The sequence below is a fragment of the Mus caroli genome, unplaced genomic scaffold (assembly GCF_978045245.1).
Source record: "Mus caroli unplaced genomic scaffold, Mus_caroli_1 scaffold_7, whole genome shotgun sequence".
Lineage (NCBI taxonomy): Eukaryota > Metazoa > Chordata > Mammalia > Rodentia > Muridae > Mus > Mus caroli.
Genome location: NW_028227262.1, coordinates 81,086,579 through 81,230,081, shown reverse-complemented (window position 1 = coordinate 81,230,081; position 143,503 = coordinate 81,086,579). Strand labels below are relative to the sequence as shown.

General features: G+C 39.9%; 2 protein-coding genes and 2 pseudogenes across 4 annotated transcripts; all 4 read right to left on the bottom strand.

The window, feature by feature from the left end:
* Positions 1 to 13,667: 13,667 nt before the first annotated feature.
* LOC110296936 (small ribosomal subunit protein eS7 pseudogene) lies at positions 13,668 to 14,249 on the bottom strand (annotated as a pseudogene).
* A 3,381-nt stretch (positions 14,250 to 17,630) lies between these two features.
* LOC110297048 (large ribosomal subunit protein eL30 pseudogene) lies at positions 17,631 to 17,971 on the bottom strand (annotated as a pseudogene).
* Positions 17,972 to 23,308: 5,337 nt separating this feature from the next.
* Positions 23,309 to 93,230, bottom strand: Il23r (interleukin 23 receptor). 3 transcript variants are annotated; one of them, XM_085839671.1, is made up of 10 exons: positions 93,122 to 93,230; positions 88,146 to 88,442; positions 80,835 to 80,958; positions 75,664 to 75,824; positions 64,965 to 65,110; positions 50,912 to 51,106; positions 34,429 to 34,507; positions 31,436 to 31,538; positions 26,490 to 26,580; positions 23,309 to 23,947 (listed from the first exon to the last, which is right to left on the bottom strand). In XM_085839671.1, exons 1-10 carry the CDS (start codon positions 93,216 to 93,218, stop codon positions 23,309 to 23,311), a joined length of 1,932 nt encoding a protein of 643 aa, XP_085695797.1. In that variant the 5' UTR covers positions 93,219 to 93,230. The 3 variants fall into 3 exon arrangements, with proteins under 3 accessions (XP_085695797.1, XP_085695798.1, XP_021021459.2); XM_085839672.1 differs by having other exon boundaries at positions 34,429 to 34,515; positions 50,947 to 51,106; XM_021165800.2 differs by having other exon boundaries at positions 34,429 to 34,515; positions 50,890 to 51,106; positions 93,122 to 93,191.
* Positions 93,231 to 136,958: 43,728 nt separating this feature from the next.
* On the bottom strand, positions 136,959 to 138,823 carry Tacstd2 (tumor associated calcium signal transducer 2). The gene has a single exon (XM_021165831.3). The coding sequence runs from the start codon at positions 138,646 to 138,648 to the stop codon at positions 137,695 to 137,697; it is 954 nt and encodes a 317-aa protein (XP_021021490.1). The 5' UTR covers positions 138,649 to 138,823; the 3' UTR covers positions 136,959 to 137,694.
* Between the last annotated feature and the right edge of the window lie 4,680 nt (positions 138,824 to 143,503).

Below are 143,503 nucleotides of genomic sequence, written 5' to 3'. Positions count from 1 at the left end.
CAACCCTCAACACTGAGCATCACCCTCACAATTTCCATCCCAGATCCCCACAATAATGAGAGGGGTCTAGGGAGCCCTGCTCTTTTGAATAGCTCAAATAAAGTTCGCTGCAGCTACAAAAAAATTGAAAAGGTTCAACTAAAGAATTTTTAAATATGTTTTTAGAAGCCACTGAACACTGATGCAATGAGCAATTACATCGGTTACAGAATGCTTCTGGCTCCTCTTTGGCATTTACATTAATCATTTGTTTCTATGCTCAGGGTATCCTTGAATTCCTTCCTTTCTCTTACGAGGTTTCGTGTATTCTTCTAGTCACTCTAAGACATCCTACAAGTTGGCATTTTGAAGGCAGTATGCACAGATTACTAAAGAAAGACAACCTGCACATACTTGGCATCTGGTGGTTTCTTAAAATCCCATTATATTTAATGAAATATGAATGAATTCCAATTTCAGGGACAGAGACAGACTAAATCTGCACTGAATGCTAAATGAGTAAAATGAGAGCTGAACTTCTCTTGTATTTTCCATTAGAAAAACACTGTTCTTCAAAAGTGCTTGGGATGTAACTTGAGGACCACCAACATGGTAAACATGATGAATGGCAAGACATTGATTGTAACTCTAGCTTGAGGAGCTCATGCCCACACTCGGGAATGTCTCACTTTCATCATTTCTCTCCAGAAGAGGCTGGACTTTCCCTTGGGTAGGTCTTTTTTCTCCTTAGTTCTTGGGAAGTACATACCAGGGAGGGTGTATCCTGTTTTCTTTATGAATGCCTCTCTTTTTCCTAACCCTCATGTTTTAGTCTATATAAATGTTTCTTTAGGGTCAACGAGGTGGCTAGGCAGGCAGAGCACATGTCACACAAGCCCAATGACCCAAGTTTGATTGCCAGAACCTACAAAAGTTGTAAGGGAAGTGGTGACCCCATAAAAGTTGTCTTCCAATCTCTATATGCACACCATGGTATATACCACCTGCTTGGTTGGTATAACAATAAATAAAATTCAAAATAAAACAATACAACTGCCCCAAATATATCTTTAATAAAATCTCCAAATATATTTTAGAAGTGTTATGCCTAAATTTCTTTTCTTTTCTTCTTTATTAGATATTTTCTTCCATTATATTTCAAATGCTATCCCCTTTTCTGGTTTCCCCTCCAAAAACCTCCTATCCCCTTCCCTTGCTCATGAACCCACCCACTCCTGCCTCCTGGCCCTGGCATAGCCTATACTAGGGCATAGAATCTTCACAGGACAAAGGGTATCTCCTCCCAATGATAACCGACGAGGCCATTCTCTGCTACATATGCAGCTAGATCCATGAGTCCCACCATGTGCTTTCTTTGATTGGTAGTTTAGTCCCAGGGAGCTCTGAGGATACTAGTTAGTTTATATTGTTGTTCTTCCTATGGGGCTATAAACCCCTTCAGCTCCTTGGGTACTTTCTCTAGCTCCTTCATTGGGGACCTTGTACTTCATCAAATGAATGGCTGCGAGCCATTCTGTATTTGTCAGGCATTGGCATAGCCTCACAAGAGGTATCAAGGTTCTGTCAGCAAAATCTTGTTGGCATCCACCATAGTGTCTGGGTTTGGTGGTTGTATATGGGATGGATTCCAGGTAGGGGCAGTCTCTGGATGGACCTTCCTTCCCTCTCAGTTCTGAACTTTGTCTTTGTAACTCCTTCCATGGGTATTTTACTCCTCATTATAAGAAGGAATGAAGTATCCACATTTTTGTCTTCTTCTTCTTGAGTGTCATGTGTTTTGCAAATTGTATCTTGGGTAGTCTAAGTTTCTGGGTTAATATCCACTTATCAGTGAGTGCATATCATGTGTGTTTTTCTGTGATTGGGTTACCTCACTAAGGATGATATCCTTCAGATCCATCCGTTGTCTAAGAATTTCATAAATTCATTGTTTTTAAGAGCTGAGTAGTACTCCACTGTGCAAATGTACAACATTTTCTGTATCCATTCTTCTGTTGAGAGACATCTGAGTTCTTTCCAGCTTCTGGCTATTATAAATAAGGCTGCTATGAACATAGTGGAGCATGTGTCCTTATTAAAAGTTGGAACATCTTCTGGATATATGCTCAGGAGAGGTATTGCTGGATCTTCTGGTAGTACTATGTCCAATTTTCTGAGGAACTGCCAGATTGATTTCCAGAGTGGTTGTACCAGCTTGCAATCCCAACAAAAATGGAGGAGTGTTCCTATTTCTCCTCATCCTCGCCAGCATCTGCTGAATTTTTTTTTTGATTTTTAATATTTTTATTACATATTTTCCTCAATTACATTTCCAATGCTATCCCAAAAGTCCCCCATAGCGCCCCCCACTTCCCTACCCACCCATTCCCATTCTTTTGGCCCTGGCATTCCCCTATATTGGGGCATATAAAGTTTGCAAGTCCAATGGGCCTCTCTTTCCATTGATGGCCGACTAGGCCATCTTTCGATACATATGCAGCTAGAGACAAGAGCTCCGGGGTTCTGGTTAGTACATCATGTTGTTCCAACAATAGGGTTGCAGATCCCTTTAGCTCCTTGGGTACTTTCTCTAGCTTCTCCATTGGGAGCCCTGTGATACATCCAATAGCTGACTGTGAACATCCACTCCTGTGTTTGCTAGGCCCCGGCATCGTCTCACAAGAGACAGCTATCTTTGGGTCCTTTCAGCAAAATCTTGCTAGTGTATGCAATGGTGTCAGCGTTTAGAAGCTGATTATGGGATGGATCCCTGGATACGACAGTCTCTAAATGGTCCATCCTTTCATCACAGCTACGAACTTTGTCTCTGTAACTCCTTCCCTGGGTGTTTTGTTCCCAATTCTAAGAAGGTACACAGTGTCCACACTTTGGTCTTCATTCTTCTTGAGTTTCATGCGTTTAGCAAATTGTATCTTATATCTTGGGTATCCTAAGTTTTGGGCTAATATCCACTTATCAGTGAATACATATTGTGTGAGTTCTTTTGTGATTGTGTTACCTCACTCAAGATGATGCCCTCCAGGTCCATCCATTTGGCTAGGAATTTCATAAATTCATTCTTTTTAATAGCTGAGTAGTACTCCATTGTGTAAATGTACCATAATTTCTGTATCCATTCCTCTGTTGAGGGACATCTGGGTTCTTTCCAGCTTCTGGTTATTATAAATAGGGCTGCTATGAACATAGTGGAGCATGTGTCCTTTTTACCGGTTGGGACATCTTCTGGATATATGCCCAGGAGAGGTATTGCTGGATCCTCCGGTAGTACTATGTCCAATTTTCTGAGGAACCGCCAGACTGATTTCCAGAGTGGTTGTACAAGCTTGCAATCCCACCAACAATGGAGGAGTGTTCCTCTTTCTCCACATCCTCGCCAGCATCTGCTGTCACCTGAATTTTTGATCTTAGCCATTCTGACTGGTGTGAGGTGGAATCTCAGGGTTGTTTTGATTTGCATTTCCCTGATGATTAAGGATGTTGAACATTTTTTCAGGTGTTTCTCTGCCATTCGGTATTCCTCAGGTGAGAATTCTTTGTTCAGTTCTGAGCCCCATTTTTTAATGGGGTTATTTGACTTTCTGGAGTCCACCTTCTTGAGTTCTTTATATATATTGGATATTAGTCCCTTATCTGATTTAGGATAGGTGAAGATCCTTTCCCAATCTGTTGGTGGTTTTTTTGTCTTATTGATGGTGTCTTTAGCCTTGCAGAAGCTTTGTAGTTTCATGAGGTCCCACTTGTCAATTCTCGATCTTACAGCACAAGCCATTACTGTTCTATTCAGGAATTTTTCCCCTGTGCCCATATCTTCAAGGCTTTTCCCCACTTTCTCCTCTATAAGTTTCAGTGTCTCTGGTTTTATGTGAAGTTCCTTGATCCACTTAGACTTGACCTTAGTACAAGGAGATAGGAATGGATCGATTCGCATTCTTCTACATGTTAACAACCAGTTGTGCCAGCACCATTTGTTGAAAATGCTGTCTTTCTTCCACTGGATGTTTTTAGCTCCCTTGTCGAAGATCAAGTGACCGTAGGTGTGTGGGTTCATTTCTGGGTCTTCAATTCTATTCCATTGGTCTATTTGTCTGTCACTATACCAGTACCATGCAGTTTTTATCACAATTGCTCTGTAGTAGAGCTTTAGGTCCGGCATGGTGATTCCACCAGAGGTTCTTTTATCCTTGAGAAGAGTTTTTGCTATCCTAGGTTTTTTGTTATTCCAGATGAATTTGCAGATTGCACTTTCTAATTCGTTGAAGAATTGATTTGGAATTTTGATGGGGATTGCATTGAATCTGTAGATTGCTTTTGGCAAGATAGCCATTTTTACAATGTTGATCCTGCCAATCCATGAGCATGGGAGATATTTCCATCTTCTGAGATCTTCTAGAATTTCTTTCTTCAGAGACTTGAAGTTTTTATTATACAGATCTTTCACTTCCTTAGTTAGAGTCACGCCAAGATATTTTATATTATTTGTGACTATTGAGAAGGGTGTTGTTTCCCTAATTTCTTTCTCAGCCTGTTTATTCTTTGTGTAGAGAAAGGCCATTGATTTGTTTGAGTTAATTTTATATCCAGCTACTTCACCGAAGCTGTTTATCAGGCTTAGGAGTTCTCTGGTGGAATTTTTAGGGTCACTTATATATACTATCATATCATCTGCAAAGAGTGATATTTTGACTTCATCTTTTCCAATTTGTATCCCTTTGATCTCCTTTTGTTGTCGAATTGCTCTGGCTAGGACTTCAAGTACAATGTTGAATAGGTATGGAGAAAGTGGACAGCCTTGTCTAGTCCCTGATTTTAGAGGGATTGCTTCAAGCTTCTCACCATTTACTTTGATGTTGGCTACTGGTTTGCTGTAGATTGCTTTTATCATGTTTAGGTATGGGCCTTGAATTCCTGATCTTTCCAAGACTTTTATCATGAATGGGTGTTGGATATTGTCAAATGCTTTTTCCGCATCTAACGAGATGACCATGTGGTTTTTGTCTTTGAGTTTGTTTATATACTGGATTACGTTGATGGATTTCCGTATATTGAACCATCCCTGCATCCCTGGGATGAAACCTACTTGGTCAGGATGGATGATTGTTTTGATGTGTTCTTGGATTCGGTTAGCAAGAACTTTATTGAGGATTTTTGCATCAATATTCATAAGGGATATTGGTCTGAAGTTTTCTATCTTTGTTGGGTCTTTTTGTGGTTTAGGTATCAGAGTAATTGTGGCTTCATAGAATGAGTTGGGTAGAGTACCTTCTGTTTCTATTTTGTGGAATAGTTTGTGAAGAACTGGGATTAGATCTTCTTTGAAGGTCTGATAGAACTCTGCACTAAACCCATCTGGTCCTGGGCTTTTTTTAGTTGGGAGACTATTAATGACTGCTTCTATTTCTTTGGGGGATATAGGGCTGTTTAGATCATTAACCTGATCTTGATTCAACTTTGGTACCTGGTATCTGTCTAGGAACTTCTCCATTTCATCCAGGTTCTCCAGTTTTGTTGAGTATAGCCTGTGGTAGATGATCTGATGGTGTTTTGGATGTCTTCAGGATCTGTTGTTATGTCTCCTTTTTCATTTCTGATTTTGTTAATTAGGATGCTTTCCCTGTGCCCTCTAGTGAGTCTGGCTAAGGGTTTATCTATCTTGTTGATTTTCTCAAAGAACAAGCTCCTTGATTGGTTGATTCTTTGAATAGTTTTTCTTGTTTCCACTTGGTTGATTTCACCCCTGAGTTTGATTATTTCCTGCCGTCTACTCCTCTTGGGTGAATTTGCTTCCTTTTGTTCTAGTGCTTTTAGGTGTGTTGTCAAGCTGCTAATGTGTGCTCTCTCTAGTTTCCTTTTGGAGGCACTCAGAGCTATGAGTTTTCCTCTTAGAAATGCTTTCATTGCGTCCCATAAGTTTGGGTATGTTGTGGCTTCATTTTCATTGAACTCTAAAAAGTCCTTAATTTCTTTCTTTATTCCTTCCTTGACCAAGGTATCATTGAGAAGAGTGTTGTTCAGTTTCCACGTGAAGGTTGGCTTTCTATTATTTATTTTGTTATTGAAGATCAGCCTTAGTCCATGGTGATCTGATAGGATGCATGGGACAATTTCAATATTTTTGTATCTGTTGAGGCCTGCTTTGTGACCAATTATGTGATCAATTTTGGAGAAGGTACCATGAGGTGCTGAGAAGAAGGTATATCCTTTTGTTTTAGGATAGAATGTTCTGTAGATATCTGCCAGATCCATTTGATTCATTATTTCTCTTAGTTTCTCTGTGTCCCTGTTTAGTTTCTGTTTCCATGATCTGTCCATTGGTGAAAGTGGTGTGTTGAAGTCTCCCACTATTATTGTATGAGGTGGAATGTGTGCTTTGAGATTTACTAAAGTTTCTTTAATGAATGTGGCTGCCTTTGTATTTGGAGCATAGATATTCAGGATTGATAGTTCCTCTTGGAGGATTTTACCTTTGATGAGTATGAAGTGTCCCTCTCTGTCTTTTTTAATGACTTTGGGTTGGAAGTCAATCTTATCAGATATTAGAATGGCTACTCCAGCTTGTTTCTTCATGCCATTTGCTTGGAAAATTGTTTTCCAGCCTTTCATTCTAAGGTAGTGTCTATCCTTTTCTCTGAGATGAGTTTCCTGTAAGCAGCAAAATGTTGGGTCTTGTTTGTGTAGCCAGTTTGTTAGTCTATGTCTTTTTATCGGGGAGTTGAGTCCATTGATATTAAGAGATATTAAGGAAAAGTAATTGTTGTTTCCTGTTATCTTTGTTGTTAAAGTTGGCATTTTGTTCTTGTGGCTGTCTTCTTTTAGGTTTGTTGAGGGATTACCTTCTTGTTGTTTCTAGGGCGTGGTTCCTGTCTTTGTATTGGTTTTTTTCTGTTATTATCCTTTGAAGGGCTGGATTCGTGGAGAGATAATGTGTGAATTTGGTTTTGTTGTGGAATACTTTGGTTTCTCCATCTATGTTAATTGAGAGTTTGGCTGGGTATAGTAGCCTGGGCTGGAATTTGTGTTCTTTTAGTGTCTGTATAACATCCGTCCAGGATCTTGGCCTTCATAGTCTCTGGTGAAAAATCTGGTGTAATTCTGATAGGCTTGCCTTTATATGTTACTTGGCCTTTTTCTCTTACTGCTTTTAGTATTCTATCTTTATTTAGAGCATTTGTTGTTCTGATTATAATGTGTCGGGAGGTATTTCTTTTCTGGTCCAGTCTATTTGGAGTTCTGTAGGCTTCTTGTATGTTCATGGGCATCTCTTTCTTTAGATTTGGGAAGTTTTCTTCTATAATTTTGTTGAAGATGTTTGCTGGTCCTTTGAGTTGAAAATCTTCATTCTCATCCACTCCTATTATCCGTAGGTTTCGTCTTCTCATTGTGTCCTGTATTTCTTGGATGTTTTGAGTTAGGATCTTTTTGCATTTTACATTTTCCTTGATTGTTGTGCCGATGTTCTCTATGGAATCTTCTGCACCTGAGATTCTCTCTTCCATCTCTTGTATTCTGTTGCTGATGCTCGTATCTATGGTTCCAGATTTCTTTCCTAGGGTTTCTATCTCCAGTGTTGCCTCCTTTTGGGTTTTCTTTATTGTGTCTACTTCCCTTTTTAGGTCTAGTATGGTTTTGTTCATTTCCATCATCTGTTTGGATGTGTTTTCCTGTTTTTCTGTAAGGACTTCTACCTGTTTGATTATGTTATCCTGTTTTTCTTTAAGGATTTGTAACTCTTTAGCAGTGTTCTCCTGCAATTCTTTAAGGGATTTTTGTGCTTCCTCTTTATTGTCTTCTGCCTGTTTAGCAGTGTTCTCCTGCATTTCTTTAAGTGTGTTATTAAAGTCCTTCTTGAAGTCCTCTATCATCATCAGGAGATATGCTTTTAAATCCGTGTCTAGCTTTTCTGGTGTGTTGGGGTGCCCTGGACTGGGCGAAGTGGGGGTGCTGGGTTCTGATGATGGTGAGTGGTCTTGGTTTCTGTTAGTAAGATTATTACGTTTACCTTTCGCCATCTGGTAATCTCTGGGGTTAGTTGTTATTGTTGTCACTGTTTAAAGATTGGAGCAGAAGCTGTGTTCCACTCACCAGCAGTCCCAAAATCCTGCGGCGGGGGTCGTGGGTAGCTGGCGGGTGTCAGGCAACCCTGCTCTCCTGCTACCCCGGCGCGGCGCTGATCCGGCCGGATGAGGCCTGTGGCCCTACTCAGGCCGGTTTCTGCTTCCCTAACTAATGCAGTCTCAGGTCCCGCGCAATTGGATTGGAGCAGAAGCTGTGCTCCACTCACCAGAAGTCTTAAGATCCTGTGGCGGGTGTTGTGGGTAGCTGGCGAGTCATCTGCTGAATTTTTGATCTTAGCCATTCTGACTGGTGTGAGGTGGAATCTCAGGGTTGTTTTGATTTACATTTCCCTGATGATTAAGGATGTTGAACATTTTTTCAGGTGCTTCTTAGCCATTCGGTATTCCTCAGTTGAGAATTCTTTGTTTAGTTCTGTACCCCATTTTTAATAGGGTTATTTGATTTTCTGGAGTCCATCTTGAGATATATATATATATATATATATATATATATATATATATATATATATATATATATATGGGATACTAGTCCCCTATCTCATTTAGGATTGGTAAATATCCTTTCCCAATCTGATGGTGGCCTTTTTGTCTTATTGACAGTGTCTTTTGCCTTAAGGAAGCTTTGCAATTTTATGAGGTCCCATTTGTCAATTCTTGATCTTAGAGCACAAGCCATTGCTGTTCTGTTCAGGAAAATTTCCCCTGTGCCCATATCTCTGAGGCTTTCCCCCATTTTCTCCTCTGTAAGTTTCAGTGTCTCTGGTTTTATGTGGAGTTCCTTGATCCACTTAGACTTGAGCTTTGTACAAGGAGGTCAGAATGGAACAATTCAAATTCTTCTACATGATAACCACCAGTTGTGCCAGCACAATTTGTTGAAAATTCTTTCTTTTTTCCACTGGAGAGTTTTAGCTCTCTTGTCAAAGATCAAGTGACCGTAGGTGTGTGGGTTCATTTCTGGGTCTTCAATTCTATTCCATTGATCTACCTGTCTGTTGCTGTACCAGTACCATGCAGTTTTTATCACAATTGCTCTGTAGTGCACCTTGAGGTCAGGCAAGGTGATTCCACCAGATGTTCTTTTATCATTGAAAATAGTTTTTGCTATCTTTGGGGGTTTTTTGCTATTCCAGATGAATTTGCAAATTGCCCTTTCTAACTCAGTGAAGAATTGAGTTGGAATTTTGATGGGGATTGCATTGAATCTGTAGATTGCTTTTGGCAAGGTAGCCATCTTTACTATATTGATTCTGCCAATCCATGAGCATGGGAGATCTTTCCATCTTCTGAGATCTTCTTTGATTTCTTTCTTCAGAGACTTGAAGTTCTCATCATACAGATCTTTCACTTCCTTAGTTAGAGTCATACCAAGGTATTTTATATTATTTGTGATTATTGTGAAGGGTGTTGTTTTCATAATTTCTTTCTCATTCTGTTTATCCTTTGTGTAGAGAAAAGCCATTGATTTGTTTGAGTTAATTTTATATCTAGCTACTTCACTGAAGCTGTTTATCAGGCTCAGGAGTTCTCTGGCAGAATTTTTGGGGTCACTTATACATACTGTCTTATCACCTGCAAATAGTGATATTTTGAAGTTTTCCTTTCCAATTCGTATCCCCTTGACCTCCTTTTGCTGTCTAATTGCTCTGGCTAGGACATGGAGTACTATATTGAATACGTACGGAGAAAGTGGGCAGCCTTGTCTAGTCCCTGATTTTAGTGGGATTGCTTCAAATTTCTCTCCATTTAGTTTGATGTTGGCTATTGGTTTGTTGTATATTGCTTTTATTATGTTTAGATATGAGCCTTGGATTCCTGATCTTTCCAAGACTTATCATGAATGGGTGTTGGATTTTGTCAAATGTGTTCTCAGCATCAGTATCAGAGTATCAGAGTAATTTTGATTTCAAAGAATGAATTGGGTAGAGTACCTTCTGTTTCTATTTTGTAGAATAGTTTGAGGAGAACTGTAATTAGATCTTCTTTGAAGGTTTGATAGAACTCTGCACTAAACCCATCTGGTCTTGGGCTTTTTTTGTTGGGAGACTATTAATAACTGCTTCTATTTCTTTAGGGGATATGGGACGGTTTATTCATTAATCTGATCCTGATTTCATTTTGGTACCTGTTATCTGTCTAGAAAATTGTCCATTTCATCCAGGTTTTCCAATTTTGTTGAGTATAGCCTTTTGTAGTAGGATCTGATGGTGTTTTGGATTTCCTCAGGTTCTGTTGTTCTGTCTCCCTTTTCATTTCTGATTTTGTTAATTAGGATACTCTCCCTGTGCCCTCTAGTTAGTCTGGCTAAGAGTTTATCTATCTCATTAATTTTCTCAAAGAACCAGCTCCTGGTTTGGTTGATTCTTTCTATAGTTCTTTTTGTTTCCACTTCGTTGATTTCAGCACTGAGGTTATTATTTCCTGTGGTTTACTCCTCTTGGGTGAATTTGCTTCCTTTTGTTCTAGAGCTTTTAGGTGTACTGTCAAGCTGCTAGTGTATGCTCTCTCTAGTTTCTTTTGGAGGCACTCGGAGCTATGAGTTTTCCTCTTAGAAATGCTTTCATTGTGTTGCAATAAGTATGTGTATGTTGTGGCTTCATTTTCATTAAACTCTAAAAAGTCTTTAATTTCTTTCTTTATTTCTTCCATGACCAAGGTATCATTGAGTAGAGTGTTCTTTAGCTTCCATGTGGATGTTTGCTTTTTATTATTTTTGTTGTTATTGAAGATCTGCCTTAGTCTGTGGTGATCTGATAGGATGCATGGGATAATTTCAATATTTTTGTATCTGTTGAGGCCTGCTTTGCGACCAATTATATGGTCGATTTTGGAGAAGGTGCCATGACATACTGAGAGGAAGGTATATCCTTTTGCTTTAGAATAAAATGTTCTGTAGATATCTGTTAAATCCATTTCTTTCATAACTTCTTTTAGTTTCAATGTGTCTCTATTTTCTTTTTCCATGATCTTTCCGTTGATGAGAATGGGGTGTTGAAGTCCCCCACTATTTTTGTGTGAGGTGCAATATGTGCTTTGAGCTTTACTACAGTTTCTTTAATGAATGTGGCTGCCCTTGCATTTGGAGCATAGATATTCAGAATTGAGAGTTCATCTGGGAAGATTTTACCTTTGATGAGTATGAAGTGCCCCTCCTTGTCTTTTTTAATAACTTTGGGTTGAAAGTCGATTTTATTCGATATTAGAATGACTACTCTAGCTTGTTTCTTTGGACCATTTGCTTGGAAAATTGTTTTCCAGACTTTTACCCTGAGGTAGTGTCTCTTTTTCCCTGAGGTGGGTTTCCTGTAAGCAGCAAAAATTTGAGTCCTGTTTATGTAGCCACTCTGTTAGTCTATGTCTTTTTATTTGGGAATTGAGTCCATTGATATTAAGAAATATTAAGGAAAAGTAATTGTTTCTTCCTGTTATTTTTGTTGTTAGAGTTGGGATTCTGTTCCTGTGGTTGTCTTCTTTTAGGTTTGTTGAAGGATTATCTTCTTGCTTTTTTGGGGTGTAGTTTCCGTCTTTGTGTTGGTGTTTCCCTGTTATTATACTCTGAAGGGCTGGACTCATGGAAAGATATTGTGTGAATTTGGTTTTGTCATGGAATACTTTGGTTTCTCCTTCTATGGTAATTGAGAGTTTTGCTGGGTATAGCAGCCTGAGCTGGCATTTGTGTTCTCTTGGGGTCTGTATAAAATTTGTTCAGGATCTTCTGGCTTTCATAGTCTCTGGTGAGAAGTCTGGAATAATTCTAATAGGTCTGCCTTTATGTGGTACTTGACCTTTTTCTCTTACTGCTTTTAATAGTCTTTCTTTGTTTTGTGCATTTGGGGTTTTGATTATTATGTGATGGTTGGAATTTCTTTTCTGGTCCAAACTATTTGGAGTTCTGTAGGCTTCTTGTATTGTTCATGGGCATCTCTTTCTTTAGGTTTGGGAAGTTTTCTTCTACAATTTTGTTGAAGATATTGCTGTCTCTTTAAGTTGAAAATCTTCATTCTCATCTACTCCTATTATCCGTAGGTTTGGTCTTCTCATTGTGTCCTGGATTTCCTGGATGTTTTGAGTTAAGATCTTTTTGCACTTTGCATTTTCTTTGATTGTTGTGTCCATGTTTTCTATGGAATCTTCTGCACCTGAGATTCTCTCTTCCATCTCTTGTATTCTGTTGCTGATGCTCCCATCTATGGTTCCTGTTTTATTTATTTATTTATTTATTTATTTATTTATTTATTTATTTTTAGGATTTCTATCTCCAGAGTTGTTTCTCTTTGTGATTTCTTTATTGATTCTATTACCATTTTTAACTCCTGGATGGTTTCATTCAGTTTCTTTACCTGTTTGGATGTGTTTTCCTGTTGTTCTTTAAGAGATTTTGTGTTTCCTCTTTAAGTGCTTCTACCTGTTTACCTGTGTTCTGCTGTATTACTTAAGGGAGTTATTAACATCCTTCTTAAATTCCTCTACCAGCATCATGAGAAGTGATTTTAGATCAGAATCTTGCTTTTCCGCTGTGTTGGGGTGTCCAGGACTCGCTGTGGTGGGAGTACTGGGTTCTGATGATACCAAGTAGTCTTGGTTTCTGTTGGTAAGATTCTTGCATTTGCCTTTTGCCCTCTGGTAATCTCTGGTGTTAGATATTCTTGCTGTCTCTGGCTGGAGCTTGTTCCTCCTGTGAGTCTGTAAGCCTGTGTCAGCACTTCTGGGAGTCCAGCTCTCTCCTGGAGTGACCAGTGGACAGAGAGCTGCTGAACAGCCCTACCTCCTGGGTGCAAATGGAGGCCTGTAGGATCCTGTCCCAGCTGCTCTGCTGCTTCTGTGGCCTGTGTGCTCCTGAGTAGACCTGGATTAGAGTCACAGGAGAGAAAATAGCATTTCACCTGAGTCCTGGTGTCAGACACTACCTCCTAAAATTCTTTTCTGTGTGGAAACCACAAATCCAGGTTTGTCCTAAGTGAGGATCCCCAAAAGACTAGGGCTTCCCAGGGTGCTGATGGTGACAGTGTGGTGCTGTCTTTGTCCTTTATTGCTGACAACATGACCTTATCTTAAGGAAAAAGACGTCAAATCTTCAGGAGTATTAGAAACCATAGTGTTAAGACCTCGGAGGGCAGAACTCCATTCAGCTCAGTGGGCTTCTAATGCCCCTGTCTTCCTATTGCATGTTTGGAATGCATGTTTATTGAGTACAGTGGCAATGCCTGCAGCTATAACTACTCCATAGGCTGCAGCAGAGGGATTGCTTGAGCCTTGAAGCTTGAGGCTAGCTGGGATATGGTAGTGAGATCCCAACTCAATCACACAAGCACATGACTCTACTCACCTTGTTTGAGGTGCATTTTTATGATAACGGTATAGCTCGAAAATAAAACATTTACTTCACAATTTACTGCTATACGTTCCTTTTTACCTTTTATAGTAAAGTTCCTGGGCAGGCCATTTTGATATTGAGTTGAGGGAGCTCATGAGGCCTCACCCTCCCTGAAGATATATATGTAAAATTCATGATAGTTGGGGAAAGTTGGCATTTATTTATTTATTATTATTATTATTATTATTTACCCCGAATGGCACTTTATTCAGTCATTTTCTTTACAACTGAAACTCTGGGAATTCAAAATTAACATTCTTGCCTGCTTCTTGTACACACCAGAAAAAGTTTCAACCATGTGTTCCACGTTGCTCTGCTGTGCTTTGTCTAAGTGAACTTTTATGAGCCCGCTGCCATCCAGTTTCACAGGGATCCTCTTACCCACACTTTCACTTGAAAAGGCTAAGTCCTCAAGGACGGCGTCGTGCACTGCTGTCAGTTTGCGGCTTCTGGAGCGCTTTTGCTTATTTTTTCGTACGGCTTTTCTGGGTTGGCTTGGGCAGAATCCTCCTCTGAGCAATGAAGACTACATGCTTCCCACTGAACTTTTTCTCCAATTCACGAACTAGCTGGACTTGGATTTTCTGGAAAGATTTAAGGGAAGGAACTGGTACAAAAATTATGATAGCTTTCCGACCACCACCAACTTCAATTTCCTTGGCTGCGGTGATGGTGAGTTCCTGCAGCTGCGCCTTGAGATCGGAGTTCATCTCCAGCTCGAGCAGCGCCTGAGAGATGTCAGACTCGAACTCATCCAGCTTCTTGCCATTGAGCTTCACAATCTTGGCGCTTGAGCTGAACATGGCTTCATCCTCACGGAGTGCCTGGCTTAGAAAGAGGGACAGCTCTCACGAGAACGGCTCACATCTGAGTGGTGGAAGGCATTTTCTTAAGTAGGGTAGCCATTGGTAAGTTGCCAATGCCCCTGTATTCAACCTACTCATGCTCCTTTGAGGAACTCTAATGAAACTTATTACATGATAAAAGACATGAAAATAGATGGGGACCAGCAGGGATGAGGAAAAGAGGCAGCCGGAGTGGCAGGTGGACAAGAGATGATGACAGGGGGTGAATCTGATCAGACTGTAGTCTGATCAAGTCTATGAAAATCCAGGGATCCATCCCATAATCAGCTTCCAAACGCTGACACCATTGCATACACTAGCAAGATTTTGCTGAAAGGACCCAGATATAGCTCTCTCTTGTGAAACTATGCCAGGGCCAAACAAACACAGAGGTGGATGCTCACTGTCAGCTATTGGATGGATCACAGGGCTCCCAATGGAGAAGCTAGAGAAAGTACCCAAGGAGCTAAAGGGATCTGCAACCCTATTGTTGGAACAACATGATGTACTAACCAGAACCCCGGAGCTCTTGTCTCTAGCTGCATATGTATCGAAAGATGGCCTAGTCGGCCATCACTGGAAAGAGAGGCCCATTGGACTTGCAAACTTTATATGCCCCAATACAGGGGAATGCCAGGGCCAAAAGAATGGGAATGGGTGGGTAGGGAAGTGGGGGGGGAGGTATGGGGGGCTTTTGGGATAGCATTGGAAATGTAATTGAGGAAAATACGTAATAAAAAAAAAAAAAAGAAAGAAAAGGCAGAGCTGCAACCCATCCGGTATAAGTACAGCTAATATATACTAATGAAAATGAAAAAGTTAAGCCGGGCGTGGTGGCGCATGCTTTTAATCCCAGCACTCGGGAGGCAGAGGCAGGCGGATTTCTGAGTTCGAGGCCAGCCTGGTCTACAAAGTGAGTACCAGGACAGCCAGGGCTACAAAGAGAAACCCTGTCTCGAAAAACCAAAAAAAAAAAAAAAAAAAAGAAGAAGAAGAAAATGAAAAAGTTGGAAGAAACATGTCTTCAGGCAGGATGTGAAGAGAAGTGAAAGAGAAGATTCTTTGACTGCCACACCTCACATGCAGGCCCTCGTGTTGGACTACTCATGATTTCCTTCCTGTGCTCTGAGAGAGAGCTGCTAATTTTAGATTTGTCTTTATGGTCACAGTCAGTATTTTTGGTTGCTTAGCTTTGTGTTGTTTTGCTTACCTTTTCCTTTTTCTGTTATACAGCTCATCAGGGATCTTCTTACTGCTCAGAGTAAAAATGGCTCATTTAAGAGCACATTCCTAACATTTACTAAAGGCAAATCACAGAAACAGACACTAGCCTGTATTTTTGAACGTAAGGGTGAATGGAATGTTTCTTCAGAGCAATGATGGGAAATCTACACATGCAAGGTGGAGAGTCACTATCTTGAGCTAGGATGACTATGAAATTAGTAAAATGGCTAAAAGGGCCCTAACATGAAACATTAATTGGGATTTAGTGGTTAACCTTGGCAGTGAGAAAGATACATAGTATCCCTCTGTCTAGCCTCCCATAGTGCTCTGTAATTTTGCCCTAACTGTGGTATTCACAGAAGTTGGACAATCTAGTCATGAATCCGAGTCTAATTACTTTATATTAGCATCATGCTTTACCTCAGAGAGAGCTATGGTTTATTTTTAATCACCTCTCATATGTTAAGTCAATAGTGTCTGCCAACTGGGCAACAGCTGCCTTTAAAGCACAGCTCTCTGCAACTGGCATAATTACCTCACACAGAGAGAAACCGCAACAGGACTCCATAACCTCTGGGTTTATAAAATCTAATTATGCTCAAAATACAATATTTTATTTTCACTGATCTCAGAAAGAGCCCAAACATGAACAAAGCCAGACTAACCACAGAGTAACTGGAGAGCAGTGAGGTCCTCTCTGCATCCAATCTGCCCCATGCCAGCTGTCTGAGGGAGAAGCTCCCCTTTGCTCAGTCATCATGCCACAGAGAAATGTGGGGATATACTCTAGATAATCTTTTGGACCGGTCCACTTGACGTTAGGTAAAACCTCTGTTTAGTCCTTCAGTTCAGGCTTCTCTGGGCCCAGCTCAGTCCACAGAGTGGAAGAGAGGTGCCCAGTCTGCTTCTCCATGCTGCGTCAGAAGCAGATGTAACTAAGAGTTGGGGAAAGGTAGGCCCAAACGTGCTCTCCAGTGTGTTCTCAGAAGGAAGTTTGTTTTCCTTGCTTTTACACTTTGGAATTTTGCAACTGATTGTGTTTGATAAAGAGGATAAACCGCTAAAGTACATCTTCTAAAACCTCTGCATTATTCCATAGTCATGGGCAGTCCCTCTATTTTAAAAAAGGATGATTGAAAATATAAGAAAAGAGGAAGCTGGGAGTGCAACCCAGAAACCCATGCTGCCTGAGAGCCACCCTGGTTACAAAAATTCTACTCTAAATAAAGTGCACACCCAAAGCACACACACACACACACACACACACACACACACACACACGACTACTTTAGGAATTAGTTCCACTGCACTATCTGTGACTATTTTTTGATCCTATATAAGAAAGAAGAATGTATTAGGGCAGGAAATAATTTATTTTCCTTACAGCTATAGCATTGTACAGAGCATGGTACTCCATCATGTTTCAGCATCTCTCTTCTTACTCTTTCTAGTGGCATCTTGAGGTCCACTTCCTTCCTTTCTCTCTTCTCCTGTACCATACCAAATGGGAGGATATTTCCACTGAGAAACAGCAACTCACAACTGTGAGACTCAGTTAATAATATATAATAAAATAATAAAAGAAGTTAATAATATACTCAGGAGCAAATTGGATTGATGTCATAGTTCATACTTGTTCCCACAAGGTACAGAAAATAGAGCATTCAGGCAAAGAAGGGAGGTGATGTGGATAGCACCATCAATGGGGAAAGAAGTATGACTTTGACCACTCAAAGGGCCTTTGCATGCATATTATAGTTCCACTTCTGTGTTTTATGGGATTCCTGAGTATGTGAATGAGTTTGCCTTTACCTTCCATTTATTTGCTTTTTCCTTTTCTGCTGTGTTTGATTTTGTCTTACTAAATATTATTGTGTTATTTCCCAAGGTGCTTGTATTTTTTTCTAAGAAGAGACAGAATTGAGGCAGCTCCAGAGGAGAAGGGAAGTGAGGATGAATAGAGGGAGGGAAAATAGTCATCAGAGTATATTTGATGAAAAAATAAAAGAGAAAAGAAAAAAAGTCTCCTTCCCACGAACATTCCGCTTTGCTTTCTCCCATTTTTTTTTTTCTCAAAAGGAGCTCTGGCAAAGTTTTATTAAAGGAAAACTTTGTTTACTTCTCACCAGTCTGTTCTGGAATGCTTCTAACAATATCAGAATCACCTGGGTCAATGATAGCCAGTGTACATACTCTGTGGTATTTTCCACATGCTATACCTAATTTAATATTATTGCCACTGTAGTGATGGACACCAGTTTTAGCCAACATGGCATAGTACTCTATTTCAGATTTCCTCCAAGCTGGGCAGTTGTTGGCAAGGGTAACCAACTTCACTTTGCTTGTCTGATCATCTTCAGTGTCTGTACCCCAGCATATACTTTCCACTTTTCATAACAAGCTGGAGCTTAGAGTTGATTGACTCCAGAGACTTTCATCTTCTTTGTGGCCACCATCTTCCTGCCTTAGGTGTGGGACAACCTCTATCCAAGATCAGCTGCCAAGATGGCTGGGGAGTGAGATAGGCACTTTCTTCCAAATTTACAATCTCTTTTTGTTTAATTTTTATTATACACACATATACATATATACATACACATACACACAACACACACATATGTATATTCTTAAATATGTCAATAAAACCTGGCCAAACTATATATATATATATATATGATTTTAGACCACATTTGATGTTTGATAATCAATTAGTGTGCTTGTCCGTAGCGATTTTGTTTAATATTGCTATGATGAGACATAATGACCAAAAACAACTTGGGGAGAAAGGGTTTTGTTTGGCTCTTGTATCCTGAATCACAGTCCTCTGAAACAAGCCAAGGCAGGAACTCAAACCAGGCAGGAACTTGGAGGCAGGAATTTATTCAGAGGCTAGGGAGGGATGCAGTTTATTTGCTTGCTCCTATTGTCTACTTATAATGCTTTCTTATAGAACCCAGGACCAATAGCCCAAGGGTGTCCCCACAATGGGCTGGATACTCTTCCATCAATCATTAATTAACAAATTATTCTACAGACAAGGCCACAGACAGATTTTATGGAGGTAATTATGGTTACCTCTTCTTAAATGTTCCCTACTCTTAAATAACTGTAGCTTGTTTCCAGTTGACATAAAACTAGCCAGCACACCTGGAGACCACTACTAAACTATAATATAAAATGGAAGGAGGGGGGAGAAATGTCTCATCCAAATGTCTCATCCAAATTCCTCCTTGGTACTTTCTAAAACAATTTATGTGTATGCATGTGTGTGTTCATGCACACATATGAGCATGCAGGTGCCCATGAAGACAGAAGAGGGTTTTGTAGCTACTTGAGCTTAAGTTACAGGTGACTGTGAGGCACTTATTTTGGGTGCTGGAAACAAACTCTGATCCACTACAAGATCAGCAAATGCTCTTACACTGAGCTATCTCTTCAGCACCCCCTTTTGATAAATGTCCTGAAGAAACTCAATAAGAAGAACATATCTCAACTTAATAAGTGCTATATACAAGAAACTTATATCCAAAATTATACAAAATGTTGGAAAACTCAGTATAGTTCCATTAAAATAAGTGAGAACACCTTTAAAAAATTTTGTACTCAGTGTAGTCCTGGAAGTCATAGCTAGCCCAATAACACAAGCAAATGAAAGGGTAAATAAAGAAGGAAGGCAGCATATCTCTAGCTACAGATGGCAAGATGCTCTATATAAGTGGCCAAAAGAATCTTAGCAGGACACTCCCAGAGCTGATAAACGCTTTCTGAAAGGTAACAGGACACAAATCGGTGACCTTCTTATTTATTAGTGACAGGCATACTGAGGAGATAATCAAGGAAATAATCCCATGCACAATAGATTGGAAAGCAAACAAACAAACCAAGAAGCAAAAATACTTCAGAAGAAACTTAACTAAAGATGAGACAGCCCTCTGAAAGGAAACTTCAAAAACTGAAGAAAAAAAAAATCAAGGAAGGCACTAGAAGATGAAGAAACCTCACATACTTAAAGATCAGATAGATGAATTCATATTGTAAAAATAGCCTTTTTACCAAAGAAATCTACAGAATCAGCAAAATCCAATCAAAATCCCAATACCATTCTTTATAAGAAATATAAAACAATCTTAAAATTCATATAAAAGCACAAAAGACCCCAGATAGCTAAAGTAATTCTGAGCAAAAGGAGTAATGAAGATATCACTGAACCTGACTTGAAGTTATTCTACAGAGCTATTGTAATAAAAATAGCATGGTGCTAATACAAAAATAGATATATAGACCAATGGCATAGAATAGAGAAAGCTGACATAAACTAGCTTCAGTAATGGGATTTTTTTTTTTTTTATAAAGATGCTAAAATACACTGGATAAAAGGCAGTCTCTTCAACAAAAGGCACTGGGAAAAATCAGTATCTATAGGTTCAAGAACAAAATGAGATACTTGTCTCTTACTGAGCACAAAAGTGAACTGAGAAAGTATCTAAGCCTTCACTCAGTGGAAGGGTGCAAGCATGAGCAAGCGTGCCACAGGAACAGGCTTCAGCTTTTATCATACAGTTGCTCACTTCCTCTGTCAGGTTTATTCCAAGGGTTGTTTTCCTCCTTCTTATCTTACTTTCTCTTTCCTTCCTTTCTTAATTTCTTCTTCAGGAAGGACTTTTTTTTTTTTTAACATAGGGTACCCCAGTTACTCAGCCAAAAGGACTGAAATGGGACTTAACAAAATTAAAAAGTATCTATACAGCAAAAGAAATAATCAGGTGAAGAGACAGCTTACAGAATGGGAGAGAAATCTTTGCCAGCTATAATTCTGATAGAGGATTAATATCTAGAATATTAAAAGAAGTAAAATAGCTAAATTACAAATAAAGATCGAGGGACTGGAGGCAGAGGCAGGCGGATTTCTGAGTTCGAGGCCAGCCTGATCTACAGAGTGAGTTCCAGGACAGCCAGGGCTATACAGAGAAACCCTGTCTCGAAAAACCAAAAAAAAAAAAACAAAAACAAAAACAAAAAAACAAAACAAACAAACAAAAAAAAACACTGCCTGCCTGCTCTTCCAGAGAACCTGTGTGTTTGATTCCATTTGTTACTCCAGTCCTAGGGGGATCCAAAGCTGTCTTCTGGCCTCCATAGGCACTTTAAGCACATGACATACATACAGACATGCATATGTGCAAAAATACCTAGACACATAAATAAATTTAAAAAGAAAACAAACAATAAGATTTTTAAAAACAAGCATAGGAAGTTAACAGAAAGCTGAATATAAAAGCGTATAAATGTAAAAGAATATAAAAACATTTTTTAAAAAAGGGTTCAACAAAATTTTATGTCAGAGAAATTCAAATTAGAATTTTGAGATTCCATGCCTCCCCAATCAGACTGGCTATTATCGAGAAAACAAATTCTGGTGAGGAAAGGTGAACTCCTGTGCACTGCTGGTAGAAGTGAAAACTGGTACTGGCAACAAGGAAAGCAGTGTGGGGGTTCTGCAGAAACCTAATGATAGATCTATCCTATGACCCAGCTAACCTACTCTATACCCAAAGGACCTGTGCCCATTAGAGATATATTGTTCACTGTTCACTGTTACTCTACTCTCAGTAATGAAGAAGTTTCACCCACCTAGTTGTCCATCCACTGATAAATGGGTAGTGAACATGTGGTACATATGTGTGCAGAATGGGATATTATTCAGCAACAAAGAAAAGGGAAGTTATGATATTTGCAGGAAAATGGATGGGACTAGAAAATATTATATATTGTTCTATAAATAAATACTTAAATTATGTGTCTGTCTGTATAGGGGTACGTGTGCATGAGTACAGGCACTTAGAGGCTGCCTGATTCCCTGGAGCTTGAGCAATTGTGAACCAAACAACATGAATACTGGGCAAGGAATTCAAATTCTTATAAGAGTAGTACTCACTGTTAACCTTCATCTCCCAAACATTAGATGAAATGAAGTAACTCATGCTCAGAAAGACAACACTTCATGCTCTTCCTCCTATGTGGATCCCTGGCTCTCATATTTTATGTGCATTTGTAGAGATGTATGTATAGGGAGAGGTTAGGAACCTAGAAAACGGCCCTTGAGAAGGGAAAACAAGGCTTCCAAGGAGAGTGGTGGCAAGCAAGGGTAATAGATCAATTGTGTGATGTAAGCACAAGTGGGAATATGGGGGTGGGAGGGCTTAGTTCAGCATGGTGGCAAGGACATGACATAGGGAGAGTGTCAACCAAAACTAAGCATAACCGAAAAAGCCACAAGAAACCTGCTACTTTGTAAGCTAATTAAAAAAAAAAAAAAAAGAAGAAGTTTTTCCTGTGCTGAACAGGGATGTGGTGGGAGGAGAGGCCATAGAACAAAAACTGTTGCATGCTTCACACCACCTGGGGAAGAGGAGGCACGCACTGTGCTGTGGTGGAAGCATTTGTGAAAGAGCAAAGAACTCTTTGCTGCCGTCCTTTTAACTGAACAAAATCTTTTTACACATGTTAGATTTATGATTGCAATGACATGACTTAAAAAATTGTCTTCCACAATATACCAGATTAGCCAATGAACAAAGATGAATCTGTCTTGTCCTTGTGTCTCAAATCTGACCCACCTCTGTCCCTTACTGTCAGTCTCCCTTTAGAGGGGAATAAAGCAAAGTCATGACAATTTACAAGTGAAGATATTTAGCTGCTGCATTTTGTGAGTGGCATAAAACATCCTGTTTAGATGATGGAAAGTACAACGAATACATATATACTTTAGGACAGACAAAAGAGTTTCCATTAGGTGGTAAGCTTTTTACATTTTACCTGGTTGTTCTACTTTGGAAAAGAATGGCTTCATAGAATGAGAAAAAGTAAACAGAGGCATGTAGTGACCAGCCTGTAATGTCTGCAGCTGACATAGGCTATGGGATGCAGTGAATATTCACCATTTTAGACTTGGATACTTATCTGTTTTCAGCAGAGTTTTATGACATACTCAACACATAGATGTCAGTAACAGTCAGTCTGCTTGTTTGGCCCATCCTATGCCTCCTTTCTCACATGAGTTCTGCTAGAATAAATATTGATGTTTGCCACAGAATGAAGCCCACCACTTCCCACTTCTAACTTCAGTGGAGAAAGGAAGCCCATGGGTCTCACCACTACTGTTGTAAAATCTTTTAATCTAAAACAATGAAAGTAGTGAAAGAACAATAAGCAAGTATGTTAATGAGCTTCTAGTCTCTGTTCCTGCCTTTACTTGTTCTGTAGTTTGGTTTTAGATCTTACCTACTCAGGAGAATTTTAAGTATTAGATGAAAATTAAACTTGTTTCTGCCTTTGCAAGGAAATATTTGTGTTTTGATTTTAATGACCCATTTTCTACATTTATTTCACTACTATGCATTCTGCACGATTTATCCTTTGTACAAACTGAGCTGTACTGTACCATTTAATGACAGAAGTAGGAAAGAAATAGCCCTGGTGGCACACATCTTTAATCCTAGCACTTGGGAAGAAGAGGCAGGAAAACCAGGAGTCCAGCCATCCTCAAATATATAGTGAGTTAGTCCATTTGGGCTTGTGACCTCCTGTCTCAAGTGGGGATACTAAAATGAGATGAAAACCAACAAATGAGCAAACAAGCATACAAGCACAGCCTCATTGTTTTTGTTTTGCTTTGTTTTGCCAGTGAGGTAAGTTCCATCCTGGAGTCATGGCAGTGTACTTATACTTCTTTTGAGGGAAGTTTTGGCTTGCAGTGGAAAGGCAGCTTCTCACCTTGACTTTGATGGCATAGTCTACTTTTGCAAGAGTGAAATCCTACTGAAATGGCTTTCGAAAACGTTCTGTGGAAAGTAAGAATTAATAGACGGCAAGTCTTCATTCCCAATTGCCAAACAGGAGACAAATTCATCAGACAGCAGAGTCTGCGCTGGGATAGTTTCACTGGGTGAGTCATTTTGCAAAATGATGCTGGTTTCCTCCTGTCTTGAGTTTTTTATGTCAAGAGAATTGAATTCTCCTTGATTTAAAACGAGGCACAATTCATCAAGAATTAGTGTTTTGTTTAGTAAAGCCATACTTGAAGCAGAAAATTGGAAGTTGGGATATGTTTTCAATCTGGCAAAGTGGTCATCTGTGGTCTCAAGGGATGTAGGGTCTCTTTCATCTCTGTTAATGAAATGGTTTCCTCCAGGAGGAACATTTGAAACCTGGGGTTTGTATCCAGTGTTGAGATCAGGAATATACACAACAGAAGAACTGGTAGACAGCATTCCTAGAGGACAGTCTCTTGTCTCAAGGAGTCCTGTGAGCCTTTCTTCTTTGTAATCTGTGGGTTTGTGTTCCAGGGGAGAGATTTCACTTATCTCTGTAAGGACAGGATCCACATACAGGGCCTGCTCACTGGCATTATCATTCTCAAATACACCTTTTTCCTAGGGGGAAAAACATTACTTCATTTTACAGGCAACCCATCACCACCAAAACCCCCAAAATTATTTAAAAGAGCTGAAACTTTCTTTCTCCAACTTTCGTTTCCTTTTCCCTTTATCTGAGTGTTTATCTCCTGGATGATTTCCTCCTTCTGCCCTTTTGGTTTGTTCTAAATCTTTACGTAGGTCTCACAAAGAGAGAATTAAAAATAATCCATGTCTAGCTGAGACAAAAGGATGGACCATCTAGAGACTGCCATACCTGGGGATCCATCCCATAATCAGCTTCCAAACGCTGACACTATTGCATACACTAGCAAGATTTTGCTGAAAGGACCCTGATATAGCTGTCTCTTGGCTATGCCGGGGCCTAGCAAACACAGAAGTGGATGCTCACAGTCAGCTAGTGGATGGATCACAGGGCCCCCAGTGGAGGAGCTAGAGAAAGTACCCAAGGAGCTGAAGGGGTCTGCAACCCTATAGGTGGAACAACAATATGAACTAACCAGTACCCCAGAGCTCGTGTCTCTAGCTGCATATGTATCAGAAGATGGCCTAATTGGCCATCAGTGGAAAGAGAGGACCATTGATGGTGCAAATTTATATGCCTCAGTACAGGGGAACGCCAGGGCCAAGAAGTGGGAGTGGGTGGGTGGGGGAGGGTGTGGGGGACTTTTGGGATAGCATTGGAAATGTAAATGAAATAAATACCTAATAAAAATAAATTTTATGCAAAAAAAAGGATAATCCATGTCTTAAGCATATTTCTTGGTTAAAACCTTTTTTTAAAGTTTTTATTTGTTTATTTTTATTTTATCCTGAAAATCCTTCATTCAAATGATGTGTATCTAGACTACATTTATTATTGTGTTGACTAGTTTTTGTCAATGTGACACAAGGTTATTTTGGAAGAGGAGTGAGACAGTGTAGCCATAGATTGGCCTGTGGGCAAGTCTGTGGTGCATTTTCTTGATGATGATTGATGTGGGAGAGACTAGATCATTGTAGGCAGTGCTACCCCTGAGCTGGTTGGTAGTCCTGGGTGCTATAAGAAAGCAGACTGAACAGGTTATAGAAAGCAAACCAGCAAGCAGCACTCCTCCATGGCTTCTGCATCAGTTCCTGCATCAATATCTTGCCCTTCCTTCCCTGGGTGATAGATGGCCAGCCATAAGATGATCTCTTTCCTCCCCAAGTTGCTTTTAGTCATAGTGTTTATTCATAGCAACAGACAGCTAACTAAGGCAGTGGGCTCACCCAACTTTAAGCAGAGCCACATAAATAGGTCTGGTCTGCCCAAGCTAAAATCAAAATATAACTCAAATATAAAATTGTTAGGATAGGTGGTAGAGTAATTGACAAACTGATAGCCTAGATGTTAATTATATATCACACTATATAGTTTACATAATTGCTATGGTTATGCTCAATTTATATCTGAAAAAGGGAGCCTTTTAATTGGACAAATAGGTGGAAATGTTGTGGGTTGCCTTGGTGCTGTTTGTATTTTGATGTTAATTCAGCTTCATTAAGAGGTGCTGGCCCTGAAGAGGAGTAGATCACATACTCAGGTGATCTCATTTGGCCTTCTCCCCATTCTAATTGGCTAAATAAAGGTGGAAGCTGATGATTGGGCAATGGAAGGTGGGTCTCAGAGAGGGAGGAGGACAAGGCAGAGTTGGGGGAAGAGGAGGTGGAAGGAGGATGGAGCAGAACCACAGGGCCTGGAGAAGCTGCAAATAGTCTCATTGCTGGGGAATAGATTAGTACAGTGATAGTTCTGTACAATCTAGGCATATAGATTATAAATATAATGACTGGGTTGTGTGGGTTTTTTTTTTTATACAGGCTTATTGGGATAAGAAGTTAACACAAGAGTCCCTTCAGTACTTGAGTTCACATCACCCTCCTTCCCAGAATATTTTTTCTCTTGTGAAAGTTCTTATCTTTCCATATTCTTCTCTCTGCTTTGTAGCTGTCAAAGCTTCTCCCAACTGCCTAGCATCCCTAGGCTGTCCTGTGAACTCCTCTTTTCCTGGAAAAAATATACATACATATATGTATACATATACACATACACATACATATACATAGACATTCTAATGACCAGACTGAACTCTTCTTGGTCCTAACTGATATTTTAATTATGGATATTTTGTTGTTGTTTACTGTTTATTTATAGATTTATTTATTTTATATGTATGAATGTTTTGCTTGCATATATGTGTGTTCATTATGTGTGTATATAGTACAGTGGAGGTCAGAAAATGGCATTGAATCCTCTGGAACTAGAGTTATGGATGGCTATGGGCCACCATGTCAGTTCTAGGAATTGAACCTTAGTCCTCTGCAAGAGCAACAGATATTCTTAACCACTGCACTGCCTCTCCAGCCCCTGCTTATTTGTTTGACAAGGTCTCATTATGTAGCTCTGGTTGGCCTTGAAATCATCCTCCTCCTGCTTCAGCCTTCCCTATGCTAGTTTTATTGGCACACCCCATCACACTGGACACCAATCAGTTTCTGTTTGGTGCTGTTTGATTACCTGTAATAATTTTGCAACATTGCTATTTTCCATATTAGGAATATCTTCATAAAGCCACTTTGGGATCATCAGTAAAACTTTTCTTTTAATTCTAGAAAACAAAAAGATACGTTAGAAGCAGCTCCTTCCTTCCTTCCTTCCTTCCTTCCTTCCTTCCTTCCTTCCTTCCTTCCTCCCTCTCTTCCTCCCTCCCTCCCTCTTCCTCCCTCCTCCTCTCTCTTCCTCTCTCTCTCTTTCTCCCCCTTCCTTCCTTCCTTCCTTCCTTCCTTCCTTCCTTCCTTCCTTCCTTCCTTCCTTTCCTTTTTGGTTTTCTTGAGACAGACTTTCACTGTGTAGCCCTGGCTGTCCTGGAACTTGCTCTGTAGGCCAAGCTCGTCTTGAACTCAGAGAACCCCCTGTCTCTGCCTCCTAAGTGTTGAAATTAAACACATGATCATCACACTTTCTTGGAACATTTCTTTTAAATTGGTGCAGGCAACCATAGGCAATGAATGGAGTTAAAATGGAGTACAACTTAGCCTATGAAGCAAAGGCTTCCATCGTTTTCTTAATAAGCATTCAGTAAGAAGCCGATTTGATATCTTGTAAAAAGTTCCTCTTGGTGCTATCTTTGTGTATAAAAGCACCTTCTACTTTGACTGAGCAAACTACATTGTGCAAACAGGTTGTACCCGGGATGTAGAGAAGACCACACTGACCTGAGGTATGGTTTTACACATGAGGAGCCTGGGGAAAAACAAGTAAGACCTGCTCTTGTTTTAACAGGATCTCTAAACACATTTATTAAATAACAACCAAAATGGCTGAGTGAACTTTGACTTTGATTGGCATCAGGGAAAAATGATTTCTTTACATATATTTATACAATTTTTATGACTCAGTTTTAAAAATTAACCCATATTCTTTTTATGCTTATAATTAGACCAAGATAATGACTTGATGCTACTAGGATGTTTTTACATAGCATTCTGATGCGGTATACAGTGATTTTTTTATGTATATTTTTAAAATTTATCTACTCTTAGTTTCATTATATTTGTGTGGTGATACAATATTCTGAAAATATCTTTCATTGTAAAGGACTGGAACTTTTGCTGGATTTCACAACCAGAATTAAAAATACACCTCTAGGTCACCTATGACTTAAGACTACTAATCTACTGTGTCCTCAGCTTGTTTAACCTGCCTTTAAGAGTACAATGTAGCAGTTGACTTTACTTGCCTGGGATTTCCCATGCAATCAACATTTACAACCTAAGGTAATGCATGGCTATAATCTTAAATTACGTACCATTCCCTGACCCAGATACTGCATGTGTATTATTTGCTTAAACCAGGAACTACAGAAGTTGAAAGCCACTTACTGAAATCTACTATAAAGGTTGAAAGCAATCATGTATGGACACTGGATGATAAACAATGGTATTTGTTTTCTGGGTCAGTTGGGATCAGTTGGTGTCAGTTGGACTTAATCCCTTATAAAACTGTTAGAGATTTCTGTAGAGTATCCCACTCCTCCTCATGTGATGCTTTCTGTTCTGCTCAATAAATAAAGAGTGAAGCCCCTTGAAAGGGACAGACACAGCATTCTTAGATAGACAGATATTCAACGGGATAAATACACACAGAAACATAGACAGACAGAGCCACAAGACAGCCTTCAAGCAGGTACAGGTTCAGACTCATACAACAGACAGATGAGAACCAAAGGTAGCAGAAGCATAAAGCAGAGGATTCAGATCTGGACTTGTTCCTTCTTGGTAAATGACTCCAAGGGAAGTGCTTTTAGTTCTTTCCTTAATGTGACACTGATGCATTATGGGTAACTTGGTCTTTTTGTTTTGTTTTTCTACATTATTTTTATTTCATATTTATGTAGGTTATTTCTTTTTCAATGGATTTTTCATATTTTTGATTGATTCATGAGTGCCATCAGCAAGGTAACTTTTTTGCTTCTTCAAAAAATGTTATTGGCATATGTCCATTTTAGATAGTGATAAATCTTAGGAGGATATTTTCATCCAAGGATATTGGGTGGTAGCTTGGTCTTATTCTCTAACGTGTATAATCTGTACATATTTAAAATGTGATTTTTGGCCTCCATTTTAGTTCTGATTCTAATAATAGTCTTGTATCAGTAATGTTTAATTGTATTAAATAACAGTATCTTTGCAAAACACATGAAACTCAAGAAGGACGAAGACCAAAGTGTGGACACTTTGCCCCTTCTTAGAATTGGGAACAAAACACCCATGAAAGGAGTTACAGAGACAAAGTTTGGAGCTGAGACGAAAGGATACACCATCTAGAGACTGCCATACCTGGGGATCCATCCCATAATCAGCCTCCAAACGCTGTCACCATTGCATACACTAGCAAGATTTTGCTGATAGGACCCTGATATAGCTGTCTCTTGAGAGTGTATGCCAGGGCTTAGCAAACACAGAAGTGGATGCTCACAGTCAGCTATTGGATGGATCACAGGGCCCCCAATGGAGGAGCTAGAGAAAGTACCCAAGGAGCTGAAGGGGTCTGCAACCCTATAGGTGGAACAACAATATGAACTAACCAGTACCCCCCGGAGCTCGTGTCTTTAGCTGCATATGTATCAGAAGATGACCTAGTTGGCCATCAGTGGAAAGAGAGACCCACTTGTCTTGAAAACTTTATATGCCTCAGTACAGGGGAACGCCAGGGCCAAGAAGTGGGAGTGGGTGGGTAGGGGAGTGGTGGGAGGTATGGGGGACTTTTGGGATAGCATTGGAAATGTAAATGAAGAAAATACCTAATTAAAATAAAAAATGGGAGTTCAAAGCTCCCAATGAAAAGAAAAAGAAAAAACCCAGTATCTGCATGTATGTTAAATACTTATATTGGAAGTATTTCTTCTTTCTATTTTGCATATGCATGTGTATTTTCATGTGGCTATGTGGATATATGTACATGTGAATGCCTGATGACAACCTTTGGTGTCATTCCTTAGATGCTATCTGCCTTATTTTAAATCAGGGTCCTACCATTGCCTAGAGCTTGACAAGTGAGCCCCACACCTCTGCCTGTTTCTGCTTTCCCAGCACTGGGATTATCATAAGTAACTCCCTACATGTAGCTTTTGTCAGCTTGGGTTCTAGGGCTCTAACTTAAGTTCCTCTGCTTGCAAATCAAGTGCTGTACTGAAAGGCTATTTCCCCACAACCCTTTATACCTTCTTAAAATTAGAATGTAAACAATTACATTTTTCATGAATTGTTCTATTTTCTTATGTATTATTGCTAACTAAAAGCTTTTGGGTTACAGTAATTATAGTAATGAGATGATTATTACTTAAAATTTCAAAATATATAGAATATCTTTGGCTGATGATATAAGTGCTAACTTTTTTATAGACATTATTTGAACATTAAGACATTTCAAGGATCTTCATAAATAATTACATTTTAATACACCCCAAGCAAAATGACAAGCTAGTTTGTCCATTTTGAAAAGCTACTAGGGTTATGCTTATTAGTATTTAATTTAAAATTTGAAATATTACTTAAGTTCTGTGGGAAAAGCCTATGCACATATTAGGTTGGTACAACTTATAGACTAGCTTGCTTAAAATATGTATTTTGATTATACATTTTGATGAAAAATTATCTCATGGAACTAGTGATGACAAAGGAAGGAAGGAAGCAAGCAAGAAAGCAAGAAAGAAAAGAATGGGTTTCCAATTTCTGATTGGCCAAGCAGCAGTCAATTTAAAGACTTATAACTAGTCAAAATCCTGAGAAGTAACTATTTAATGATCAACCTGATTGGACCATCTGTAACACCTTCAACTTGCAAGTCTCAAGAAAGCATGACAGAACGGACAGAAAGTATGTAAGAGCCTGAGGCTAGAAGGAGTGGTGTGTAACAGTATCTTTAGAAGACAACAAACTCATACCAAATGTGGTTACCTGCATGAGACCTGTACAAGATTTAATCAGTAAGTATCCCAGTATACACAAGGGACGGGCACATGATTCTCATCCCTAGCTGAGGCGCTATTGGCAGGTGATGGCTACTGGGCCAGGGGAAATCATTTTTCTTTAATGATGATTTAGTAAACAAGTCTACATCTGTGCACATGCAAGCAACTCCAATTAAACTAAGTGGAAAGCAAATGGGGAAATAAGAGAGGGAGTTCCATCAAAATACACTATATACTTTCGTGGAATTGTTAAAATAGTTTTAAAATAGAAGAGACATTGAAGCTAAACTCATAAACATCAACATAGTTGGTAATAGAGTGACAAATTCAAACAGCCCCACTTGTTTTCACACTGACTTAGCTATTTTGTTTGGATAGAGGTTAAGGCAGGCTGTGGTCACTGGGAAGAATCCAGACACTGTGGATAATGCCTAGTACAATGTTAGTGCTGTGTTAGAAGAAGAGAACATGGAAATTGATATCTACTGTCTCTCCTTGATGAGTGCTTGAGGCCCTTGGGTGGAGGAGTCAACCTTTTTTTCTAAGCCTTCATTTGTTCATCTGTAATATGGGACAGAGAGCTTTTCTGATGAAATTATTTTGAGGATTAACTGAATGATATGTGAAAAGGTGACAAGGATAGGCATTTATTAAATATCTGTCCTTTAACTTTCCATTTTCAGGACTGGTGAGATGGCTCAGCTGGTAAAGATCTCGCTGTCGAAACCTGATGATATATCTGCATTTAATTCCTGAAATGCACATAAAGGTAGAGAGAACCAACTCCACAAAGCTGTCCTGGGATTTCCATGCACACCCTGTGGCACATGCATATTCTCCTAGTCACACATTATACATGCACAATAATTTCTCTTTTTCAAAATAAAGATGTTAAGGTGTCTTTTTTTTTTTAGTAAATAATTGAATTGAGTACACTTTGATAGTACGTGTATATGGCCTAAACCAGGAACCAGAAACTATAGAAACCTACCCTATTCGAAGTGATCTGTTAAATATCCCAATCAGAGAAAAAATCGGCAACATGATGGCCAAGAAGACCATTCCCGACAAAAGTCCAATGTCTTGATGATTACCTAATAAAGGAAAGAAAAGTAATTTTAACTGAGCATTACTGTCCATGAGATGACCATGTCAGCGTTCTCTGTACCCTGTTTAAAGTGACAGTCACTGATCTCAAAGGGAAGGGAAGCAGAGTCTACCTTCACCTAGGACTACAAAGTGATTGCCTTTCCAGATTGCCTGACTGTATACCCCAGGAAACCATCTTCTGTGTGAGGAAATTGGACCACATCCATTTGAGGTTAGTGGGTTTCTAGAAGTGCATCTTCAGCAAGTGTGGCCAATTCACAGACATGTCTTGTGTGAGTATGTGTCGTGAGAAACCTCATTGGGTTTGTCTGACAGCTGAGAATTCCCAACTGCTGTGACAATGTCTAAGACTGCTAAAGTCACAACTATATCATTTTTGTAGCCTTTTCTGTGAGGCAAAATTTATCTGTGACTTCTTATCATTCTTCAAAATGAAACTTTACCTATGAGAAAGCAGTAGTTCTACTTAGAATAATATATGCTGTAAGAAAGAAATAAAAATTGCTACGTCTTTCACCCTTCTAAAAAACCCACCCTTTTTACATTCTGAAGTTGAATTAATCTCTTTAGATCTCCCAGTATAGTTTATCCAACATGTGTTATTCATAGGCTTATCACATTTTCTCCCTGGAACAGAGGAAAATAACCTCAATATTTTTACATCTAGAAGATACTTTAGATGTGACTTATCAGTTTGGAACTTGTGGTGGGGCCATGCTGAGTAGCTGCCTTCTTTCCTTTCTTCTTCCATCCCTATCTCCCTTTCCCACTTTTTTTTTTAAATGATTAGCACTGGGAGCTACTGGCCCCACACTAGTCACTTCTCTGCTCCATTCACCTGGATGTCTCCAGGCTGCCTTTTCTCATCTTTAAACTCATCTGCCAGACAGGGGCCTGTGAACTTTAGTCTGTTTCAAACTCTCACAGAGTAGGGAATTCATATTTTTCCTAGGGCCAAAGAATTATTATTGAACATTCTAAGCAACTAATGAGGCTACAAGTTGCTGCACACCCTTGAGCATTAGAGCTTAGAATTAGAGAAAGGATTATCAAGATACAGGGTGCCTGGAGAAATGGTGTAAGGAGATAGGAGGGACCAAGAGCCAAATTGAACTCTGACATTCATCAGCTCAATGACCTTGGGGAATAATTACAAGCTTGTTGAGATTCACATCTTACTTTTCATAAGACACAGTACTGTCTATCTAATGGAGCAGCAGTGAGTCTCCAGCCTTGAAAATTTTCACAGAAATTTCAATGTGCATGTCTACAATTAGGAATCTGTATGGGGTTGTCTTTTCCTGCTTCATGTTTTTTTTGGCAACATGTAACATTTTGTTGTTTTGTTAATAGTTTTTCTCACCTATCTATCAAGAGTAGAAGCTTTATGAAGACAAATGCTTTTCTTTTCTTCTCTCTCTCTTTCTTTCTCTCTCTCTTTTTTTCTTTCTTTCATTGTATTTCCCTTTCCCTTCCTCCTTCACTCCCTCACTCCCTCCTCTCTCCATCCCTCCATTCCCACTTCTTTGACAAGGTCTCATGTAGCCCAGCTTGGCTTCTAACTTGCTATGTATCTTAGGTTTTGACTATTGCTTTCTGCTTCTACCTCCTTATTGCCAGAATTATAGGCACATACCACTATGTCCAGTTTTTTCCATTTGTTTCATTACTAATTTCTCATTACCCAGTACAGTAGCTGGTACATAGTTGCTTAACACACATTGGTTGAATAAATTATCAAACGTGCAAAAATATCAATATGACCTGAAAGTTTCTTCTTTAAGACCTGTTAGATTTATGTGCTGGGAAGTAAACAGTTTACTAGTGAAATAGTCAGGCTTCAAGTTTTTCAATGGCAAATTTCAATTTAGGATTAGTTAAATTTGCCCACTGTAAAGTTTTATCTAATATTTTTACATGCTTGAAACATTTAGATGTGTTCATAAATAAAAAAAAAAATACCAAGCCATACTAGCAAACAAAGTGGGAGCTGGTTCATCAAGAGAAAGAGCACAGACTTGTGTACTTAAAAGAATAGAGCTGAATGTGGTGTCTCATAATCCCAGCATTTGGAAAGCTGAGACGGAGGCTTGCTGTGACCGGGCATGGTGGTGCATGCTTTTAATCCCAGCACTCGGGAGGCAGAGGCAGGTGGATTTCTGAGTTCTAGGCCAGTCTGGTCTACAAAGTGAGTTCCAGGATAGCCAGGGCTACACAGAGAAACCCTGTCTCAAAAAAAAAAAAAAAAAAAAAAAAGGAGGCTTGCTCTAAATTGTAGGACATTTTGGAACTGGGCTATAGTGTGAGATCTTGTCTTGAAAAATAAAAGAAAACCCAAACAAATGAAAGGAAATCACAAAAGTAATATTTGCGTTATTTCTAATAGCTTTGTACATTTGAATATTTTTCAACCTTCCTGAATTTCAGCTTCCCCATCTATGAAGTAGATTCATGGCGTTTATCTCAACATGTTGCTCTTGAGTTTGACAGATGATGTATATATAATCCTAGCACATGGTGGGTAGGTGGTATATTTTTAAAAAGACATTTTTGGGACTTGAGACCCAGAGCCTACTGAAATGACAATGTAATCACCTCACTACCACAGCAGACAGGCACCTCTGAACGATTGCTTGCACTCAGTGTAAGCACATTTTGAATCTAATCAAGTATTTTCCCATAGAAAGTAGCTGGTTGTTGTTTTTCTAAGAAATGCTGACACATTAGTTTTGGTGTGGAAGTTATCTGCTGAGGAACTGAGGAGACCTCAGTGAATATACATGTGTACATACATACATATATAGATAGATACATAAATGTGTGTGTGTGTTTGCACACACACACTGGAGAGTGTGAGTGTGTGCATATGTTTACCTGAAGCAGGATGTCCTCTGAAGATTGTAGCACTGAGCATCTCAATCTTCTGAGGTTCGTGGGATGATTTTGCTGTAACCTGGGAAACTTGAAACAAGAGTGTCAGCATTTTAAGTCTTAGCATTCAGATGGCTCATTCTCCCGAGACAGTCTTCTCTTGATTGGAAATGATTAAACTTAGTCATTCTAATAGGTTCAGAGGGTGAAATAAAGTTAGGTCTCAAATGTGTACATTTTCTTATTTCCTTTTCAGTGACTACATCTCAAAAGAGGAACTTCTGCATGGACAGTTAAAAACTACACCAGGCTTTAAAATACCAATGTGGCTAGCAATTTCTCTTGGTTTCTAGGCAACAAATACTAAGACAATACCAAGATAAAAATTCCACCCAGCCACAAAAATGCACAATAACTTGTCCATGCTTGGTTTCTTCAAATTGGTGATGCTAAGAAACCTAAGTTTCTTTGATGGTTTAAGTTGTGTCACCTCTGCCTTTGGACAGGCTCTGGTTTGGCTGCACTAAGATGAACTTTTTTGTAAGTGGATATTTTGGGTTGCAATATAGAGGTGAGATGTCACTAAGAATTCTTCTCTTCTGCTTTCCTGTTCCTGGGGTTCTTGGCCAGCTCTGTCTAGCCATTACACTTTCAGGGCTCCAGTAATGAAAGCTTCAGAATTGGGTGTGGTAAGAAGGCTTGGCAGTTAATTTACTTTAAGTCTGAATTCAAAAGCATTTCAGAGTAAGCTCGCCCATCTCCTGCTTCCTAATCATGGAAAGCAGCCAAATGTGACTTCATGGACACAGTCTTCAGCCTTGGCAGAAGACAGCTCTGAAGGAGGATCTAAGTCCAGCATCCCTCAGATCCCAGCTATTCAGCTACTCCAGTGTCACTTTTCAAACTCAACCTTCTGAAAAAGTGTCTTACACAGCTCGAGCTGTTCCTGTTGTCAAGGCTTATGGGATAAAGTGTGGTTCATGGGATACTTGTTTAAAAAATGGACAACATATGTTCAAATAAAAAATTCCTATATGGACCTCTAGAATGATTTGAAAAAGTTAATTGTATGCTGGCAACATAAGGGCAGGTTTTCTGTAAACTGGGGATTTTAGAAGATGAAAGCATCAGGAAACTGTCAGGGCTCTCTTGTGTTTTGACAGAAAGAGGAAAGTATTTCCTGTAAGTTATGGCAATCAGAAATTGTTTTGAGCTTCTCAAAATTTGCTAAGTCTCTTCTGATCCCTAGCAAGTAATTCTACTAAATTCTAAGTGGTGAAGGTTACATAGTCATGGCCAGCAGCCAGGTTTGCTCCCGTAGGAGAGCAGTGGTAATTCTCACTACTCAAGAAGGACTTGCAGCTACATGCTTTCAGAATTTTAAAAGCAGAAATAATACAACATTAAAATGCAGAATAATTTTCTCTTTGGCAAAGGCAGAGGTTTACAACATACATGGATGTTATTTTTATTTTTACTTTTATTATTTGAAAACTAACATTTTTATTTAAAAATAATAAATTGTGCTTTTTATTACAATATAATATAATTTTGTTGTATAAACTTCAGTTGCTCTGGCAATGAAAAGTTTATGGGTTATTGACTTATATGATATGGAAACAACTATATTTCACATTTATTAGTCTTAATGAGTAGATACAATTTTCCTTTGGAGTCTGTTATCATAGCTTCAAATCAATGAGTTACACACATTTAAATTAAATTAGTCATTTAAAAGAAGTGCTTAATTGTGAGAGGGTAATTTTACCAAGAATTAGATATCTGAATAAAATAACTTACAAACAGAACTATTAGAGAAGAAATCGTCTATGACAATTTTCTTTTAGCATAGGACTGAAATGAAGCCACATGTTTGCCATGTTATACTGCCACCACGTGGCTTGTTGGTTTCTTTATAAATCATACTTAAATTTCTTTTTTTTTTATTATAAAAGCAAAAGTTATGGTGAAGGTATTGTAACAGGAAACAGAAGTGTGAAATAAAAATAACCCAACTCTGCCCTCTTAATTCACCAGCTATTAGTATTTTTAGTACTTTTAGGTATTTTAACACATGAAAGCACTCACAAATAGGAAGCCACACACATAGACCCTTTCACAGGTGTAAAACATTGTTTATGTCAGCTTTAATCACCAGGCCATAGCTAACAAGCTGGAAAAATCTCATGCTATCTCTGTTATTTCTTTATTACCTGTGGGATTCTGCTAATAGTGGGATAATTCTGCCCTTCAGTAGAGTGTTACACTGGATGACTCGTGTATTTTCACAGGATATATTTAAGGATATTCAGAAACCCAGATAATTTCTAATTTGGAAAGATTTTTTGATGTAGTTTACAGATACTGACATGGAAAATAAGAGTGATCTTCCTAGAAGACAGTGTGTCTGGAAAGAAGTTAGATTGTTTTCAGTAAGAATAGTTCCTTATCCTTAGGCAAAAAGCAGAGCATAGATATACTATTTAGCCCAACAAATACCAGGCTAAATTAACCAAATCTACTCCAAAGGACTGGTTTTGGGAAAATGTATTTTATTTGTTTTTTAGTGTTTGGTGCCAAATGATCTCCTTGGCTGTTCACTCTCTGTTCCCCTCTGGTAAACTGTCATCGCTGTGAAGCAACTATTCAGTGCCTTCCAATGTCTTTCAGGTGACATAGTGGCCCTCACATGCTCTCTGCTGAGCTTCACAATCATGTGCAAAATTTCAACATAACTAAGCATTCTGTTTACTGAATGATTGAAAGAAGACTTAGACACGGCCACTGACTTACTAATGTCACCTACATGGCAGTTGAAGAGTGGAACTTCTTGCCTAGTTTTTAGATTTACTTTGTACTGGTCACTAGTCTCATGAGCTTAACTTTTGCATCAAGACAGTTCAGGGTGGTGGACCCACCAGCAGTCTGGCTCCAAAAGAGAAAGCTTTGCTTCTCTGGGAACAAGTCACAGTGTCTTAGCACTGCCTGGCCTCACAGGGCTCTTGATCACAGCACAGTGTGTATTATGGAGTTAGAGCACTGAGCAGTGAATACTTCAATCTTCAGCCGTCTGGTTATTTTCTCCAGATGTTTTTCTTGATCATTCAATAAACACACTAATTATAGGAGGCGTGGAAATTAAGGAAGATTATGAAGAGCATACAGGATTTCAAAACGTAGAGACACTTATTGTAATAGTTATTAAGTATTGTTCCCACATCAGTATCCTATTGGAGACCATATGCTTGGACAATGTCACCATGTGTCTTTTTCATTCAGCATTATACAACGAGCAGTTCCGCATTACAATTACTCAAAACACAATTATGGTTTCTTAATACTGATCATGATCATACAATACAGTATCAGTTCAATCACAATCCTGTTGGGAAACTTTTTTGAATGCAAACTATTGACATAACTCCACGAGTTGGAATTACATAATCCCAGACAAATTGTTAATTTTCCTTGTGACTTGTGATCTTCCCAGTAAAACTGGAAATCAGCCGTGCTTCGCTCAGGAATTTTTATGTCTTGGTTACTGTTCTATTGCTGTGAAGGGACACCACCATCAAGGCAGCTTATAAAAGAAACCATTTAACTGAGGAGTTGCCCACAGTGTCAGAGAGTCTCATTATGGGAACTACGGTGGCAGGCAGCCAGGTGTGGATCTTAGAATAGTAGCTGAGTGCTCACATCTGACCTGCAAGTTGCAGGTGCAGAGGAGAGACAGAGAGGAAAGAAAGAGTCAGATAGCTCTGGGCTCACCTCTCCCTTTAGAGGCCACACCTCTAATGCACAAACAATCCCAATAACTGGAGACTAAACATTCAAACGTAAAAGCCTATTCAGGCCATTCTCATTTAAACTACCACAATGAGACAGTTTTTCTAAAGCACTAGTACTATGTTTTACATAAATTAAAGCCTCAAAAATTTTCTGTTGCTAGGCGGGACTTTTAAATAGGCTTCAAATTCTTACTATTATAGTTAGCTTTGGGAAAAATGTCATTACACATGGATATACTTCTCTTATCTGTTGATTATTTCCCATATACCTCAAGCTCCATATCTCTAATATTTTTCAAGGCAGTGTTTCTATAAGTGGGCTTCTTTTGTCACAAACACAAACATCTATGAGTTTGTTTTTCTTACTTCTTCCTTTGTCAGTCTTTGTGTCAGCTAAGGACTGCATTATAAGAACTTAGATCAGCACAAGCCATTGGTGTTAAATGGGACCTCATAAAATTGCAAAACTTCTGTAAAGCAAAGGACACTGTCAATAAGACAAAAAGGCACCCCACAGATTGGGAAAATATCTTTACCAATCCTACATCTGATAGAGGACTAATATCCAATATATACAAAGAATTCAAGAAGTTAGACTCCAGAGAACCAAATAACCCTATTAAAAAATGGGTTAAAGAGCTAAACAACGAATTGTCAACTGAGGAATATCGAATGGCGGAGAAGCACCTAAAGAAATGTTCAACATCCTTAGTCATCAGGGAAATGCAAATCAAAACCACACTGAGATTCGATCTCACACCAATCAGAATGGCTAAAATAAAAAACTCAGGTGACAGCAGATGCTGGTGAGGATGTGGAGAAAGAGGAACACTCCTCCATTGCTGGTGGGAATGCAAACTGGTACAAACCCCCTGGAAATCAATTTGACGGTTCCTCAGAAAATTGGACATAGTATTACCTGAGAACCCAGCTATACCACTCCTGAGCATATTCCCAGAAGATGCTCCAACATATAATAAGGACACATGCTCCACTATGTTTGTAGCAGTTATAATAGCCAGAAACTAGAAAGAGCTCAGATGTCCTTCAACAGAGGAATGGATACAGAAAATGAGATACATTTACATAATGGAGTACTACTTAGCTATTAAATATGATGAATTCATGAAGTTCTTAGGCAAATGGATAGAACTAGAAAATATCATCTGAGTGAGGTAACCCAATTGCAAAAGAAAGCACATGGTATGTTCTCACTGATAAGTGGATAATAGCCCAAAAGCTCCAAATAACCAGGATACAATTTACAGACCACATGAAGCCCAAGAAGAAGGAAGACCAAAGTGTGGATATTTCTTAGAAGCCCTTCTTAGAAGCAGAACAAAAATACTCACAGGAGTAAATATGGAGATAAAGTATAGAACAGAGACTGAAGGAAAGGCTACCCAGAGACTGTCCCACCTGGGGATTCATGTCATATATAGTTACCAAACCCAGACACGAATTTGGATGCCAAGAAGCTCATGCTGAAAGGAACCTGATATGGCTGTCTCCTGAGAGGCCCTGCCAGAGTCTTACAAATACAGAGGTGGATGTTAGCAGCCAACCACTGGACTGAGTGCAGGGTCCCTAACAGAGAAGGGACTGAAGGAGTTGAAGGGGTTTGAAACTCCATAGGAAGAACAATAATATCAATCAACCAGATCCCCCAGAACTCCCAGGGTCTAAGCCATCAACAAAGAAGTACACATGGCTCCAGCTGCATATGTAGCAGAGGATGTCCTTGTCACGCATCAATGGAAGGAGAGGTCCTTGGCCCTATGAAGGCTCGAAAGATGCCCCAGTATAGGGGAATCAAGGGCAGGGAGGTGGGAGTGAGTGAGTGGGTAGAGGAACACCCTTCTAGAAGCAGGGGGAGGGAGGATGTGGTAGGGTGTTTCCAGGAGGGAGGGAAACAGGGAAAGGGTATAACATTTGAAATATAAATAAAGAAAATAACCAATTAAAAAAAAAAGAACTTAGAGCTGACAGCTGTGTTGTTCTGATATTTCTTTCCAAAAGAAAGAAGAGCCAAAGAAAAAGATAATTTTCTTTTTCCATCCTTACTATTGTCTTAAAATATATATATGTCTTCTTTCGGTCCTTATCTTTCTAATATTATTTTAATAATTCAACGGTGTAACAGCATTTAAGTGCAATCATCCCTGGGCAAACCCGTAATGGTAGAATTCAGTACCATCAGACCAAGGGCAAAAATTTGGTCTAGCGTTTACATACTGACTGGTAAAGTGAAGACACTGACCATAGAACATCAGGCAGGCATCAGAAGCCCAAGGAAGAAACAATGGTATACCAGCAACAAACTCACCATGACACTTGGAAGACTAAGCCAGATCAAGAGTTATTTTATGCATCAATGATCATATCATCCATGTATATTAAGGATGGTTAGGTATGCAGAGACACTGCCCTGGGACTCTCTTAATTCAAGCATTCCTCCACTATAAGTAAGTTTACAGAGAAAAAGGAAGATGAACAAAGGCATCCTGTTGTGGCAATGAATAAGAGAAAGGAAAACAAGACTCTGTTCAGGAAAATTCCTCAAGCCATGTGGACCACATAGAGATGAGGGTTGGAAATCAAAGCATGTCAAAATTTTAGAGATAAGAATTTTACCTTTTGTCAAAGATTCTTCAAAGTTCTAGCCTCCTTCTGGAGCTCAGTGCTTAAGTCTGAATAGTCTAGTAGCCCCTTGGAAGAGCAGCTCATACTCCCACCCACTGAGCAATCTCTCTAGCCCTTAAGAACTCTTGAGTTGTTATTTATTAGGAAGAAGCCAGTGGTTTACCAGAAGAGAAAACCTCAATAAGAAGTACAAATCGGTTCATATTTCAAGGAACACTGTTTCTTTCACAGTTTATTAACTAGGAATCTACAAATTATAATTCATCTTTTATGTGTGAATGATAAATCTCTAATTATAAATGAGGGAAAAATTTGGAAAGCACAGTATAACTAAATTTGCATTACATTTAATAGCACATACATTGAATCCTTTTAATATGTTTTTCCCCTTCTTTATGCTCTAAGAATCTTGACGAATTAATGAGCACCCAAATAGTTGAGCTGGTGATGCCACAGCCAGTGACTTCACAGGAACAAAGGGAAATGAAGTTTCACAGCTTGCTCACACTTGCCTTCTTCTGGAAAACTGTCCAAATGGGTGCCTTCTCTGGGAAACTTCTACTGAAAGTTGCAGTTTAAGCACTAATTAGTCATTATGAAATTACTGCTTTTCCTTTGGCACTCTAACTTCATAAAAGGATTATGAAACTGGAGCCCTTTTCCATTACAGAGAGGCCTCTACAAACAGAGCGGTGTTCAGGGAAATGACTTGGTTTTCAGTATTGGTCTGTTACAAATTATTGACAGATTGTCCTTCTCATTTAGGATATTTTCTGTGCTTAGAGACCCCAGGGTTTTCTACAGCAAATGTCCAGGTTGGTGGATTAGAAGCTCTCAGCTGTTCTGAGTCTCGCTGAGGCCTCACAGCCAGATGAAACCAGATGTAGCAGAGATGGTCCCATGGACAACATTCCTGAGCACAGACATGTGCAGAACCCAGGCTGCCAGGACATCCAGGTAGGCAGACTCCCAGGAAAGTGGTCAGGCAGTACCAGAGAGAATTGTTGAGATTCTCAAACAGCCTCTGAAGCCTGTTATTACTAAAGCATGGTTCCACACTTGTGTCTCCCAGATTTGTTTGTTTGTTTGTTTTTTTAAATCTATGTTAGGTGTTTTTTATTGAAGACACTAAGTAGCAGAGCCCCAGTTTGCCTCCAAGGCCTCTTGCCAGTGCTTACAAAAAACACTTCCAACAGTGACCAGGTTGCAGAGCTGTTGACTCTTGCCCAGGCTTTCCCACAAAGTGCACTTTCATAATACAGCTGAACCTAGCTGAAAGATCTCAGAGGCAAAGCCTACACTGTCTTTTGCAAGCAGAGTCCAGATAAACCCAGTGTGCATGAGCAGATCATTAAACTAAGCATAAATTCTAGAAAGGAGAGCAAAGAATTCTAAAAATATGTGTAGAAATGCTGGATTGTGTGTAGTAGATGACTATGTGGCCTTAGGAGCCCACCTTTTGTTATATTTATATAAGCGAGACACTTGAGTCCCTGAAAACTCAATTTGGCACCTCTGTCCTGAGTACCATCTCTCTTGCATTTGGTCTCATTTAGATGGTGTTATCTTTGTTTCTTAGCCAAGCAACCGAAGAAGAAGATGTGAACACTGAACATCGAGAGCTGGAAACTAGACCTGGGATGATGCTAACTAGTAATTCTCTCTATTGTTGGGGTGAGAGGATGGGTCTCATTATATATTCCAGGCTGGCTTAGAGTTCACTATGATGTCCAGCCTGTCCTTGAAGTCCTGGTGAGACTCATGCCTCCATCTGGAATTACAGGTTGTAGCCACCACACCCAGCACTTCTCTATCTTGACGGTTGGTCTGTCATTTAGAACACTATTTCTTACACTTCGGTTCTGGGATCAGCGCAGGCATTTCCAAGCAACTGGCCCAGGGCTCCCACTCTGAGAAACACTGTACTTGAGATAATTTACTCCACAGAAACAAGTTGGAAAACTTACTATAAACTGAGCACGACTATTCTTCCTTGAACAATGTCTACCTTTCCCATGTGTCTTTCAGACCACTTCCTTACCACTTCCTTTCTTATATCATCTCAAGGGTTTTGGAGACCCTTGGTTTCACTCTGACCACTTCAAATTAAGCCTGCTTCCTCATGTAGTTATGACAAGGTTTGAAGGAGTTGATGGCATCTTATTTTCTCACTTGTGCATTTTCATAGTGAGCCCTCCATTAAAAAGAAAACTTTGTTGGCAAGGTTCTATTACTGGCATGTTCAGAGCGTGTGGACAAGTGGCTGGGATCGGGTTGATGCAGGCCATCCCTAGGTCTCTGGGGAAGGCAAACAGCACAGCTGTTCTGGAATCCACAGCTTGAGCGAGCCAGGACTTGGTTATTCACCAGTTTTGTAAGAAAACTGGCAAGTGTTTGGGCCTCGTTGCTTTTATCCACATGGGAAACAATGATTATGCTGCTTTTATAGGACTATGGCAGTAAAGGACAATTCATAGGTAAAAGGCTTACACAGTGCCCCACCCATACTAATAGCAAAGAAAGGTTAGCTATTATTAATATTCTGAAGACACCCAGTCTTACTATTTGACCTCTTGAGAATATGCAAGAACAAAGGAGAATGACTGTCTAACCAGAAAAACTTCCCCTATTCTGAGGAGTTGGTTGGTCTCTCTCTCTCTTTTTTTTAAATAAAGCTTTTATTTCCAGTAAAAGTAAAGAGAAATGACATCTAACTCTTACTATAAATGAGCTGTTTCAGTTTCTCTTTGAGGTGGGTTTCCTTTTTAAACATTTAATTGTTATAGTTGGCAGTCCTGAGGACTGAAACCAAGCAGCCAAGTGCTCTACAACTGGACCAATATCTCAGCCTCAGACCAATATTTGGCTGCTTATGTCCTTCTCATTCATTCATTCATTCATGGGCAGGCTCTCACTACATAGCTTAGGTTGGACTTGAACTCAGAATCCTCCTGCCTCCTCTTAATAGGATTATAGGCGTGTGCAGCTATGCTCAGTGCCCAAGACCAGGCTTTAAAGGCAAGGAAAAGACTGTCTTCAGAGAGCAGCAATACAAAGACATGTCTGCAGCATAACTGGATATAATTTTAGAAACCAGTGATATACAAATCATAATTTTAGAAAATAAATCAGGAAAATCCTCTATGGAAGGGACATTATTGCTTCAACTGTTTAATAATAAACTCTTAGTTACTTGGAGTTTAGCTGTTGAAAAAGACCTTCATTATCAAGCAAAGCAAAATAATTTCATGGCCACAGAGTTTTTTTTTTTTTTTCTTTTCAGTCACAAATCATGTCAATCCTCATCTGTGTAGATTGATTCTTCTTGTTTTATTTGTATTTGTTCTTATAAGGCAAAGAAATTTGTGATGTAATTATTCTTTTCTATCCTCTTTACAGTAAAACTTCTCCACGGTATAGATCTTTTTGTCCATTGCTTGCTGAGGTCCTTAAACACTTATAATCCCTGCCATTATAAATAATGTTTAATTAACACAATAATAAACTGTTTTTAATGGACTCTTTAAAAAGTTAATAGGGATTTTCTACAAAACATTTTTAGCAACTATAACTATCATTTTTCTAAGTCAGTGGAGCTTCTAACTAGTTCTAAACACACATCCTTGGAAACACAGGTAAGTGTAGCTTGTGGGCCTCATAAAAAAGCTTCCTTTTGAAACAGATGGAGACTACCACACTGGTTAAAATGCTGAGACTGGGTGACCACGGGGAGCAGAGTCCCATTTAGTATCTCTACACCACAATCCCAATACCTAAAGCTCAGAAGACATGGTGGAAACGGGAGGAGAAAGATTGTGAGAACCAGAAAACCAAGATGTCTGCTGCAAGGTACTCTCTTTTAGACAGGGTCTGCTTCCATGGTCTCTCAAAAATATGGCTGCCTAAATAAGGCCTGCATAACCAGTACACCAGTTGATGTGCCAGTGAGGATTAAGGAAATTTCACAAGACCCCACTCCTAAATGAAGAGCCACAGGCAAGCAATGGTTTTTGAGGGAGGGAGAATTAGGTATTTTCTGAGGTAAGGCCCCTAGTAAGCTATTCATCTCAAATGGTCAGCTTCAAAGAATACATAAGTGTAACACTGAATAGACTCAGTAGGATACACACACACACACACACACACCAATAGATTATAAATATATAATTGCACAAGAAGGGGTCATGAATTTTAGAGGGAGAGAGGGGGTAGAAAGGAGATGTAAGAGTGGATGATGTAACTACAGTATCAAATTACCCATAGAATAAAAAAAAATCCAATTTGACAACATACATCTTAAAATGTGCTTTATTCTTCTTCCCTTCCTCCCCACACTCCTCTGCTCCACTATGTGAGGTTCAATCTGTGCATGGTCTGTATGTTATATGTGTGTTTAACTTTATGTATGGGTAATGTGTGTGTGTGTGTGTGTGTGTGTTTAATAATGCGAATGGTGTATACATGTACATGCTTAGCTGTGTGTATGAGCATGTGCTTGTGTATGTGAGGATACTTTCTTTCATGTATATGCATGTGGAAGCCTGAGGCTCACACTCTGTGTCTACTTCTCTTGTTCTTCACCTTAATTCCTTGAGACATGGATCTTTTATTGAACCTGGAACGCATGGATTGGGCTAGACTGGCTGGCTAGGCAGGGGCTAGGATCTGCCCTACCCAACCACTGGGATTACAGATACACACTGCTGCTCATGGCTTTTTGTGGGTCCTTGTTTCTGCACAGCAAGCACTTTACTCATCAAGCTATCTTCCCAGCACCAAATTTTCCTAACTCTTAATTTAATAATTCTTTTCTAGATATAAGAAACAAAAGTTTAAGTGTACATCTGTGTTAAAAAGCTTATTGATAATGATGAAATGAAGGAGCTGAAATTTTGTTTAAATAAGAAAATGGGGTGTGGAGAGATGGCTCAGCAGTTAAGAGCCTGCTCTTCCAGAGGAGGCAGGGTATATTCACAGCATTCCCATGTTTCATACATATTAACTTCAATTTCAAGGGATCAGATGCCCTCTCCTGGCCTCCTTAGGCACTGTATGCATGTGGCACACAGACACATGCAGGCAAAACACCCACAAACATAAATAAAAAGTCTCAGAAAAAAAGAGAAGGAAGTGATTAATTAAGTCATAGTATATTTACAAACAAGAATAATGTGTGGCCATAAAAACTCAGCATGGTAGACTACATAAGCAATCCGGAACACATTGCAATAGTAATCAGAAAAATGTAAGTATGTAGGAAATATAACATGAGTAGTACATAATTCTAAGTCATATAATAAATAAACTTACATTGTGTTTGCAAAGAAGAAAATCAATATTTCAGCTTTAATATTTTTACTTTCTTTGTTATTTTCACATTTTCTCATTTAATGTATCACAGAAGGAATATACAACAAAAGAATCATCTGTGGTTCCCTTTAGCAAATGTGTGGAATGTATAAATATTTAAGTTTGAATGCTATTTTGCCTTTTAAGTGAAATTTTGCCTTATGAAGTAAAAAACTTTAAGCTTAGATTTTGGAGGTTTTTATTCCCTTCTACCCTAGGTGGAAAACCTTGGTTCTTAAACATTTGTGTTGGATATGGTTACAAATACCTGTAATTATATCACTTGGAGGGCTGAGGCAGGAGGAGTATCCCGAGTTAATGACAACCCTGTATTACAGGACAAGACTCTGTCTAAACAAACAAATAAACCAGGCATGCGCAAGCACACACACACACACACACACACACACACACACACACACCATTTGTTTGCCTACCCTTAACCTGTAGAGGGGCCAGGATATCTGCCTTTCCACTTTGACAGAACTGAACTACAACAACAAAGATGAGACTCCTGAGCAGTGGTGAGACTTCTCAGCGTTTGAGCAACCCAGTGCCATGACCCTCAAGCAATGTGCTGTCTATCACATCATGATTCAGGTTGTACATTTACAAAATGGTGCTGGTTACACACCCAAATATGGTGAATGTAGAAAACAAACAAGCTTATAGAGATCAAACTTTGCTAATTTCAGTAAATTATGCTTAATTAAACTCATTTGAGTACTTATTTAAAAAGAATTGGGTTACTTGTGGCTAGAGAGATAGGTCATCAGTTAAGGGCTCATCAATTAAATAACTTAATTACCAAAGAAATCTATTTTATATCCTATGTAAAGTCTCAAGAAGTTTAACCAATATCAAGTTAAGACTGAATAAATTAAAACTTAATTTCCAAAAAAAGAGAGAACTGAGAACTTGAAAATTATTCCCTGAATTATGTAGCTCTAAGATTTGGAAATCAGGATAGGATCAGAGGTGAGGAGGACACAACATCTACCCCAACACTGGAAGTAACTGGGACCAGAGGGACCCAGGCACCTAGGAACTCTGCCTGACCAGTGGCACAGGTTTCTTCTGGTGTGGGCTAGTGCCTTTAGCAGGCCTTGGGTGTGAACTCCGAAGCCAGTCCCACAACACCCAGAGGAAGCTCCACTGCCAGGAGCTCTAACATGCCCAGAAACACAGGATCTCAGGATCCTAGGAGCATGGTCACACCGGGATCTCAGGGTCCCAGAGGCAGCTTGAGTCCTGGGAGCTCTGACACACCCATGATCTCAGGATCTCGGGATTCCAGAATCACAGGATCACAGAGACAGATGGATTCTGAGGAGCTCTTACACAACCAGGATCACAGGAAGGACAGGCTCCAGCCAGACATAGTGAGGGCATGTACATTAGTGATGCTAGTGATGATCAGATGGCAGGAGGCAAGCGAAGGAACAGAAGCAACAGAAACCAAGGTTACTTGTCATCATCAGAACCCAATTCTCCACCATAGAAAGTCCTGGATACACCATCACACCAGAAAAGCAAGATTCGGATCTAAAATCACTTCTCATGATGATGATAGAGAGTTTAAGAAGGACATAAACAGCTCCCTTAAAGAAACACAGGAGAACACAGGTAAACAGCTAGAAGCCCTTAAAGAGGAAACATAAAAATCCCTTAAAGAATTACAGGAAAACAATCAATCAGGCGAAAGGAGTGAAAAAAAGACCCAAGATCTAAAAATGGAAATAAAAACAATAAAGAAATCACAAAGGGAGACAACTGTGGAGTTAGAAAACCTAGGGAAGATATCAGGAGTCACAGATGAAAGCATCACCAACAGAATACAAGAGATGGAAGAGAGAATCTCAGGTACAGAAGATACCATAGAAAACATTGACACAGCAGTCAAAGAAAATGCAAAAAGCTAAAAGCTCCTAGCCAAAAACGTCCAGGAAATGCAGGACACAATGAGAAGACCAAACCTAAGGATGATAGGTTTAGAAGAGAGTGAAGAGTCCCAACTTAAAGGGCCAGTAAATATCTTTAACAAAGTTATAGAAGAAAACTTCCCTAACCTAAAGAAAGAGATGCCCATGAATATACAAGAAGCCTACAGAACTCCAAATAGACTGGACCAAAAAAGAAATTTCTCCTGTCACATAATAATCAAAACACAAGATACACTAAACAGAGAATATTCAAAGTAGTAAGAGAAAAAGGCCAAGTAACATAAAAACAGATCTATCGGAATTACACCAGACTTCTCACCAGAGACTATGGAAGCTTGGACAGATGTCATACAGACCCTAAGAGAACACAAATGCCAGCCCAGGCTACTATACACAGCAGATCTCTTAATTACCATAGACAGAGAAACCAAGATATCCCATGACAAAACCAAATTTACACAATATCTTTCTATAAATCCAGCCCTACAAAGGATAATAGATGGAAAACACCAACACCAGGAGGGAAACTACACCCTAGAAAAAGCAAGAAAGTAATCTTCTGTTCATAAACTCAAAAGAAGGCAGCCACACAAACACAATTCCACCTCTAACAACAACATTAACAGGGATTAACAATCACTTCTCCTTAATGTCTCTTAACATCAATGGACTCAATTTCCTAAAAAAAGACATAGACTAACAGACTGGCTACATAAACAGGACCCAGCATTTTCCTGCATACAGGAAACACACTTCAGGGACAAAGACAGACACTACCTCAGAGTAAAAGGTTGGAAAACAATTTTCCAAGCAAATGGTCCCAAAAAACAAGCAGGAGTAGCCATCCTAATATTGAATAAAATCAACTTTCAACCCAAAGTTATCAAAAAAGATAAGGAAAGATACTTCATACTGGTCAAATTAAAAATCTACCAAGATGAACTCTCAATTCTGAACATCTATGCTCCAAATGCAAAGGCAACACATTCATAAAAGAAACTTTGCTAAAGCTCAAAGCACTCATCACACCCCACACAATAATAGTGGGAGACTTCAACACCCCACTCTCAGCAATGTACAGATCATGAAATCAGAAACTAAACAGAGACACAATGAAACTAACAAAAGTTATGAACCAGATGTTTATAGAACATTTCATCCTAAAGCAAAAGAGTATAACTTCTTCTCAGCACCTTATGGCACCTTCTCCAAAATTGACCATATAATTGGTTAGAAATCAGGTCTCAACAGATACAAATAATGGAAATAATCCCATGCACCCTATCAGATCACCACAGACTAAGGCTGGTCTTAAATACCAACAAAAACAATGAAAAGCACACATACACATGAACACCAAACAACTCTCTACTCAATGATACCTTGGTCAAGAAGGAAATAAAGAAAGAAATTAAATGCTTTTTAGAATTGAAAGAAAATGAAGACACATCATACCAAAATTTATGGGACACAATGAAAGCAGTGGTAGGAGGAAAACTCATAGTTCTAAGTGCTTCCAAAAAGAAACTGAAGAGAGCTTACACTAGCAGCTTGATAGCATACCCGAAAGCTCTAGGACAAAAAGAAGCAAATACACCCAAGAGGAGTAGATTTCAGGAAATAATCAAAGTCAGGGCTGAAATCAACCAAAGTTAAACAAAAAGAACTATACAAAGAATCAACCAAACCAGGAGCTGGATCTTTGAGAAAATCAACAAGATAAACCCTTAGCCAGACTAACCAGAGGTCACAGAGACAATATACAAATTAAGAAAATCAGAAATGAAAAGGAAGACATAACAATGAACTATATCTTAAAATAATTATTCTGTTTGTTAAATATTAACAGTTGAAAATATTAAAATCATGTTCACAAAGAAACAAGCAAAAAATGATTTGGACATCAGGGGGCGCCAAAAGAACTTGACTTGTTCAGCTCCTTCCACTTGAAATCACAGATCACATTTATCAAGCTGTTACAGTAGGGATGATGCTGTTAGTGATGTAAGCATAATTAAGCCAGATGTGTTCTTTTTGGGAAGCGAAAAAAGCCTGGCATATAAACTATACATAAAAGGCATACCTCTGGTCCATGGATGCATCCCGGAATATAATGAGAATTATAATTGACTTTATCACTTGCTTACAATTGAAATCTATTTCATTAAGAAGGCATTATTGTGTGGCATGATTCAATGTATGTATGTGTAATTATTTATAATAGGAAGGATATCTTTTAAATATCTATCAGCAAGGTCTTTTTTGAGAAGCCTTTAATCCCATGGTTAAATGTTTTTGGTTCTTTCTGGTTCTTTTAGTGTAGTGATAATTAGTGTTTCTTCACATTATTTGATTTTAAAAAATTGGTTATATATGTATAAATATGTATATGTGTGTGTGTGTGTGTGTGTGTGTGTGTGGTAACTCAATGATACTTTCCCAAACCAAGACTGATAGAAAATCAGTGTAGGAATTGTCACCCCAAGAACCCTTTGTAGGAGGAGAAGTGGGTTAGTGTATTGAAACCTCAGCCTTACCAGGTGGTTTAAACCATTTCACAAGTTGTCAACTTTAAAAAGCTAATTTTAATGATTGCTGATTTCAATGTTATTATTTTCCAATGTTATTATTTGCCTGCATTGAGAGAATAGCTTCTCTCAATGCAGGCAAGCTGAAAGAATGCTAAGAAGAGAGAGATCAAAAGGAAAGCTGCAGAGAACATAGCATTGGCTCATACCCACCTGTCTGGAAAGTTTGGTGGACAAAGGGCGAACTCCAAGGCTGCCAGTTTCTTTTACCAGTTTCTTGGGAAGTTTGGTGGACAAAGGGGGAACTCCAAGGCTGCCAGTTTCTTTTACCAGTTTCTTGACATCGCACTTGAAATACATACTTGCTGTTTGGCTCCAGGTAGAATTCTGACTGCTGCACATATGTGAAATTGGCGTCAAATTCTTTAACCTAAAAAAAAGATGCACAATGGAAGTGAAGTGATGTGGCGGAAGACCTGTGGGACACCTATTAGAGTCTGGGCACTTCCTAGAGCCAGAGAAAGCAAGCAAGAACAGAGCACTTTGCATAAAACATACATGCCACATGCAGGCTTTAAAATTAACCATACTGGTTTACATTTGACAAGATTGAAAATTTCCAGAAATTCCAAACTATAACACATTTTATACTTTGGAATAAGTGTCCCCCCAGGGGGGTTGGGGGATTTAATTTTAATGAATCATATTATTTCTTTGTAATGGGTTTCTTTGTGTGTGTGTATGTGTGTTAGGGTCTGATGAAGTACAGGCTAGCTTCAAACGATATGTAGCTGAGGATATTCTTGAACTCTGGTTCGTCTTGTCCTCACCTCCTAGTACTATAGTTTTGGGGATGCCCAGTTGTCCAGTTACTTGGTGCTGGAGATTGAATTCAGGGCAAGAATTAAATGTAATTTCCCTGAATGATAGAAATATCTCATTTGTTTGTGAATAAATTAGAAAAAAATACTCAGAAGCTAAATTGTTAAGTTGGTCCTTATTAGAGATTTATATAAACTGCATAACATGTATGAATGTGTGGTTCAAGTGATTGAGAGCAAAGAAAACATTCAAGAAAGGTGAACTCTGAAAATATTCCTGAGCTATTTCCTATTTCCTTCCTGTTGCATTTTCAGAGCTCAGCTTTCCTTCATAGGAAGGAGGAGACCCAGTGCTGTAGCCAAAGTGATTGACTAGGTACAAATGGAATGTGATGTCTCTACCCAGCCAGAGAGTCTAGTCACTTGATCAACAAGGAGTTTTATCTGCTTTAAAAGAGTGATAGAAACATATTAGCTAAATGGGTCCCCAGTTCTTACTCTCATCACATCCCCAAGGCCACTCTTTCCTTCCCCCACATACAAGACCTTTTCTCCTGCTGCTTGAAGTTAGAGACAACTACACACATTGTCTCAAAGCTGTGCTCTAAACCTTCCCATATCTTTGAAGCATGTACGACGGGCGCACTGCCTCATGGGTTTGAATTTTCCTCAGACAATCCATCTCCCTCACTGTGCACCTTGAGCTCCTAACCTGAAACCTTTCATAATAGTACCAAAGCCCATGAGGGGGCTCAGCTGAAACAGATGCCTTTTGGGACCCCATTGGCCCCTCTACCCTTACTGCTGCTTCTCCACACCCTACACTGGCCCCTACCTTCCTTTGGTAAAACTCATCTTTGGGACAACTGCTATCTGTGGACAAAGTAAAAATTAATGTTAAGGCAGGTGCCTCCTCTGAGCTAGGGTTAGAGCCCATTACTCAGTTTTGGGGATACCAAAACTCAGCTTGTTTTCCTGGGTGTGTAATGGCCACATTTTTGGGAGGAGATCAAGAAGCAGAGGTGGGCAGGCTTCCCTCACTTGTCTCCACTTGCTTGACTCACTCAGCAAGCCTCATAATGGATACAGCTCATTCTTGCCCATTCTTGCCTGCCTAGGATTCTCCTTTCAGGTGCCTTTTCTCAAAATGCTTTAACATTGGGGGGAGAAGGGAAGGATCATATCCAAATGACCAATTCTCTTTTATAACATCATTCTTCACAGAAAAATAAACAATGGCTTTCAATGGCATAAACATAGTTCCCTTGATGTAAACATTTGTACAGACCTAAATTTTATACAGCATAGTGGCAAATGGTTCAAAGATTCCTGTAGCAAATGTCTTTTCTACCTCTAAAATACCTCTTTTTCATCTCTGCTTCTCTTTACTATATTCTCCACACAAAAGCACCCTGTCCAGAAAGCCTCTTCCTCCTCTTAGCTGGTTAGAGACTGAAACTTTTCCACAACTGCTAGCCTCATGCCTAGCCCAACTCTCTGCTTTGCTCAGATGACAAAACCTCCAGCTTCTCCAGTGCCACACTTGGGTTTTTTCTGTCCTCTCTGACATATGGTGGCTCAGGCTTACTACTTTCTGGTCTCAGGAGCTTCGCAAAAGCCTCCTGATTTCTCTTAGACTTGGCCAGGTGCTCACACTCACCATGTAGTTGTTCTCTATCTCCCTTCATGCAGGTAAGGCTTGACTAAGGTACCCCCATCTTGTCCTGACAGCATTTTGTGTTTTCTTAGACAGTTCTTGGCTTTCTACCATACAGTAGTCACATTTACCTTGGCAATGCATTTGAGATTTCCATGGCCTTCACCATTGGTCCTGATGTATTAACCAAAATAATTAATGTTTACACAAACTTAATCATAAACTAAAATAACTGAGGAAGGTATAAGTAAAAAAAAATAATTGTTATTCTGTCTAAATTAATTATAATATTCTGCCAGAAATGGATGTTTCAAGGTTACTCTGACCCTCATCTAACTTTGATGTAAATGATGGTCTTTGTGACTTTCACCTTTAAAAAAGGTTGTACCCCTGAACTTTGGCACCAAGACACTTTGAGGCATGAGACTGCTCTTGGTCACTGGCTAATAAAGGACTCACATACTTTTAATTGGCTTAACTAGTGTGGTTGTCTGTACCTTTCTTATATGGATTATTATAGGTGCCCCACCCCATCTCCAGGGCTGCACATCGCAGAACCCACCACTACTTTTCCAGTATAACATGCACCAGCCACCACCTGCAGACCAGAGCTGGTTTGCATTCTCAATCTTTCTGGAATGGGGAGTCCACTTCTCCCTCTATGCTAACTTCTGACCAAAGTGAGACCATGCTTCACCCTGAGAAAATATATTAGAACCCACAGAGTGCTATCTTGTTCCATTCAGCTCACCTTCTGCCAACCTCATTCTCAATTACATTTAAGAAAATGCTGGTTTATGTTCAACTGACAAAATATACAAAGTGAAAAAAATTAAGTAGGAGACTAGTAGAAGGAGGGGAACCCCTCGGGATGGAAGTCCTCTTTCCTGACACGCTTGCTTGAAAACTTCATACAGAAGATTTAGACATGGTCACTCAATCCTTTACCTTCTCAGTGCTTAAACATACTTTGTTACATGTTACTTCAGTGTGTTGTCATGTGTTGATCAGATTTCATATGTGTTTCTAAGCGTTTTATTTAATCTGTTTTATTTGACCTACAATGTCTATCCATGGCCACACTACATTTTAAATACTTTATGGCTGATTTGTTTTGTTTTGTTTTTCAAGACAGGGTTTCTCTGTGTAGCCCTGGCTGTCCTGGAACTCACTCTGTAGACCAGGCTGGCCTCGAACTCAGAAATTCACCTGTCTTTGCCTACCAAGTGCTGGGATTAAAGCCGTGCACATGCCCGGCTGGCTGATTTTTTAAGATGTGAGCATATGAATGAATGTATATGTATAAATATGTATATCCACATAAACATTTTTGGAATAAAGAGTTTTTAGTTTAATGATTGAGACATCTTATAGTTTATAGACAGCATTAATTTTATTTACATCAAAAATATAATTTTCTATTATGATGTATTTTGGATAATGTCTTAGGGTTTTACTTAGTTAGGGTGAGCAGACACCATGACCAGTGCAACCTGTTTACAGGTTCAGAGCTGCAGTCCATTATCATCAAGGTGGGAGCATGGATTCATCCAGGCAGGCATGATTTGGGAAAAACTGAGAGTTCTACATCTACATTTGAAGAACATTAGGAAAATACTGACTCCCATGTGGTTTGGAGGAGGGTCTCATTGCCTGTGACCACAGTGACATACTTCCTCCAACAAGGTCACACCTGCTTCAGCAAGGCCACTCCTCCTAATGGTGTTACTCCTTGAGCCAAGCATATTCAAACCACCAGACAATAATTAATTCCTATGATGTAATATGATTCTCTGAGTTGTCATTTGAAATATAATTTATTGACAAAAAAGTATTCTCTAGATTTTCAAGAATAAAACAAAACAAGAAAAAACCATATGAAAAATATCTGTGGATAATAAAGTATACTTTTGGTAAAGAAAATTTTAGCCAAAAGGAAATAATTTATATGAAAATGGGCTTTTTATGGTTAGGAAAAGAATTGTTCCAAAATGAAAATAGATTACAATAAATTAAAAGGTTAAAGTATATTATGAAAAGGTTATGGTAGTTAAATGTGAAGAAAAAAGATGACAGTTATAACTCAGTTGTTTTCAATAATTAAAGGCTATTAAAACTAGGACTCTGTTTAATGTCTTTTATCTTTTTTTAAAACTAGGTAAACCGTCTAAAATGTAATTAGACTTCTCCAAATGTTGTGTGTTTTCCTATTGGGCAAAGTTTCAATTTGCTAGAGAGGCACTGAATACTTAAATTTAATTATAATTTATTCCATTATTAAAAAATAATTGTTCCTATTATTTTCAGTAAACAACATCCACTCATAAAACGTCAAAACTAACTAGTGTTTGGCTTTCTTTTAAGAGCTGCCTTTTAGAAAAAAAAGTCTATTGTCACTTTTAAAATAAGTACTCAGTGTCTTACAAAAAGTTTAGTAAAAACAACAGGCACTATCTCTAGTTAAGGGAGACATATATTGTGACAAGGGTCTTTAGAAAATGATAACTAAAATTCTAAAGTTGATTACAAAATCTTTGCACAAAAGCTTCTGAAAAATGCAGATATGTATTAATTTGGAAGAAAACTCCCTCTAGTTTGGAGGGAAAGGACCATATTTTACATTTCTTAAATCCTGTTATATTTTGAAATATTTAAAATTTTGCTTGATATATTGCTAAATGATAAAATGATGCCAATTTCTGTCTTGGTCAGGATACAAGTAGCAACATTGTATCTTTACATTACTATCTTGGTCAGGGTACAGGTAGCAACATTGTATCCTTTCATTACTGTCTTAGTCAGGCTACAGGTAGCAACATTGTATTCTTACATTATTTGTGGTTTGGTTATGATTGTTTTCTCACCCAGGCTTACTACCTTATTAAATCAAGTTCTCATAATCAAGTTTTTCACTATATTTACCTGGAAAATTTTCTTATTTTTTTTATCTCTCTCAATAAAGGTATTGGGTATATGGAGAAAAACAATTTTGTTATAGGAAAATTGAAAACAATACTGCATTGTGACCTGACTTCTTCTATAATGTGACTTTCTATTTACTTTCCTACACACTGCTTTTATTTCTTTAGGACTGTGATGGTATATATATGCTTGACCCAGGAAGGGGCATGATTTGGAGGTGTGGCCTTATTGGAGTAGGTGTGTCACTGTAAGAGTGGGCTTTAATGCCCTACTCCTCTCTGCCTGGTGGCCATGGCTTGCCAAAATTATTACCAAAGTTTTTAGGTCATAGCCTAAATAAGGCTGGCAGCCCTAATAAGCTAGGACCAATTAGCCTAATAATTATCCCTAATAAGTTCTGTCACTCATCTACAATGGATCAATTAAAAAGACAAAGTAATGATGAAAAGCAAGATGAAGGGATTTATTTAATGTGACCGCAAAAGGGGAACAAGGCTGTCCAGTACATCTTTAGTGCTCTAACATGAAATTTAGGTTCAAATAAAGGGCAAAAGGTGTGCATAACTAAGTCGTCCTGGTTAAGTGTGATCCACCCATTACCACTGTCATGGCTCCAGCCTGTCCTTCAGAATGATCCCACAAGTTGTTAACTTGATGTGAAATCCCACTCAGTAGGACAAAGTATCCTTTTTGGCAGGGACTAGGACCCTGGTCTTTTCCTTCTTCCAGTAAGAGATCCCTGGGTAGGGCTGGATTCTACCATCTTGGGGACCATTGTTTCAATATTCTAATAGCCAAAGGGAGAGACAATGTCCTGTCAGGATAAGACATTTACACTTGGTAAACTAAAGCCATTGAAGTGAATGTATGCAAACTTGTATATTTATTTTTATTCAATAAATTCTAATGTGGAACGCCACAAATGTGTCTATGTTATTCACATAACTCACACAGACACAACCAACATTGGAGATCTGGTCTTATTTTGTAGTTTGGACTAGGCTGTGGCTGGTTTATTTTCTGATTGCTAATTCTGACTTTCTAAATCTTCACTATAGGGCTCAACCCAGTCTTGGAATCCAAGAATAGACGGAATTGAAGTTCTTTGAGGAAGCTAAACTTACATTAAAGATCTTGCAAATTCTTACATCATGACTGGTCAGAGTATCCTGATTGTGGAGAGATAAAATGTTGTAGTTTATACCCCATATATTCTTGAGCTTTCTTACTCCCTTAACAACCATTTGTCTTAAGTTTTGCATTTGGCCTAGCATTCTCTTAGGTAAATGTCCCAGAATGTATCATCATTAAGCCCTTAGATGGTGGCATCCACTAACTTCACAATTAACACACTATATTCCTGTATTATTTTCAGGATTCATAAGGCACAGTGAGAAAGGGATTGCTGTAGGCTGTACAGATTGAAAGCAGAACTGAGCTTTGCCCCACAGCCTGTGATCTGAGCCACAAGGCTTTCCTTAGATAGCTGCCTGCCACTGCCCTCCTGCTCTATTTGATGAAGGCAGTGTCACCCCAGAACTGAGGTGAAAGGTGAAGCCCCTTTCAACTCTCCGTGTTTTTCCACTCATGCCCACGAGGAGGCATGACTAAGATGAAAATATAGAATACCTTCATCCTGGCTATTTTTGATATGGGTGGGGAATCAGAAAGAAGTGGCAATTCGATTCACCTTTTTCTGTTTTAGTGGCTTTATTTTAGAAGTAGGTAGAAGGGATGGGATGTGGGCTTTGGATTGAAACCTGTTGTTCTCATTTTCTGAATATTCACTACCAGAAATATAGAGTTTGTGAGAGGCACTTAATTCCTAACTATGTAAATTTGTAAACACTTGGCTTCACTCATCCAGGCTGTATTTCACTTATATAATGAATGGAGTTAATACTGCCTGCCACAGCATTGTTGTGAGGATTACAGGAGATTATGTATTTGATAGAGGCACTTTTACATTGGTTGTATAGCAGTTTCCTCAGAAGAATTCCCTCCATCGGAGAGGGAAGGCTCATGAAGTTTAGGAGGTAAACAAAAAGTCTCTTTGATGACCAAGAGAACAGAAACTTGGATGATTCTCCAGGGCTCCTCCCCAGCATGAAACTGAGTAAACAACTGATTGGGAGGGACCTCTAGCAGCTGGGTGCCACATGGAAGACTGAGTTACCTGAAAGCTGTGTAGAGAGCTCCAGGGTGTATGCTTTCAATGAGTCATCACCAATGTTGGTTCCTTTGGGTGATGCAGCTGCTTTTGAGTCATCCCTGCTCCTGTGGGTAACTCCTCACTCATACTCCTGTTAGGAACCCCAATAAAAATTCATTGTTTCACAGACTGGACTTTGGTGTAATCTTTCATTTGGTTTGTTGTGAGTTGCCTTCTTTCTGGAGTGAACAGTCTGTCTCTGTCTCTGTCTCTGTCTCTGTCTCTCTCACTCATTCTCTCGTATCTATCATTTATGTATTTATTTATCATCTATAGTTTGTATATCTACCATCTATCTTCTACCTATGTATCTATTATCTATGTAGTTATCATTCATTATCTATCTACATCTACCTATCACTTACCTAACAATCATCTATCTATCTATCTATCTATCTATCTATCTATCTATCTATTTATCTATCATCTATCTAGCATCTATTATCTATCAGTAATCGATCTATCATTCCCTCTCCCATTTGTGTGTGTATGTATTGCAGCTCCTCAGGAAAATGTCATCACACAACGTTCTGTACTATAAAGGCACATTTGTACTTCATAATTTGAAAGATAGCTGTAAAAAGTACATTGTGAAAAGCCCAGTACCACTGTTAGCAGTTTGTTTTGAGTTAACCTAGATCCAATCCGTATGGTGACTTGGGAGGAATATAAGATTCAATGACCTTGAGTGTATCGGAACTCCCCTCCTCTTCCAGAGGCCATAATGAGGGAAAGCATAGCAGAGAAGCAGAGACAAAGCTGACCACCTGACTAGAGGGACAAAATTAAATCTGAGAATGACTTATTGTCTTTGTATTGACTTGCTATAAAAACATGCTAACTCTGATATCCCGAAGACGGATGAACTAAAACTCCCGACACAGAGCTAGGCAAGGAATGGCTGTTTCCGAGGGCTAGAACAAGCCAAAATATGGCAGTTAGCCTCTGGATGTGCAACACTCCAGTTGCTCCATAGTACTGAAGTTCTCATTAGTCATCTCTGCAGCCACAAACTTCTTTTTACCAGCTATGACTGTGTCTTTAGATATGTTGTATTTGTATGTCAGTATATAAATACATACAAACATTTAAAGGATTTTAAGGATACTTTTTGTCACTACTGTGTCTTTAAAAACAACAAACAAAGAAACAAAAAAACAGGGTTTTTAAGATCCTTATTTTAGCCAGGCCTACTTAAGAGAAGAACTTTAAATGTGTATATTTTAAGTTTGCATTTTAAAAACCTATTTTGAGCCTAACACAAACATATTAGAATTTACATATCATTTTAATGCATTTCACAATAATGATACATTTTAAAAGACTATTCATTTTTATTTTACTTAAAATAATAATAAATTTATAAATGTCATATTTTATATTGTATTGTATGCCTCTAAACACTAATAAAAAGCAAATGGTTTTTCTAACAGAAAGCATTTCAAGATACCTGAAAAACTTTTAAAAACTTAAATCTTTAACAAGTTATTTATTTAAATTTGGTTAAGACAACAAAAACTAGTAATGTGCTTTATCTGAGTCTATAACTGTTGGATATTTAATGTACCGTGTGTTTTCTGTGTTCTAGATACAACCTCTGGAGCTCTCACTTAAAATTACCACATTAAAAATTGTTTTCTAAATTTTCTAATAATGATGTTAAGATTAAAGTATGTTGTAAAACGTTGCTTAAAAAAAGAAATATGTCACCTCTCAGCTCCATATTCAGGCCCACAACTCTGGCTGCTTTCCTGGAGGCCACACTGCCACCTGGAAGAGGAGCCTAGCATAACTTACATCATCAGAGAGATTCCACCCAGCAACTGATGGAAACAGATGCAGAGACCCACAGCCAAACAGTAGGCCAATCTTAGGACATCGTCCAGAAAAGAGTAAGGAAGGATTGTAGGAGCCAGAGGGTTCAAGTATACTACAAGAAAACCTACAGAATCAACTAACCTAGGCCCACAGAGACTGAATTGTCAATCAGGGAGTGTGCATGGGGCTGGCCTATGCCCTTAGAACATATATGTAATAGTTGTGTGGCTTGGTCTTCATATGAGACAGTGGGAGCTGGGGCTGTCTCTGACTCTGTTGCCTGCCTTTGGTACCCTTTCCTCCTTTTGGGCTGCCTTCTCTAGCCTCTTAATTATTTAAGGTTAATTCCATACACTGAGATAAATTAAATTTAATACTTTAATACTTCCCCAAGAGGGAAGATGAACCTCGGTTTACTGCAACTTGATATGCCAAGGCTCATTGATGTCCATGGGAAGCCTCCTCTTTTCTGAAGAGAAACAGAGGAGTGGATGAGAGTTGGGGGTAGGGGTGGGAAGGGAAGGACTGTGAGAAGAGGAGAAAGGGGAAACTTCACTTGCGATGAAAAGTAAATTAATAATTAACTAACTAATTCATTCATTAAAACATGTATCTAAGTTAAAATAATATAAAGTTTATAAATTATTTAAGGTTAATTACATACACTGAGATAAATTAAATTTAATACTTGATGTTTTACAGTAATGTTTTCTTAAGTATTGGTTTGTTTTTAATATCCTTTTACTAAATATACATTTAAAACTTATGATTAAATTTTAATTAAATTATAATATTTTTAATATTTTCTCATTGGACGAAGCCTTTCCTTTATAGATAATCAGTCATTGCTTTAACTATAAATATTTCTCTTTAGAGTCTGATGCCTACTTAGACTATTTATACTGTGTTAATGAACAAATATTTAAATTTATTTTAAAGATTTGATCTATTAGAGAAAACACATAGCATTGTAAAGTACTCAACTATGATAACTAAAATTCAGAATTAGTTAAAGAGTCTATCTCAAAGGATAAAAGACCAGATGATTTTACCAACTTAAACCACAAAAAAGACATCACACCAAAGACTCAATTCTACTTTTAAAAAATCAGCACTGTATCCATGCAATTGTAACTCATTTCTAGGAGGATGTGAACATTCTCAATCTGACAATACATTCATGTAGACTTTGAAAAGGCTGGGTACCAATCTCCAAGGCCACTAACAAACAAGTCCTCCAAGTTACGAACATTTTCTCACCTTTTATGTTTATTAATTTTTTTGTAATTAGATTTTAAAATTTTGTTTATGACATCTAATATTTTATCTGATTTCTAAATGATAAAATAATACTAATCTTGGTTTTAATGAAGTTAAATAAAATATTATCTCCTTTTATTTGATCATGCCTTTTTGTACAACTGATTTTTTTTACTCTAATTCCTTATGCAATTCAAAACTAATATTTAAAAGATTAAGTGTTTATATTCTTTGCAATTTGAATAAAATAGCAACAACAACAACAACAACAACAAAACCCCCTAATTTTCAATTTAAAATTTAACTCCATTAACTTTCACTAGAGATACACAAATATTTGGGTAACTCTTTTTATCCAAGTTATACAAAACACATCCATTTCTAATAATAACAACACTGAACCATAAACACTGATGTATTTTGGTTTAATTAGTATCTAAAATGCCCTATTGGACAATTAGCCAAAATTTAAAATTTAATTAAGCAATATTAATAATTTACAAATAAAAAGGGGACAATGCCATACTTACTCTTTAAGTATGTTACCATTTAAGTACTTACCATTCAAATGTAAGTAAGATAGTTCATAGACACAAATACAGAGGGAATTATATAGCTAATCTTGTCAAAGAATACATTTTGGCTACTTTTAAAATGCTTCATCTGTAATCTTTTTTCATTACACCAGACTATGTTCCTGATAACTTTAGGTATAGCATCCTATGTCACAGGTACTTGGTATGTCAGATACTGAGAGGGTAAAAAATTAAGGCAGATCTGGATCATGCTCGTGATCAGATTGTTTTTTATGTCATCTAAGAGTTTCTTTCTTAAAGTCCTTTGCCAACTACTCCACTGTCCTGCCCACTACTCAGCCTCACCTGGATCAGATCCTAGTAAGAAGACTTCTTAACTGTGAGGGACCTTACAGTATTTAATAAAAAATATATACTACCAAGTGCCCAAATTGTGATGTTTGGCTAACAGGGGAAACTGGGAACGAAAACTGAAAAGACACCATGTCATGATTGACTGATTGATGGATTGGAACTGCAATACAATGGAGAGGTTGGAATGTTGCAGGTCCAGAAGCTAATTATCTTGGGTTAGTTCTAGTTGGAACAGCCATCCCTTGCGCATCTCTGTATCAGAACTAACATCTGTGACTAACAGATAAAAGAAAAAGAAAACAAACAAACAAACAAAAAACAAAACAAAACATCACCACCAACAACAAAACTTCTTGGAATCTGTTAACTTAGCAAACCACTGGCTTCCACCAACCCAAAAGCTATGAAAACATCTCAGGCATATAGAAAAGTTTCACCACAATTTATTTTAAACTTGCTTTGATTTATAATTTTCTTTTTTCTCTCAAACAATAAAACTTCATGAAACTGTCTCCACATTGGAATATGGAATTTGGGGCAACCTAAATCTGTTCTTGGGCTGTTGTTACTTAAAATGGCTTCAGAATAAATGATCCCTTATTTCCTTTAAGACGAGAGCTGTAATTTTTGTGTGTGTGTGTGGACTTTTGGACCTTTAGTCCTCTGAGTTCCCAAATGGGTGGCTTTCTGAGTACTGTGCATTTTTAACATCTGATAGAGATCATTTTGAAAAGAGAGACTAAGGCCAAGAAGATGGTGCAGCAGGTAAGGGTGCATGTGTATCACTAGGTCTGATGACTTCTGGCCTACATATTGGAAGGAGAGAGTAGATTCCTGTGTTTGTCCTCTTTCCTGGATGTGTGCTCTCTAGAGCATGCACTCTGCTCTCCAATAAGTAAATGTACAGGGTTTATTTATTTATTTATTTGGAAAGGTAGGCATGCTAGTATAAACGTATAATGTCCATGTTTGAGAACTAGAGACAGAAAGGGTTAAAAGTGCCAGGCTAGTCTAGGCTGCACAGTAATACTTAAACTTTAAAGCCACTATCTACCCTCCAATCTCATAGGTACTAGGTGGGGCCAGAGAATGAATATTTCAACCAGAGGACAGAAAACCTGTTCCAAGTCACTAATAGTGTGGTTCTAACTTACAGTCATCCACGTAGACTTCAGTTATCTGGCATATATGGAAGCTTATTATATTTTAAAATAGTAAAATGACATTTTTCAAATGTAGTCAAACTGGAACCATTTCCTAGGTCAGACTAATTCCAATTAATGTGCTTATTACTTATAGGTATTGCCCTGTGATGTGATTTTTATTAAAGAGCCTCAAACAGGCTCATAGAGGCTGCTTTTACTAAAAAGCGCTGACTCCTGATTTGGGCCTACAAGGTAACTAGAAGCAGGAGCAAGCTCATACCTCACTTTTTCACTTGTCTCCTGAAGTTTGAATGAAGGCACAGAGACAAGTTGCTGTCCTTGTTTCCTCTCTAATAACACTGGACTTTAGAAACAGCAAGGCTACCCAGAACCAGTCTGTTACCCATAGAAAGCAGGGTTTCAGTAAAGGGCAGGGCTCAGCTGGGAGCAGAGGCAATCTCCTGAGGGGTACACCTTAATAAGTACATTGTGAGACCACCTTGGAGGAAAAGAGCTTAGATGGTAATTAATGAGTTCACACTTAGACAAGGCCTGGATAAGCATGCATGCCTCCTCAGTACTCTGAAGATAGACTTGCTGGCTGGTCATTGAATGCTTTACTTGTTTGTTTTAGTTTGGTTTTGGTTTTTCCCTTTTGTGGTCACACTCAATGGGGCTCTCCTCTGTTTTTCCCATGCCCACTCGCCCACTTTCACTTGCCTCTTTAATTAGTGTGTTGTAGAGACATGTGACCAAGCTTAGCTTGTTGGGGCTACCAGGGTCCAGGTTTGTACACTAAAAGCTTTGATTGCAAACCAAACTATTTGCAACCAAACTGATTGCAAGCTGTGCTTCTCCTAAGATACGTGATAATTTAGTCTTGGTATTTAAGTACAGTTGGTTTGTTCAGAAACTCACTTTTATCTTAATGTTATCTCAGATTAAAACTTACGCTAGAAATAAATCTTAGAGTTTGTACACTATTTAAGGGTTGGTTTTTTATTATATCTATGTTTGTCTGTGTGTATATGCATATGTGTTCAGATGCCTGTGGAGGCCAAAAGAGGATTATAAGCTACCCAATATGCATGTTGGGGACCAAATTATGGTCTTCTTCAAGAGTAACTTTGTCTTTAATAATTGAGTCACTGCTTCAGCTCCTGAATTATACATTTTCATTTTAAAACCTGATCTCTTTCTCTAAGTCTATCTGAGAGAAATCGCTCCCACCCACCATCCTGTCAAATTTCAGCATAGAATGCTTGAGTTTTATATTTATGAATGTAGATGTAAATTTCATCCTAAGAGACAATCACAAGAAACTAAAATTGATCCCGTTAACTGCAAATTCAGCCTACTTAGCAATTTGCAGAAGGCAGAAGATAATTTCAGAAAGAACCACATTCAGAAGCATACAGTAATCACTGAGACTAGAGTGGTTCAATTATCCTATCAGTTAAGTGTGTGAGAGGCAGGTCCTGCCTAAGTCCAGACTGAATACCGCTGACTGGCTTTTCTGTAAACCACACACATATGCTAAGGAATAGTGAAAACTTAGCTTACACTCCACGTTTGGTTTGTTGTTGCTTTGTATCTCATCTCACAGAATACTTTCTCAATGATAGTTTTGCTTTTCCAGTAAACTATGGTCTTGGGTACAGTGTCGTTTGTAGTCTCAGCCCTGGAAATGATGGACGCAGAAGGTATCACTAGAAAAAGAAACAAAATACCAGCGGTTAAAAAACTTCCTCAGGGCGAAATTGAGACCTTTTCATTAACATATGGAACTATCAAAACTCAAAGTACAATAGCCCATCTAAGAAACAGCTGCTGAACCTTGTCTTATTTCTGATGAATTATGTAAAAGAGAAGTACTTCTTATAGGTCTAGTGAAACTTGAGCCTCTGGCCTCATTACTCGGAGTATAAGAAAGAGATTAAGGATTAAGATTATTTTTGTTCATGGCTTGGATTTTAAATGTTCCCAAAGGCCCATGTGTTAAAGGCCACAGGAAGATGGTGGGAACTTTAAGATGAATAGTTTAATAGAAAGTCTTAGGTCATAAGAGGCATGTGACTTAAAAGGGGCATATTTGGTACTCTGACCCCTCCTCTCTCTGTTTGCTAGTAATTATAAAATGAGAAGCCTCTTCCACCATGTACTTTGCCATTATATGCTTTCATGGCATGGGCCCAAAGCGATGGGACCAACCAATAATGGGCTGCTAATACCACAGTGTCAAGTTAATTTGAATCCTTCCTCTTACAAGTTGAATATCTTAGGTGTTTTGTCACAGTTACAGTGACACTGCATCAGTGTCTGCTCCAGACAATCTCACTTGATAAGCTGTTAAATATATCTTTTACAGTAATATTCTTTTTCTATTGTGTAATAAGGAAATATACATCTGGATAATAATAAAATAAGGATATTACATCTGCTGCTAACTTATTTTGTTCTCCATTGCAGCAAATAAATCCCCTGAGAGTATGCAAATTGTTGTGTGTCCTTATGGGTCACCATGCAAAGGTTGAACAATTCCTTTGCCTATGGGGTTTAATAAAAAAGGTGTTATCAACCCAAATATTGCTAAACAGCTGATAGATATATATTGCACAGTCATTTTTTGTGGGACATTAATGGTCATTGTTTTATGAGAAATATTTACATTAATAAACTATACAAACACTTGTAAATTTACCTGCACAGAGTACATTACTGATACTTTTCATTACTTCTATATGTGCAATGTAAAGATGAAAACATTAGTCTTTGTTAAACACATTATCAACTCAAAAGCCTGCATCTAGGCACCAGGAACTGTTGCTACAATTTAATATCCTTAGGAATTTATTCATTTTTAACTTCACAGAATATACTTTGAGAAGCTATTGTTTTATTAGTAATTATATAAAATTATATACACAGGTACATAGTTTATAGAGAATCATAAAAGTAAAGATATGCTTTATGCAGTATAGTCTTATACAGGACTAAATAGCATAAGTATCAAAGCAAACTTAGTTTCATTCCAGAGCTCACCGTAGGTGATTTGTATCACTTATATTATAAATTTTTTGGCCATTTTTAAGTATAAGGTTTTTTTTGGGTTTTTTTTTTTTTTTTTTTTTTTTTTTTTTTTTTTTTTTGAGACAGAGTTTCTCTGTATAGCCCTGGCTGTCCTGGAACTCACTCTGTAGACCAGGCTGGCCTCGAACTCAGAAATATGTCTGCCTCTGCCTCCCGAGTGCTGGGATTAAAGGCGTGCACACCACGTCCGGCAAGGTTTGTTTTAATAGTAATCAGTTTCTAAATTTTTCTGGAGTAAAGAAAGTAGACTCTCAGGGCTCTAAGGCCACTTAAAAACATTTTAAGTACTATCTAGGCTATAAATTATATTCTTCTTTCTGTTTCCCACTTGAGTTTGGCTTGGTCATTCAGAATGGCACTGTTAAGCTTTCTGAGCCCTATAACCTGAACCCTGATTATCAAAATCAAAATATAATAACTGTTTCCATCTTAATAAAAAATAAGTAAATAAAGATGGGAGTGAGGATAAACAAGAAAAGAAATTCATGGTCATGTGTATGATAACAAACAGGTCACAACATACTCTGCCTGAACCTTAATGTCCCACAAAAAATGACTGTGCAATATATATCTATCAGCTGTCTAGCTTGTTTGGGTTGATAACACCTTTTTTATTAAACCCCATAGGCAAAGGTAATTAGTTCAAAATGATTTGTATGGTCATCCTCATTTTGCATTTGAAACTTCTTGCCTCATCGTCTTTTAATTTACATATGGTTTACAATGGCATATATGTTCACATTGCACTGCTAAGTCTGACTATATCAACCCATTCTTGAAGTGTCCCTTAGCTTATTGTTTAGATTATCAGGACCTTTTGCAAAACCAATTATTCTTTTTTTTTTTGATTTTTAATATTTTTATTACATATTTTCCTCAATTACATTTCCAATGCTATCCCAAAAGTCCCCCATAGCGCCCCCCACTTCCCTACCCACCCATTCCCATTCTTTTGGCCCTGGCATTCCCCTATATTGGGGCATATAAAGTTTGCAAGTCCAATGGGCCTCTCTTTCCAGTGATGGCCGACTAGGCCATCTTTCGATACATATGCAGCTAGAGACAAGAGCTCCGGGGTTCTGGTTAGTACATCATGTTGTTCCAACAATAGGGTTGCAGATCCCTTTAGCTCCTTGGGTACTTTCTCTAGCTTCTCCATTGGGAGCCCTGTGATACATCCAATAGCTGACTGTGAACATCCACTCCTGTGTTTGCTAGGCCCCGGCATCGTCTCACAAGAGACAGCTATATTTGGGTCCTTTCAGCAAAATCTTGCTAGTGTATGCAATGGTGTCAGCGTTTAGAAGCTGATTATGGGATGGATCCCTGGATACGGCAGTCTCTAAATGGTCCATCCTTTCATCACAGCTACGAACTTTGTCTCTGTAACTCCTTCCCTGGGTGTTTTGTTCCCAATTCTAAGAAGGTGCACAGTGTCCACACTTTGGTCTTCATTCTTCTTGAGTTTCATGCGTTTAGCAAATTGTATCTTATATCTTGGGTATCCTAAGTTTTGGGCTAATATCCACTTATCAGTGAATACATATTGTGTGAGTTCTTTTGTGATTGTGTTACTTCACTCAAGATGATGCCCTCCAGGTCCATCCATTTGGCTAGGAATTTCATAAATTCATTCTTTTTAATAGCTGAGTAGTACTCCATTGTGTAAATGTACCATAATTTCTGTATCCATTCCTCTGTTGAGGGACATCTGGGTTCTTTCCAGCTTCTGGCTATTATAAATAGGGCTGCTATGAACATAGTGGAGCATGTGTCCTTTTTACCGGTTGGGACATCTTCTGGATATATGCCCAGGAGAGGTATTGCTGGATCCTCCGGTAGTACTATGTCCAATTTTCTGAGGAACCGCCAGACTGATTTCCAGAGTGGTTGTACAAGCTTGCAATCCCACCAACAATGGAGGAGTGTTCCTCTTTCTCCACATCCTCGCCAGCATCTGCTGTCACCTGAATTTTTGATCTTAGCCATTCTGACTGGTGTGAGGTGGAATCTCAGGGTTGTTTTGATTTGCATTTCCCTGATGATTAAGGATGTTGAACATTTTTTCAGGTGTTTCTCTGCCATTCGGTATTCCTCAGGTGAGAATTCTTTGTTCAGTTCTGAGCCCCATTTTTTAATGGGGTTATTTGACTTTCTGGAGTCCACCTTCTTGAGTTCTTTATATATATTGGATATTAGTCCCTTATCTGATTTAGGATAGGTGAAGATCCTTTCCCAATCTGTTGGTGGTTTTTTTGTCTTATTGATGGTGTCTTTAGCCTTGCAGAAGCTTTGTAGTTTCATGAGGTCCCACTTGTCAATTCTCGATCTTACAGCACAAGCCATTACTGTTCTATTCAGGAATTTTTCCCCTGTGCCCATATCTTCAAGGCTTTTCCCCACTTTCTCCTCTATAAGTTTCAGTGTCTCTGGTTTTATGTGAAGTTCCTTGATCCACTTAGACTTGACCTTAGTACAAGGAGATAGGAATGGATCGATTCGCATTCTTTTACATGTTAACAACCAGTTGTGCCAGCACCATTTGTTGAAAATGCTGTCTTTCTTCCACTGGATGGTTTTAGCTCCCTTGTCGAAGATCAAGTGACCGTAGGTGTGTGGGTTCATTTCTGGGTCTTCAATTCTATTCCATTGGTCTATTTGTCTGTCACTATACCAGTACCATGCAGTTTTTATCACAATTGCTCTGTAGTAGAGCTTTAGGTCCGGCATGGTGATTCCACCAGAGGTTCTTTTATCCTTGAGAAGAGTTTTTGCTATCCTAGGTTTTTTGTTATTCCAGATGAATTTGCAGATTGCACTTTCTAATTCGTTGAAGAATTGATTTGGAATTTTGATGGGGATTGCATTGAATCTGTAGATTGCTTTTGGCAAGATAGCCATTTTTACAATGTTGATCCTGCCAATCCATGAGCATGGGAGATCTTTCCATCTTCTGAGATCTTCTAGAATTTCTTTCTTCAGATACTTGAAGTTTTTATTATACAGATCTTTCACTTCCTTAGTTAGAGTCACGCCAAGATATTTTATATTATTTGTGACTATTGAGAAGGGTGTTGTTTCCCTAATTTCTTTCTCAGCCTGTTTATTCTTTGTGTAGAGAAAGGCCATTGATTTGTTTGAGTTAATTTTATATCCAGCTACTTCACCGAAGCTGTTTATCAGGCTTAGGAGTTCTCTGGTGGAATTTTTAGGGTCACTTATATATACTATCATATCATCTGCAAAGAGTGATATTTTGACTTCATCTTTTCCAATTTGTATCCCTTTGATCTCCTTTTGTTGTCGAATTGCTCTGGCTAGGACTTCAAGTACAATGTTGAATAGGTATGGAGAAAGTGGACAGCCTTGTCTAGTCCCTGATTTTAGAGGGATTGCTTCAAGCTTCTCACCATTTACTTTGATGTTGGCTACTGGTTTGCTGTAGATTGCTTTTATCATGTTTAGGTATGGGCCTTGAATTCCTGATCTTTCCAAGACTTTTATCATGAATGGAAAACCAATTATTCTTACGAAGCAAATGTATGCTTAGGTTTTTGTGAAATGCAAATGGTACCTGTGATGATTTGGGTGAGACGTCCCAAGTACTGGACTCTAGTTGGTTGATATTTAGAGATGATTGGGGGTGAGGACTTATTGGAGGAAGTGTGTTACTGGGGAAGGTTTTGAGGTTTCCAAAGACTTTTGCCTTTTCAGTTTCAACTTATCTCTTGCTGCTGTCTATTTGTGGATCAAAATGTAAGCTCTCAGTTGCTGTTCCTGCTGCCTGCCCCATGCCCTCATTCTGCTATCATAGACTCTAAGAGTCTAATAAAACTCTTTCTATTCTAAGTTGCCTTGGTCATGGTACCTTACTACAGCAAGAGTAACTAATACAGTATGTGGTACCATGTATGATTGTTTTCAAAATTAAATAAGATGTGTGCTAAGTTTCTAGAATATAGCGCATATTCAATAAATGGGGGTGATGATATTGAGATAATCATTAAAATAACAGTAAAACTGTTACTAATTATACTTTTGTTCCTTAGAAGGAACCCTGTTGAAATAACACTGAACATGATAAACTGTTACAGCTGATTGTGACTTCCCAGTGTGAGTCCTAGGGATTGAACTTGGATCCTCTGTAAGAACCCTATGCACTCTCAGTCACTGAGTCATCTCTCCAGCCCCTAAAGGAACATATTTAAGAAAAGATTATATTTACTGTATCTTACCTCAAAATGTAAATTTACAAAATATTGTATATTTTGTATATATTGGTTATATACTTGGAAGAGTCCTGTAGTTCCAAACAATATGTAGAATATAAAGTTATTGTTCAACATCATAGTCACCTGTGTGTTTTAAAATCCAATAATGAGAGGACAGTATAGGTTGATTGTCAGAAAATTCCATTACTTGAGATAATTGCCATTAATTGAGAAGTTATAATATTAGCTATGATAGGAAGCATTAGTGATTCCCTCCAAGGGTACTCATGTTGAATCCTAAGAGATCTCTTCACAACCCTTTTCTAATATTAGTTACCAGGAAAGATATCAAACATGCTGTAATACACTTTTATTTTTCTAAAAGAGGCTAAGGAATAAAGGATTGAATCAAAGATATTGAAAAATGATACTCCTTTCTATAATCTTAAATTTTGTAATGTCCCAATCCTCAGGTTCTTTCTGTACAAATTATAATCTTTTACAAAATGGAATTAGCATGAAGATTAAATAAAAGACTATGTATAATATTGGACTCTCAGAAAGCTTACAACTAGTGCTTGAGGGCTATGTGCTGAAACCTGGCCAGCAGAAAACTTCTAGAATGCAGAGAAGAAACTTTGCGTCAGAACCCCACAGTATTCAGTGATGTGGAAGTAGAGACCAAGTCTGCAGGAGAACACAGCTTCCACAACAACAGCATGATGCCCCAATTCAGGAAATACAGCCTAAGGTCTAGACCAGATTTCCCAAGTGAACTTTTGGGGAATTACACAAAGGTGTGACCAGTATCTGGGACCTAATCCATGCCTAGGACTGTAACAGAATCTGGAATTCTGTAAAAGTCTCTCTAGCAAGCAGGAGAGACTGCATTCAAACTCTACTTTCTATCCAGATAACATCATGATTGATACAGTTTATAGAAGAAAGCTTACTGGGGATTATGGTTCCAGAGGGAGAGTCTGTAATGTCAGGAAGGCCTGGCATCAGGTGGTCAGAACAATAAGCTGAGAGGTCACATCTTCAGCCACAAATTTGAGGAGGAGAGAACAAACTGGATGTGGGATGGAACTACAAATTCTCAAAGCCTGCACAAAGTGATATACTTCCTCCAGGAAGGCTGTGTCACTGCCCCATATAGCACCACTGACTGGGGACCAAGTATTTAAATACTGATAGGACTACTGACTGGGGACTAAGAATCCAAATATTTGAGTGTATGGGTGAGATTTCTCACTCAAACCATCACATTCCTTTTCAAACGCTCTTGCTTTATTTAGTATCTAGAAATAGTCTCTCTCCCTTGAATGTTTTTCTTTCATTTTTCTTTTAGTTTTTCCTTTTACAATTCCCTTTGATAGGCTTTTCTAAAGATTGCAAGATAGGTTGTTGCAGTGTCTCTATGTATTGGTGTCTTGAGACCTGGGACTCCTTTAGGTAACCTGGTTCTCTCCCTCCCTCTCTGTCTCTGTCTCTGTCTCTGTCTCTCTCTGGTTGTGTTTTCCTCTTTCTTTCATTTTGCCCTTAGTAAGAACTGCCTCAGACTAGAGAGATGGCACTGACTGCTCTTCCAGAGGTCCTGAGTTCTAATCCCAGCAACCACATGGTGGCTCACCACCAGAACACAGCTACAATGTACACACACACACACACACACACACATACACACACACACACACACACACACACATATATATATATATATATATATATAAATGTAACACACACACACACATATATATATATATATATAAATAAATGTAACACACACACACACACACATATATATATATATAAAATCTTTTTTTAAAAAGAACTGCCTCTTTCACTTTTTCTCTACTATCCACCTCATCTATTTAGTTCCCCCTTGGTGCTTTTCTCTATCAGAATACCAATCACTAGACTCACTCTGCTTTTTTATTTGCAGACATTCACGAAGTAATTAATTCTGTAATGCATACCCTACTATCAATGTTCCTGTATTTCTTAAAATGATTGAGGGTTAAGGGTATGATTTCTTTTGTTATTTAACTATTACTATATGTTTATAGAAGACTTAGTGATTGTTACTACAAATAGTATTTTACTCTCAAAAGAGTACCTGAAGACTGAGGCTGGTTCCTTGAATACTAACAGAGAAAGCGTGGAAGCCTTACTGCTGTATGCACTTTTGAACACTGCAAACATTTCCATTAAAAAACAAAGGTGACAAAAGGTCCAAATACTTGCTTACACCAGGTGCTCAAGTCCCAAGATATAAAGAAACATGAAGAACAACACACCATGACTTCAACAGAAATTATAAATCCCACAATAATCACCTCTAATGAGCTCTCAGATAAATAGCTTAATGAAGCACCATGGAGCCCTGAAAACACATCAAGCCAAACCGCAAAGTAATAGATGGAAAACAATAATTAAAATTGTTTGATCACAAGAAACTCCCTTTATCAAAGTCTGGCATTTAGACAAAAGCCAGCATTCCCTGGGGACTTGTGAAAATAGTCTCCATCTGCTAAAGGCACCATTCTCCTTATCTCTGGCTCTGTTATTAACATATACCTGTGGTGCCTATTAGCATATCAAGGTCTATGCTAGCTTCTAGCCTCTTCAATTTCCACTCACAAGTACCTATTATATGAATCAAAGCCACAGCTCACAGGCTCCCCTCCTCCCAGGTACCTGTCCCCTTAAAACCCTGGAAATCATCATCGTTTCCCTGTCCCCCAACCTTGTTTCTCTCTGCTTTCCCTAAAGACAGTCTTTGTGGTTCGGAATAAACCTTTCTCTTTTCACCCATGGCTATAAAAAAAAAAAAAAAAAAGATGTCTTTACTGCACTCATTTTAGTCAAAGATCAGGGCAGAAATTAAAGGGATAGAAATGAGAAAAGCAGTAGTAATAAATTAAAGGAATCCCTTATTGTATGAGAGAGAGAGAGAGAGAGAGAGAGAGAGAGAGAGAGAGAGAGAGAGAGAGAGAGAGAGAGAGAGAGAGAGAGAAAGAACCCAAGTTAGTAAAGGAAGACCCTACCTGTGAGATCATAAGCTTCAGTGCCTGCACTCTCCTTGGGCTTCCCTGGCAGCAACATTTGTCCTGTGTGGCAACCCATGCTCCCCACCCTTTGCAATCCTTTCACACCTGTAAATCCAGAGAATTCTGACCTTATGCCTACCTCCAGCTTCCTCCTCTTGCCCACTGTTATGGGCTCCAGCTATGGGGGCAGAAGCTATCCACCCTTGTGAATGTCTGTGATTTCCCCTGTGCTCCACATGATATATTATGTGAACCGGCAAGTAACCACAGTGGCTTGTGACAAGCTTGCCACCAGCCATCCCTCCTCGCTCCACACCACCCCCTCCTTGTCATCCTCGTGCCGGTTAAGTTTCAAACCCAGAACTCTGGGCTGAGGTGCTTATTTAACATATCAAAGCTGACCTGGCCTCCAGGTTCTATGAACATCCCTCAGTCTCTACCTATAATAGGGTATGGTTGGCATACCCTGCCCCCTACTCTGAACGTTCCAGCCAAGAGACTGGGGTACCCTTTCCCTACAAGCTCTTCCATATATAATCTCAGACAATTTGGTTACTGATATAGGTTATTTCTCCGCTGGTGAAATGAGCCATTTCAAGGCAGATTAGAACATATTATAGGCAGATTTATTGGGAAGTTGCTGGGGGGCAGAGGGGGAAGAGTTTACTGGCCCCAAGTAAAGGGTGGAGAGAAGGGGCGCTCAGAGAAAAGGAAGAGAAGGAGGAGGAGGAGGAGAAGGAAGAGGGAGGGAGGGAGGGATAGAGAGAGAGAGAGAGCGCGCGCGTGCAATCACGTAAAATGTGTGGATTATATAGGGAAGAGCCTCTGGAGGAAGGGCAGCCCAGCCCCTGAGCTGGAAAATTCAGGGTTGGAGACCAGGTATGCCAGGTAAGGACTGAGGGATGCTGGGAGAACTAGCAGGCCAGGTCTGCTTTGATATGTGAAATACGAACCTCAAACCCAAGTCCTGGCGTCCTTAAGCAAACAATTACCTACTCTCTGCATCTCTGTCCTCCATTCCCGGTACCCTCTCTGCCCCCACCTCCGCCCCAATCTCTCTACCTTCCCTCTCTCCGCTCCCTCTCAGTTTCTCTGCATGTTGACTTCGCTGGTTTTTTTGAGATTGAGGAACCTCTCTCCACGTGTTCCTACTTAGCTGGCCTCTTCTTTCTCTTAACTCTTTCTTTCTGTACTTCTCTATCCCCTTTCTTTCCCACGCCCCCTTCTCATGCCACAAACTTCATTTTATACTAGACCCGATGTACAGTTGGTACCTTGGCGGGAAGGGATGCCTCAGCCTGGGCCCGCTAGAGCACCCCCTCCTGCTGCATCATGCTGGCGCATTATAAAACATATCAGAGATAAAAACTAAAAAGAATAGTGTAGATTACCTTAGTAGAGATACTTAATATTATAAGCTTTAAAAGGCAGGCTCTAAAATATCTCAAGCAAAACATGCCAACACTTTTCTGGTTGATGAAGTTAGACATGTCTTTACAGTTCTGAGCAATCTCTATGTACTTGAAAACAACCCTCCCCGACACAATCTTTTCACATGCAATGCCTTTTACAACAGAAGATTCATCATATCTGAGCACAATCCTTGTTTCTTCCTATCTGCTCCTGAAAGGTGACAAGTTATTTTAAGGTAGATTTCATGTCTCTCTTAGTCTCTGGCTTTTGGGAGCAAAGTTCTAAGAGAAATTGTAAAATCTCAACCATCTAGAGATAAGACATAAACAATGTCTAAATGTAGAGCTGCCCCTCATGGCAGAATAACGGAAAAAAATGATTGCTTATAATCTGCAAGAACTCTAGGTGTCCTTTGTTCAAATGTAGACTGTGTGATGCCATCCATGGAAATTAGTTGTTCGTAGTAAAAGACACGTAGCACCTCTCACTTCTTACCTATATCATCCAGATGGACCTGTAGTTGTTGTGAGTTCTCCGTGCCTAGGGTATTGACAGCTTGGACCCATACCAAATACTTCCTGCTGCCTTGCAATGAGTCAGTGGAGATGTTAACATAGCTTGAGGCAAGATATTGTTGTTCTTCTTCTGTCTCCAAACTATTAAACAAACAAACAAACCACAGGTTATATTTATTTTGTTTCCTTGCTCTAGAAACTTTGAATGCTATGGTTTTCACCTGATTTTAGGACTTGACCTGTTTAAAACAAACAAACAAACAAAAAACTCATTTTGATCTGAAGTTTTAAAAGCAAATTCAAATGAGGCAAGTGCCAGCCTCAAACTCAAAGAGATCTGCTTGGTTCTGCCTCCTAAATTCTGGGATTAGAAGACTGTGGTACTATGCCTGGCTTTTTCCTTTCCCAAGACAGGGTTTCCTGTAGCTCCCGCTGGCTTTTAAACTCCTGACACAATTGAGAATGACCCTGTACTCCTGATTCTCCTGAGTGTTATATTACAATGTGTTCCGGCAGCCAGTTTATTCAGCGTTGGCAGTTGAACCTGGGACTTGTGCATGCCAGACAATCTTCTATTAACTGAGTCACATTCTAGCTCCGAAATTCTTATTTCTGAGAAAAAGAAACACTCCATAGATCTGCACATTGCCCTTCACAGGGGATGGGTATTGGGAGGGTTACCTGCACCTTCACTTTACTGTAAATTATGGAGTTTGAGCTTCTGTGTTGAGGCAACCACCGGCCAGATTTTTTTTTTTTCTTAAATCTAACACCATCACCTGCTTTTCTTCCAGGAGACTGCTTTCATGCGATCATAAGGAAGAGTTAAAGTTACAGCTATTTCATGCTGAGGGTTACATTCTAGGTTCCTTATTACATATACTCGCCTGTTTAGCAACTGCCGAGTTTCCGCAGCTTCATAAAACCTTAGCAAGAATCAGAACTTGATTCATGTGACATGCTCTCAGAGACATAAATATGAGAATCAGAATTTGATGCGAATGACATGCTACATGAACATAGATATGAGAAAGTAGTTTTAGGTTCTAACCAAAAAAAAAAAAAAAAAAAAAAAAAAAACAAAACCAAACCAACCAAACAAACAAATAAAACACTTTCACGAATTAAAATACCACAGAAACGTTGTTCTGCCATAGGAAGGCTCTCTCAGACTGACAGTCACTGGGGACATGCTACAGGTGAAGGGACCAAATAATGTATCTCTAGTAACTTAGGCCTTAAGTGCCAGTGCTTTCCCGCACTGCCTCTTGCCTTTCACCAGCAGCAAGGGCATCCAGAGCACCATGTGGGTGGGGCGAGGTAAGAACTATCTATCATGTTGGCTAAGTATATAAAGTATGTGCCTTAGAGACAGACAGAGGCTCAGGTCCTGGCTAGGACCTTTTATACATTATGAGACTGAGACAATTTACTTAGCCTTGACACCCTTCAATTTATTCATCTATGAAATAGGGAAGATGGCATCACTGTGATCATGAATGAAGGTAGATGCATGGCAAGAAAAAGCCAGGAGTAGATAGATATATGGCTTAGTGCCTAGTAGAGGACTCATTAAGTTATAGGAAGTGAAAAGGGACTTTTAATGTCACTTTTATGAGTATAAATGAAATAAAAAAATTAAGACTGTATCTCAGGCTGGCTTTGAACTCTTAATCCCCCTGCTTTGGCCTCCTAAGTGCTGGGGACTGCCATTGTGTATATATAGTTTGTATCTGAAGTTAAATTATGTCTTGGGTTTATATATTTACATAGGTGACTTATATTCTTTCTGAAATAAGAGGAGTCATAAGAATATCAATAGAGAACTCATTGGAAAATAGGCTAACCTGTGTTAAATAAGAATTCAACCATGAGAGCAAGACAGCTGCAGCTATGTTTAGTGGTAAGGGTAAGTGTTAAGTGGGGCACTTTTGACTATTTTCCAGTTAGAGAAAACCACATTCACATTCTTAACTGGTTTGTGGCTAATTTTCTTACCACATATACTGAGACCTCAAGTCTTATAAGGATAAATACATGAGTTACTAAGGATGTGACCCAAACAGCGTGAGGAGAGCTGTAGGTTACAAGATAGGGCTCAAGAGTTAAAAGTGCTTGTCTCCAAGCCTGACAGCCTGCTGGAAGCAGGTTGGGAGCAGAGCCTGGTGTTGGTTTATGTTCACCTTGGACGTCTAGGAGGAACTATTGGATGCTAAATGATTATGAGCTTGTCGGACTTGCTAATATCTTTCTCCTCCTTTGGTTTCTAGGGTTTACTATACGCCTGGAAGTCCTGAAACAGGAGATAATTATTTGCTAAATTGGCTTGGCTGGTATAGAATGGAGGTCTATCATTCATTCATTACTTGTCCTAAAACTTGTTGAAATTGTTTTTTGTTTGTTATTTGTTTAGCATACGTGTATACTCTCAGGTACAAATACCGAGATATTGTGGTCAGAGGACAACTTTGGACTTCAGTTCTCTCCTTCCACCGTGTGGTTCTCAGGAGTCAAACTCGGATTGTCAGGATTGGAGGAGACAAGGATTTCCAACTGCTGGGGGATCTTGAGGACTCCATTCATTCATTTCTTCTCAAAAACTATTAACAAGTAGAAGGCACCCTGTGACACTACTGAGTTTCACAGATGAAATGCCTATGTATAAGGGTCTGCTAAAGACATCGGGGACAGCAGTAAATAGATCTTAGTAACAGAGGTCAATCTCTTTTCCAACAGCACCTGTGATAGGCAGCAAAACAACACAAAACCCTGTGTAGTGGGGGCAGGGAGGAAGAGAGTTCTTGAATCAACAGACTCAGTTCTGTTTGACAAGGCCCTACCCCTGAAACATTGCCACTCTTCTACTGAACAAGCAGGTGGGCCAGAGTGACAGGTTTTTACAGTCAGTGTGGTCTTACTGGAGCCTAGAAAGAAGCCCATGAGCTGGAAGTGAAACTTTGCCTATGCTGATCTCTTGCTGTTTGGTTAAATAGAAATACCCTAAGAGGCCAGGTCTGCACAGGCTTTTCTCTGCTGCATGCTTCCCACCTTGCCCTCAGCATTTGGTGTAACTCAACTTTTTCTTGGAGGAAAAAGGCCCTTGGGCAGTTTGTCAGAGGGGCAGGCTTTTCTTAAACATTTTTTTTTCAAATCACTACTGTATTTCTCATGAGATAGAAGATGATTAGATATGTGTTTGTGCTTACTGGAAAATGCACATTGAATTGGTTAGAAGAAAACATCAATTTTCTATAGTTTTCCAATGCTTATTTCTTCTTAAAGAATTTATTAGCTGGGTGGTGGTGGCCCACGCCTTTAATTCCAGCACTTGGGAGACAGAGGCAGGTGGATTTCTGAGTTTGAGGCCAGCCTGGTCTACAGAGTGAGTTCCAGGACAGCCAGGGCTACACAGAGAAACTCTGTCTCAAAAAAACAAAACAAAACAACAACAACAACAAAACCAAACAAAAAAAGAATTTATTTCTATTACATAGTATTTATTATGTGTGCGTTCATGTGGGTATGTGTGTGCATGTGCCCATAGAGATCTGAATTTACAGACATTTACAAGCCATTTGACATGGCTTCTGAGAATCAACTTTGAGTATTCTGGAATAATTTATCTGCTGAGCTACCTTTTCGGCCCCATTGCATTTTCTTTAAGATATGATGCAATTACATTGATCTGGACTCCATCAATTCAAAATAGAGGTTGGGTTTGCCAGAGTTTAATCTAAAGTTTAACTTCTTATCCCATGTACTCAGGACCAAAAGTGTTAGATATTAGATTTTTCCCCGAAATTTTGGAATATCTATGTTCAATAGCTATAACATTAATCTTTTCTATTAGAACACATCCAACATAATTTTCTCGATTTGTACAAAAATAACCTGAGAATAAATTGTATATACTACTCTGTACGTGACTGTTATTGCTTTATTATTATTTTTACTCATATAAATCAGGCTTGGTATAAGATCAATCACACCAACTTACACAGTCAATTTTGAGTGCAACACAATATTCTAATAGCCTTTGATATAAATAGTCTGTTTGGTGTCCTTCCAAATTCACATGCTGAGACCTAGCAATGGCTCTCAGCAATGGGTCATTCTCATTTGTAAGATTTAGCCTTTAGTGCAAGAGTCTTAAGTGGCTAAGCTCTTAGATGATGGTGAAGTAATGAAGGCTACACACTCAAGGATGATGCTAATTCCTTATGAGGAATGGAGTTGGTTTTTTACCATTTATTGGAGGCCTTGCAGAAGATACTGCTTAGGGGAAATAGCTTTTGGCAGACTCTACTGGAATTTTTGATCTCAAACTTTTCAGCCTCTGGCCTATATGCAATAAATTTTTGTTTCTTATCCATCAGCCAGTTGCTCGTATTTTGTTATAGTAACATAAATGGACTAAGATATCTCTTATTTCATCATTGCTTTAATAATTTTCTTCATTTCACAGGAGGCTAAGAGCCATCCAGCCTCTCTGAAGCCATATAGAAGCAAAAGACAAATAGTGTTAGGTGGCAGTAGTAAGGTCCCTCTGTATTGCCTTCTGCCAGGTTTCTGCCTGGACAGAGTAGACAGATGCATGGTTCCTCCCAGAGCCATGGAGGAGAAGACCATGGGAGGGTAGTCTTTTCCCTTTCATCACTTTTCCTATCTGAAACTTGAATTCCTATTCAGCTAGAGTTGTAGCCCCTAAATTAGAATTAAAACTCAAAGGTCATGATTAACCATTAATATTTCCCCTGAATTCCCTGCCTTAAGACCTGGAATCATCATATGAGTTGAAAGCCAGAAACACTCAATAAATTAGAACAAGCATGGATTTTGGGGGTCCACTTTAAAGATAAAGAATGGCAATTTTGAGGGAGTAAGTACATTATGCTGATCCTCAAAGGAGAATAGGGCGTAAATTTAGGTAACAGTTTAAAGTGGACTGAGCCTCCATTAGGCTCCTGATACCAAGAGAAAAGAATGGGAGGTCAGAGAGTTTGTTGTCCCATGAAGCAGAAAATGGCAATGGTACAGGAGTGGTTTTAAGTTCCCTAACCAAGGTAGGTGTCTCAGATTTGAGGCAGGTCTTGGTCACTGTTGGAGCCTCTCTGGAATAGAATGCACGTTTGATAGTGCTATAGAACCTACCTCTTCACATGCACAATATGCTTGGTATCTATGTAGGTAGGCTTCCCAGTGTTCCAGGTGCATGTCATGTTGCCTGAGTATTCATAAATGACACATGTCAGATTGCTGGGGGCATCCGGTGGATCTGCAAGAAAACGAATCACTAAGAGCTGCCTTGATAAAGTAGCTAGCTGTTAAACTGTCAGTTTCATAGGGAAACTAGGCCTCTTGGCACTGAGAACCCATGGTCTCCTCATTCCACTACCTCTGCCTTACAGTGTAGTCAACTTTGACACCAAGCTTTTCTCCTCCTCTCAGTATATTTTTCTATAGTTTCTTCTCCTGTGTGAATGTTAACAAACTCAGGTTCCTCTCATCCAAATCAAGAAAGTCTCCATGTCTCCAATTCTATCTCCCCTCAGCTACTGTTCCACCTTTCTTTTTAAGCTAGATGTTAAAAAATTATTATTGTATGAACACATGTGTATGGTGTGTGTGTGTGTGTGTGTGTGAATTCTGTGTTTGTATACTTATGTGTGTGAGGATTCTGGTGCATATGGAGGCCAGAATCCCATTCAGTATCTTCCTTCATTACTTTTCATATTACTTTTAAAATATTTATTTTATTTTTAACTGTGCATGTTTGTGTGGGAGTATGAGATGAGTACAGGCATCTCTGGAGGTGAGAAGAGTATGTTGAATACTCTAGCGCTGGAATTCCAGGCTATTGTAAATTGTCCTATGTGGATTGTAGGAACCAAACTTGAGACTTATACAAGATAGTATGTGCTCTTAACCACTGAGCCATCTCTAAAACCCCTCACACTTTTTTGATTTCTTGTTGCTTATAGTTATTGTTTTTGTTTGTTTGTTTTGAGGCACAGACTCATACTGAATCTGAAGTTCACTGATTGCCTGGTCTGGTAGACCAGCAAGCCCTCGGAATTCTCCTGTCTCTGCCTCTCCAGTGCTGGGATTAAAGGGAGGCATCACCCTGCCTGACTGTTATATTGGTGCTGGAGATCCAAATGCAGGTCTGCATGCTTTCATGGCAAGTGTTTTACCAACTAAGCCATCTCCCCAGGCCCTCTAGCTTACTCAGAATTTAGTTTGCACAGTTCTACCAACACCACCATTGTTAAAGTGACAGTGACTTTCTATCTGGAAAGCTCCATACTGTCCCATCAGAATTACATTATTACTGAGCAGCAGTTGACTCTCTTCTTACATCCCTCTTCAAGGCTAGGCTCTGTGAAAGATTCTTTAGCTTTTTCCTATTGCCCAGGAAGACTATTTCCTCTTATGGATGATACAGTCTACTTTTCCTTTTGAAAGTTAGCTATTCACGTGCAGAAAGAACTAGTATTTAGCAGTAAGAGGAAGGAAACTCCCAACTATGTTAAGCCAGACACAAAAGACTGCATGATTTCCTTTATAAGAGGTGTCAAAAATAGTCAGATTCATAAAACAAGAGGTGGAATGGTGGTGGTGGCCCCCTGTGTGGACAGGCAGTGTGTGCAAGTCCACGGATAAGATAGTTTCCTTTGACAAGAAGAGTTCTAGCAAGAGAGTGCTGAGAGGATATAAGCCAACTCAGTGAACACCACTGAAACAAGCCCCTAAATGTGGCAAGAATAAGTGGGTTATACTATGCATGTTTTACCACCACCACATCAAAAGTTGTTTTCTTTGTAAGGGTTGGTATTTAGAGAACTATTTCAAGGCACGCGCTCTCTCTCCCACATCCTCGCCCACACTCCCACTCACCCACCCCTGTTCAGTTTTTCCTCTCCATAGCCTCATTTTTTTTTGTCTGTTAGCATTTTTTTCCCTATAGAAAGCAACACTTTCCTCAGTCTCCTCAGCTCCCCTCTCCACCCTAGCCCAGTGCAAGAATGTCAGTAACTAGGTCCTGTGCACAAGTCATTAGAAAGGTATTTCTAAATAATGAACATATGATAAAGTGGTTTTAAAAGTATGTAACAAAGTGATATAGTGCAGCATCTTCATTAGAGAAAAAGAGAAGGATAAATATAGAAACACCAAAGACACCTTCCCAGTTGTTAAGTTATGATTATGTCTTGAGCAGAGTGAGGGATTCAAGGGCTTGACAGGCAAGTCTATTTTTGCTCAACGAAAGTTTTTTAATTTTTGTGTGTTGAATGTAATCAGCTTCACTACTGAAATCTGTGTTTGGGACTGTAGAGATGCCTGAGTGGTTCAAGAGTATTTGCTGGACAATTATGTAGCCTGGAGCTTAGATCCCAGCACCCATGTAATGAGCTAGGCATGCATGGTATGCATATCTGTTAACCCAGCTCTGGAAGAAGCAGAAACAGAATACTTGTGACTTGGTGACCTTCATTCAGCAGAGCCAAGAAAATGTGAGTCCTAGAGAGACTCTGTCTCTAAGGAAAAAGAAGAGTGACAGAGGAAAACACCCTGTACCTCTTCTAGTCTTCTCTCTCTCTCTCTCTCTCTCTCTCTCTCTCTCTCTCTCTCTCTCTCACACACACACACAACTCAATTGTCTCTTTAAAAGCTACTTTCAAGCAGTGTTGGTTACATGAAAGTGCTTTGTAAGAGTAAGAGTCTGGTGAGGGGTAACATTAAGTTCCAATGAGTAAGTTTCCTTCCCACAAGGTCAAAGAACTCTGTAGACCAGGCTGGCCTCTAACTCAGAATCCACCTGCCTCTGCCTCCCAAGTGCTGGGATTAAAGCACCACCACTGCTCAACGAAGGAAATCTTTTAAATTTCATTTGAACTTGAAGAAGGTAAGCATGGCAACAGTACTTTACATCATTCTGTACTCTGGGTAGTGAGAGCTTGTGGATTCTAATAGTAGGATTCTATCATGGGTAGGATGATGGGCTCGTGGGCTCCATGGGTGTTTCATTTTTGCTACTTTCCCTTGTGGTTTTAGGCAGAGAACACTGTTAATTTGAAAAATCACAGAAGTTAAATGTCAACTTCCTGGACTGTGTTTCACACTATTCTCCATGAAGCAAATGGTCAGGAGTGTAAGTGAATGGTTGGCATGAACTCTGTCAAAGACAAAAGTGACAAATCTGCATGTGTGTGAGTGAGCAAAGGATGGCGCACAATAGTGGGACGCACAGTAAAGAGCTAGAGACAAGTCACAGGAGGAACATCCCATTGTTAGATCTGATTCTGGCCTATAAGTATCCAAGAATAAAACTGGCTGCTCACTTCCCGAGAATACCCTGAAAGCACAGAGAGGATTAAGATTTTGTTCTCTCAGCTGGGTGTGGTGGCGCATGCCTTTAATCCCAGCACTCCACTCGGGAGGCAGAGGCAGAGGCAGACGCAGGTGGATTTCTGAGTTCGAGGCCAGCCTGGTCTACAAAGTGAGTTCCAGGACAGCCAGGGCTATACAGAGAAAACCTGTCCCGAAAAACAAACAAACAAACAAACAAACAAACAAACAAACAAAGATTTTGTTCTCTCATACCTATCTCATCTCTCTACACTTATTAAAATGCTCCCTGATCATTTACCAGGAGAGTTATTAATTCAGCCTAACCCAAGATTTTTTTGCCATTGAGATCTTTTGAAGGGGCTGAGTCTGTGGTCCTCTTTACTTTGTATTTCTAGTGCTTCGCATATTTTTTGGAACATATGTAAAACAACCAGTGAAGTTTATCCCATGAATGGAATGGCAATTAAAACAATGGCAATGTTAAGAGTTAAGTTGGAGAGAGGTGTGATGTTTCAGGTGGAGATCACTAAGCACCTGCAGGAGGGTTCAGACCAGGCTTTCCACACAAGGAGCAACTCTGGAGATGAATATTTAAGGGTTTAAGTGGCTAAGAATTCTTTTATCACCAAGAGTGAACATCAAAGACTGAAAAAAATTAAGGTAAAAAATGCTTAAAAATTTAAGTATTAAATTTAAGTTAATTTTAAGTTAGGTTTAAATTTAAGTAAATCTGGTTAAGTGAAAGTATTACCTACATGGTTTATGTAATTTGACACTTTTCAATGACCCTTATTTGGACAAATTTCCCATAATATGCTCTCATGTAAGCAGAGACAAGAATCTAAGGAGCGTTTAAGATTGTGGAACCCCAGGGCCATAAAGGGGGAGTGGGTGGGTAGGGGATTGGGGGGGTGGGTATGGGGGACTTTTGGAATGTCATTGAAAATGTAAACGAGGAAAATACCTAATAAAAAATAAATTAAAAAAAAAGAGTATGTGATGAACAGAATATTAAAGCCAATGCCTGAAACAAGAAAAAAAAAAAGATTGTGGACTATAGTGGGAAAGGTGATAGTGGTATTTAAGAAATGGCTCATTAGAGAGACTTTGAAATACCTGGATGTTTCAGGGAAAGCACTGACTCACTGGCTCTCCACCTTTCTTGATGCGTCAACATGCCTGCAATCACTCTGTTCAAAACAGTGCTGACTACTTGTCATCACAAAGCTTACAGAACAAATATCCTGTATCAAAGCAGCCCAGTGAAAGCAAAGTGCTTTCGAGAACACCACAAAACCCCCAAGGCCCCCTTTTTTGACCTAGTTAATAGGAAGGAAGTTTGCCAAGAACTCAGTCCCACTCAGCCCCAAAGCACATTGAGCTTGAACCCAGGAGTTTGAGTAAATTCTTGCCTGGCAGTTGGGTTTGCACACTCATAACCCGAGGTTTCTGGGAGGAATTACATCTCACAAATTAATGATGGAAAGAGTGATGGTGGAGGATGAATGTTTCTCTTAGGCTGTCCTGGAAGGGGAGCACTCTGACATGAGACACAGCATGGCTCTCCACAGAAACCCCTCAACCAACAGCAGGAGGGTGGCAGCAAGCTATCAGTCATCTGCACTCCAGCAGGGGCAAGGGACATTAAGGAAAATTTGTAAAATCACATTTGGTGTTGTCTTGGATGAAGGCGCTTCACTAGGAAAACAAACTAGCAATTTAAATTAAAAGGAAGGGACAGGTGCTCAGTGACAACCTGAAATTTAAGGCCATGTTTGCCTAAAAATAGGAGCCTCAACAGTATCCCATCTTAATGGTTCAGTAACATGGTGGTAGCTGTCTTGATTTCTTGTCTTATAAAATCACTTGCTTGATCTCCATCACAACACCTGCCTGTTTACAGGATGAGGTGCTCTTTGTCTAGGGAACTGTAAATCGGAGATGGAACTGAAAACCAAAGTTGCTGGCTTGTTTTTCTTTTTAAAAGAAGTGATACTTATTTTAGATCATTTTCCTCTCTCTTACTTAAGCTAACAACCTCACCTTTCCCTAAAGCTGTGGAGATGCCTCATTTTCCTGCTGAAGAAATCGCATAGCATGTCTACTCATATATCAGTCCCCAAAGGGGAAACAGTGAAGCACTGACATATTGAGGGGTGATATGAACAAGTTGTCAAGACTTCATACATCAGATGAGGTATCTGCTTACGGTTTGGTTTTCGGCACCCTTTACTGTTGAGTTCAGTAATATAAAGCACAGATAGCAAGTCATTATTAAAGTCTAAAACCTACTTATTCTTTTCTCCAACTCTCCACCTCATCCTATAGCTATCTCATTTGAAAGACATGCATGCTTTGTCAGCTGCCTGGAGTTAAGTAGGACAGTGGCCTTTTTTCAGAACAAGAAAATCTCCTAGTTTTCAGGTGGCCAGTCTCAAATCCAAGTGATAGTGGGGTCTGGTCTGGCTCGTCTTATCTATGATCTGGAACCGAGGAAGAAACAAGAACTTCATATAATATTATCAAAAGTATGTGGAAAGGGAGCTCTTCTGATCTGTGAGCCCCAATGGCACAGATGTACTGGAGAATGACTCTGCTTTAAAACAGTGAAGAGTGGACAAGGAGATGGCTCGGTAAGCAAAGTGTTTTCTGTGCAATCATGGGATCCTCCCTAGCATCCACATAACATGCCTGACATTGTGCCATTAACTTGCCATCCCAGCACTGAGCAGGTGGAGATAAGGATTCCCAAGGCTCCCTTGCCAGCCAGACTAATTTGGTGAGCTTCAGATCAGGGTATGAGGCCAGGTCTTGAAAACCAAGGTGAAATATTCCTTGAGAATAATGTCCAAGTTTTATCTCTGGCCTCTGTACCCACATGCACACACACACACACACACACACACACACACACACACACACACCTACAAATGCAATCACAGACACATAAACATATAAAAACCAAAAGGTACATAGATATTTGTACAAATCAGTACAGGAACTTACACACCTTCACAATATTGTGAATACAAACTGATTTAGTATGTGTTGAGATTGATTTGACTAAAATTTTCTTAATAATGATAGTAATGGTAATTCATAACAGGGACTATGAGACAAGAAACAGGAGATTGTATGAGAATCTCCCTGTGTGTGTTTACTTGTTTGTTTATTGAAATAGAATCTCTCTATGTAACCCTGGCTGGCCTGGAATTCTGATATAGAATAGGCTAGCCTCCAACTCCCATGGGCTGGGATCAAAGGTGGAAACCATCATACCTATCTGTTGAATTTCCCTATGTTTTATCAAAAACATGCATTTATAAGAATTCAACACTAAATAACTTAAAGTTTTTAATATACATTCAAAAATTTTTGAAATAGGGTGCTTACAGGTCCTTTTATTCCAGGAAATGGAGGTTGAGGTCAGATAAGCAAATTGCTTAAGATTACTCACTGGGACCATAGTGAGAACACAGAGGTGATTTTGAAATGCACCCTGAATCTTGGCTTCAAAAATCTTTTAATAGGATCAGCTAGCCTAATTAATGACATTAATTTGGCAAATAAACACACCAACAGAAGCCAAATAACAACCAGATGAAAAGAGCATCATTTAAGCATTTTGTTGTTGTCCAGGCTCAAGTTAACCAGGAATTATCCTCCTTCCTCCTCATTCTGAGAGCTGGATTATAGGTGTATACTATCATTCTTAGCTAAGAGCAGCATCTCAGCTAAAGAGCCTTTCACATAGACTGTGTTCACTCAGGCTAGTGGAGAATATTGTACTTTGGGGGGTATTTGCAATATTTAAAAATTTTGATGTTCACATCAAACCTCCACACTTCTGCCTTCTTTCGAAAACTCAGCAGATCAAGACACACTGGGCCCCCAGAGGTGGTGGCTGTCCCAGTGAGCCCTAATCTTTCTTCTCTGTACAAGCCTCACCAGTCCCTAAAACTCATAGTTCACCAACATGACTCTGTACACATTTGAGTTGAGCCCCAGTTTCAAACCGACCTGATATATAAACTATGTTGATTTGTCTCCATTTTTATGTAAAAGCCCAGCAACTATCAGTTAACCATTACGATAATCTATAGTACTTACGTCCAGAGGAAATGTCTTTCCCACAAATAAGTGTCTCTTGAAAATGACCAGGACATTCAGCAGTGCAATGCATATAGGCATGAGGTTCCGAAAAGTCTTTATACCAAATCCGAGCTGTTGTTCTATTAATCCTTGTGATATCAAATTCTTCTTTGAAGCCATTTTTATAAAAGTAAAGATTCCTTGGTCGGCAGTGCTTAAGGGCTTCTTGGCAATATATAGAAACATTCATACCCATCTGAAAAATTTCACCAGGCTCAACCCACATGTCACCAGAGCAGTTTATACTTGTGATGCCTGGAAACAAACACATGAAATAATCAATTGTATGCAAAATATTGTAAGAGACTTAGAGAAGAATATGCTACTGCATGTAAAACTCATTCTTTCAATAACTAAATGATAATTGAAAAATTGATGTATGTTTTCTTCAGATTTTGGCAGGATGCAGCCTTTCAGGTTTTCTCATTGTCAGAGAGCAAATGGAATTTCCTCTTCCATTTTCAGGGGGAAAACGGAGTCATTATGAAACTATAGCACTTTTTCAAAGATGAGACTCAAAGTAGCACCTGGCATTGCAGAATCCACTTCCATCCTTTTGATACTCAACCAATCTCTGTTATCTTGATATTCACCCAGTCTCTTGTTTGTGGGGGTGTGGAGTGTTTTTGTTTGTTTGAGACAAAATCTACTTTTATCATCATAGTGTGACTATAATGATCATATCTTTACTCTTCCAATGAAAAAAGAGAATACTTACTAACCACATAAAATTCAATACTAAATTAATAATACAGAGGAAACATGATGCATTATTGAATTAAAAAGCAAGCTTCAAAACAAGATGATTTGTAAAAGGTCAGCATTAGAAAGAAGCAAATAATGGGTGAATCAATGAGAAATATTAAAAATTGTTAGCAGCAATAATTTCCATGTTAATATTTTTATTTTAATTTATGTATGTCTATGACTCAAGCATAATACAATGGGTGTGTTCCTTTCATGTCACAACTAACTCAAAGCTCAGTAGCAATGCTTGCCTTGAGATACAGTTTCACCAGCCTCCCCTAACAGTAAAGTCATTCATATAAAGTCAAATGGAATGCAGTATTAATAAAATAAAAGTCTTACCTAAAAAAAAAAAAAACACAAGTTTTATGAAATTTGTTCTAGCTTTTCCTGGAAATACTTGTATTAAAATATGCTTAAATCTTATTACAATAAGAATAAAGATGAGTATTTGATTTTTGAAAAGGCCCTTGTACTTGGAATACAAAACTTAAAGAACTAGCTTATTGAGTATGTAGTTTAAGATTTCTTTTTGTTCAAATAATAGCTACACATAAGTTAAAAATGTTTCAATGTGGAAATAGTAGTAAAATAATTACAACATCATTGACAGGAATAGAACCAAGTGCTGAGTCCTGCTTTGCCACGTGTAAGGGACAATGTGACATGGTTTCCTGCCCATAGAATAGAGCCATCAAAATATGGGCCTCCCTGAGTGTTGATGGTTGCTGTGCATGTAAGGCTTGTTTGTAAAATAGTGTACATGTTTTCATGTTCCTCCTTCAAGGAATGTCCTCTCTGCCAATGATAAACAGAGACATCACAAGTCCAGGGGACAAGGGCATGTCTATGTCTCAGCAAAATGGTGAAAACATAAGTTCAAAAATATGTAATTTCTTAACTATGCAAAATATAAGGATGAAATATGAATTGTATAAGGAACTTCACAGATGTGAAGGGACAGAGGTAGCTGCATGATGAGCCAGCTTGTCAGAAAGATGCTAAGGAAGTGCATAAAGAGATTTAAGGAATGGTTCCCGCAAGGCAAGATCCTACCCAGTTAAGGTTTTTTTTTGTTTAACCTTACAAAGGCAGGTAGATTCTTGAGTTCAAGGTTAGCCTGGGACAGTGCTAATTTAAGTCCAGGTGTGGTCAGAATGGTATTTTCAGGGTAAGTTCCCACCTAGCTCTTTTATCGATAGCTTGCTGTGCTTGCTTCCCCTTTCTAAGAATCAAGGCTGGGGTTGTGGGATGCTGATTCATGAAATAATCAAAAAGGAACCTGAGGTAAAGGCTGAATTGATATGTTAAATAAAAGACTGGGTTTTTGGTCTGTAAGAGATGAGCCATCCAGAGAGTTTTTGAATAGCAAGAGAAAACTGTCTCAAGCAGAGCAGAACACAGAGAACATTCTGAAAAGCTGTCTTGAGAACACACACACACACACACACACACACACACACACACACACACACACACACACAGAGAGAGAGAGAGAGAGAGAGAGAGAGAGAGAGAGAGAGAGAGAGAGAGTGAGAGAGAGAGTGAGAGCAATCTGAAAAACCATCTTGAACAGAACATCAGCCTTCAGCTTGGACCCATGATTTGACTTCAAGTCATTTGTTTCGCTGCTCCCAGACACCTCTACTCTCAGGAACTCTTCAGACCAAGGCTGATCCTTAGCAACCAGAAACATGCTCTTGTAATCCCAGGACTCAAGAAACTGAGGGAAGAGGACCTTAAGTTATAATCTTGTGCTACATAGATTATAAGCTTTTAAGCTAGCTAGGAATAGACAATAATAAATGAGAGCAGGTGAGATAGCTACCAAGCCTGAAGACATGAGTTTGATCCTTGGGCCCCACATGGTGAAAAGGGAGAACCACATTGTCCTCTGACTTCTCCCTGGTGCCATGACACACACTCTGTTTCACAAACAGATAAATCAGTGTTAAAAATACTTCAAAAGGAAGTAAGAAATAGACGTGTCAGGTCATGGTAACATATGCTTATAATTCTAGCATTTGGGCAGCTAAAGCAAGAGGGTAGAGATTTTGAGGTCAGCCTGTGTTACATAGCAAGTTCAAGGCTAATGTGCAAAATGTAACTTGGTTTTAGAAAAACAAACAAAAGAAGAAGATGAGGATGAAAGAGGAAAAGGATGGAAGAGGAAGGAAAATAGGGCAATATCAAGTAGGTCAGCATGAGTTAAGTATAAGGATGGCAGACAGATTTATGAAGTACTCTGTCTATTTCTTTTATTCAAGGAAATACCTAGGTATTTTAAATAAGTTTGATAATTAAAGTTTAGACAAAACATAATTCCATGACTCATTGTGAAACCATTTTTAGAACACATAGAAAAGTGTCAAAAGACTTGGTCACATGTCCTGAGTTTTAGAAATGACTTTTCGGAACATAGTGAGGACAAGTTGGTGAACAGGAAGAGGCAAACACAGATTGTAAAAGAGGAGGTCATGTTAACTTGTTAGTCCTGAGTTTTCTTCTTTCTTTTTTTAGATAGGTTCTCACTTTGCAGCCTATGCTGGCTTTGAATTCACTTCCATTCACGTGCCTCAGTCTCCTGCATGATGATAATATAGATGTGAGTTACCTTGCCCAGCTCATTGAATTTCTTAATTATTAAATTGGTTAGAAATGTTAAACTCATTGTAGAAATGTGTGGTACACTTTAAAAAAGTACTTGTAAAACTTTTTGTTTACTTAATGATTAATTTTCTGGTAGACTAGTTTTGCTATGTGTAGTAGGCTATCCTTGAACTCATACTGTAGCTCACTCGGGCCTCAAACTTGCAGAAGTTTTCCTGTCTCAGCCTCTTGAGTGTCAGGATTAAGATGTGTGCCTCTCACAGTCAGCTATTGGATGTATCACAGGGCTCCCAATGGAGAAGCTAGAGAAAGTACCCAAGGAGCTAAAGGGATCTGCAACCCTATTGTCGGAACAACATGATGTACTAACCAGAACCCCGGAGCTCTTGTCTCTAGCTGCATATGTATCGAAAGATGGCCTAGTCGGCCATCATTGGAAAGAGAGGCCCATTGGACTTGCAAACTTTATATGCCCCAATATAGGGGAATGCCAGGGCCAAAAGAATGGGAATGGGTGGGTAGGGAAGTGGGGGGCGCTATGGGGGACTTTTGGGATAGCATTGGAAATGTAACTGAGGAAAATATGTAATAAAAATATTAAAAATTAAAAAAAATGAAAAAAAAAAGTAAAACCATGAAAAAAAAAAGATGTGTGCCTCTGCACTTGGCTGCTAAAGCTATTGAAATGTAATAACACCATCCTAGTGTAAACTTGGACATATGTCACCTGTATTCTATTAAAATAGTCATAGTAGAATGAACAATAGTTCTAGACACTGTCTAATGCCATGTCTTATCACAGTCTAGACATTCTCTAACACTATGTCCTATCACAGTTTAGGTACCATGTCCTATCACAGTCTAGACACTGTCTAATATCATGTGTATTCATCATTTGGATGTATAATCAGTCAAGCATCTGTCATCTTTTTGTCTAAACCTTGTGGGAAAGCTGCTAATCTGACTCTGAAGTGTTGTATATCTAGATCTATAGCTCCAACATAATTGTGTCCCTGCCTAGAGATGAGCAATATAGTCAGTATGTCCGTATGGTCACAAGCAAGAATTACTTACAAATTTGTGAAGCATTTCATATTCAACGACAACAGCAGCAGCAAAAGGAAGAGAGAGAGAGAGAGAGAGAGAGAAAGAGAGAGAGAGAAGCAAACAAGTTTGTCACTATTTTGGATCACCTAGTCTGAAAAATGTCACTGACTCTTCAGAATTCTGTGTTGGTATTATCTGCCTCCTGTTATCTGTGTTCTTGCCCAGGAGACAGCTGATCCCAACAGAAACTCCAAGATGTCAACCATACCCTTGCTTAAATTTCTGCAGTCTCAAAGAACTTGTCTTACTGAATGTTTGTATTAATTATAAGACAGAAATAACAACAGTAAAATAATAGTGTTTAACAGGGACTAAAAGCTTGCTGTAGAGTAATCATCGGTAAGTAGTTCACAGAGCTGCATAAGTAAACCCAAGCTTTGGCTGAGTTATATAACAGTTATGCTAATCATAAAATATAACTTGTTCTATTTGTTAAATGAAAATATAGATAGATACACAAAATACTCTACCTCCGTGGCACCATCTGAAGAGCACATAAAGGGCTATCACCACATGCAGCTGAAGTGTGAGGTGACTCATGTCCCAAATGTAGTAGAAGCCTCTCATTTCTCTCTGGAGAAAGACGAAAAATGTTTATATTTATACTGTAACATTTTACAGAGATAATGAGCATTACATTTCTCATAATTATTAACTTTAATGGAATCCTTTCATTCAAAATAACAGAAACAGGACAGATAGAGGCCACATTCTGTAAGGAGACTCATCAAAAGGCAGTTGAGCAGAGAGAGCATCAGGGTGGAATGTCGGCCTTCCAGCATCACTGCAGATTATTCTCAGAGATCACTAGACCCTTGTTAAAATGTAGTTCCTCCTGTTCTATTGTCCTTCATCAGGCAGTTACTCTCTCTGCTGTAACTTCTGATAACAGTTAATGTCTGACTGGTTCATATCTATCATGGTCTGGAAGACCAGTCTTTGATGGACAAAAGTTGGGAAAGGCAGAAAATTTCAGAATTCCTAAAGATAAATGGGTAGAAAGTTAGGGAAACTAGGATTAGGCAAAGACATGTACTATGAAAAGTCAAACCTACGGGGGAATCCTTTCATCTCTAGGGCGCAGAAGAGACCTGTGATGGAAATACAGGAAGACACTGTACCAAGCTTGCACCAGGAGCCTTGCTCTCCACTCATCAGTTTAGTTGTAGAATAAGTCAGTTGTTCAATAATAGTTATTATTATTGCTTTGGTCAACTTAGTTAAGCTCAAGTTTTCATATTAAAGAACTTCGAAACATAAGTTATGGCTCATCAAACAGCATAAACCACACAATTACACTTTTGTAGCTTATGAATATGGGGAACCCTTTCTTAATTTGTGATAATGAATCTCCCTGTAAGAGGCAGCACAAGCTGTAGAATTGCCCCACCAGACATTAACTGCTCACCAGAGAGGTGAGTATCAAAAAGGTGCAATTGGCAGTTTGAGAGACTTGCCGTTCATCAGTAGCATTATAAGAAAGAATCACAGAAATCGTAAAAGAAAGCAATTTGTCCTGCTTCTTTCCAAAGAAAAGCACAGCTGCCTCTACGTATTTCAGGAATTAGGGTCTCCTTACCTCTCTTTTCGTTTATTTGCATTACTTTCTCTCTTCAGAATCAAGCAGCTGCCCTCCTGGCTGTGCTGTCTTCTTTCCCACTGCCTGACTGTTAGCATTTGCTTCAGGCTTTTACCTATGAGGCAAATGGAAATGTCAGCAGAGTCCTGACCTACATTTTCATTTCTTGAAGAGGAACTCGTGTCCATTTCATAATGACTAGTTGTCATGTCACTATTTGGAAAAACCCAGATTACTGAAAGTGAGCTGCCTTGTCAGTACTTTTTTCCTTGCCTTAATTGAAAACAGAGTCTTCTGCAAGAAGTCAAACAGGTGGTCATGCACATTTTAATTCCTGCACATAGGAGACAGAGGTAAGCAGATTTTTGAGATCAAGGTCAACCTGGTCTATGGGAGCTCTAGGCCAGTGTGGTGGTTTGAATATGCTTGGCTCATGGGAAGTGGCATTATTAGGAGGTGTGGTCTTGTTGGAATGGGTGTGACCTTATTGGAGGAAGTGTGTCACTGTGCAGGTGGGTTTTAAGGACTCTTGGTGTTCAAGCTTCACCCAGAGCAGAACAGAGTCTCTTCCTAGCTGCCTTCGGATCAGGATTTAGACCTCTCAGGTCCTCCATTACCATGTCTGCCTGAAGGCTGCCATGCTTCCCGCCATGATGATAATGGACTGAATCATTGAAACTGTAAGCCAGTCTAATTAAATGTTGTTCTCTCTAAGAGTTGTCTTAGTCATGGTATCTCTTCACATCAATGAAACTTTAACTAAGTCACCCAGGTAGAGCTACATAGTGAGACCAGGTAGCAAAACAAAAACATCTTAAAAAAGAAAATGTCAGTGTATGAAGCAGTTGATTTTTGTACCTGCAACATACACTGAAGCGGGGGAGAATAAGGAGTGCAAGAGGAACATTGGAGAGAAACCCTCTACTCCATCCAGCGCCTCTGGAGGTCGTGGTTAAACTGAGGTAATTAAGGAGGCAGTAGCACCACTCTCTCCTGTCAGCCTCATTTCCCAACCCTATACTAAGAAGCTGGTTGAGGCTTAACACAGACACTGTGCTTCCCCATCCAGAAGTGGAAGGTTCTCTGTGTCAATCTTTCTCCTCTTTCTTGAGGGCTAATGGTGAGTGAAAGAACAAATTTTAGCTTGTGAAATTGTGAGAAATGAAAATGGAGAGAAGATATATATGTACCCCCAGCCAAAGACATAAAAAGGAGCCTAAGCCAGGGCAAGGGGCAACTTACAAAGGTAGAGGGGACAGACCTTATGGCCCTGTAAATCCTGAAGATTGCCAACAAATGCCGAGAGGAGACAGGGAAGACAGGCCTGGATTTGGAGGAAAGGAAAACTGGAGCAGGGAAGCCAGCTTTGCAGCTTCCTGCAAGTGGCAGAGTAACTGCTTCATGTTCATCCCTTCACGTTTTTCCTTATGGTTCCTGTACTGGCTGGTTTTATGTGTCAACTTGACACAGGCTGGAGTTACCACAGAGAAAGGAACTTCAACTGAGGAAATGCCTCCATGAGATAGATACAGCTGTAAGGCATTTTCTTAACTAGTGATCAAGCAGGGAGGGTCCATTGTGGGTGGTGCCATCCCTGGGCTGGTAGTCTGGATTCTGCAAGCTGAGCAAGCAAGGGGAAGCAAGCCAGTAAGTAACATCCCTCCATGGCCTCTGCATCAACTCCTACTTCCTGACCTGCTTGAGTTCCAGTCCTGACTCCCATTGGTGATGAACAGAAGTATGGAATAAACCCTTTCCTCCCCAACTTGCTTCTTGGGCATGATGTTTGTGCAGGAATAGAATCCCTGACTAATAATAATGTTGCCAGGCTGCTTCCCCTCAGAAGTAGCCACTGGAATGAGAGTGGAAAATGAGAAATTCCTCCCCTACAAGGAAAAACAGTCACGTTCAAGAATCATCAGTGTAGAGCTGGGGCGATGGCTTAGTAGGTTAAATGCTCGCCATGACTCTGATCCATTTATAGCTCTTTTTTTTTTTTTGGATACGTATAATTATATTTATTAAGAAAAGTTACTTTACATTTGCTTTGAATATTTTTGGATATTTCCAAATAAAATCATATTTTTTATGTTTTTTTCCTTTTTTATGAATCATTTTACTCATAATCAAAAAAGAAAAATTACTTGAAATCTCAATGTTTGGGAGGCTGAGAATCTCTATTTCAAGGACAGTTGGGTTATAAAATGTTTAAAAATAGTGTGGGAAATTGAACAAGACCCTGTCTCAGAAGTAAAAGAAAGCTTGTGTCTGGAAATGTGGTTTAGTTGTTAATAGTGCTTGCTGCTCTTCCAGCTGACCCATGTTCGGTACTTCGGTTCCACATAGTGTGTGCACTTAAAACATTGCTGTGCTCAGACTCACTTTAGGCAATGAAATTGTGATTTCCGTGGGTAAAATGTGGATATTGAGACCTTTTACCAAAGCCTCCTAGATGTCTGGAATAAATAGCCAAGCTAAGAACCACAGGAAGATACAAATGCATTGCATCTTTGAAAACTAAGCAGAAGAAATTACTGTCAATCAGGATTTTATGGTTAGTTACAGTCTTACACATTTGACTTGTGGAGAACCAAAAGTGCAAGTGATGGTGTCTAAGGCTCTTCAAGTCACTTCTCCAAGTTGAGAGAATAGTGAACTTCAATCAGAAAGTATGTCAGTGGAGTTGGGAGCATGATGTCGCATGCCTGTCATTCTAGATGTTAAAAATCTGATGCAGGAGAATCATGAGTTTGAGGCCAGTCTGAGATATATAGCAATGTTGTTCCTGTCCCTTTCACCCCATGCATAAATAAATAAATAAATAAAAACAAGAAACTCTTCAAGTCAGTAGCAACCTAAAATTAATGTTGTACTCCTGGCTAAATAGTTAAGTTTCATTTTGAAAGCAAAAATAGAGATGGCAAATATTGCTAAGAAATAACATCCAATGTCATTTTAGAAGATAATATGGATGACTATATAAAGAACTGATTAAAGATGAAGTGACCTCTCATGGAGGCTGGGCTACTGAGATTCAACGAGGGCCAGAATAAAAGCAGTCAGAATTCAGAGAGGTATGCAGAGCTGTAGAGGTGTCCTGCAGGTTTATTTGCTTGGAATGGATGAAAATATCCAGTTTCCCTGAGCAGAATCAGCACATTGTTATTACCAGGCTACTGAAAATTGACTGCCTTAGTCTGGTTTGGGGTGATGTAGTCTCACTGATATACTTTTGTTCTTCATGCTGACTCTGAACTAGGTTTCATGGTGCAGGCATCCCTCTTTCGACTGGTCTTTCTGCCACCCCACCGTTGTCCAGTGGTAAGCATTCACAGCCATCTCCTCTTTGCTTTACCAATGCTGTACGGCACACTGTCTGAATCTGGCCTACTTACAACACTGGAAATTCTGAGCTATTAAGAATCATACAGACGCAGTGACATAGCTAGTATTTAGGAAGGAAACAAACTATTTTTGATGAATTTATACAAAATATTGAATCAGGGTTAGGAGTGCTTACCCAAATATGTAGGCTCTGGGTTCATTCCTAGCAGCTCAAAATTTCTTTGAGTTAGTTTTTCCCCCTAAGTTTATGGTTTATTTATAAGTTTTAAATTAACCAAGAGTGCCTTTACTCATCCTTCAAATGTGCCAAATAAGTGAGGAGATATTGCTCCTCACCATATGTATTAGTTATTGTAACACTGAAGATTTTCTGAGGGGAAAGAGCTATAAATTGACTTATTAGAAAGGTAATACCACTCCCTAGCAGCTGCTCAAGGGTCAGCTTCAGACACCTGAGCTGTGCTCAGCTCTGTTAGAGGGAAAGGAACACCAGATTGACTCACCCCATTTCCTGTGAGGTGCACAGTAAAGGTCAACTTTACTTGAATGCTCAAGATATTTAAGCACTCTAAGAAACAGATGAAGGAAGCCTACTAGTGGGCAATGTAAAATAGCTACCTTGACATTTAAGCATTCTCTTTCAAGTTCTTATATAAAAATCAGAAATTATGCTCCTTGGTGTTTATCCAAAGTGGATAAAAATCTAGAAGTACACAGAATCCAGCATATGAGAATTTGTGGTTATTCATATTTACTCAAACTTGGACACTACCAGTATGTCCTTTAAGTGAATGGGTAAACTGTAGTACATACAGATAATAGAATATTATTCAGTGTTGAAAAAAAAGCTATTGTGTCACAGAATGTCAGGGCAGAAGCTTAAATAAGTGTTGCTACGTGAGAGAAGCCAGTTTGACAGGGTATATACAGTATGATCCCTACTGTATGATGATACAGAATATAAAAAAAAAATAGAAAGAACCTAAAAAACAAACAAAACAAAACACTATCTATCTCTATCATCTGTCTATCTTTCTATCTACCTCCCAAATGCTGCTCCCTCTCCCAGTTCCTCCCTCACAGATGCTCCCCACTTCTCCTCTGAGAGTTTGGGTCCCCTGGCTATCCCCCAAGTCTGGCACATCAAATCTCTGTCAGATTAGGAGCGTCCTCTCCCCCCTTAGACCAGGCAAGGCAGCCATGAAGACTGAGCTGCCTGTCAGCTCTGTATGTGCCTGGGGCCTCTTTCCAGCCCGGGTGTGTTCTTTGGTTGGTGGCTCAGACTCTAGAAGCTCTCGGGCGTCCAGGTTAGTTGACTCTGTTGGTCTTCCCATGGGGTTCCTATCTACTTCAGGGCCTTCAATCCTCCTCCTAATTCTTCCATAAGAATCCCCAACCTCTGTGTAATGTTTGTCTGTGGGTATCTATGTCTGTTTCAGTCAGCTGCTGGGTAAAGCCTCTCAGATGCCTCAGAAAACATGCTATGCTCCTGTCTATCAGAGTATCATTAATATATGAGGGATTGGTGCTGGCTCATGGGATGGGTGTCCAGTTGGGCTGGCTATTGTTTGGCTTTTCCTTAGGTCTCTAAGCAGAGGATTTTTAAGGCAGTGAAACTATCTGGATAACGCTCCAGTGATGATATCATGTCATCTATATTTATTTAAACCCCATAGAATGCACATCACTTTATTATTAACCAGGACCCTGTATGATAATGATATGTCACTGTAGACTTATCAATTCTAGTAAACATGTCTCACTGATAAAGGTGTGGAAACATAGCACATGAGAAATCTATGGAATGTTTTTTTTTTTTGTAAAACAGCATGCTCCAAAATAAGAGTAAAATAAAAATAACAAACCAAGAGTTGCAGGTGAAAGTAGGCTTAGCCCAGGCAGTGGCACACATAGATGTTGGGGAGCAGATGAGATTAATTGGGGGTAATTTTGGAGTTCGATATCCCTAAGCATGAGGTGAGCAGGTAGATTAACCTGCTTTGCAGTCCTTTGCTGTAAACCCCATGAACTCTGAAGTTCTAGCAGACATCCTGCTACCCATAGACCCATTCCTCCAACTGAGTGGTTAATGCTTAGTGGATTTTGAAAGCACAACAGGTCAGCCTATGGAGATTTCAGTGCTCTGGCTTCGTTCCCTTGCACCTATTGCACTTGGAAGACACCTCAGCTAGAATATCAACCATCATCTCCAGTATGTTCTAAGCATGTTCAGAGAGAGGGAGACTATGTCCAGCTCATGGACTGCAAAACTAAGTGCAGCCAGCAGAGGCCACTGTTATGCAAACAAAATACTGAATGGAAGGCAGTTCTTTCAGGCATCTAACTTTCAGGCATCCTTCAGGTTAGGTGCAGCATATACCATAGGGTACACTCTGGCCTGTATCTCAGGTACTCTGGAAGCTGAGGCAGAAGGATTTCTGTAAGTTCAAGTCATTTTGATCTAATAAGTAGATCCTGAATCTAAATAACAATACCTGGATTGGAGAGATGGCTTACCGGTTAAGAGCACTGACTGCTCTTCTAGAGGTTCCAAGTTCAATTCCCAGCAACCACATGGTGGCTCACGACCATCTGTAATGGGATCTGATACCTCCTTCATTTGGAGTGTCTGAAGACAGCTACAGTGCATCACAATAAATAAATAAATAAATCTTAAAAAAAAAATAACAACACCAACAAAAGAGTCTGGAAGTTCAATTGATTAACATACCTCATCCCTTATCTCTGCATTTGGGACAGTCTCCAAAGTTGCCTTCCTTGCCTACGCCATCTGTTTCCTTCTTCCTCTTCCACTCCTGGCATTTTGATACACGTTATCTTGAGAGCCTATCTGTGTAGGCCAAGGCTCTCCTTTGAGCTACTGATTCTCTTGCCTTCATTTGGGATCACAAGCTTGGGGTTTCATGCTCAGCCAATCTCTGATTTCTACAGGCCCGGAAGATAACTGCTTCAACACTTTGCCTGCCTTCTTTCTTTCTTTTCTTCCTTTTTTTCTCCCTTCCTAATCTCCTTCCTTCTATTCTCTCTCTCTCCCTCTCCCCTCGCCCCACTATGTGCTTACTCCTACTTCTTACTGTGCTTTCAGAAGTTTCTGTGCTTATATATTTTATTACTTATTTATTTACATTCCAGATGCTGCCTCCCTCCAAAAGTCCCTCCCCCATTCCTCCTCCTTTTATTTTCTGAGAGCCTGGGGTCCCCTAAGTATCCCCCCACCCTGGCGAATCAAGTCTCTGCAGGGTTAGGCATGTGCTTATACTATTTATTTATTTATTTATTTATTTATTTATTTATTTATTTAATGTAAGTACACTCTAGCTGTCTTCAGACGCACCAGAAAAGATCTCATTACGGGTGGTTGTGAGCCACCATGTGGTTGCTGGGATTTGAACTTTGGACCTTTGGAAAAGCAGTCGGGTGTTCTTACCCACTGAGCCATCTCACCAGCCCCGAGCTTATACTTTTAAAAGAATTTTTATTTTTAAATTTTATTCCCTTTAATGCATTTATTTAGTTTTACTTATGCATTTTTATTACTATTGTTTTTTCAGTTTTTAAAAATTTCTTGCCCCTCAAGCTCCCCTTATTCTTTTTTTTTTTTTTTGTCCATTACTTACTTTTTTTTAATTTATTTTTTAATTAGGTATTTTCCTCGTTTATATTTTCAATGCTATCCCAAAAGTCCTCCATACCCATCCCCCCAATCCCCTACCCACCCACTCCCCCTTTTTGGCCCTGGGGTTCCCCTGTACTGGGGCATCTAAAGTTTGCAAGTCCAATGGGCCTCTCTTTGCAGTGATGGCCGACTAGGCTATCTTTTGATACATATGCAGCTAGAGACAAGAGCTCCGGGGTACTGGTTAGTTCATATTGTTGTTCCACCTATAGGGTTGCAGTTCCCTTTAGCTCCTTGGGTAATTTCTCTAGCTCCTCCATTGGGGGCCGTGTGGTCCATCCAATAGCTGACTGTGAGCATCCACTCCTGTGTTTGCTAGGCCCCGGCATAGTCTCACAAGAGACAGCTATATCTCCATAAAAATTGTTTGTTTGTTAATTTATTGTGTAAGAAAATTCATGATGGAGACAGGGTTTGTGTGCCAAGTCATGGACCGTGTTATGGAGCTGGTTCACTCTGTTCACCTTTCTATGGGTCCCAGGATTGACTTTAGGTCACCATGACTACTTAGCAAGCTCCTTTACACACTGAGCATTCTACTGACCTCTCTTCTCCTTTCTCTTATTTTTTAGGAATAGTTTTTCTTTGTCTATTGACTTTTAAAAATTAATTGTATAAATTCTATTACTTAAAAATCTTGCAAACAAAATAAATATCACGCACTAGAATTAACCAGATTTAGAGCCTGCACATTTCAGTGAGTTTTTAGACTTAGTCATTCCAAAACTGTGGAGCCTCATATTGGATTCAGCATTTTCACTATTGAATCTATTATATGCATATCCAGTGCCAAAAATAAAAAAAAAAAACATTCAGGTATTAGAAAGAATTAGAGATAGAAAAAACAACTCCTCTTCTTCTGACGTTTATTCAGCCTTTCTTCTTCTTTCTCTTTCTCTCTCTCTTTAGTTCTCATTCTCTCTCTTTTTGAACTTCAAGGTCTGATCAGTTCTTTGTTATTCTTAAAGACATATTATTGACTGGGCTCAAACTCAGAGCTAAAAATATCATCAATAGACTTAATCATTCAGAAGATAAACTATTAGGGATGCAGAACAAATGTAAGAAAATACTACTCTTAAACACCAAGGGGGGCATATTCATGACATCAAAAAGCTTTGAGATATGATTAAGAAACCAAACCTGAAGGCTGGAGAGATAGATCAGTGACAAAGAGCTCATTTTGCTCTTGCAGAGGACCCATGATCAGTCTCAGCATTCATACCAGGAAGCTCACACTTTCCTGTTACCCTTACGCCAGAGGATCCCATTCTTCTTATGGCCTCCAAGGACATCTACATTCATGTGCACACAGAGACATATGTTTTAATGGATAACCTTTATTATTAACTTGATTGCATTTGGAATTAACTAAAACCCAAGCAGCTTGGTGCACGTGTGAGGAATTATTTTCTTGATTGTATTATTTGAGGTGGGAAAAGCCACCCTAAATCTGGAATATTTGAGGTCAGAAGATTCACCTTAAATCTAGGCCATCCTTCCTGGTGGCAGCCCACATGAAAGAATATGAAAGAAGGAAGCGTGTTCTTTCTATCTGCTTGCACTCACTCTCACTAATCTATCCTGGCCCATTCCTTTACTGGCATTAGAACTTACTTCTTCAGGATTCTAACATGGACTGACAACTGGTAGCTCTCTAGGACATCCCTGGGACTTCAGCACCAGATTGGGACTTCTCACACATTAATTCCTATAGACTGAACAATGACTGAATTATTTTAAAACAAATTTTAAATTGGATATTTTATTTGTTTTCATTTCAAATGTTATAACCTTTCCCAGTTTCCCCTCTGCTAAGCCCATATCCAATCTCCCCTTACCCTGCTCCCCCACCCACCCCCCCCCACTCCCGCCAGCTCTAACATTCCTCTACACTGGGGTACCAAGCCTTCATAGGACCAGGGGTCTACCCTCCCATTGGTGCCCCCTCAGCTCCTTCAGTCATTCCCCTAACTCCTTCTTTGGGGTCCCTGCACTCAGTCCGATGGTTGGCTGTGAGTTTCCACATCTGTATTGGCAGAGCCTCTCAGGGGACAGCTGTATCAAGCTCCTGTCAGCAAGCATTTCTTGGCATCAGCAATAGTGTCTGAGTTTGGTGTCTGTATGTGGGATGGATCCCCAGTGGGCAGTCTCTGGATTGTCTTTTCTTCAGTCTCTGTTCCACTCTTTGTCTCTTTATTTTTTTTTAATTAGGTATTTTCCTCAATAACATTTCCAATGCTATCCAAAAAGTCCCCAATACACTCCCCCCCCCCCCCACTCCCCCACCCCCCCACCCCCACCCCTTGGCCCTGGCATTCCCCTGTACTGGGGCATATAAAGTTGGCAAGTCCAATGGGCCTCTCTTTCCAGTGATGGCCGGCTAGGCCATCTTTTGATACAAATGCAGCTAGAGTCAAGAGCTCTGGGGTACTGGTAAGTTCATAATAATGATCCACCTATGGGGTTGCAGTTCCCTTTAGCTCCTTGGGTACTTTCTCTAGCTCCTCCATTGGGGGCCCTGTGATCCATCCAATAGCTGACTGTGAGCATCCACTTCTGTGTTTGCTAGGCCCCGGCATTGTCTCACAAGAGACAGCTATATCTGGGTCCTTTCAGAAAAATCTTGCTAGTGTATGCAATGGTGTCAGCTTTTGGAAGCTGATTATGGGATGGATCCTTGGATATGGCAGTCTTTAGATGGTCCATACTTTCGTCACAGCTCCAAACTTTATCTCTGTAACTCTTTCCATGGGTGTTTTGTTCCCAATTCCAAGAAGGGGCACAGTGTCCACACTTTGGTCTTCGTTCTTCTTGAGTTTTCATGCGTTTAGCAAATTGTATCTTATATCTTGGGTATCCTAAGTTTTTGGGCTAATATCCACTTATCAGTGAGTACATATTGTGTGAGTTCCTTTGTGAATATGTTACCTCACTCAGGATGATGCCCTCCAGATCCATCCATTTGCCTAGGAATTTCATAAATTGATTCCTTTTAATAGCTGAGTAGTACTCCATTGTGTAAATGTACCACATTTTCTGTATCCATTCCTCTGTTGAGGGGCATCTGGGTTCTTTCCAGCTTCTGGCTATTATAAATAAGGCTGCTATGAACATAGTGGAGCATGTGTCCTTCTTACCGGTTGGAACATTTTCTGGATATATGCCCAGGAGAGGTATTGCTGGATCCTCTGGTAGTATTATGTCCAATTTTCTGAGGAACCGCCAAACTGATTTCCAGAGTGGTTGTACCAGCTTGCAATCCCACCAACAATGGAGGAGTGTTCCTCTTTCTCCACATCCTCGCCAGCATCTGCTGTCACCTGAATTTTTGATCTTAGCCATTCTGACTGGTGTGAGGTGGAATCTCAGGGTTGTTTTGAGTTGCATTTCCCTGATGATTAAGGATGTTGAACATTTTTTCAGGTGCTTCTCTGACATTCGGTATTCCTCAGGTGAGAATTCTTTGTTCAGTTCTGAGCCCCATTTTGTAACGGGGTTATTTGATTTTCTGGAGTCTACCTTCTTGAGTTCCTTATATATATTGGATATTAGTCCCCTATCTGATTTAGGATAGGTAAAGATCCTTTCCCAATCTGTTGGTGGTCTTTTTGTCTTATTGACGGTGTCTTTTGCCTTGCAGAAGCTTTGCAACTTTATGAGGTCCCATTTATCGATTCTCGATCTTACAGCACAAGCCTTTGCTGTTCTATTCAGGAATTTTTCCCCTGTACCCATATCTTCCAGGCTTTTCCCTTCTTTCTCCTCTATAAGTTTCAGTGTCTCTGGTTTTATGTGGAGTTCCTTAATCCACTTAGATTTGACCTTGGTACAAGGAGATAGGAATGGATCAATTCGCATTCTTCTACATGATAACCACCAGTTGTGCCAGCACCATTTGTTGAAAATGCTGTCTTTTTTCCACTGGATGGTTTTTGCTCCCTTGTCAAAGATCAAGTGACCATAGGTGTGTGGGTTCATCTCAGGGTCTTCAATTCTGTTCCATTGGTCTACTTGTCTGTTGTTATACCAGTACCATGCAGTTTTTATCACAATTGCTCTGTAGTACAGCTTTAGGTCAGGCATGGTGATTCCACCAGAGGTTCTTTTATCCTTGAGAAGAGTTTTTGCTATCCTAGGTTTTTTGTTGTTCCAGATGAATTTGCAGATTGCGCTTTCTAATTCGTTGAAGAATTGAGTTGGAATTTTGATGGGGATTGCATTGAATCTGTAGATTGCTTTTGGTAAGATAGCCATTTTTACAATGTTGATCCTGCCAATCCATGAGCATGGGAGGTTTTTCCATCTTCTGAGATCTTCTTTAATTTCTTTCTTCAGGGACTTGAAGTTCTTGTCATACAGATCTTTCACTTCCTTAGTTAGAGTCACACCAAGGTATTTTATATTGTTTGTGACTATTGAGAAGGGTGTTGTTTCCCTAATTTCCTTCTCTGCCTGTTTATCCTTTGTGTACAGAAAGGCCATTGACTTGCTTGAGTTAATTTTATATCGAGCTACTTCACCGAAGCTATTTATCAGGCTTAGGAGTTCTCTGGTGGAATTTTTAGGGTCACTTATGTATACTATCATATCATCTGCAAAAAGCGATATTTTGACTTCTTCTTTTCCGATTTGTATACCCTTGATCTCCTTTTGTTGTCTAATTGCTCTGGCTAGGATTTCAAGTACAATGTTGAATAGGTAGGGAGAGAGTGGGCAGCCTTGTCTAGTCCCTGATTTTAGTGGGATTGCTTCCAGCTTCTCACCATTTACTTTGATGTTGGCTACTGGTTTGCTGTAGATTGCTTTTATCATGGTTAGGTATGGGCCTTGAATTCCTGATCTTTCCAAGACTTTTATCATGAATGGGTGTTGGATTTTGTCAAATGCTTTTTCAGCATCTAACGAGATGATCATGTGGTTTTTGTCTTTGAGTTTGTTTATATAATGGATTACATTGATGGATTTTCGTATATTGAACCATCCTTGCATACCTGGGATGAAACCTACTTGGTCAGGATGGATGATTGTTTTGATTTGTTTTTGAATTCGGTTAGCAAGAACTTTATTGAGGATTTTTGCATCAATATTCATAAGGGAAATTGGTCTGAAGTTCTCTATTTTTGTTGGGTCTTTATGTGGTTTAGGTATCAGAGTAATTGTGGCTTCATAGAATGAGTTGGGTAGAGTACCTTCTGTTTCTATTTTGTGGAATAGTTTGTGAAGAACTGGGATTAGTTCTTCTTTGAAGGTTTGGTAGAACTCTGCACTAAACCCATTTGGTCCTGGGCTTTTCTTGGTTGGGAGACTATTAATGACTGCTTCTATTTATTTAGGGGATATGGGACTGTTTAGATCATTAACCTGACCTTGATTTAAGTTTGGTACCTGGTATCTGTCTAGGTACTTCTCCATTTCATCCAGGTTCTCCAGTTTTGTTGAGTATAGCCTTTGGTAGAAGGATCTGATGCTGTTTTGGATTTCTTCAGGGTCTGTTTTTATGTCTCCCTTTTCATTTCTGATTTTGTTAATTAGAATACTTTCCCTATGCCCTCTAGTGCGTCTGGCTAAGGGTTTATCTATCTTGTTGATTTTCTCAAAGAACCAGCTCCTGGATTGGTTGATTCTTTGAATTGTTCTTCTTATTTCCACTTGGTTGATTTCACCCCTGAGTTTGATTATTTCCTGTGGTCTACTCCTCTTGGGTGAATTTGCTTCCTTTCATTCTAGAGCTTTTAGGTGTGTTGTCAAGCTGCTAATGTGTGCTCTCTCTAGTTTCTTTTTGGAGGCACTCAGAGCTATGAGTTTTCCTCTTAGAAATGCTTTCAATGTGTCCCATAAGTTTGGGTATGTTGTGGCTTCATTTTCATTAAACTCCAGAAAGTCCTTAATTTCTTTCTTTATTCCTTCCTTGAACAAGGTATCATTGAGAAGAGTGTTGTTTAGTTTCCACGTGTGTGTTGGCTTTCTATTATTTATTTTGTTATTGAAGATCAGTCTTAGTCCATGGTGATCTGATAGGGTGCATGGGACAATTTCAATATTTTTTTATATGTTGAGGCTTGTTTTGTGACCAATTATGTGGTCAATTTTGGAGAAGGTACCGTGAGGTGCTGAGAAGAAGGTATATCCTTTTGTTTTAGGATAAAATGTTCTGTAGATATCTGTCAGATCCATTTGTTTCATAACCTCTGTTAGTTTCACTGTGTCCCTGTTTAGTTTCTGTTTCCATGATCTGTCCATTGGTGAAAGTGGTGTGTTGAAGTCTCCCACTATTATTGTGTGAGGTGCAATGTGTGCTTTGAGCTTTACTAAAGTATCTTTAATGAATGAGGCTGCCCTTGTATTTGGAGCATAGATATTCAGAATTGATAGTTCCTCTTGGAGGATTTTACCTTTGATGAGAATGAAGTGCCCTTCCTTGTCTTTTTTGATGACTTTGGGTTGGAAGTCAATCTTATCAGATATTATAATGGCTTCTCCAGCTTGTTTCTTCCTACCATTTGCTTGGAAAATTGTTTTCCAGCCTTTCATTCTGAGTTAGTGTCTATCTTTTTCTCTGAGATGAGTTTCCTGTAAGCAGCAAAATGTTGGGTCCTGTTTCTGTAGCCAGCCTGTTAGTCTATGTCTTTTTATTGGGGAGTTGAGTCCATTGATATTAAGAGATATTATGGAGAAGTAATTGTTGCTTCCTTTTATTTTTGTTGTTAGAGTTGGTGTTCTGTTTTTGTGGCTGTCTTCTTTTAGGTTTGTTGAGGGATTACCTTCTTGCTTTTTCTAGGACATAGTTTCCATCCTTGTATTGTTTTTTTTTCTGTTATTATCCTTTGAAGGGCTGGATTCGTGGAAAGATAATGTGTGAATTTGGTTTTATCGTGGAATACTTTGGTTTCTCCATCTATGGTAATTGATAGTTTGTCTGGGTATAGTAGCCTGGGCTGGAAATTGTGTTCTCTTAGTTTCTGTATAACATCTGTCCAGGCCCTTCTGGCTTTCATAGTCTCTGGTGAAAAATCCGGTGTAATTCTGATAGGCTTGCCTTTATATGTTACTTGGCCTTTTTCTCTTACTGCTTTTAGTATTCTATCTTTATTTAGTGCATTTGTTGTTCTGATTATTATGTGTCGGAAGGAATTTCTTTTCTGGTCCAGTCTATTTGGAGTTCTGTAAGCTTCTTGTATGTTCATGGGCATCTCTTTCTTTAGGTTTGGGAAGTTTTCTTCTATAATTTTGTTGAAGATATTTGCTGGTCCTTTGAGTTGAAAATCTTCATTCTCATCTACTCCTATTATCCGTAGGTTTGGTCTTCTCATTTTGTCCTGGATTTCCTGGATGTTTTGAGTTAGGATCTTTTTGGATTTTGTATTTTCTTTGATTGTCGTGCTGATGTTCTCTATGGAGTCTTCTGCACCTGAGATTCTCTCTTCCATCTCTTGTATTCTGTTGCTGATGCTCGCATCTATGGTTCCAGATTTCTTTCCTAGGATTTCTATCTCCAATGTTGCCTCAATTTGGGTTTTCTTCATTGTCTCTACTTCCCTTTTTAGGTCTTGGATGGTTTTATTCAATTCCATCACCTGTTTGGTCTGGTTTTCCTGCAATTCTTTAAGGGATTTTTGTGCTTCCTCTTTACTGTCTTCTACCTGTTTAGCAGTGTTCTCCTGTATTTCTTTCAGTGTGTTATTAAAGTCCTTCTTGATGTCCTCTACCATCATCATGAGATATGCTTTTAGATCCGGGTCTAGTTTTCCGGTGTGTTGGGGTGCCCTGGACTGGGCGAAGTGGGAGTGCTGGTTTCTGATAATGGTGAGTGGTCTTGGTTTCTGTTAGTAAGATTATTACGTTTACCTTTCGCCATTTGGTAATCTCTGGGGTTAGTTGTTATCGTTGTCACTGTTTAAAGATTGGAGCAGACTCTGTGTTCCACTCACCAGAAGTCTGAAAATCCTGTGGCGGGTGTTGTGGGTAGCTGGCGGGTGTCAGCCGACCCTGATCTCTAGCTACCCCGGTGCTGGTCTGACCGGAAGAGGCTTGTGGCCCTACTCAGGCCGGATTTCTGCCTCCCCAACCAAAGCAGTCTCAGGTCCCGCGCGATTGGACTGGAGCAGAAGCTGTGTTCCACTCACCAGAAGTCTCAAAATCCTGTGGCGGGTCTCGTGGGTAGCTGGGGGGTGTCAGCTGATCCTGTGCTCTAGCTACTCAGGTGCTGGTCAGACCGGAAAAAGGTCTTTGTCTCTTTAAACTACTGAGTTCTTAAACTTTTTATTGAGAAACCAAATCTTTTACGTTCTGACTAGAGAACCTGACCTAAGTTTGAACTCTGGTAAACTAACAGGCTGGTACCTAGCATTTGTTTCCAAGTTGCCCTCCAACAAAGCCCAAGCCTAGCTCCAGTCTCTAGTGTAATCCCAAACAAGACCAGCATCTTCAGGTTACACCCTCAACAAGACCAGTGTCTCCAGGTTACTCCCCCAAAAAACTTGCACCCCCAGGTTACAAGCCCACCCCCTGCCTAATGACCACCCATAATGCTGAGGGAAGCAGAAACTAAGTTTATAATATGACTCCCAGCACCAGCCAACTATGTTAAAGGCCACAGCAGCTTTCCAATTAGATGATTGTATACTTACACTGCTCCGCACCCTCTGGAGCTGCTTACTATAAAGTTTTGCCCTGCTAGACATTTGGACTCCACCACAACCAAAAGCGTCCTGCGTGACAGTGGTGTGTTGGAGTGTCCTGAGCTAGCTTGAATAGAATAAAGACCCTTTTGTGAATTGCATCAGATCAGCTCCTGACTGTGTTTTTGGGGAACCACTAACATTCCCTGGCACTACACTATCAGGAGACAGCAACTGTAGGGATTCTTGGACTATATCCTATACAATGTTCCAATAAATTCCTTACTAATATATAGATTCACTCTATCAGTTCACTCTATCAGTCTGTTCCTTTGAGAATGCTGACTAATATACACATATAATTAAAAATAAATCTAAAATGTAGTTGCAAAATACTCAAGTGACTCAAAGAACAAGTTGGCAATGTAATAAATGTAGTTAGTACTTATACTTAGTGAAATTTCCTTTTATTGCTACTGGTAGTTTAAATGGAAAATTTTTATCAATTTGCTATAAACAATGTATGAAGACCAAACCAACTTCTCAAATTAACTATCTGTAAAATGATTACTAGGAATTTAATAGACTAATAATTGAAAAAAAAACCCACACGAAAACACTTCGAATGCTCTATAACCCACAGAGGTACAGGACTTAGATTTTGTTATTTTCGCTGGAGATAGGCCCTGTTGGATAGTTCAGGGTGACTTGGAACTCCGTATATAGTCCAGGCTGTCCTTCCACTTATCACCCTCCTGCTTCTGTTTCCAGAGTAATTGTTACATAATTTTAAGGCTAAAATAAAGAGACCTTAAGCTAGAAGCAGATAAAATTCAACTTGCTGGGTCTTTGGCCATTGACACTTTGACCTGTGAAAACTAGGTGGCTGAGTTCTTAAAATTCAGAAATTTAATTCTAGCCAAATGAGCTAAATATAAAATGGCCAGGTTAAATATGCATTTGCACAGATCAAAGTCGATATTGTCTTAGTCCATGCTTACTTATAGTTCAAATCAGCTACTTGGAAAATCACTTGAACCTAGGAGTTCAAGACCAGACTGGGGAAAAGTAACAAGATCAGGTTTCCAAAAAAAGGTGGTAAACATTTTAGTCATAATTTACAAAAAGAAAAAAATGTTCAAAAGTGTATGTATGTGTTTGAGGGAGAAGTAGAGCAAGAGGGAGAAGGAGAGGAAGAGTGAGGGAGGGGAAAGGCAGGGGAAAGGGGAGAGAGAGGAGGGAGGAGGACAGAGACAGAGAGAGAATATCTAGCCAGTTTAAGGGACCAAATCCAATCAAAATCCAGTCAAAAAAGTGAGCCCTTGAGAAGAAACTTAGATTCCACTCTTGGGTTCTTGACTGTTCCTCACTTCCTTTCTGCCTTCTCCACTGTGGCCAGCACAGCTATGGATCAGTCTAGACTTCATGTTTCTGCACATTTGTCATAAACAAAATGCCTGCTAGTCTTCCCCTGAGCCCTTAATTGGTCATAGAAATGAGCATTAATTATTAACTTGACAATCTAGAATCATCTGACAGGAAAGTCTTGGTTAAGGAATTGTCTAGATAACATTGGGTTGTGGATATGTCTGTGGAGAACTGTCTTGATTACTAGTTGATGTGAAGAGAGTCCAGCCAACTAAGGACAGTACCCTAGGCAGGTGGCCTTAGGTTTTTATAAGAAAACATGAGCCTGTGAGTGAGCTAGAGGCCAAACCAGGAAGTCCGGGCCCTTCATGATGCAGATGTCAAGATAGCATCAATCATTCTCCATAGTTACTGAATGGAAAAATTTGAGAAAGGTGCTGGGAATAAAACAGGAATTCCAATAATCCAAGAAGGTCATGATGAAAGTCTGATGTTGCTTAAAGAAGAGAATATTGGACAGGAAGAGATTCAAGGTTTAACATAGCTCTGAGGAGGTGTTGGAGACAGGAAATACTGGACTCCAAATTGCTCATTACAACTCTGTATCTTGTAGAGATGGGCACCCATTGCCCTTCGGACCACACTCAGTCATTAGGTAGGAGTAGTCTGGGGACAGCAAGAGCTTGCTCTCTCTTGGGGGAAGCCCTGGTGAGAGGTAGAGGCTATGAGTTGGTCGTGCTCCTGCCATGTAGCAATTTCCTCTGAAGCTCCTCAAGACCCAAGAAGTTCTTTTTTTTTTTTTTTTTTTTTTTTTTTCAATTCTGACATGGCCTTGTCATGTTTATTCTTTTTTTTTTTCACTGTTTTTTTTATTACATATTTTCCTCAATTACATTTCCAATGCTATCCCAAAAGTCCCCCATACCGCCCCCCACTTCCCTACCCTTCCATTCCCATTCTTTTGGCCCTGGCATTCCCCTATATTGGGGCATATAAAGTTTGCAAGTCCAATGGGCCTCTCTTTCCAGTGATGGCCGACTAGGCCATCTTTCGATACATATGCAGCTAGAGACAAGAGCTCCGGGGTACTGGTTAGTTCATCATGTTGTTCCAACTATAGGGTTGCAGATCCCTTTAGCTCCTTGGGTACTTTCTCTAGCTTCTCCATTGGGAGCCCTGTGATCCATCCAATAGCTGACTGTGAGCATCCACTCCTGTGTTTGCTAGGCCCCGGCATAGTCTCACAAGAGACAGCTATCTTTGGGTCCTTTCAGCAAAATCTAGCTAGTGTATGCAATGGTGTCAGCGTTTAGAAGCTGATTATGGGATGGATCCCTGGATACGGCAGTCTCTAGATGGTCCATCCTTTCATCACAGCTCCGAACTTTGTCTCTGTAACTCCTTCCCTGGGTGTTTTGTTCCCAATTCTAAGAAGGGGCACAGTGTCCACATTTTGTTCTGCATTCTTCTTGAGTTTCATGCGTTTAGCAAATTGTATCTTATATCTTGGGTATCCTAAGTTTTGGGCTAATATCCACTTATCAGTGAATACATATTGTGTGAGTTCCTTTGTGATTGTGTTACCTCACTCAAGATGATGCCCTCCAGGTCCATCCATTTGGCTAGGAATTTCATAAATTCATTCTTTTTAATAGCTGAGTAGTACTCCATTGTGTAAATGTACCATAATTTCTGTATCCATTCCTCTGTTGAGGGACATCTGGGTTCTTTCCAGCTTCTGGCTATTATAAATAGGGCTGCTATGAACATAGTGGAGCATGTGTCCTTCTTACCGGTTGGGACATCTTCTGGATATATGCCCAGAAGAGGTATTGCTGGATCCTCCGGTAGTACTATGTACAATTTTCTGAGGAACCGCCAGACTGATTTCCAGAGTGGTTGTACAAGCTTGCAATCCCACCAACAATGGAGGAGTGTTCCTCTTTCTCCACATCCTCGCCAGCATCTGCTGTCACCTGAATTTTTGATCTTAGCCATTCTGACTGGTGTGAGGTGGAATCTCAGGGTTGTTTTGATTTGCACTTCCCTGATGATTAAGGATGTTGAACATTTTTTCAGGTGCTTCTCTGCCCTTTGGTATTCTTCAGGTGAGAATTCTTTGTTCAATTCTGAGCCCCATTTTTTAATGGGGTTATTTGACTTTCTGGAGTCCACCTTCTTGAGTTCCTTATATATATTGAATATTAGACCCTTATCTGATTTAGGATAGGTAAAGATCCTTTCCCAATCTGTTGGTGGTTTTTTTGTTTTATTGATGGTGTCTTTTGCCTTGCAGAAGCTTTGCAGTTTCATGAGGTCCCACTTGTCAATTCTTGATCTTACAGCACAAGCCATTGCTGTTCTATTCAAGAATTTTTCCCCTGTGCCCATATCTTCAAGGCTTTTCCCCACTGTCTCCTCTATAAGTTTCAGTGTCTCTGGTTTTATGTGAAGTTCCTTGATCCACTTAGACTTGACCTTAGTACAAGGAGATAGGAATGGATCGATTCGCATTCTTCTACATGATAACAACCAGTTGTGCCAGCACCATTTGTTGAAAATGCTGTCTTTCTTCCACTGGATGTTTTTAGCTCCCTTGTCGAAGATCAAGTGACCGTAGGTGTGTGGGTTCATTTCTGGGTCTTCAATTCTATTCCATTGGTCTATTTGTCTGTCACTATACCAGTACCATGCAGTTTTTATCACAATTGCTCTGTAGTAAAGCTTTAGGTCTGGCATGGTGATTCCACCAGAGGTTCTTTTATCCTTGAGAAGAGTTTTTGCTATCCTAGGTTTTTTGTTATTCCAGATGAATTTGCAGATTGCACTTTCTAATTCGTTGAAGAATTGAGTTGGAATTTTGATGAGGATTGCATTGAATCTGTAGATTGCTTTTGGCAAGATAGCCATTTTTAAAATGTTGATCCTGCCAATCCATGAGCATGGAAGATCTTTCCATCTTCTGAGATCTTGTAGAATTTCTTTCTTCAGAGACTTGAAGTTCTTATTATACAGATCTTTCACTTCCTTAGTTAGAGTCACGCCAAGATATTTTATATTATTTGTGACTATTGAGAAGGGTGTTGTTTCCCTAATTTCTTTCTCAGCCTGTTTATTCTTTGTGTAGAGAAAGGCCATTGATTTGTTTGAGTTAATTTTATATCCAGCTACTTCACCGAAGCTGTTTATCAGGCTTAGGAGTTCTCTGGTGGAATTTTTAGGGTCACTTATATATACTATCATATCATCTGCAAAAAGTGATATTTTGACTTCATCTTTTCCAATTTGTATCCCTTTGATCTCCTTTTGTTGTCGAATTGCTCTGGCTAGGACTTCAAGTACTATGTTGAATAGGTATGGAGAAAGTGGACAGCCTTGTCTAGTCCCTGATTTTAGAGGGATTGCTTCAAGCTTCTCACCATTTACTTTGCTGTATATTGCTTTTATCATGTTTAGGTATGGGCCTTGAATTCCTGATCTTTCCAAGACTTTTATCATGAATGGGTGTTGGATCTTGTCAAATGCTTTTTCTGCATCTAATGAGATGACCATGTGGTTTTTGTCTTTGAGTTTGTTTATATACTGGATTACATTGATGGATTTCCGTATATTGAACCATCCCTGCATCCCTGGGATGAAACCTACTTGGTCAGGATGGATGATTGTTTTGATGTGTTCTTGGATTCGGTTAGCAAGAACTTTATTGAGTATTTTTGCATCAGTATTCATAAGGGATATTGGTCTGAAGTTTTCTATCTTTGTTGGGTCTTTTTGTGGTTTAGGTATCAGAGTAATTGTGGCTTCATAGAATGAGTTGGGTAGAGTACCTTCTGTTTCTATTTTGTGGAATAGTTTGTGAAGAACTGGGATTAGATCTTCTTTGAAGGTCTGATAGAACTCTGCACTAAACCCATCTGGTCCTGGGCTTTTTTTGGTTGGGAGACTATTAATGACTGCTTCTATTTTTTTGGGGGATATAGGGTTGTTTAGATCATTAACCTGATCTTGGTTCAACTTTGGTACCTGGTATCTGTCTAGGAACTTCTCCATTTCATCCAGGTTCTCCAGTTTTGTTGAGTATAGCCTTTGGTAGAAGGATCTGATGGTGTTTTGGATGTCTTCAGGATCTGTTGTTATGTCTCCTTTTTCATTTCTGATTTTGTTAATTAGAATACTTTCCCTGTGCCCTCTAGTTAGTCTGGCTAAGGGTTTATCTATCTTGTTGATTTTCTCAAAGAACCAGCTCCTTGATTGGTTGATTCTTTGAATAGTTCTTCTTGTTTCCACTTGATTGATTTCGCCCCTGAGTTTGATTATTTCCTGCCGTCTACTCCTCTTGGGTGAATTTGCTTCCTTTTGTTCTAGTGCTTTTAGGTGTGTTGTCAAGCTGCTAATGTGTGCTCTTTCTAGTTTCTTTTTGGAGGCACTCAGAGCTATGAGTTTTCCTCTTAGAAATGCTTTTATTGTGTCCCATAAGTTTGGGTATGTTGTGGCTTCATTTTCATTGAACTCTAAAAAGTCCTTGATTTCTTTCTTTATTCCTTCCTTGACCAAGGTATCATTGAGAAGAGTGTTGTTCAGTTTCCACGTGAATGTTGGCTTTCTATTATTTATTTTGTTATTGATGATCAGCCTTAGTCCATGGTGATCTGATAGGATGCATGGGACAATTTCAATGTTTTTGTATCTGTTGAGTCCTGTTTTGTGCCCAATTACATGGTCAATTTTGGAGAAGGTACCATGAGGTGCTGAGAAGAAGGTGTATCCTTTTGTTTTAGGGTAAAATGTTCTGTAGATATCTGCCAGATCCATTTGATCCATAACTTCTGTTAGTTTCACTGTGTCCCTGTTTAGTTTCTGTTTCCATGATCTGTCCATTGGTGAAAGTGGTGTGTTGAAGTCTCCCACTATTATTGTATGAGGTGCAATGTGTGCTTTGAGCTTTACTAAAGTTTCTTTAATGAATGTGGCTGCCTTTGTATTTGGAGCATAGATATTCAGGATTGATAGTTCCTCTTGGAGGATTTTACCTTTGATGAGTATGAAGTGTCCCTCCCTGTCTTTTTTGATGACTTTGGGTTGGAAGTCAATCTTATCTGATATTAGAATGGCTACTCCAGCTTGTTTCTTCAGACCATTTGCTTGGAAAATTGTTTTCCAGCCTTTCATTCTGAGGTAGTGTCTATCTTTTTCTCTGAGATGAGTTTCTTGTAAGCAGCAAAATGTTGGGTCTTTTTTGTGTAGCCAGTTTGTTAGTCTATGTCTTTTTATCGGGGAGTTGAGTCCATTGATATTAAGAGATATTAAGGAAAAGTAATTGTTGTTTCCTGTTATTTTTGTTGTTAAAGTTGGCATTCTGTTCTTGTGGCTGTCTTCTTTTCGGTTTGTTGAGGGATTACCTTCTTGTTGTTTCTAGGGCGTGGTTCCTGTCCTTGTATTGGTTTTTTTCTGTTATTATCCTTTGAAGGGCTGGATTCGTGGAGAGATAGTGTGTGAATTTGGTTTTGTCGTGGAATACTTTGGTTTCTCCATCTATGTTAATTGAGAGTTTGGCTGGGTATAGTAGCCTGGGCTGGAATTTGTGTTCTTTTAGTGTCTGTATAACATCTGTCCAGGATCTTCTGGCTTTCATAGTCTCTGGTGAAAAATCTGGTGTAATTCTGATAGGCTTGCCTTTATATGTTACTTGGCCTTTTTCTCTTACTGCTTTTAGTATTCTATCTTTATTTAGTGCATTTGTTGTTCTGATTATTATGTGTCGGGAGGTATTTCTTTTCTGATCCAGTCTATTCTGAGTTCTGTAGGCTTCTTGTATGTTCATGGGCATCTCTTTCTTTAGATTTGGGAAGTTTTCTTCTATAATTTTGTTGAAGATGTTTGCTGGTCCTTTGAGTTGAAAATCTTCATTCTCATCCACTCCTATTATCCGTAGGTTTGGTCTTCTCATTGTGTCCTGTATTTCCTGGATGTTTTGAGGTAGGATCTTTTTGCATTTTCCATTTTCCTTGATTGTTGTGCCGATGTTCTCTATGGAATCTTCTGCACCTGAGATTCTCTCTTCCATCTCTTGTATTCTGTTGCTGATGCTTGCATCTATGGTTCCAGATTTCTTTCCTAGGGTTTCTATCTCCAGTGTTGCCTCATTTTGGGTTTTCTTTATTGTGTCTACTTCCCTTTTTAGGTCTAGTATGGTTTTGTTCATTTCCATCATCTGATTGGATGTGTTTTCCTGTTTCTCTTTAAGGACTTCTACCAGTTTGGTTGTGTTTTCCTGTTTTTCTTTAAGGACTTGTAACTCTTTAGCCATGTTCTCCTGTAGTTCTTTAAAGTCCTTCTTGATGTCCTCTACCATCATCATGAGATATGCTTTTAAATCCAGGTCTAGTTTTTCAGGTGTGTTGGGGTGCCCTGGACTGGGCGAAGTGGGAGTGCTGGGTCCTGATGATGGTGAGTGGTCTTGGTTTCTGTTAGTAAGATTCTTACCTTTACCTCTCGCCATCTGGTAATCTCTGGAGTTGCTATAGTTGTCTCTGTTCAGAGGTTGTTCTTCTGGTGATTCTGAGTATCCTCTGTCAGCAGACCTGGGAGACAGGCTCTCTCCTCTGAGTTTCAGTGGTTAGAGCACTCCCTGCTGACAAGCTTTCCTCTTAAAGGGAAGGTGTACAGATATCTGGCGTTTGGACCTCCTCTTGGCCAAAGAAGAAGGCGGAAAACAGGACCTTTCCCAGATGCTGTGTTGCTTTGGCAGGTCACAGAAGCTGTAGGCTTCTGTGGTGCACACTCTCAGCTGTGCAGACTAAGTTCCTAAGTTCAGTGGAGTCCTGGATCCAAGATGTGCTCCCTGCTCCTGAGGCAGAGGGCTCCTGTGCAGGGCAGACCACTGTCTTCCAGCTAGGAGGGTGCCGGATGTCTGTGGCCCCAAAAGGGTGCTGCCTCAGCGGCTCTGTGGCTCCCGCCTGTCCGAGAAGCTGTCTGCCTCTGTGGTCCTCACTCTGACCTGTACAGACTAAGTTCGGCGGAGTCCCGGAGCCAAGATGGCGCTCCCTGCAGGGCAGGTCACTGTCCTCCAGCTGGGAGGGTGCCGGATGTCTGCGGCCCCAAAAGGGTGCTGCCTCAGCGGCTCTGTGGCTCCCGCCTGTCCGAGAAGCTGTCTGCCTCTGTGGTCCTCACTCTGACCTGTACAGACTAAGTTCGGCGGAGTCCCGGAGCCAAGATGGCGCTCCCTGCAGGGTAGGTCACTGTCCTCCAGCTGGGAGGGTGCCGGATGTCTGCGGCCCCAAAAGGGTGCTGCCTCAGCGGCTCTGTGGCTCCCGCCTGTCCCAGAAGCTGTCTGCCTCTGTGGTCCTCACTCTAACCTGTACAGACTAAGTTCGGCGGAGTCCCGGAGCCAAGATGGTGCTCTCTGCAGGGCAGGTCACTGTCCTCCGGCTGGGCAACCCAAGAAGTTCTAAAGGAGACACCTTAAGATTCAAGAAGTTCTTGGGGCTGGGTCCACAGCTTAGTGGTTAAATATGTTGCTCTTATAGAGGTCCTAGGTTCACAGTACCCATGTGGTGGCTCACAATCATCTATAGCTCTAGTTCCAGGTCATCTGAAACCCTTTCTGGTCTTTGTGAATACTAGGCATGTATCATACATAGTGCCTATGTCCATGCAAGCAAAGCACTCATATACAATAGTAAATAAATATATAAATCTAAAAATAAAACTTTAAAAATAAAATTTAAAAAGAATCTATTTTTGTCAGCAAAACTGACAGGCTGGGCAAGGAGCTCTGTCCTCAAAGTTCTATTAGCAGCAAGGACTGCAAAAGGGATGCTCTGAGCAGCTGAGCTGCCTGTAAGAGATGTTTAAACCTGCTGAGCTGCCTTCACGTCATGCAGCTTTCATGTGTTTTCATCCTTGTTGGGCTGGGATTTTGATGATGCAGCAGCCTTTATATTATCCCTGCTACTGCTAGGTAACCCCTCGCCTATTTTCCTGTATGTGACCCCAATGAAACTCATTGCTTTACACAGTTATACTTTAGTGGTGTTGTTGATTTTGTCTGTAATCAGTTTCCTGCACAACATAAATATTTTTGTCTGCCTCTTCCCAGTAATAGTGTCACACAGCAGTTTTCCACAGAAGAACTTTAGAACTATGTCTCCACAGCCACAAAAATCCCGACAATTTTACAATGTAAGTAAGTTTTCTATTTGAGATATACATCATTATGCTGCCAAATGAACAATTCTTCAACATGTTCATGTGTCCCCAAATTCGTATTTTGAATACCCAATGGGATGGTGTCCAGATGCTCCTGGTTGGATTACATGCTCATGAAAGCTCAATCCCCATTATTTGGAGGCAATCTGGACTTTTAGGCAGTAGACATTACTTAGGGCCTTTGGTAATGAGGCTGAACCCACAATGGAGATAATGGGAGCCCAGCCAGTCTTCTCGCCACTTCCCCTTTCTCTGTTCCCTAGTTCATGATATGAACAGTTTTCCCTACTGTATTTCTTTGCTGTGACTGCCTGGCACCTCAACAGAGGCAGAGAGAAATGGGTTTACCTCATCTTGGACTATAACCTTCAAATGATGAACCAAAAATAAACCTTTTTTTTATTAGATATTTTCTTCATTTAGTTTCCTCTCCAAAAATCTACTATCCTCTCCCCACTCTCTCTGCTCCCCAACTCACCTACTTCTGCTTCCTGGCTCTGGCATTCCTTTATACTGGGGCATAGAATCTTCTGCAAGATCAAGTGCCTCTCGTCCCATTGATGGCCAACTAGGCCATCCTCTGCTACAAATGCAGCTAGAGACATGAGTCCCTCCATGTGTTTTCTTTGATTGGTGGTTTAGTCCCAGAGAGCTCTGGGTGTACTGGTTAGTTCATATTGTTGTTCCTCCTATAGGGCTGCAGACCCCTTCAGCTCCTTGGTTAGTTTCTCTAGCCCCTTCATTGGGGACCCTGTGTTCCATCTAGTAGATGACTGTGAGCATCCACTTCTGTATTTGCCAGGCCCTGGCAGAGCCGGAGACAGCTATATCAGGGTCCTCTCAGCAAAATCTTATTGGCATCTGCAATAGTGTCTGGGTTTGGTGGTTGTTTATGGGATGGATCCCTGGGTGGGGCAGTCTCTGGATAGTCATTCCTTCAGTCTCTGCTCCAAACTTTGTCTCTGTAACTCCTTCCATGGGTATTTGGTTCTCCCTTCTAAGAAGGAACAAAGTATCCACACTTTGGTCTTCCTTATTCTTGAGTTTCATGTGTTTTGCAAATTGAATCTTGGGTATTCTGAGCTTCTGGGCTAATATCCACTTATCAGTGAGTGCATATCATTCGTGTTCTTTTGTGATTGGGTTACCTCACTCAAGATGATATCCTCCAGATCCATCCATCCATTTGCCTAAGAATTTTATAAATTCATTGTTTTTAATAGCTGAGTAGTACTCCATTGGGTAAATATACCACATTTTCTGTATCCATCCCTCTGTTGAGGGACATCTGGCTAAAAATAAACCTATTTAAAGAAGTTAATGATGTCAGATATTTTATTATAGTGATACAAAGATGACTAATATAGGAGGTAATTAGGTAATGGAAGGAGTTTTCTTGAATGGCAAGAGACCTCTATAGGGGAAGTAGAGAGACCAGAGACTTCTCCTCCTACAATGTGAATTTACAATATCAGTCTATAAAACAAGAAAGTGACACCAGAATCTGATGATTGTGACAATCCTGATGTTGAACTTTCAGCTTACAGACCTGTGAGAATAAATGTTCACTGTTTAAGCTTCTCATTTTATAGTAGTTTATTGTATCAGCCCAGACTTAGATACCTTATCAGACATCATTCAGGAACCAACATTCTTGTATTGGCTTGTGTAGTTTGAATATACAACATGTCTCCCAAAATCTGGTAAATTGAAGTCAAAGGCCCCATTGCAATGTTCAGAAGTAGAGTTTGGGTGAAACATTTAGATCATGAAGGCTCTAGACGAATCCATTGATGAACTCACAACTTACAGGTTATTCAGAGGAGATAGAGCTCTGGAAGTCAGGACTGATCAGAAGAAATGAATTGCTGGGGATACGTCTTTGAAAACTGTACTGTATCTCTAGTGTTTTTTTTTTTCTCTGTGTCTCTTTCTGTTTCCTAGAAATCAAAAAGTGAACAGCCTGAGCCCTAACATATGATGGGGTTGATCAAGAATGTACTGGAAAAACACACCTTCATTCCTTTAGTATTTTCTCAGGTATGTTCCACAGGAATAAAAACTAACACAGAATACCACATTTAAAAACGTTGTGAATATCAAGTCTCCCAAGCTACTCTATCTGGATTTAAAGGAACAACAAAAAGAACTTCCTTTGGCTAAGCCCTTGGGGAAAGTGTTTCAATGTGGACTATGGCTGAGATGAGGTATGAACATCTTTTGTGAGTATTTTTTCTGAATATTCATGATAGAATAGCTACCTGAGTTTTACTGAAGTGTTTGTTCTCTGACACCATCCCTGTCATTAGGACTTTGTTTATTAATATTCAGAGGAGTCACTGTGCTGCATACCCAATCCCCATCCACAGAGGTTCTCATCCAAGCAGCTACCTGCCTCCTATATTTCCTGTGGATAAAGTATATGTTTCTTCTCTGAGACAGCACAAATCCAACAACAGATTGTGCATACAAGACCATGGCCCCTGTGCTAAAAGTGAAGACAACCCTGCAGGCAACTGAGCTCTTCCTGGGGGTTGGCTGAGAAATGCCACCTTCTTTAGCTTGCTTGTTCAGTATTCCTTGGTCCTGGAGACTTTGTAGAATAATCTTGCATGCAGATACACCTTTCTGTTTCCAGTGATCCCAGTGTAATAATTCTCAATTTTTTTCCCACAGAAAGGGACATTTGTACACAGAGACTTTCACTCACATCTTTTACAGGCGGCACCAGAAGCTAAATACTAAGTTAAAGGTGATAGGAACTCTGCAGAACTATGAAGTATGACTTGTTTTATAACAGGTTCACATAGGTGCTCAATGCAATTATCAGATCTTTGCTGTTCTTGGTACAGCCTGTGAAGAAGGTGAAATGGCCATGAGTTTATGAGAGTCATGGACAAAATGGACACACATGGGGACAGCAGTTTGTTTGAACTGTTTCCTCTTCCTTCTAGAGTATATACCTATGTTATTATTACAGTGTTTGAAATGCTGTCTGGGAGCTTGATATCATCCAATCTGAAGAATTTCAGGATCCTTGTTTAAAAGTTACATTCCAATAAAAATTAACTTGACATTTCCTTCATTCGCAGTGAGAATTTTGGTTTCTTTAAATCCAGTTATGTTATGTGAATTTGTTTTTGCTTTAACCTTAGGAACCCAATTCCCCTAATCACCAGGAAGTTGTCTGTTTTGTTGGCTGAGAGAGCTCTACAACCCTTTCTCCTCCAACCTTCCTTCTCTCCAACCTAGTATTGGGGGGTTGAAAAGAATTAGGGTGGAATAAAGGTTGGAAGAGAGGTAGAAGAATAAGAACCTAATAAACTAGTAAAGAAATATGCCAACATTCATCCATCATTTACTTTTTTCTACTTTTTTGTCATCCTAACTGTTCTTCACATTGAAAAGATTTTTTCCGCTTTCCCTTACTGTCTTTTTCTTGAAGACAATGGTCACACCAGCACACAGAGTGCTGTTTTTATAATTGCCTCTTGGATAGTGTACTGACATCCTGACCAGTCTTCCTGACAAGTCCCACTCCACTCGGGGCTAACTAGTAGCCACCAACATCTGGTTTCTGAAGTTGGAACTAGGATAATTCAAAATGGCTGAGTGTGCTTGCTGGGAAGCTAGGGGAGGCAGCCACAGCTTGAGTACATCTTTACTCATTCAGAAGTTCCAAGTGAGCACTCCTTTAAGTGCAAATGATTATCTCCCAATTGCAGAAGTGACAATAAATATAACAAAGAAAAGTGCCTGTGAGCCTACCATCAATCACATCTTGATATGTAAACTTCTTGAAATGCAAAATTAAATATCTTAAATATTTGAGGCACTTGAAACAGTAGAAGGTGAGCTGTTCCTTCTTGTCACTTAAAAGCACATTCCTTTGTCACTTACAAGGCAAGCACTTCTTCATGTTTATGTGATGTTTGAATTCCTTCTTCAAGCAAGTGCTTATTAATTCTTTCAATCCACTTAAAGAAAATATTCTTTTTATTGATAGTTTGTTTGCTTTAGAATTCAGCCCAGGTATGCCCATCTACAGCTATGCCTCCCTCTTCCCTCATAGCTGATTCTGTATACAGGCCCCAGGGAGAAGAACTCACACCACATATAATGGGCACACATACACTAAGTGGCTCCTCTTTTCCACGTCCTTACTGCCTCAAGGTCACACATTCTTTCCTCAGAATGCTCTCCCCTTTGCCCTGCTGCTAAGAATCAGAGACAGCCTAACTGTAGACCCATATCATCATCTACATATCAAGCTACCAACCACATTGCTTAGAACCTAGACATTTCTCTGAAACCTATAAGGAGGTTTCACTCTGCTATGTGGGTCTTCACTACTGTCTGTTTACAGTATTAGTAACTCTTCCAATAAATCTATTCACAAGGACAGTCTGCCTTGGTATCACCCTTGAACCCCCAAATCCGAGACCTTTCAGTTTTTATTTAAAATGAATCATTTGTGTAGCATTTCTTCCCCTTCTTGTTAGTTTTTCAGTTTTATTAATTCACATATACAAACAGACCTAATTTCAAGATTTCTGATTTATACAATTGTGGTTTCTACCTTTGAGATCACATTTATAGTATGTTTCTGAGCCATGATTCTATCTATACCAATAGTTTTCTAGTAATTTATTAACAGTCATTGGGGATAACTTACGTATGTGCATGCTTATGTGAATGTAGATATGTGTATACGTGTGTATAAAATATGCATGGAACACAAAGGTCAATTTTGAGTATTACTCCTCAGGAACACCCCAGTGTGTTTTGTCAGAACAGAGACACTTTCTGGGACCAAAGGCTCACTGAGTAAGCCAAACTGGTTAGCCAAAAAGCCCTATGGACCCATTGTTTCTGCATTCCCAGTACTGGGATTATAACCAGCTTTTTACATGGGTACTAGAGAACAAACTCTGACCCTTGCACGATCGGGATGTAAAGTGAATAAATAAATTAATAGAAAAAAAAAAGATTCCCCAGCTCTGCCTAATATTTGGCTGTGGGCCTCTGTGTCTGTTTCCATCAGCTACTGGGTGCAGCCTCTGAAAGGACAGCTATGCTAGATTCCTGTCTATAAGCATAGGAGAATTTCATTAATAGTGTCAGGAGTGGCCTCTCTCTGATGGCATGGATCTCAAGTTGGGTCCAGGGGAGGATGCTTGAATCTCCCTGAGAAGGAGAAACAAAATAGACAAGATTGAACAGAGGGAAGGAACTGGGTGTGAGAGAGGATCAGGGAGGCAACAAGGAGGATTAAGTGTGGGGAAGACAAAGGGAAAGAGAACTGGGAGAGAAAACTGGGTTTGTGAGGCGGGGAGCATCTCCGGGACAAACTAGAAACTGAGGACAATGGAAATACCCAAGAATCTAAGACTCCTAGCAGTAGAGGAGATAGAATCTGAAAAGGCCATCTCCTGTAACCAGGCAAGATTTCCAATGGAGGGATGGGGAACTAACCTACCCACAAAACTTTCAACCCAAAATTTGTCCTACCTACAAGTTGTGCAAGGATAAAGATGGAGCAGAAATTGAGAGACTGGCCCAACTTGAGATTCACTGGTGGTTCTCAGCCTTCCTAGTGCTGTGACCCTTTAATATAGTTCCTCATGTTGTGGTAATCCTATTCTCATTTCCTCCCTGTATAACATTATATTCTATTTACTCTTGTTTGAAAGATCCTTTAATTCCTTTGTTTCTTAACTTCTATGGTTCTTTCAAATAAAACATCTATATCTAAAGATTAAAAGTTAATACACACATATGAGAAATCTATCTTTTGTGCACATATGATGTTTGTTTTTTGAGTCTCTGGTACCTCACTCAGGATGACTGTTTCCAGTTTCATTTATTTACCTGCTGTCTTAGTTATGGTTTCTATGGCTACAACAAAACACCATGACAAAAAGCAAGTTGGGAAGGAAAGAGTTTATTTGGCTTATACTTCCAGATCATAATCCATCATTGGAGGAAGTCAGGACAGGAGCTCAAGCAGGGCTGGAACCTGGAGGCAGGAGCTGATGCAGAGGTCATGGAGGGATGGTGCTTTCTGGTCTGCTTGCTCATGGCTTATTCAGTCTGCTTTGTTATAAAACCCAGGACCACCATCTGAGCGATGGAACCACCCACAGTAGGCTGGGCCCTCCCCTATTGGTCACTAATTGAGAAAATATCTTACGGTTGGATATCATGAAAGCATTTCCTCAAGTGAGGCTTCTTCCTCTGATGACTTAGCTTGCATCAAGTTGACACACAAAACCAGCCTGTATACCTTCACATTTTATAATTTTATTTTTTAACACCTTAATAATATTTTATTGTATAAATATATCACATTTTTATTATCCATTTATTAGCTGGTGAACATCTAGGCTCTTTTCATTTCCTGGAAATTGTGCATAGAACAACAGTGAAGGAAAAGCAATATTCTCTGTGTTGGGATCCAGAATAAGCCAAAGCTTTCTCAAAGGTCCTTATGAAAGGAGAGAGAGAAGGCTAGTTTTGGCCAGTGGCGGGCTTGGCAAGGTCTGGACTGGGGCTGGGCCAAAGGAGTTAAGGGTTTTTTTTTTTTGTTTGTTTGTTTGTTTTTTGTTTCTAGGAACCTTTCTTTTTTTTTGATTTTTAATATTTTTATTACATATTTTCCTCAATTACATTTCCAATGCTATCCCAAAAGTCCCCCATAGCGCCCCCACTTCCCTACCCACCCATTCCCATTCTTTTGGCCCTGGCATTCCCCTATATTGGGGCATATAAAGTTTGCAAGTCCAATGGGCCTCTCTTTCCATTGATGGCCGACTAGGCCATCTTTCGATACATATGCAGCTAGAGACAAGAGCTCCGGGGTTCTGGTTAGTACATCATGTTGTTCCAACAATAGGGTTGCAGATCCCTTTAGCTCCTTGGGTACTTTCTCTAGCTTCTCCATTGGGAGCCCTGTGATCCATCCAATAGCTGACTGTGAACATCCACTCCTGTGTTTGCTAGGCCCCGGCATCGTCTCACAAGAGACAGCTATATCTGGGTCCTTTCAGCAAAATCTTGCTAGTGTATGCAATGGTGTCAGCGTTTAAAAGCTGATTATGGGATGGATCCCTGGATATGGCAGTCTCTAAATGGTCCATCCTTTCATCACAGCTCCGAACTTTGTCTCTGTAACTCCTTCCCTGGGTGTTTTGTTCCCAATTCTAAGAATGTGCACAGTGTCCACACTTTGGTCTTCATTCTTCTTGAGTTTCATGCGTTTAGCAAATTGTATCTTATATCTTGGGTATCCTAAGTTTTGGGCTAATATCCACTTATCAGTGAATACATATTGTGTGAGTTCTTTTGTGATTGTGTTATTTCACTCAAGATGATGCCCTATAGGTCCATCCATTTGGCTAGGAATTTCATAAATTCATTCTTTTTAATAGCTGAGTAGTACTCCATTGTGTAAATGTACCATAATTTCTGTATCCATTCCTCTGTTGAGGGACATCTGGGTTCTTTCCAGCTTCTGGCTATTATAAATAGGGCTGCTATGAACATAGTGGAGCATGTGTCCTTTTTACCGGTTGGGACATCTTCTGGATATATGCCCAGGAGAGGTATTGCTGGGTCCTCCGGTAGTACTATGTCCAATTTTCTGAGGAACCACCAGACTGATTTCCAGAGTGGTTATTCTGAGGTAGTGTCTATCCTTTTCTCTGAGATGAGTTTCCTGTAAGCAGCAAAATGTTGGGTCTTGTTTGTGTAGCCAGTTTGTTAGTCTATGTCTTTTTATTGGGGAGTTGAGTCCATTGATATTAAGAGATATTAAGGAAAAGTAATTGTTGTTTCCTGTTATTTTTGTTGTTAAAGTTGGCATTCTGTTCTTGTGGCTGTCTTCTTTTCGGTTTGTTGAGGGATTACCTTCTTGTTGTTTCTAGGGCGTGGTTCCTGTCCTTGTATTGGTTTTTTTCTGTTATTATCCTTTGAAGGGCTGGATTCGTGGAGAGATAGTGTGTGAATTTGGTTTTGTTGTGGAATACTTTGGTTTCTCCATCTATGTTAATTGAGAGTTTGGCTGGGTATAGTAGCCTGGGCTGGAATTTGTGTTCTTTTAGTGTCTGTATAACATCTGTCCAGGATCTTCTGGCTTTCATAGTCTCTGGTGAAAAATCTGGTGTAATTCTGATAGGCTTGCCTTTATATGTTACTTGGCCTTTTTCTCTTACTGCTTTTAGTATTCTATCTTTATTTAGTGCATTTGTTGTTCTGATTATTATGTGTCGGGAGGTATTTCTTTTCTGGTCCAGTCTATTTGGAGTTCTGTAGGCTTCTTGTATGTTCATGGGCATCTCTTTCTTTAGATTTGGGAAGTTTTCTTCTATAATTTTGTTGAAGATGTTTGCTGGTCCTTTGAGTTGAAAATCTTCATTCTCATCCACTCCTATTATCCGTAGGTTTGGTCTTCTCATTGTGTCCTGTATTTCTTGGATGTTTTGAGGTAGGATCTTTTTGCATTTTACATTTTCCTTGATTGTTGTGCCGATGTTCTCTATGGAATCTTCTGCACCTGAGATTCTCTCTTCCCTCTCTTGTATTCTGTTGCAGATGCTGGTATCTATGGTTCCAGATTTCTTTCCTAGGGTTTCTATCTCCAGTGTTGCCTCATTTTGGGTTTTCTTTATTGTGTCTACTTCCCTTTTTAGGTCTAGTATGGTTTTGTTCATTTCCATCATCTGTTTGGATGTGTTTTCCTGTTTTTCTGTAAGGACTTCTCCCTGTTTGATTATGTTATCCTGTTTTTCTTTATGGATTTGTAACTCTTTAGCAGTGTTCTCCTGCAATTCTTTAAGGGATTTTTGTGCTTCCTCTTTAATGTCTTCTACCTGTTTAGCAGTGTTCTCCTGTATTTCTTTAAGTGTGTTATTAAAGTCCTTCTTGAAGTCCTCTACCATCATCAGGAGATATGCTTTTAGATCCGTGTCTAGCTTTTCCGGTGTGTTGGGGAGCCCTGGACTGGGCGAAGTGGGGGTGCTGGGTTCTGATGATGGTGAGTGGTCTCGGTTTCTGTTAGTAAGATTATTACGTTTACCTTTCGCCATCTGGTAATCTCTGGGGTTAGTTGTTATCGTTGTCACTGTTTAAAGATTGGAGCAGAAGCTGTGTTCCACTCACCAGCAGTCTCAAAATCCTGCGGTGGTGGTTGTGGGTAGCTGGCGGGTGTCAGGCAACCCTGCGCTCCAGCAACCCCGTCGCTGATCCGGCCGGAAGTGGCCTGTGGCCCTACTCAGGCCGGTTTCTGCTTCCCTAACTAATGCAGTCTCAGGTCCCGCGCGCAATTGGATTGGAGCAGAAGCTGTGCTCCACTCACCAGAAGTCTTAAGATCCTGTGGTGGGTGTTGTGGGTAGCTGGCGAGTGTCAGCCGACCCTGCGCCCCAGCTGCCCTGGTGCTTTTCTGACCGGAAGAGGCTTGTGGCCCTATGTAGGCCGGATTTCTTTCTCCCCAACCAGAGCAGTCTCAGGTCCCGCGTGATTGGACTGGAGCAGAAGCTGTGTTCCACTCACCAGCAGTCCCAAAATCCTGTGGCGGGGGTCGTGGGTAGCTGGCGGGTGTCAGGCAACCCTGTGCTCCAGCAACCCCGGCGCTGATCCGGCTGGAAGTCTCTAGGAACCTTTCTTTTCTCCTTGCAGAAACTGGAGTTGCCAGTCCCGAGACTACTGAATGCTCAGTCTGTGTCTTACTTGAGATATTCTGTGTTTTACTGTGCAGCATTGCTTTACTAGCTTCCTGCTGACTTTGTCCCATTATATCCTAGCTTTCTGTGGACTCTGACCCTTTCTCCCCTCTGCAGACTGTGCTTATGTTACACTTCTTCATAAAATTGTTTGCATGTGTCATCGACTTGTACAAGACCTTCTGATCCAAAACTTTCCTGTCTCCTTAATTTTCTCTTATTCTCTCGTCCTCCCTGACAGGAACCTGCCACTCATCCAGGTCATCTTTATAACAGGACATACAGTTCTTTGGGAATGTTACAAGAGGGGTAGAGCTGGATCACATGGGGGATCTATTTCCAGCTGTTTCGAGGAACCTCTGCATTTACATCCAGAGAGGTCGCTTCAGTTTTGACTCCCACCAGCAGTAGACCCCCCCTTTTTTAAAATCTAATTTATAGTTTTTGGTTGAGGAATTAAGACTATTAATAGAGTTTTTATTGAAAGTTATATATTAATTTTGTCTTATTGATGTTGTAATATTTGATATTTTCCCTTATCCTTATTGGTGTAACTTTTTTTTTTAATGTAGCCTCATGCGTGGGATGCCATTCTCTTTAGTCTGAGGAATTTAATGCATTATTTTCTGTAGATAAAGGTTCTTAAGTCAACTTTATCATGAAAACTTTTATTTCCCATTCAGTGATGACAGAGAATTTTGCTAAGTATAGTAGTCAGTTGTATATATGACTTTATTTTTATTTCTAGCAACTTTTATTCATTAGTTATTCTGTTTTGATTCTAATATGATATATGGAGCTTCTTTTCTGATATTATCTGTGTGATAGTCTATATGCCTCTTGTACCTGAGTAAACATCTCCTTCCTTAGATTTGCAGATTCTTCTATTATATTGAAAATATTTTCTATGCTTTTAGGATGTAATTATTTTCTTAGCACCCTATAGATCTGCTATATTCCATTTGTATGTTTTAAATAATGTATTTTTGTTCTTGAAAAATGTTGCAATTCCACTACCTTGTCCTCAGTCTTTGATATACTCTCTTCCCCATGACAAATCTATGGGTGAGGTACTTTCCTTATCTTTTTGTTTGACTTATTGAAGCTTTCATTTCTAGCATTTCAGTTTTTTATTCAGTATTTCTATCTTTAAAAATATATCACTTTATTGTCTTATTGATGTTGTAATATTTGATATTTTTGGTTGAGGAATTAAGACTATTAATAGAGTTTTTATTGAAAGTTATATATTAATTTTGTCTTATTGGAAGGGAAGGGAAGGGAAGGGAGGGGAGGGGAAGGGAAGGGAAGGGAAGGGAAGGGAAGGGAAGGGAAGGGAAGGGAAGGGAAGGGAAGGGAAGGGAAGGGAAGGGAAGGGAAGGGAAGGGAAGGGAAGGGTATGTGCACATGGGTGCAGCTGCCTATGAGATTTCTAATGTTGGTGCTGGGAATCGGACTCAGGTTCCCTGCAAGAGTAATCTACCTCTCAGTTGCTGTACCATTTCTCTAGCTCCAGAATTTCTATCTCTTGACTAAATTCCATTTTTATATCCTTGTATTGATTTTGTATTTCATTCAGTTTTTTGTGTTTTCTTAGAATTCACTCAGTTTATGCATATTCTCTCTGATTTATCTGAACACATCTATGATCATTATTTTGAGTTGTTTGTCCTGAATTTCATTGAAGTCATTCTTGTGGTGGTCAGTACTGTGGGATTTTTATATTTTTGGAGGAGACAAGTTGTCTTTTATATTACTTTTTTATTTGTGTTGGGATGTGAATCTGGAAAGTTACTTTTTTTCTTCCAGTGGGAGTGTCTTCAGTGTTCAGGAGAAATTACTTTGTAGTAGTATTGAAGAGTCATTTCCTCTTTAAGCCTGGTTTTCAAGAATAGTAATGGCTTGTGCTGTAAGATTGAGAATCAACAAATGGGACTTCATAAAATTGCAAAGCTTCTGTAAGGCAAAAGACACCGTCAATAAGACAAACAGGCCACCAACAGATTGGGAAAGGACCTTTACCAATCCTAAACCATATAGGGGTCTAATATCCAATATATATAAAGAACTCAAGAAAATGGACTCCAGAAAATCAAATAACCCTATTAAAAAATGGGATACAGAGCTAAAGAAATAATTCTCAACTGAGGAATACCAAATAGCTGAGAAGAACCTGAAAATAAAAAAAAGGTTCAAAATCCTTAATCATCAGGGAAATGCAAATCAAAACAACCCTGAGATTCCACCTCACACCAGTCAGAATGGCTAACATCAAAAATAAAGGTGAGAGCAGATGCTGGCGAGGATGTGGAGAAAGAGGAACAGTCCTCCATTGTTGGTGGGATTGCAAGTTGGTACAACCACTCTGGAAATCAGTCTGCTGGTTCCTCAGAAAATTGGACATAGTACTACTAGAAGATCCAGCAATTCTTCTCCAGGGCATCTCCATACCTAGAAGATGTTCCAACTTGTAATAAGGACACATGCTCCACTATATTCATAGCAGCCTTATTTATAATAGCCAGGAGCTGGAAATAACCCAGATGTCCCTCAACAGAGGAATGAATACAGAAAATGTGGTACATTTACACAATGGAGGACTACTCAGCTATTAAAAACAACGAGTTCATGAAATTCTTAGGCAAATGGATATATCTGGAGGATATCATCCTGAGTGAGGTAACCCAATCACAAAAGAACACACATCATATGCACATATCGGCGGATAAGTGGACATTAACCCAGAAACTTAGAATACCCAAGATACAATTTGCAAAATACATGAAACCCAAGAAGAAGGAAGACCAAAGTGTGGGTACTTCGTTCCTTCTTAGAATGGGGAACAAACTACCCATGGAGGGAGTTACAGAGACAAAGTTCAGAGCTGAGATGGAAGAAAGGACCATCCAGAGACTGTCCCACATGGGATCCATCCCATATACAACCACCAAACCCACTATTGCATATGCCAGCAAGACTTAGCTGACAGGACCCTGATATAGCTATCTCTTGAGAGGCTATGCCAGTGCCTGGCAAATCCAGAAGTGGATACTCACAGTCATCTATTGGATGGAACACAGGGCCCCTAATGAAGGAGCTAGAGAAAGTAACCAAGGAGCTGAAGGGGTCTGCAACCCTATAGGAGGATCAACAATATGAATTAACCAGTACCCCACAGAATTGTGTCTCTAGTTGCATATGTTGCAGAGGATGGCCTTGTTGGCCATCAATTGGAGGAGACGCCCTTGGTCTGGCGAAGATCATATGCCCTAGTATAGGGGAATGCCTGGGCCAGGAAGCAGAAGTGGGTGGGTTGGGGAGGAGGGTGAGGGGAGGGTATTGGGGACTTTCGGGATAGCATTTGAAATGTAAATGAAGAAAATATCTAATAAAAAAAGATTGGTGTTCAAACACTAGGTTCTAATTCCAGTCCACCCATGAAAGTAGAATCCTATCTCCTTCACTTCTCACTATCTAGGGGTAGACCATCAGGATAATAGTTATAGCCAATTACAAAACAATCATTCCAATTGTTTTGAGATGTAAAGGCACTGACAGTACAGTGTATATTAATATGTTAGATATTATGGGTATGCATTGAAAGCAAAACAAAAGAAAAATATCCCACAGTAAGAAGGAGTAGTGATTAGTTTTGGATTGATAGAAAGCATGAAGGAGGGTGGCTCGTAAAAAGTAAGGGTTGCAGTAAGAGCAAGAAAAAGAGGGGGAGATGAGAGAGTTTGACCAGAAAGTAATATGAAACAGAGAGGTAAATAGTGATATTTTTTTGGAGATAATGCAGAACAGTTTCATCTCTCTGAGTCCACGAAGACCGCCCCCCTCCAAACCAGAACAGCATTTGTTCTTTGAGAGATTAAAAAGAGAAAGGAAAGACAGGAAAAAGAAAAAAAATATAAGACAGGACCAAGATGCTCTTTAAAAGTGACATTGTGTATTAAAAAGGAATAGATGTAACAGGGAGAAGGAGTTGGGTAGGGACATAGGACATTAACTACTTGGCCTGGTAGCTTCTAGAGGTGTGTCTTACCACGGGAGCTCCTCTGTAAGCCAAACTCTTCCAGCCCGACTCCTCAACATTAAGCTACTTGAGTCCTACTCCCTGTGCAGGGAAACCCTCCAGTGGCATTCTCAACTCTGGCTCTCTCAAAGGAATATGCAGTTTTACAAGCTAGAACTTTCAGAAATGGATAAGCCTGAGGTTTAAAAAGAAACCCACTTCTTCCTCATTTCATAGTTGGAGATCTGTCTCTGCTCATCTAGCTGAACATGGATGTTTTGTACACCTCCGAGGGATCATGGCTTTGCCTCTGTGAACAGGTGGTCCTTGTTTCCCTCTCACAGAAGCCTAGAAAATGACATGTTCTCCTGAGCAAGTGGGTGAACTCATTCACAACCAGTCACAACCGGCAAGTTTTCCTCCAGGTTCTTAGGCTAATTTGCTGTAGATGAAACAGGAGAGATGTAATCACTTTAGCCCTTAGGCCTGATTTAACCATTAAGACCAAGCACGTTGCTAAATAAAACTATACTCATTTTAAATACAGGGAAATAGGCAGTCAGATGACTTCAAAGCTTGCCATTTTACATCTATGTAAGTATTTCTTCCATTTAGCTGATATTCAAAAGCTACAGAATAATCACAACTTAGGAAGGAAACCATCAGCAGGCCTGGTGACATACACCTTTAACCTCAGCACTCAGGAGGCAGAAGCAGAGTTGGAGGCCATCCTGATGTACACAGTGAGTTCCAAACCAGCCAGGGGTACAGAGTGAGACCCTGTCTTAAAAAGTGTGTATACCAGTCAAGAAGAAACAAACAAGATAATGTTACCAGGTAGGCAGACAGAATGAACACTAGCTAGGTCGATAAAGAGCTTAGGAAAGCAAGTACACTGCCACCTGCTGCCTGGCTTGGGTAAGTCTTTTCTCTCTAGTCTATTTTCTCTTCTGTGTAATAAAATATATCACTAAAGGGCACTCCTGTCCCTAACATTCTATTTGGAAACCGTAAGCAAAATATATGCGAGAAAGGTTAAATAATGTTCAAGATTGTTCTACTTAAGGGAATGGAAATAGTGGAGAAAGCCCTGGTGACTCACACAAGGAAACCAGCCTAGGCTGCGGAAGGCTCAGAGAACAAGCTGAAACCTGATGAGAGCCCCGCCTGCTTCTCACATTCCTCTTAAGCACAGCCTCCGCCTGAGCTCAAACCAGTCAGTGGAAGGGAAATTTTAAAATGAGGGGGGAATTGCAAGCAAGAGATTAAGATCCTGAAGGCTACTTGTTCTTGCCCTGTCCTCAGCAGATAGGGTTGAGTTGAAACAGAAATGGGGGAAGTGAGTTGAAATAGCTTGCGGGAATTGAAGAGGAAAGGTACTCTACACACCAGGTGCATGTAAAAGCCACCTGGTTCGGGAAGCCAAAGGTGACTTTGGTTCATGGAGGATGAGCACATCTGTATTTAGTCATTGTCTTTGGACCTTAGTTTTCTTGTGTGTGGCATTCACATGATCTAGAAAAGAGAGAGGTAAATATGATGAACTCACCAAATACCTCATCCCGTTTTCACAATAGTGAGAGGGCTTTGTGGTTTTACTTCACACGGAGGGACGAGTTAGAGACTTTCTCATCGAGCCGGAAGCTGGATTTTAATTCAGATTCTCCAGTAAGTCAGTATCTCAAAGATCGTACAGGTGAAAGGGTATGCAACTTTAAGAGCTGTAACGTTGCTAAGCGTCCACCTGGGTTAGAGAAGAAAGTGATGGTTGCGTTGCTCAGTTCTGATGGAGGAAGGCTTTCTCAGAGAGTTTTTGTGCGTTTGTTTTTCATTTGCCCACTTCATCCACGTCTACATCTGTTTATTTAATTTTTGAAAGTAAGAAACTTGTAAGTTCCAGCTGGGTCAATGACACTTGAATTTTGGGAAACCTCTTATTCACTTCACTCTTATAATGGAAAGTTAGGTCAAAAGATACCTCGCTCTGCCTCAAGGCTTTTCAGCTAGGGCCCTCGGGTGAGGAGAGGAAGGCAGCCAGAGAATGGGGACTGCAGTTTCTCTCACAAGGAGTAATTTATCTAGGTATTTCCGCCTTCACGCACTGCTGGGAACCCGCCCGCAACCCGCTCTGCTCCCTTCCTTTAAGTGATTTCATTTGAACGGGAGGGGAAGTTTTAAGCTTAAAGTCAATCAGTCATCCCCTACCAGACTAAATCATGAATGCCAAACACCTACAGGTTCAGAAGATGGGCAGCTGAGGGCAGCCATCCCTTAACTTAACCTGCAAGGTACTTTAGGCTGAGGCTCAATTTGGGTTGTCGTAGAGGTGTGACGTGAGATGCATTTTTTGTGGGGGAGAAACTAAAGTCTTGCCTCTAGATTATTGTCGGAGATCAGCTTCCCAGCTATTGTAATGACTTATTAGTGTTCCACAACAACACACTTGACTTTGCAGAAGTGAGGGATCAGGAAGCTTTAAGCTTGATGTAATTGGTGAGTGGCTTGTACAGCCAATGGCAAGAAGACCGATGTGCTCATAAATATGGGTTTAGGGAAGTTGCTTAACACCAAGATTAATGTTGCCCAACAGCTAAATGAGACTAGTACCTCCTACATCCTAGTAGGACTCTTACGAGAAAACACTCTTATGAAATGGAGCCTCGATTGGTCGCTCACTTGAGCAGAATGTGGAGGTCAGCCTGGAGAAATAGGGTACCAAACCAAAGCGGAATCCCCATGTCTGCCATCTAGTTGGCAGAGCAAGTGTCGCTGTCCTGAGCGGACGCGAAGCGAAGCATCACGTTTAGCATCCGCAGTCCTAGAGTGAACCCGGGCCCTAGCCTCAGAGGGATCCGTGCAGACGTGGGATACAGCAGGCTCAGGCTAGATGTTGGGACACTGCGGATGGCTGGGCCGCTCCCTTTAGCCTTTACTCTCTGCCAGACCGGACTGACTGGTTCCAGCAGTTCACCCAAAGGAATTTGGGTGGCCATCCCTCTCCCTGGAGTACCGCCCCCGCCTCCCACCCGGTGCGATAACATCAAACTGCACCCGCCTCTGGGCTAACGAAAGCCAGGAGAGGAAACCGATACTCGCCTGCCCGCCTAGGCTCCACCTCTCGCGGCTTCCATTGCTAGGCAACTACACCTCTCACCTCTTGGGAAACACTGGAGAACTAGCAGTAAATGTTAGAATTTCAGGAAAGTATCCAGAGCTGCTACCCCACCCCATTCTCCCATGCTTCTCTCATTCTCCCAACTTCTACCTTTAGGTTTTTCCTCCCTTTTGCCTTCCCCCTTCCTCCAACTCCCAATAGCAAGCCTTTATACAATCTGTCGCCAGCAAGTGTGTGCCCTCACAAAAGAGAAGCAGACTCTCATCCCTACTCTTCAGAAGATGAGTCTCAGAGACCTGAAGTTGCCCAGTCATTTATATCCTAGGACTGCTGGGGGGTGGGCTTCGCGCCTTCACGTAGTTTAAAACCCACAAAGGGAGGTGAGCCTGTTAATAAGCAGGCAAAGGCTGTGTCCATCTCCCACTCCTATTCAGATCTGAAGGTGGTTAGTTTTAGCAACTTCCTTCAAAGGAACAGCAACCTCAAAGTTTACATTTTTCCCTCCACCCACTGCTGAGGATGGGACCGAGGGCCGGGTCAGATGAGAGGCAAGCACACTAGCCCAGCCTCTAGGAAACACCAGAGTATCAACAGTAAATGTTAGAATTTCACAAGGAAGGAAGCATTAGAATTTAAAATATAAAATTCAAGCATTAGACAAAGGAGAACAATAAAATGATATAAATCTGGAGGGATTTTTCACACAGCCTATCTTTTTAGGTGTGCCTTTCCCATATTTTATTAAACTCGAGTTGTTGTTTTAAAAAAGAGCAGCATTATCAAAGACACATCTGTACAAACATTTTACAAAAGAAAACTCTCTAGGATCAGCTACATTAAGGACAAGCAGAAAAATAGATGCAGTCCAACAAAGACATTGAAAATGACTTCAGACGTCGGAAATGCCTTTTCTTCTCATACAAACGATGGCAGATGAACACTGCGCAGGATCAATTAGTGAGTGAACTGCTCTTCCTTTCCTGAAGGTTGGGAGGCAGGGAGCGAATGGGTCACCAACAACCCAGGATAGCCAAATCTCCGTTTTCCCATTTCAAACCGTTTAAGTCTTTGGGTAGATTCAAGTCGCTGGGAAACAACTGGGCTGCCTGGCACTAGCTTCTTAACCAAGCTATCTAGCCTTTGCTTAACTCTCCCGGTCAGGTTTCCAGTGACTAGACAAGGAATTTCAGAAATGCGTCCTTAAAAAACCAAGGGCGAGGGAGGTGACCTGAGCTCAGCATCTAGAGAACTTGTTTGTGGAGAGAGAAGGAAGAGGTCGAAGCTGGGAGGAAAATTACCTCCTGACTGAGAATCAACAGGCCAACCCATCTGGTCTGAGGTTCCGAAGAAGCCAGGGAATCCTACAGGAAACCTACAAGCTAGGTTCGCTTCTCATCTCCCCCAGCTCCTTAAGCTCCACCTTTTTGTATTTGCCCGACTTCCTCCGTTTGGTGACCACCAAGACCACCACACCAGCCACTACCGCTACCGAGACGACAGCGATGACGGCAATGAGACCGGCGGTGAGGCGCTTCATGGAGAACTGGGGGGGCTTCTCGTCCAGGTAGTAGATGAGCGTCCGGTCCACATGCAGGGGTTCCCCACGCACCTGCACGTCCAGGCCGCGGCGGCCCATGAACAGTGACTCGCCTTTGATGTCCCTTTCGAAGTAATAGGCGGCATCAGCTATGTCCACGTCTCTCAAGCTCTTCTGAGACGCGTTCTGCCGAAGCTCTATCTGAATGGTGGGCTCCTCATAGTGTACCGCGGATAGGAAGCTGGGGTGCAGCTTGTAGCGTTCCTGGAAGAGCCGCCGCAGCTCAGAGTCTAGGTCAGAGTGGTTGAAGGCTCGGTTGGTCGGGCGGTGGCGCAACTCAATGAGGATGTGGTGGGTTCGCACCACTTCGTCGCAGCGCAGGCTTTGGTCTCCCTTGTCCGTGCGGCGCACGCCCACCGAGTTTACGCACCAGCACACCGAGGTCTGGTTGCACTGGCGCGCCTTGAAGCGGCCCTTGTCGTCACACTCCGGGTCGTAGAGACCATCGTTGTCCAGGATCGCGTGCTCGCTCGGCATCACCAGGCTGCGGCCACTCTTCCGGGCGCTCATGCGCGCCTTGAGCAGCAGGCACTTGGAAGTTAGCGTGGAGCAGTCGACCAATACCTGTGAGCCCATTGCCCGACATTGGCAGACCCCGCCTGGGCCATTTGTGTCGCAGACCGTCATCTTGTTGGTGGGGCATGTACAGTTGCTCTGAGCCGTGCAAAAGCGGGTCGCCATCGCCAGCAGTAGCAGTAGCAGCGGTGCTAGATCCAAGCCCCTCGCCATGGTGGGGTAGAGTAGAACGGACCTACAACTACAGACCAGAGGCAGGGATTCTGAAGGATCAGGCTGGGTAGGACACTGCAGGCGACTCCTGCCGGGCTGTTCCCTCCAGCTCTTATAAGCTCCTGTACCTGTAGGACTGGTTAGCTAGTGACTCACTCAATGGAATTTGGGTGGCGCTCCCTATTCCCAGGTCCCGCGGAAGAAGCCGGCAGCCCTGAGCTGCCTGAGATAGGATCAGGCAGGGGAGATTGCTCCTGCCATCTGCTGACCAAAACCCCATAGAGGAAACCAGTACTTACCTGGCCCCACCCCTCCTCATGGCTCAGAACCAGGGCGTCCCACCTTTCCTAGTGCACCTCAGGAGTTCCTCCAAAGGCCCAACTCCCGACTCTCACGTCCCTACAATTCCAGACCCCATAATCCCGTACCTTCTTTTTCTCTCTCATCTCCTATCTTCAGTTTCGTTCCTTCCTTCTCTTCTTGCTCCAGAACACCTTATAACACAGTTAAAACAGTTCACTAACATAAGCGTGATCACATGCCTTTGTCTGTAAGCCCTATTCTAGGTGAGACGATGCAGCTGAGGCAGGGAGACCTGAAGTCACCCAGCCACTGATTTCCCAGGATTCTCTCTGGGCTTTCTGCTTGGCTTTAAGAACTATAAATTAGTATTTACAAAAACAAAATGTTGCAGCATCTGAAGACAGGCTAGTGAAACAATTCTATTGCTACATCACCCGCACAGCACAGTTGTCATGGTGTGCCACATATGAAAAGTCCTATTGAACCCATGCACATGCATATCTTACTTGTGTAAGATAAATGAAAAGAAAAAAATTGTAGAGTAAGTCAGTCCACTAGGAGAGATGTACAGTTTGATTCTAAAAGAGCAAATTTTTTATTTTCTTTCCCTGTATTGAATGATATAATGAGAGAAGGGAGCCTGTGAGAAACTCTGCTTCTTTAATAGGATGAAGGAGCGACAATCTCTTTTAAAATCTAGAGAAAGTCCACCATTCAAAGCTGTGGTAAAATTAACAATAATTAACAAACTATAATTATTTCCAGGTCCACCTTCAAAATACATTCTATATATATCAGCATTTAATGTACGCCACTAGAATACTGAACAAGGGTGTCATTTGACTCATGGTAGCCAGTTGGGCCTCTCTGCACCATTAATTTTCAAGCAATTCCTGAGGCAGACAGATACAAACATATTATTTTGTCTTTACAGACAGAGGAAGTCCAGACACGAGGGACAAAGGCTTACCCAATAGCACTAGGAGAGCTGGGTACACACCTCTGATTTCTACCCCCACTGTCTCTTGAACAACTAGCTTATCCTGTCCAACCTCCACCCACCTTGCCTCAGAGGAAGATCTAAAGCACAAATGTGTGCACATCTTCTTTTTTGTTGAGAATACTCAGAGAGAGAGAGAGAGAGAGAGAGAGAGAGAGAGAGAGAGAGAGAGAGTGTATGTATGTACAGGTAAGGAGACATCTTGGCTCTAAGAACAGAGTTCATATTTTATGAACTGGTGCACAGTGCCAACTGCTGTCATAGTTACTGCCATCATCATTGTATCCCTGCAAACTTCTCAGATGTCCAGCAGCCTTTGCAGAGTTTGGTACCTAGAATCTCCTTTTCTTTATCTGTTTTAGTATACAATTGTGATTTTCTGCTCAACTCCTTGGTTACTTTCAGGAAGCTTTTTCTGATACATCCCTTCCCCATCCACTCAGGAATATGTCTTTTGCTTTTACTTCCTTATTTTTTGCATCCTAGGATTAGCAGAAAAAATTACGCTTCCTGGGTCTCTGTCGCCCAGAGTAAACTGGGTACATCAGTTTCTGGCTCTGTTTCTTAGATTTTTTTTTTCTTTCTGAAAATCAAACTAAATAGACAAGGCAGTGAATGGTAAAGCTTGGTAAACTCCAAGACAATGTTATATTCTGTTAAAAAAATTATCCCATCTCCTCACTTTTCAAGTGATTTGCTGGGTGGTCACAATGTACTATCTACTTGTAATACCACCTCATTTTCATTCCCCTGAGTCCCAAGCCAGATGGAGGAAAGCTAGTGGGGAGGCAGTCTCAGGGCTGATACATATAGGTGATCGTGTGTTGACTACTTAGTTACCTCATGGGATTTTGTTATGTACTGGGAGGAGTGGAACTGCAGGCATCCAAGCCTGGTATTCTCAATATGAAGCTAGAGTGAGCAAAGATGACCTCCACATACCCTGGCTTCCTTCATTAATAGCTGGTCCTACCAGGCTTTCCCCAACAGGCACAAACCGATCCAGCTCTGATTCTCTCTTCCTCTAATTAAAAGCAAAATCAAGTGCTAGCTTAATTTCTTTGTGTTTTTATTGTAATGTAGAAATACTAAACAAGAGTTTCCCATCATTTCAGGACTGTCCAGTGCTTACAAGGGGCAGCAGCCATGCCAGATTACTGCATCCCTGGCGCAGAGTATACAGGAGGCACTAGGTACTGCGTGTTGGCTTAATTCACGGTGAATTGTACCCAGAATGTCACAATATTGATATGACACTCTCTAGAGTGTATATGTGAACTATTTAAGTGTTTATGACCTGGGAGAGATTAATATCACCACATGTGACATCTTTGATTACCATGCCTACCTTAGCCCACCTTCCAAATGCATAGTTTTAAGGAAGACTAGATAATGGCACACTGAGATTGCATCTACAAGTATGCCTGAACACAGAATTTTAATAGTCTTGTGCCTGTAGAAAAGGGGACTATGTTCTGATGAAGGACTGGCTTTAGGGATTAGAGTTAGGATTAGGGTTTGGAATGGCCTTTTTATGTTTAGTAGGTTTAATGTTAGGGTTAGAGTTTCTGCTTGGTGGTTAAGACATGAGTTAGTATTAAATTTAGTGGTTAGGGTACAGGTTAGTGTTACACTTTGGGTGGGGGTTATGTTTAAGGTTGGTATTTGGGGATTAGGGATAAGCTAGGAGATAGAATTAGGCTTAGTGTTCGGGTAAAGGTATTGGCTCAGTGTTGACTTAGGGTTGGGGCTGAGTTCACTTTAGAGTTACGGTTGGAAAGTTAGGGGTAGGCTTCAGTTTTGGTTAGTGTTATCAGGTTTTGGGCAGATTAGGGTTAGGAGTAGAGAATGAGTTACTGTTAAGGTTTGAGTTTTAAGGTTTGTTTGAGGGGTTACTGTCAGGATTACAGTTCAGGTTTAGTTCATGTGGGTTAGGTTGTAATTAGGGTTAGTGGTAGGGTTCAGAAGAGTTTAGGGTCAATGTTGGGTTAGGATTAGGTTTAAGGGTTGGGGGTTAAGGTGAGGGATACTGTTCTGAGTTACTGTAAGGCTAGTGTTTGTTAGACAGTTGGCATTGGTAGGGATACTGTTCTGAGTTATTGTAAGGCTAGTGTTAGGAAGTTGGCACTGGGATTATGTTTATGATTAGATTTAGTGTTGGTTTCAGGTTAGGATTAGAGTTTGGTTTGGGGTAGTATTGGAGTGTTAGGGTTAGAGCAACATTTATGGTTATATTAAGCTTATTAGTGTTAGTTTTAGGTTTATTGTTAGGATTATATTTTATATAGGGTTAAGGTGGATTAGATGTAGGGTTAAACTTAAGGTGTTGTGAGGGATAGTGGTTAGGGGCAGAATTAGGGTTTCTGGTTGCTGATACATTTAGGGCCAGTGTTCAATCTAGGGTTAAAATTATGGTGACAGCTAAGATTTGGCTTTCATGTCAATTTAGGTAGAGGTTAGGTGTAGGCTTAGAGTAAGGTTAGAGTTATGGTCAGGATTAAGGTTAGATGTAAATGTGAGTGTTTTAATTTGCCTTGGGATTATGGTTAGAGTCAGAGCTAAATTTAGGCCTAGGACTCAGGGAAAAGGAGAGTTTAGTATTAGCTTAGGCACAGAATTTGTATTAAAAATTGCTTTATGGTTAGTTTTAGACTTAGTTTTGTTGTTCATGTAGATGGCTTTGGCTATGGTCTCTTTAGGGTTCTTGTATGGTTATGCTTAGGAATATCATTAGTGTTAGGATTAGACAGGGTTGTTTATACTAGGGCTAGGCAAGGGTTAGGGTTATGTCTGTGGTTAGTATTAGGGGTAGAGAAAATTAGGTCCATTTCTAAGATTGTTAGAGTTAGAGGTATTGTTTGAGTTGTGGTTTGGGGGTTAGTGTTAAGACTAGGGAATGTTTTAGGTATATTTCTATGATTAATGTTAGAGTTGGAGACAGGCTTAGCGTCAGTGCTGCATTGTTGTTAAGATTAGTGTTTATACTGAGGTTAGGTTTAGAGCTAAGTTTAGGTTTATGATTCAGAGTGCTGGGAGAGCCATTGTTAGGAGTATGGCTATAGATAGCTTAGGGATTGCTATGAAATTCTATAAAAGCTCTGACTATTGATACAAGAAGAGTTAAGGCTAGTTTTAAATGGAGTTTTGCTTGAGGCAGTGCTAGAGTTCTATGTAGGGCTAGAGATATACTTAGGGCAAGAGTTTGAGCTTTTTGAAGGCTCAGGTGAATACTAGGGTTTGGATTAGTATTCAAGTTATGTATGGGTGGAGCTAGTTTTAGGTTTATGGTTAATGTCTTAGAGTTTTAATGCTGTGAACAGATACCATGACCAAGGCAACTCATATAAAGTGTAACATTTAGTTGGGACTGGCTTTTACGTTCAGAGGTTCAGTACATCATCATCAAGGCAGGAGCATGGCAGCATCCAGGCATTGATCTAAAGGCCTAGAAGACTGACTTCCAGGCAGCTAGGAGGAGGATCCCAAAACCCACCCACACAGTGACACACTTCCTCTAACAAGGCCAAACCTACTCCAAGAAGAACATACCTC

What these genes read in the sequence shown, in the direction of transcription:
- Il23r (XM_021165800.2), bottom strand. Translation starts at nt 93,191, where the DNA reads ATGAGTCACCTCACACTTCAGCTGCATGTGGTGATAGCCCTTTATGTG. An exon ending in CTTCAGATGGTGCCACGGAG is followed by an intron (nt 88,443 to 93,121) that starts GTAGAGTATTTT and finishes GTTTGTTTCCAG; the next exon opens with GCATCACAAGTATAAACTGC. An exon ending in CATATTGTGCATGTGAAGAG is followed by an intron (nt 75,825 to 80,834) that starts GTAGGTTCTATA and finishes TTTGTTTAATAG; the next exon opens with TTTGGAGACAGAAGAAGAAC.
- Tacstd2 (XM_021165831.3), bottom strand. Translation starts at nt 138,648, where the DNA reads ATGGCGAGGGGCTTGGATCTAGCACCGCTGCTACTGCTACTGCTGGCG.